General features: G+C 48.6%; 9 non-coding genes and 2 pseudogenes across 9 annotated transcripts; all 11 read right to left on the bottom strand.

The window, feature by feature from the left end:
• Positions 1-23,997: 23,997 nt before the first annotated feature.
• On the bottom strand, positions 23,998-24,188 carry LOC132816284 (U2 spliceosomal RNA). Its single transcript, XR_009644777.1, has one exon. It is a non-coding gene; the product is annotated as a U2 spliceosomal RNA (small nuclear RNA).
• Positions 24,189-31,102: 6,914 nt separating this feature from the next.
• LOC132816285 (U2 spliceosomal RNA) lies at positions 31,103-31,293 on the bottom strand. Its single transcript, XR_009644778.1, has one exon. It is a non-coding gene; the product is annotated as a U2 spliceosomal RNA (small nuclear RNA).
• A 6,914-nt stretch (positions 31,294-38,207) lies between these two features.
• Positions 38,208-38,398, bottom strand: LOC132816286 (U2 spliceosomal RNA). The gene has a single exon (XR_009644779.1). It is a non-coding gene; the product is annotated as a U2 spliceosomal RNA (small nuclear RNA).
• Positions 38,399-49,766: 11,368 nt separating this feature from the next.
• LOC132816287 (U2 spliceosomal RNA) lies at positions 49,767-49,957 on the bottom strand. The gene has a single exon (XR_009644780.1). It is a non-coding gene; the product is annotated as a U2 spliceosomal RNA (small nuclear RNA).
• An 11,187-nt stretch (positions 49,958-61,144) lies between these two features.
• LOC132816288 (U2 spliceosomal RNA) lies at positions 61,145-61,335 on the bottom strand. The gene has a single exon (XR_009644781.1). It is a non-coding gene; the product is annotated as a U2 spliceosomal RNA (small nuclear RNA).
• Positions 61,336-68,249: 6,914 nt separating this feature from the next.
• LOC132816289 (U2 spliceosomal RNA) lies at positions 68,250-68,440 on the bottom strand. Its single transcript, XR_009644782.1, has one exon. It is a non-coding gene; the product is annotated as a U2 spliceosomal RNA (small nuclear RNA).
• Positions 68,441-75,354: 6,914 nt separating this feature from the next.
• On the bottom strand, positions 75,355-75,545 carry LOC132816290 (U2 spliceosomal RNA). Its single transcript, XR_009644783.1, has one exon. It is a non-coding gene; the product is annotated as a U2 spliceosomal RNA (small nuclear RNA).
• Positions 75,546-82,459: 6,914 nt separating this feature from the next.
• LOC132816291 (U2 spliceosomal RNA) lies at positions 82,460-82,650 on the bottom strand. Its single transcript, XR_009644784.1, has one exon. It is a non-coding gene; the product is annotated as a U2 spliceosomal RNA (small nuclear RNA).
• Positions 82,651-89,564: 6,914 nt separating this feature from the next.
• Positions 89,565-89,740, bottom strand: LOC132816296 (U2 spliceosomal RNA; annotated as a pseudogene).
• Positions 89,741-95,258: 5,518 nt separating this feature from the next.
• LOC132816300 (U2 spliceosomal RNA) lies at positions 95,259-95,346 on the bottom strand (annotated as a pseudogene).
• A 6,914-nt stretch (positions 95,347-102,260) lies between these two features.
• On the bottom strand, positions 102,261-102,451 carry LOC132816293 (U2 spliceosomal RNA). The gene has a single exon (XR_009644785.1). It is a non-coding gene; the product is annotated as a U2 spliceosomal RNA (small nuclear RNA).
• Positions 102,452-144,179: the final 41,728 nt, after the last annotated feature.

The following is a 144,179-nucleotide window of genomic DNA, read 5'->3' on the forward strand; positions in this document are numbered from 1 at the left end:
CATGAGTAGTGCCCCTTTTTCTTAGGCACAAATCCTCATTCCCAATATTATTTTATGGCAACATGCATAAAATGGGACAGCACCTCTGGGGGAATTTCAGTCATCCTTTCAACGTGCTTGCTAAACTTTTAAGAACTGGAGGAAAGCTAAACATGACAGCATACATACACCTGATAGCAGACGATGACACATCCTTCCAGATCGCTCAATGCCTTCTCTGCTCACTAAGCAGAATTTCGGCGGAGAGGTAACACCTATTCTGACAACTCCTATCCCAGTCACTGCATCAGGGCAGATCTCAATTTTCCATTATGTAAATCCAGGGAAAGCGAAGGGACCAGAACGGAGTGAGTACCAGGCCATGCACTCAGCATGCGCAGATTAACTGACAGAGGTCTTCTCGGATCATCTTCAACCTCTCCCTGCAGCAGGCCACTGTCCCTGCCTGTTTTCAAGAGGGCCAACATCATCCCTGTGCCTAAGGTGACCCATACAGCAAGTCTCAATGACGAACTGCCCAGTGGTCTAACTTTAGTGGCCATGAAGTGCTTTGAAAGGCTAGTCATGGCATTAATGAACTCCGGCCTCCTCCACTACTCTGACCCACTCCAAATTGTCTGTCGGACCAATGGATCCACTTCAGATGCCATATCACATGCCCTTAAATACTCCCTCATATCAAGAACAGTTATGTAAGAATCCTACTCATTGACTACAGTTCAGCTGCAACACTATTAACCCTTGAGACTGATTATTTGAGTGATCTCGGACTTAGCCCCACTATCTACAATTGGATCCTCTGTGGCCAGTGGGTCAGGAAACTATCAATAAGCTTGGGGACAATTCTAACACTCAGCACTAGAGAAGGTATAGTAAGCCTGAACACACGCACCAACCAGTTTTGAAACATTTGAAACTGTTGTTGAATACTGAATGGACTCAAACTCTTAACATTCGCCGGCACCTGTGTTTTTGTTTTTGCTGGTTTTTCCTATTATTTACTTATCGATGCTCCTTAACTATGTGATCTGTCTGTATTGCTCGCAATACAAAGCTTTTCACTGTGCCTTGGTACACTTGACAATAAATTCAACTGCTTCATCTCTTGCTGTCCAAGAATCCAGTTTTGTGGTACATGGTCCTGAAAAGTCTGGACTACAAATCAATTGCAGAGGTGCACTGGAGCTACATCAAATCCAAATCTTGTTTGCCAATGGAAATGAAGTGTTACAGCCTCTGCTAGTACGTCTGTCCTATTGGTGATAGAAGCAGGTCTCAACAGGATGTGGTCAGTTGATTCTCCCTCCTGCCCTGGCCATAATATATTTAACAAGGAACACCCCAAAAATTGACAGTAGCTTGAAAAACCACAAAACACATCACTTTATCTATTTTATCTATTCTCAAAGCCCTATGGAACAGCCCCATCTCTAGTTGATTTCCACCCCATTGAAATGGATTAGAAGAAAATACCATTGGAGGATGAAATTTGAATTTGCAACTCTTCAAAATACAAGCATCAATTCTCAGTCCCCAGGGTTTCTTACTAGAAAGCTTTGATCAATGTAAATAGCTGGTAGGCTCACATTTCAGCCTCGTATGCTTGTCACTTGCTTCACTCATGGGTTTCATTAGTGTTAGGATACAAGCATCCCATCTGATAATGTCTGGAGTAAGGCTAATGCATTGCTCTCAAACCCAAGACGTGATCCGTATAAAATGCAGAGAAGATTCTCAGGTGGCTTCTTTCCCCCTCTACAAGCAACAGTCATCGTAAGCTTGAAGAAAAATTCCACTGCCATGGACATTTTGGTGAATCATCAAGTGATTGAAACAAAGTAGAACACTGCTGAATGGTTATGGTCAGAAATCATCATAAAACACCAGATTATAATCCAACCTGACAAAAAGAGCAGTATTCTGAAAGCTTGTGATTCCAAATAAATCTTTTGGGACTATAACCTAATGTCATGTGACTTCTGACCTAATCTACCCCAATCCAGCACCATCACTTCACTCTATGGTTGCAGCAGACAAGAACACCTGAAGTACATTTGACATTTGTACTTTAAGCTCAGTTTTTTGAGCAAACAGTTCAATGTTATCAATGCATATCTTACCCAAGGGACTGAAATTTAGAGAGATTGAACAAGCCAGGCTGTTTTTCTTTATAGGGAGAAAGTGAGGACTGCAGATGCTGGAGACGAGAGTTAAAAAATGTCGTGCTGGAAAAAACACAGCAGGCCAGGCAGCATCCGAGGAGCAGGAGAATCGACGTTGCGGCACAAGCCCTTCTTCAGGCTTCCCCGGCCCCCAACGCCTTATCTTCACGATGGACATCCAGTCCCTATACACTTCCATCCCCCATCATGAAGGCCTCCAAGCCCTCCGCTTCTTCTCCCGTCGATCAAACAGTATTGAAGAAGCTACAGGGACATAGTTACGCCAGAGAACAGAGGTAGCTGGTAACAGTTAGAGTGGGAGGGGAAGAAGCAGGCAGTGCAGGGTTCCCCTGTGGTCGTTCCCCTAAAAAATAGGTATACAGCTTTTGGAAACTGTTGGAGGGGACAGCCTTGCAGGTGTAAGTTGCAGTGAAGGGGTCAGTGGCGTGAGGTCTGGCTCTGAGACAAGAAGGGAAAGGGGGAAGCAGGAGAGCGCTAGTTATAGAGACTCTCTAGTTAGAGTACGGACAGGCGGTTCTGTGGACATTGGCGAGACTCTCGAATGGTTTGTTGCCTCCCGGGTGCAGGGTCCGAGACGTCTCGGACCATGTCTTCAGAATCCTTAAGGGGGAGGGTGTGCAGCCAGAAGTCGAGGTGCACATGGGCACCAACGACATAGGTAGGAAAGGGGTGGGGAGGTCATTCAAGAACTCAGGGAGTTAGGCTGGAAGCTAAAAGCTAGGACAGACAGAGTCGTCATCTCTGGTTGTTGCCGGTGCCAGGTGACAGTGAGGCAAGAAATAGGAGAGAGTGCAGTTGAACACGTGGCTGCAAGAATGGTGTAGGAGGGAGGGCTTCAGGTATTTGGAAAATTGGACTGCATTCTGGGAAGGTGGGACCTGTACAAACAGGACAGGTTGCACCTGAACCAGAAGGGCACCAATATCCTGGGGGTAGGTTTGCTAGCACTCTTCGGGGGGTTTAAACTAATTTGGCAGGGGGATGGGATCCGGACTTGTAGTCCAGCAAGTAAGCTAGCTGTGTTTCAGGATGTCCAAGAATGTAGGAGGCTGTGGAGAACGTAGCACTGACAGGGAATACTTGCGGACACAGAGATGGGCTAAAGTGCGTATACTTCAACGTAAGAAGTATCAGAAATAAGGTGGGTGAACTTAAGGCATGGATCGGTACCTGGGACTATGATGTTGTGGCCATCACGGAAACGTGGATAGATGAGGGACAGGAATGGTTGTTGGAGGTTCCTGGTTTACAGATGTTTCAGTAAGATTATGGAGGGTAGTAAAAAAGGAGGGGGGTGGCATTGCTAATTAGAAATGGTATAACGGCTGCAGAAAGGAAGTTTGAGGGGGATCTGCCTTTGAGGTAGTATGGCTGAAGTCAGAAATAGGAAAGGTGCAGTCACCTTGTTGGGTGTTTACTATAGGCCCCCCAATAGCAGCAGAGATGTGGAGGAACAGATTGGGAAACAGATTTTGGAAAGGTGCAGAAGCCACAGGGTCGTAGTCATGGGTGACTTCAACTTCCCAAATATTGATTGGAAGCTCTTTAGATCAAGTAGATTGGATGGGGCGGTGTTTGTGCAGTGTGTCCAGGAAGCTTTTCTAACTCAGTATGTAGATTGTCCAACCAGAGGGGAGGCCATATTGGATTTGGTACTCGGTAATGAGCCGGGAAAGTGATGGGCTTGTTAGTGGGTGAACATTTTGGTGATGGTGACCACAATTCTGTGACTTTCACCTTGGTCATGGAGAGAGATAGGTGCGCACAACAGGGTAGATTTTACAATTGGGGGAAGGGAAATTATGATGCTGTAAGACAGGATTTGAGGAGCATAAGTTGGGAGCATAGGCTGTCAGGGAAAGATGTGGTGGAAATGTGGAACTTTTTCAAGGAGCAGATACGACGCGTCTTTGATATGTATGTACCTATCAGGCAGGAAAGAAATGGTCGTGTGAGGGAGCCTTGGTTGACGAGGGAGGTTGAATGTTTAGTAAAGAGGAAGAAGGAGGCTTACATAAGGTTGAGGAAACAGGGTTCAGACAGAGAAGTGGAGGAATACAGGATAGCCAGAAGGGACCTGAAGAAAGGGATTAGGAGAGCTAAGAGAGGGCATGAAAAATCCTTGGCGGATAGGATCAAGGATAACCCCAAGGCATTTTATGCATATGTGAGAAACATGAGAATGACGAGAATGAGGGTAGGTCGATCAAGGACAGTAGTGGGAGATTGTGTATTGAGTCGGAAGAGATAGGAGAGGTCTTGACTGAGTACTTTTCTTCAGTATTTACGAACGAGAGGGACCGTATTGTTGAAGAGGAGAGTGTGAAACGGACTGGTAAGCTAGAAGAGATACTTGTTAGGAAGGAAGATGTGTTGGACATTTTGAACAACTTGAGGATAGACAAGTCCCCGGGCCTGACGGGATATATCCTAGGATTATGTGGGAAGCAAGAGAGGAAATTGCAGTACCGTTGGCAATGATCTTTTCGTCTTCACTGTCAACGGGGGTGGTACCAGGGACTGGAGAGTAGCGAATGTTGTGCCCCTGTTCAAAAAAGGGAATAGGGATAACCTCAGGAATTACAGGCCAGTTAGTCTTACTTCTGTGGTAGGCAAAGTAATGGAAAGGGTACTGAGGGATAGGATTTATGAGTATCTGGAAAGACACTGCTTGCTTAGGGACAGCCAGCACGGATTTGTGAAGGGTAGGTCTTGCCTTACAAGTCTTATTGAATTCTTTGAGGAGGTGACCAAGCATGTGGATGAGGGTAGAGCAGTGGATGTAGTATACATGGATTTTAGAAAGGCATTTGAAAAGGTCCCCATGGTAGGCTTATGCGGAAAGTCAGGAGGCATGGGATAGAGGGAAACTTGGCCAATTGGATTGAAAACTGGCTAACTGGTCGAAGTCAGAGAGTGGTGGTAGATGGCAAATATTCAGCCTGGAGCCCAGTTACAAGTGGAGTTCCGCAGGGATCAGTTCTGGGTCCTCTGCTGTTTGTAATTTTTATTAATGACTTGGATGAGGGAGTCGAAGGGTGGGTCAGTAAATTTGCAGATGATACGAAGATTGGTGGAGTTGTGGACAGTGAGGAGGGCTGTTGTCGGCTGCAAAGGGACTTGGATATGATGCAGAGCTGGGCTGAGGAGTGGCAGATGGAGTTCAACCCTGCCAAGTGTGAGGTTGTCCATTTTGGAAGAACAAATAAGAATGTGGAATACAGGGTTAACGGTAGAGTTCTTAGTCAGGTGGAGGAACAGAGGGATCTTGGGGTCTATGTACACAGATCTTTGAAAGTTGCCACTCAGGTGGATAGAGCTTGTAAGAAGGCCTATGGTGTATTAGCGTTCATTAGCAGAGGGATTGAATTCAAGAGTCGTGAAGTGATGTTGCAGCTGTACAGGACTTGGTTAGGCCACATTTGGAGTACTGTGTGTAGTTCTGGTCGCCTCACTTTAGGAAAGATGTGGAAGCTTTGGAGAGGGTGCAGAGAAGATTTACCAGGATGTTGCCTGGAATGGAGAATAGGTCGTACGAGGACAGGTTGAGAGTTCTCGGCCTTTTTTCGTTGGAACGGCGAAGGATGAGGGTGACTTGATAGAGGTTTATAAGATGATCAGAGGAATAGATAGAGTAGACAGTCAGAAACTTTTTCCCCGGGTACAACAGAGTATTACAAGGGGACATAAATTTAAGGTGAAGGGTGGAAGGTACAGGGAGATGTCAGGGGTGGGTTCTTTACCCAGAGAGTGGTGGGGGCATGGAATGCGCTGCCCGTGGCAGTGGTAGAGTCAGAATCATTGACGACCTTTAAGCGGCAATTGGATAGGTACATGGATGGGTGCTTAATCTAGGATAGATGTTCGGCACAACATCGTGGGCCGAAGGGCCTGTTCTGTGCTGTATTGTTCTATGTTCTACCCTTCCATTGACACCCTCCTTCAACTGACTGAACTCGTCCTCACTCTTAACAACTTCTCCTTCCAATCCTCCCACTTCCTCCAAACCAAAGGAGTAGCCATGGGCGCCCGCATGGGCCCCAACTATGCCTGCCTCTTGGTCAGATATGTGGAACAGTCCATTTTCCGCAGCTACACTGGCACCACCCCCCACCTTTTTCCTCCGCCACATCGATGATTGTATTGGCGCTATCTCGTGCTCCCACAAGGAGGTTGAACAGTTCATCCACTTTACTAACACCTTCCACCCCGACATCAAACTTACCTGGACCATCTCAGACTCCTCCCTCCCCTTCCTAGACCTCTCCATTTCTATCGCGGGCGACCGACTCAACACATTTACTACAAACCGACCGACTCCCACAGCTACCTAGATTACACCTCCTCCCACCCTGCCCCCTGTAAAAAACACCATCCCATATTCTCAATTCTTTCGCCTCCGCCACATCTGCTCCCAGGAGGACCAATTGCAATTCCGAACAACCCAGATGGCCTCCTTCTTCAAAGACCGCAATTTCCCCTCCGATGTGGTTGACGATGCTCTCCACCGCATCTCCTCCACTTCCCGCACGTCCGCCCTTGAACCCCGCCCCTCCAATCGCCACCAGGACAGAACCCCACTGGTCCTCACCATCCTCCAGATACATCATATCATCCTCCGTCATTTCTGCCATCTCCAAACAGACCCCACCAGCGGGGATATATTTCCCTCCCCTCCCCTATCAGCGTTCCAGAGAGACCACTCCCTCATCAGGTCCACACCCCGACACCAACCCAACCTCCACTCCCAGCACCCTCCCCTGCAACCGCAAGAAATGCAAAAATGCACCCACACCTCCCTCCAAGGCACCAATGGATCCTTCTATATCCGTTGCAAATTGACCTGCACCTCCACACACATCATTTACTGCATCCGCTGCACCCAATGCGGTCTCCTCTACATTGGGGAGACAGACCACCTACTTGCCGAACGTTTCAGGCAACACCTGTGGGACACCCGCACCAACCAACCCAACCGCCCCATGGTTGAACACTTTAACTCCCCCTCCCACTCCGCCAAGGACATGTAGGTCCTTGACCTCCTCCATCGCCAGACCCTGGCCACACGACGCCTGGAGGAAGAGCACCTCATTTTTTGCCTAGGAGCCCTCCAACCACACGGTATGAATGTAGATTTCTCCAGCTTCCTCATTTCCCCTCCCTCCACCTTATCTCAGTCCCAAACCCCCGGATTCAGGACCACACTCTTGACCTGCAATCTTCTTCCCGACCTCTCCGCCCCCCACCCCCTCTCCGGCCTATCACCTTCACCTCCTTCCGCCTATCGTATTCCCAGCACCCCTCCCCCAAATTCCCTCCCCCCTACCTTTTATCTCAGCCTGCTTGGCGCACCAGCCTCATTCCTGAAGAAGGGAATATGCCCGAAACGTTGATTCTCCTGTTCCTTGGATGCTGCCTGGCCTGTGTTTTTCCAGCACTACATTTTTCAACTCTGATTTTCTTTACAGCATAGGAGACTGAAGGGGAATCTTAGAAGTCTATGAAGGCATGGATAGGGTGAATGCAGTCTTTTTCACCAGGGTTGGGGAAACCAAGGATTAGAGGTCATCAGTTTAAGGTAAGGTGAAAGAATAAATGGGAACCAGAGGGGAAATTTCTTTTCAGACAGAAGGTGGTACACATATTGAATGAGCTGCCAACCAAAGTGGTGGACATTAACATTTAAAAAGATATTGGACAAATACATGGATAAGAAATATTTAGAAGGATATGGGCTAACCTGCAGGTAAACGGGGTTAGCGTGGACTGACACTTTGGTCAGCATGAATCAGTTTGGACCAAAGGGCATCTCTGTACTGTAGGACTGACACAAACCCAGGAAAGGAGACAAAAAAATTAAAGTTGGTGCAGGGGTTTCAAAAAAGAATAGACTGCTCAAACCTGGACAGAAGGGAGGGTTAGCAGCTTAAATAAATTAATTTCTTGTTACTCGCAAACATGTCACAAGACTGTTGCCAATTGATGCATAGGATTGTTGTACTAGTGTAATGGAACTCTCTCTGCTTTAGAGAAGAAGTACACTCCAACAGTTGATGTGCAACACCATCCAGGACTACATAAACTGTCATAGCATACACTTCAAATGATGCAGTACAGACTTTTCCAGCATTTGTATTAAGCATTGCAGGTCAGAGTATAATTCACAGATCACTTGGGTATCCAAAACACAAAAGGAGTTGCCTAAAATTTTGACCAGAATCATTTCAGAGGGTATCCCCAGTTGTCAAATATACATCTTCGGATAAGTGGAATGAGACAAAACCCTTGAAGTGGCTTTGATTCAGACTCAAAGTGGATTATGAAGGAACATCTTGCAATAGTCACAAATCAGCTGAACATGAGCAGTGTCCCTATGTCAACCCGAGGTCTTTGTGGGCAATATGTAAAGATGGCAAAGTAACCCATAATTCCCTGAAGGGCTTTTGTCCTGAAACGTTGATTTTCCTGCTCCTCGGATGTTGCCTGACCTGCTGCACTTTTCCAGCACCACTACCCTCGCAACCCATAACTGTCAATTCATAAACTGACACCAGACCCATAGCAAGTGATTTGTCAATTTTCCAGAGGGCAGTTAAGGGTGGGTAATAAATGCTAGCCGGCCAATGACATCTACAGCCCATGAATGAATTTTAATAAGGGCTAAATGTGTATGTGATCAATTTTACTTTATTGGCAACTACATAATTTTTTCATTCCCCCTCCTCTAGTTATTCACAGACATTGGAAAGGTGAAAACTGAGTCCAGTGTCATCCATTTGTTCTGGTGTTTTTGAAAGATCAGGAGAAACAAATTTAAGAAAGACTACACTATGATGATTTCCAGCATTGTTACAACTAAAATCACTGTATTGGGAGAAATCCTTCTAGAGATATTTTGATAGTCTTATTGGGATGGCCAGAGTGGCCACAATCCTTGTCTATTGCTTAGACTCTTGAATGCATTTTTGTCCTCAAGTCTTGTTACATTGATGCCTGCAATGGGTCTGAATCACGAGAGAATGTATTGCAGACACCACCTTAAAACCAGTATCCACTAGGGATCAGGTGAGAGAGACTGTTTTTCATACAAGTGGCAGAAATGCCATTTTCCCTTATACATTGAAGCACATCTCAACCAAGACACTTGTGACATCTTCATTTCTTCTATGCAGTACTGGGTAGTCAGCCTTTTTTATGCTGTCCCCTTAGTTTGTTACTGCCTACCCCCAAGCTTGAATCTGTGGAACCTTATCCATGGAATGTTGCTGGCAAGGTCAGCATTTAAGATTTTTTTTCCTATCTCCCCTGACACTTGTGTTGCATGAATCGTTGATCCATGTCAGAGGATAGTCAACCACATTGCTGTGGAACACGCAGGGCAGACGAAATAAAGCCATGCCCTCTTTTAAAAAGGGTCATTGGTGATCCAGATGGGTCTTTTCACTTAAAAATGAAGTGTTCAGGACATCATTATGAGGATTAACTTTCAACTTCCACCAGCTGCCATGGTCATGTTTGAACCAATGTCCCCAGACAAAAACCTTGAGCTGAATTAATGTCTAAATTCCACCTAGACAAATGAACCAAATCCTGCAACTTATTCTAAAAGTGAAAGACTTAACAGCAATCTAAGTTTGTTCAATGTCTCTTTTCAGATGCATGACACTAATCTTTTCCTATAAATTGTGTCTTATGATTCTTCTCCACAACTACCTGATGAAGGAGCAGCATCTAAAGGCTGCAACTACTAATAAGCCTGTTGGGCTATAAACCTAGTGCTGTCTGATTTTTAACTAGTCTAGCTGCCACTATAACATTCAAATGTTTGTGACATTGGAACAAGATTGAATGGGCAAACATTATCTTATGTACCTCACTTTAAAACCCCAAATTTTCTTAATAAAACTAGGACAGAATAGTATCACATGCCAGGATGAGAAAAGCCTTTTGTTCTTGCTTGTGGCCAGTTTTTAGTCACCAACACAATTGTTGGAGAAATATTATTTCAAATCAGAGTACTCCCCCCATCCCCCACCTCCAGCGCCTTTACCACTTGGGGATATTTTTTGCTTAAAAATTTATCTTTTTCTGGCGGCCACACGCAGCCTTTAGCCTTTCCCCATCCTCCCCTGTCCTCCCCTGTCCCCTACCTCCCGCCCTGTCACCGTCTTTGTTTAATTTAATCTCTGCTTTTTAAATCACTCACTCTCTCCCGCACGGGGCCGTCTCTGGGGAAAGGGCGTTACCGGCCGCGCCTTAAATACCCGCCGGCGGTTGGTGGCGGGAGTTGCCATGGAGACAGGATCTGACGGTTGGTCTTGGCGCTAAAATTAAAGTCGCGAGCGCTCGGGTGATCAATGGGAGGCCATCGAGGAGACAAGGGTGAGTTATCAGAGTGTGAGGCAGAGAATAAAAGACCAACCAGAAATGTGGGGCCCACCGACAGATAATTAACTGGAAAAGCGATGTCCAGCACTTGTAATGTCAGGGAGGCTGTGGGACATTTCAGTGTTAACCACCAAGAGTGGCTTGGCATCAGCACCACTTACTGAGCTGACCCTAAAGCACAGAGCTTCCTCCTGCCTGGGACTGCACAAGTGATAAGGAATGAACAACATGGAAAAAAATTTACTTGACTTCATCCTAGCAATGATCATTCTACAATCCTTGTGGAGACAAAGTTGCAACACCACATTGAGATTATCTTTCATCCTATTGTACAGCATTATCACATTGCTAAATGCAATAGATTTCTGACAGATCTTGCAACTCAATTCTGGACATCCATGAGGTGCTGTTGGCCATCAATCAAATTGTACTCTAAGGCAATTTGTAATCGCATGGCCCAGCATACTCATCAAACCAAGGGATCGAACAATTACGAGGTTCAATGGTGCAGCACTGGGCACACCTACAAATGATGTGTCTGCATGATAAAGTGACAAAATACAGTTATTTGCTAAACAGCAGATAGTCATACAGATATACAGTATGGAAACAGACCCTTCAGTCTAATTTACCCATGTCAACCAGATATCCTAATCTAATCTAGTCCTATTTGTCAACACTTGGCCCATATCCCTCTAAACCCTTCCTGTTCATATACCCATCCAGATACCTTTTGAATGTCATTGTATCGGCCTCCACTACTTCCTCTGGCAGCTCATTCGATACATGCAACACCCTGTGTGTGAAAATATTGCCCCTTATACCCCTTTTAAATCTTTTCCCTCTCACCTTCTGGTTCTGGACCCACCCTGGGGAAAAGACATTCTTTTCACGTCCTTCATGATTTTTAAGGGCAGCCCTCAGCCTCTGACACTCCAGGGAAAACAGTCCCAGCCTATTCAGCCTTTTCCTGTAGCTCAAACCCTGCAATCCTGGCAACAACCTTGTAAATGTTTTCTGAACCCTTTCAAGTTTCACAACATCCTTCTGATAGGAGGGAGACCAGAATTGCACACAATGATAGACAGGGCCAAGAGATTTCACAACCAACAGTTCAGACCTAAGCTCTGCAATTTACCATGTCTGGTCGTGAATAGAGGCAGACAATTAAACAATTCTCTAGAGGAGAAGGCTGTACAAATATCTCCATCCTCAATTATGGAGGACCTTATCACATTAGTGCAAAGATAAGGCTAAGCATTTATGACAGGCTGCATTGAGAATACTGAGTGAAAGGGTTTAGAGGGGGTGATTTGTTGGAATGGAATCCAGCATAGTTTTGTTTGTAGTAACATGTAGAAGGCTCAATTTAGGACAGCACAGTGCTGGATCTGATTCTGGGAAAGAAGCTGGATGAGTGTTTGATGTAGCAGTAGGGGAACATTTTCGTGATAGTGAAAACAACATGGTTCAAATGAAAAGGGCAAGTGGAAAGGTTGTGGCTTGCAAAAAACACTTTGAATGGGGGGGAAGGCATATTTTATTAAAATAAAGCAGGAACTGGCCAAAGTGAACTGGGAACAGTTCCTTGCAAATAATTCTATAGTGGAGCAGTGGGATCATCCCAGGTTGCTGCAGGAAGAAGGGCAGGAAATTGCGGGAGCTCTGACAAAAATTTTTAATTCCTCTCTGGCCTCAGGTGAAGTACCAGAGGACTGGAGAATGACTAATGCAAGTCAGGAAAAGGAACGACTGGCAAATGGTAGCCTCTTAAAAGTGCAATTTGAAGAGTCAAGGGACAGTATGTTCCTGTTAGGGTAAAGAGAAAAACTGACAGGTATAAGGATCCCTTGCTGACGAGGGATATTGAAGCTCTAGTCAGGAAAAAGAAACTGCTATCGGGCTCAAGTGAATCCCTCGATGACTTTAAATAGTGTAGCAGCACATTTCGAGTCACAGAGATGTACAGCATGGAAAAAGACACTTCAGTCCAAATAGTCCATGCTGACCAGATGTCCTAAATTAATCTAGTCCCATTTACTAGCAATTGGCCCATACCGCTCTAAGCCCTTCCTCTTCATGTACCCATCCAGCTGCCTTTTAAATATTGTCATTGTTCCAGTCTCCACCGCTTCTTCTGGCAGCTCATTCCATTTACTCACCACCCTTTGCGTCAAAAAGTTGCCCCTTAGGTTATTTTTAAATCTTTCCCCTCTCATCCTCAACCTATACACTCTAGTTCTGGAGATTACTTACAGTGTGGAAACAAGCCCTTCAGCCCAAAAAGTCCACACCGATCTGCCGAAGCGCAAATCACCCAGACCCATTCCCCTACATTTACCCTTTCACTTAACACTACGGGCCATTTAGCCTCGCCAATTCACCTGAGCTGCACATTTTTGGATTGTGGGAGGAAACCCACGCAGACACAGAAAGAATGTGCAAACTCCACACAGAGAGTCGCCTGATGCGGGAAATGAACCCAAGTCTCTGGCGCTGTGAGGAAGCAGTGCTAACCACTGTGCCACCGTGCAACCCACAAGTCCCCCAACCCAGGGAAAAAACAATGACTGCAGATGCTGGAAACCAGATTCTGGATTCGAGTGGTGCTCGAAGAGAACAGCAGTTCAGGCAGCATCCGAGGAGCAGTAAAATTGTGAACCCAGGGAAAAAGCCTTGTCAATTTTCCCCATCTATGCCCCTCATGATTTTATAAACTTCTATTTTATAATCCTCAGCCTCCGATGCTCCAAGGAAAACAGCCCCGACCTATTCAGCTTCTGCCTATTGCTCAAACCCTCCAACCATGGCAACATCCTTGTAAATATTTTCTGAACCTTTTCAAGTTACAGAACATCCTTCCAAAGGAGGGAGACCACAATTACACACAATGCTTCAAACGTGGCCTAACTAATGTTCTGTACAGCCACAGCATGACCTCTCAACTCCTATACTCAAAGCTTTGACCAATAAAGAAAGCATTTCAAACATCTTCTTCACTATCCTATCTACCTGAAACTCCACTTTAAGGAACTATGAACCTGCACTCCATGGTTTCTTTGTTGAGCAACACTCCCCAGGACCTTACCCTTAAGTGTATAAGTCTTGCCCTGATTTGCCTTTCCAAAATTCAGCATCTCACATTTATCTAAATTTAACTCCATCTGCCAGTCCTTGGCCCATCTGATCAGGACCCTGTTGTACTCTGAGCTAACTTCTTTACTGTCCACCACTACATCTTGATGTCACTAAATCATTTACAGGTATACAAATGATGAAAGGTAGTGGATCCAGCACAACATTGCTAACAGGTCTCGATGGGCTTCAGTTTGGTTTCACAGGTCAGCGTGACACCGAAGGCCGAAGTGCCTATACTGCACTGTAATGTTCTATGTGCTATAAGGTCACCGTCACAGCGCTAGCTCTAAGATATTTGCAAAATTCACCAACTTTTATACACATGGCAGGTGACTTTGGCACTATCGGATCCATGATACAAAATGGCACAGGAACAGAGCCCACCAAGACTGCGCTGATTCCTACTCTTTTTTTTTAAGACATGCTACTTGTTGCCCTAATGTGGTTTCTGTCCTCCTGTTCAGGTGCCTATCAAGATGCACCTTAAATGTTTATAATATGACTGCTTCCACTGTTTGGACAAGCAATCCATTGCAGTAATCGATTTTAGTAACATTCCATATCCCAAACGGGTTCCCTTGCTCATTGGTATAAGTGAGAATGTCTCTCCTGCACAAATGATTGACCTGTTTACGTCTACCCAGCCTTCAAATCTCGACTCTCCCTTTGGTACCCTGGTTGGAGAGGAGTAGAAGAAGGGCTCATGCCCGAAACATTGATTCTCCTGCTCCTTGAATGCTGCCTGACCTGCTGCGCTTTTCCAGCAACACATTTTCAGCTCTGATCTCCAGCATCTGCAGTCCTCACTTTCTCCTAGGAGAAGTAGACATATCCCTGCTAAGCCCATCATAATACTATTAATCTCCCTTGGTAACCCTATCCTGTCATCTTACTGGAGGCAACTTTAGAGACACACGGTGTATCGATAGCAGAGCCGGCAATACAGAAGTACAGATTAAAGTTTTTAATCAGTCCTTCTTAGTCCTTTTCCTCTTTCTTCCCTTGGTGCATCTTCCACTGTTTACAGTCGCTCAGGTGAATCCAACAATCTTTTCCCTTGACTTTCACTGAGGTGAGCATTCGGAACAACACCTAGAATGGTCCTTTCCAGTGGGGTCCCAGCTTCGGAGTAGGACCCACTCGCCAGTCTTTACTCCTTTCTAGTCACTGTCGCGATCGGGGGTGGTTTAGTGGTTTCCTTCACCTTTAAGTGGAGAGACTTTCAAGACATCGTTAGTTGTTTGAAATAACATTGCATTTCATCTTCCATTATATGCAGATCAACCTGGGGTGATGGAGCATCGTTGCTGCCCCATGAAGTTCGTCCAGGGTGACCACACATTATTTCAGCTGCTGTGAGACCAGTACCGGTTTGGTGAGTAATGCGTATGTGGTACAGGGTGAGGGGACAGAACCTTTAGCCAATTCAGTCCTGTTTCTAGAATGAGTTTAGCAACTTTGTCCTTCAGAATTCCACTTACACATTCTGCTATTCTCGCTGCCTTTAGATGATGTACACAATAGAACTGCTGGTCAATGTTGAGTAAGGTACACAGTTCTTGGTTAATCTTTCCATTATCAGGTGATCATCATTGAGGCATGCCAAAGCAGGAGATTATTTATTTTAGGAGAATTTGGGTCCATTTAGTTGTTTGTTATTAGTTGTTGGGAAAGCCTGTATCCAGTTGCTGAATGTATCTATGATGACAAGGCAATATTTGTACCATTGCACTCGTGGTAATTCTATAAAGTCCAGTTGTAAAGTGTTGAAGGGGCCACTTGGGACTGGAGTTCTTTGGTACATCGAAACGGTTTCCCTGGGTTAACCTTCTGGCATACAAGACAATGTCTGGCCCTTTGTTCAGCTGTCTCATTTAGGTGTGGGCTCCACCATGTTTGTAATAAGAGCGCTCACTCCTCCATTTCCCAAGTGAGTGTCTGTGTATAAATTGTCAACGAACAAAGGCGTTTTGTCTGGCTGGGGTATGCCAGTGACCAGGATTGCATACAGCAATATTTCTGCCACATATCTTTTTCTGAAGCGGGGTGTCCCCTGACGTTGTAAAATAGTGGACATGCTTGGAGAACCAGCATCATTTCTGTCGGAATCTTCCCCACTATCAAATAAAGTCTGGAGTCCAGACATGTCCAGTGGTGCATGAGAGACAGTTTTCTCACTTTTGTCTTTAGTAGGCTTTGATTTAAGTTCATACATTTCACATAAAGCCTTCAAAACCTTCTAACGAAGGGTTTTCCCTTTATCATTCTTACATTTAGCAGTGTGTTCCAAAGAAATTTGACACGATTTTTCATTTAATCAGGTGGCCACCATCCTCCAATTAGTAATTAAATCTTTCCATTTTTGCAAAATATTAGACTTCCACACCTCTGCCTCTGCTTTTGAACATTTATCTAGATCCAAGATCCCCCCAATGGCCATTGTTCATTTCCCAATATCTTGCTCAATCGAGCGCTCAATCTTCGATAATTTAACCTGTCATGTGGATTGTCGTGACAAATATTTCCTAACTGGTACCAAAGACCCCATGTATCAAATATCTGTCCCATTTGTCTAAATGTACTCTAACCATTTTAGATTTGCCAACAATACACGCAAATCAATTCCGGATAGTCATCCACATTCCTGCATGCTGTTTCTGAGACAGAATGTCGCCCCCACCCACTTCCAGAATATTCAGCTTCTTGGAGAAAGACACTATAGTTTAACCCTTTAACATTACATTAATGTCCGGAAAGATAGTACAACTTAATCTTTTAACATTACAAAGGAAGCTCAACACTTCACAAAATGGTGGCCCAGGGACAAACACCAACGCAGACACATAACTGCCACTGGTTTGGAAACACATGTCATGCAGCAATAAATTGGTGGTAGAAAGAAGCTATGTGCAAAAACTGCAACATAAAAAAGAATATATTAAGTGGGTGTATTTGAGGAAGACAATACAAATATCATGCAGTGAAAGTATAGGAAGAAATTCTAAACACTATGAAAAGGGAAAGAGAAAAGCCCAAACTTGCAATCCAGTGAGAACATAGAAAGGTACAGCACAGAACAGGCACTTTGGCCCACGATTTTGTGCCATAGGTTAATCCTAATGTAAAATAAAATAACTTAACCTATGCACCCCTCAACTCACTGCTATCCATGTGAATGTCCAGCAGTCGCTTAAATGTCCCTAACGACTCAGCTTCCACCACCACCATTGGCAACGCATTCCATGCATTCACAACTCTCTGCGTGAAGAAACTTTCTATACCTTTCTCCTAATATCTTAAAACTATGACCGCTCATAGCCATCAATCCTGCCCTGGGTAAAAGTCTCTGGCTATTGACTCTATCCATTCCTCGCAGTATCTTGTCCACCTTGATCAGGTCTCCTCTCTTCTTCCTTCTCTCCAGAGAGAAAACTCCAAGTTCAGTCAACCTCTCTTCATTAGGCAAGCCCTCCAGTCCAGGCAGCATCCTGCTAAACCTTCTTTGCACCCTCTCCAAAGCCTCTGTATCTTTCCTATAGTAGGACGACCAGAACTGGACACAATATTCCAAGTGTGGTCTCACCAGGGACTTGTAGAGCTGCAGCAAAACTTCCTGGCTCTTAAACTCAATCTCTCTGTTAATGAAAGCCAAAACACCATATGCTTTCTTAACAACCCTATCCACTTGGGTGGCAACTTTGATCTATGTACTTGCACACCCAGATCCCTCTGTTCCGCCACTCTGGCAAGAATTCTGTCTTTAATCCGATATTCAGCATTCAAGTTCGACCTTCCAAAATGCATCACTTCGCATTTATCCAGGTTGAACTCTATTTGCCATTTCTCAGCCCAGCTCTGCATCCTGTCTATGTCGCGCTGCAGCCTGCAGTAGCCCTCGATACTATCAACGACACCTCCAACCTTAGTGTCATCTGCAAATTTACTCACCCATCCCTCAATCTCCTCATCCAAGTCATTTATAAAAACTCAAAAGAACAGAGGCCCAAGAACGCCACTCAACACTCCTCCAGGCAGAATATTTTCCATCTACAACCACTTTTTGCCTTCTGTCAGCCAACCAATTCTGAATTCAGATAGCCACGTCTACCTGTATCCCATACTTCCTGACTTTATGAATGAGCCTACTGTGGGGAACCCTATCAAATGCTTTGCTGAAATCCATACACGCCACATCCATTGCTCGACCATTGTCGACCTGTCTTGACACCTCTCAAAGAACTCAATACGATTTGTGAGGCATGACTTGCCCCTCACAAAGCCGTGCTGACTGCCATTAATCACACTATGCTTTGCCAAATCATCCTAAATCCTATCCCTCAGAATGGGCAGCACGGTGGCACAGTGGTTAGCACTGCTGCCTCACAGCGCCTGAGACCCGGGTTCAATTCCCGACTCAGGCGACTGACTGTGTGGAGTTTGCACGTTCTCCCCGTGTCTGCATGGGTTTCCTCCGGGTGCACCGGTTTCCTCCCACAGTCCAAAGATGTGCGGGTCAGGTGAATTGGCCATGCTAAATTGCCCGTAAATGTAGGGGTATGGGTGGGTTGCGCTTCGGCAGGTCGGTGTGGACTTGTTGGCCCAAAGGGCCTGTTTCTACACCGTAAGTAATCTAATCTAATCTAATCTAAAACTTTGCTGACCACAGACGTAAGACTGACTGGTCTGTAATTGCAAGGGATTTCCATATTCCTCTTCTTGAAAAGTGGAACAATGCTTGCCTCCTTCCAATCCTCCGGTACAACTCCTGTGGAGAATGAGGAGGCAAATATCCTCTACAGTGGCTCAGCAACCTCTTTTCTTGCTTCCCGGAGCAGCCTAGGATAAATCTGATCTGGCCCTGGGGACTTATCAGTCTTAATGTTTTCCAAACTTTCTAGCACATCAACTTCATTCATCTTGATCTGGTCAAGACTGTATCCCAGCTCCTCTAAGTTTTCATTTACAGCAAGTTCCCTTTCCTTGGTGAAAACCGAAGCAAAGAACTCATTTAGGGCTTCCCCTATCTGCTCAGACTCCACGCACATGTTCCCTCCGCTATCCCTAATTGGCCCTACCTGCTCACTGAGTATTCTCTTATCCCTCACATATGAGTTAAAACGTCTTTAGGTTCTCCCTAATCCTTCTTGCCAAGCTTTTTTCGTCTCCCTTCCTGGCTCTCCTCAGTCCATTTCTGAGCTCCTTTCTGGCAAGTCTGTAATCCTCTAAAGCTGTGCTAGATCCTTGCTTCCTCCACCTTCTGTAAGCTGTCTTCTTCCTTTTGATGAGAAGCTCCCCTGTTCTCGTCATCCAAGGTTCCTTAATCTTACCCCTTCTTACCTGTCTCAGAGGAACAAATTTGTGCATCACTCGCAACAACTGCTCCTTAAATAATCTCCACATGTCTGCTGTGCCCTTTCTGTGGAACAATTGCTCCCAGTCTGTACTTCCAACTCCTGTCTAATAGTGTCATAATTTCCTTTTCCCCGATTAAATATCTTCCCTTTGTAACTGCTCCTTTCACTCTCCATGGCTATGCTAAATGTGAGGCAGTTGTGATCACTTTCACCAAAGTGCTGTCCCACTACGAGATCTGACACCTGTCCTGGCTCATTTCCGAGCACCAAATCCAAAATGGCCTCTCCCATCGACTGGACACAATATTCCAACTATGGTCTCACCAGGGACCTGTAGAGCTTTAGCAAAGCCTCATGGCTCTTAAACTCGATCTCCCTGTTAATGAAAGCCAAAATACCATATGCGTTCTTCACAGCCCTATCTACTTGGGTGGCAACCTTGAAGGAGCTATGTACTTGCATACCCAGACCCCTCTGTTCCTCCACACTGCCAAGAATCCTGTCTTTAATCCTATATGTGGCATTCAAGTTCGGCCTTCCAAAATGCATCACTTCACATTTATCCAGGTTGAACTCCATCAGCCCAGCTCTGCATGCTTCTATGTTGTGCTGCAGCCTGCAATAGCCCTTGATACTATCAACGACACCTCCAACCTTTGTGTCATTGAAAAATTTGCTAATCCACTCCTCAACCTCCTCATCCAGGTCATTTATAAAAGATACAAAGAGCAGAGGCCCAAGAACACAGCCCTGTGGAACCCCATAAACCACTAACCTCCAGGCAGAATACTTTCCATCTACACCCACTCTCTGCCTTCTGTCAGCCAATCAATTCTGAATCCAGATAGCCAAATCTCCCTGTTTCCCATACCTCCTGACTTTATGAATGAGCCTACCGTGGGGAACCTTCGTCGACCTGTCTTATCATCTCCACGAAGAAACTGAATAAGATTCGTGAGGCATGACCTGCCCCTCACAAAGTCATGCAGTCTGCCTTTAATCATGCTGTGCTTTGCCAAATAGTCATAAATCCTATCCCTCAGAATTCTTTCCAACACTTTGCTGACCACAGATGTAAGACTGACTGGTTTGTTATTGCCAGGGATTTCCCTATTACTGTTCTTGAAAAAAGGAACATTCGCCTCCTTCCAATCCTCCGGTACGACTCCCGTTGAGAGTGAGGAGGCGAATATCTTTGCCAGCAGCTTTGCAACCTCCTTTCTCGCTTCCTGGAGTAGCTTAGGACAAATCTGGTCTGGCTCTGGGGACTTATCAATCTTAATGTTTGCCAAAATTTCCAGCACATCAACTTCATCAATCTTGATCTGGTAAAGCCTGTATCCCAGCTCCTCAAAGTTCTCATTCACAACAAGGTCCCTTTTCTTAGTGAAAACTGAAGCAAAAAACTCATTTAAGGCTTCCCCTATCTGCTCAGACTCCATGCACAAGTTCCCTACGCTATCCCTGATCAGTCCACCTTCTCCCTGACCACTCTCTTATTCCTCACATCTGAGTAAAATGCCATTGGGTTCTCCCTAATCCTTCTTGCCAAGCTTTTCTCGTGCCTCCTCTTAGCTCTCCTCAGTCCATTTAGAGTTATAGAGATGTACAGCACGGAAACAGATCCTTTGGTCCAACCCGTCCTTGCCAACCAGATATCCCAACCCATCCTAGTCCCACCTGCCAACACTTGGGGGCGGCACAGTGGTTAGCACTGCTGCCTCACAGCACCAGAGACCTGGGTTCAATTCCCGCCTCAGGCGACTGACTCTATGGAGTTTGCACATTCTCCCCGTGTCTGCGTGGGTTTCCTCCGGGTGCTCCATATACTGTTTCCTCCCACAGTCCAAAAGTGCGCAGGTTAGGTGAATTGTCTATGCTAAATTGCCCGTAGTGTTAGGTGAAGGGGTAAATGTAGGGGAATGGGTCTGAGTGGGTTGCTCTTCAGCGGGTCGGTGTGGACTTGTTGGGCTGAAGCGCCTGTTTCCACACTAAGTAATCTAATAAAATAAAAGTAATCTAATAAAAAACTTGGCCCATATCCCTCCAAACCCTTCCTATCCATATACCCATCCAAATGCCTCTTAAATGTTGCAATTGTACCAGCCTTCACCACATCCTCTGGCAGCTCATTCCATGCACGTAACACCCTCTACATGAAAAAGTTGCCCTTTAGGTCTCTTTTATATCTTTCCCCTCTCACCCTAAACCTATGCACTCCAGTTTTGGACTCCCTGACCCCAGGGAAAAAGACTTTGCGTATTTACCTTATCCATGCCCCTCATAATTTTGTAAACCTATATAAAGTCACCCCTCAGCCTCCGACGCTCCAGGGAAAACAGCCATAGCCTATTCAACCTCTTCTGATAGCTCAAATCCTCCAACCCTGCCAGATCCTTGTAAATCTTTTCTGAACCCTTTCAAGTTTCACAACATCTTTCCGATATTGCACGCAATATTCCAAGTGGCCAAACCAATATCCTGTACAGCCGCAACATGACAAGCACCAACGCAGACACAAAACTGCCACTGCTGTGGAAACACATGTCAGGCAGCAGCAAATTGCTGGTAGAAAGAAGCTGTGTGCAGAAACTGCAGCATTAAAAAAGAATATACTAAGTGGGTGCGCTCGGGGGTGAAAGTACCAATAACCTGCAGCGAAAGTACAGGAAGAAATCCTAAATGGTACAAAAAGGGCAAGAAGACAAAAGCCCTGACGCACAAACCAATGAGGTGTTGTGGTTACAGATACTGGCGATACCTGCCGACGCCCCGGTCGCTCCCTTACTGAACGGCAAACCGGTAAGAATGGAGGTGGACACCGGTTTCGTTGATACGGCTGAGTCACGTTGCGCTGCAACCTTCAGAAACTGCGCGAGGAACACACACAGGTGAAGTGGTGCTTTCACAGTGGGTACGTTCAGTTATACGGTGAGTCTGAAGACACAGCCTGCGCGTCATCAAAGGAAATCTTACAGCTTTATGGGCAAGAATGTAGTTGGACAGAATCAAACTCAACTGAGTGTCAAAATTCTGAGTGACCGATCAAGAATTCTAAAGAAGCACGCTATTGTTTTCAATGGGGTGGACAGGCAGGACGCCTGGAGCCTTTGATAAGCTGTTGGAGAAAATGCAGAGGCATGGAATTGAGGGTGATTTAGCAGTTTGGCTTAGAAACTGGCTTTCTGAAAGGAGGCAGCGAGTGGTGGTTGATGGAAAATATTCAGCCTGGAGTCCGGTTACTAGTGGTGTGCCACAAGGGTCTGTTTTGGGACCACTGCTGTTTGTCATTTTTATAAATGACTTAGACGCAGGCATAACATAGGTGGATGGATTAGTAAATTTGCAGACGACGCTAAAGTCGGTGGAGTAGTGGTCAGTGTGGAAGAATGTTACAGGTTGCAGGGGGACTTGGACAAACTGCAGAATCGGGCTGAGAGGTGGCAAATGGAGTTCAATGCAGCTAAATGTGAGGTGATGCACTTTGGGAAGAATAACTGGAAGGCAGAGTACTGGGTCGATGGAAAGATTATTGGTAGTGTGGATGTGCAGAGGGATCTTGGAGTCCCATGTACATAGATCCCTGAAAGTTGCCACCCCCAGGTGGATAGTGCTGTTAAGAAGGCTGTTGGGTTTCATTCGTAGAGGGATTGAGTTCCGGAGCCGCAATATCATGCTGCAACAGTTCACCTGCTGGTGTGTGCTAGGCGGTTTCCTTTCCCTTTGCTCAACGACCTATTTGCTGAACTAGCCGGAGGTCAGCTTTTCAGTAAAATTGAGCCCGGTAAACCCTACCTCCAGATGAGTGTAGATCCTGAGTTGAAATGAATGAGACACAATCTTATTGAAACATATTGGATTCTTACGTGGCTCGACAGGGTAAATGCTGAGAGGACATTTTCCCTCATGGGAGTGTCTAGAACTGAACAGAATAAAGAGGCACCAATTTAAGAGTGAGATCAGGAGAAACGTCTTCTCTCAGAGGGTTGTGAGTCTTTGGAATTTGTTGTCACAGACAGCTGGCCCACGCTGCTTGTGTGAGACTGACTTAGAATGCTGCCAGTTCTGGCTGAGGCAGCAAAGTAGTGCAAAAGAAGGCAAGGGGGTGTTGTGCCAGTCCCTGCGTACACAGCCCAGGTGCCGGATAATCTGCAGTGCTCCTACCTGCCTTATTATCTTTCCAGGCCAGTTCCGGTCAGCAAACATTGGTTTGTTTGTTCTACGTTTTCTCACGTGCTGTTGTCGAGTTAGTGCTGTCTCTTTGCTTTTCCCAGTGAGAATTGACTCTCTGAGTAACCTGCCTCTGACTCAGTCAGTCGTGATAGCACACACGATTCTGTCGCGGCTCAGTGAATCGGAAAGTGGCTGAAACTCACAGTCCTTTGCCTCGTTTTTCCGGTCAGTCACATACGTACCTATCGATTCCGCCTGCCCTTGCACTCTGATGAAAAGCATGTGCCTTAAATACGTCCCGATTATTTTTGTCCTAGCTCACAGTGTTCTCGAAATCTCTCTTTCAAGTCATCAAAATCAAAACGACTGAACCCCTAGATAGCTTCATCCCCAGCAGCATGCAGCAACGTAGCACAGTTGACCTTCTCTTGTTTTTCTGAAATGTCGCTCGCGAGTAGGAAAAGCTGGTGGGCAGCTACGGTTGCTGCAACTCCCAAATTCTGACACCATGTGGTGTGATCGGGGTCCGGCGTTGGCGGGACGGTGCAGCACGCAGCAGGGGTGAGGGGATGACATTGAGAGCAAGTGTCAAGGTGCGCAAGAGACAGAGACGGCGAGAGAAGGATAGGGAGCGGGAGCTGAACAGCTACCTTAGAACAGACGAGTTTGAATCGACTCACGCCCGGCTGGATGCGAGGTGTGAGAAATGAAGCACCGAAAGCCTGTGCTATAAACATGAAGCTGTTTTTAGATTTATAGATGAGGGGTGCACCGTTCCCGGAGGTACTGCAATACCAGGTCGATGCGTGGAGTGGACGGAGCAAGCCCCTATTCCATCTCCCTGCTCCAAAAATCAATTTAATATATGGTCCCCAGATAAGGGACGTATCAGATATTAAACTGATAAGAACAGATACTACACTTGATCTTAGCCAAAAGGCCGAGAAGCGATAACTACAATACCGCGGACTGCCTCAAGTCCCATTTGTCCTCCATGTTTTCAATCAGCTTGATTCTGTTCAAAGACTTGTAGATCACTGCTGACAGTTTCCCTGTCGCCGTAGTCCTCCCAGGATTTCTAACTAGAGCAGCAGATCCGTTTACAGCAGTTGCTTTTTTTCCCCTGTCAGTGAAGCACTGCCTCATGGTCATGTAGAGATTGTCAGTATCTCACCAATCAGGTGGGTCAGGGCTAAGCTGACGTGACTTGAGGAGGTGGTAACCAACTGCAGAACTGCACGCATTGAATGAGACATTCAGCCTGTCATGTCTGCATCAGCTCTCTGCACGAGCAACTTCCCCAGTCCCACTCGCCCTCTCTTCAGATAAGTATCCGACCCTCCGACCAAAGTCACCATTGAATCTGCCTCCAGCACCCTCTCTCTCAGGCAGTGCACTGCATATTCTAACCACTCGCTGAAGATGCTTGGGCCTAGGACACTAGCTCGATGAAATGTGACAGGCAGAGAAGAGAGCAGTAGATTCAGCCGAGCCCTCCATGTCTTTGATGTGTGTGCGTGTGTGTGTGTGGATGTGCCTGCAGTTAGAACATAGAACAGTACAGCACAGTACAGGCCCTTCGGCCCACCATGTTGTAGGGGGAGGGGAAGGGGAACATTACACAAACGGTCGCGGGATTCTTGCGGTATACTTAAGGCTAAGATTTTAACGAATATAGAGGTTTTTGTTTAAGAAATAGTTTTAAACTAAGAAATAACTTTGAAGTGTTGTGGCTGACCACAAAAGAAGCAGTAGGGGCATCTCACAATAAGCTTATAGTATGATAAGGGGAACTGGCTAAAATAACAGACAGGCTGTAACAGACAAGGACAAGGACAGCAGGGTAGTCAGATCAGGAAAATTAGAGAAAAACAAGTCAGGTAAATCGGCTTATGATAGGATGGGAAAAGGGAGGCGTGATTCCGCAACTTGCAAACTGAATAAGAATGCTTACATGCTTTGTTTTGGCGCGCTTTTGCTAGCCTGATTGCTTGAGCGAAACGCCCGTTCTTGCAAGGCCGTAAAGAATAAAATGCTCTTGTTTCCAAGACTTTGCCTCAGGCTGTTACCAATGTGAAAAGTCCCTGCCTCCCCACAAGGCAAATGATTGGAGCAGGTTCGAATTCTGACCGAAAAATCTCACTGCCAGGAAATCTCGGCTCACCTTTACAAACAGAAACTCTTACAGACTAACCCATCTTGTCTTGGAAAATGTGAACTCCCATCCCCCAACCCACCTCGTGCAAATGAACAGCACGACCAGGGATGTGAAGATCAATTTACAGCAAATCAGCCTTTATTGGTTCGGCTCCCGCTCCAAACATTCCAATTCAGTCTGCTTCCTTAGAATTGCAAATCAAGATTCAAGAGTGCTAATTGCAGCGCTAACAGCAAGCTAATGGTTTGATAGCAGCCGTGCAATCAAAAAGCAAGGTCTAAAATGCAAAATAAAGCAAAACACCCAGTAAGCAAAACCTCAGCTTCTGTGGAGAGAAAGCAGAATTAACGCTTCGAGTCCAGTGACCCTTCTCCCGAAGGTTGCAGCGAGTTCTGTTTTCGTCTAGACATTACAACCTGCAGCACCACGCGTGGAGTCAGTGATCAACTGCACCTTCACTCTATCGGTAACCACTGAGCACCTACATCGATGCATGCATCAGGACGAGACGGAACCTGAACCAAACGGACGGAGGCTCCGAAGCTCTCTCCCACCCTCTCACCTTCAATGCCCACTTGGATCCATCCGGCTGCTCCGCATCAGGAAGCATCAGTAGCGCGGCCTCAATCAACAGATGGGAATCAGAAAGCTTCCCCACACAGTCACACAGTACAGAAGAGGCCTTCTGGCCCTCCGAGTCCGCACTGACAAAGCTACTCTAAGTCTGCTCTAGTCCCACTTTCCAGCACTTGGTCCGTAGCCAGGAAAAGTTATGACATTTCCAGTGCTCATCCAAGTAGTTTTTCAAGGTTTTGAGGTTCCCCGCCTCGCTACCCTCCCAAGCAGTGCATTCCAGACCGCCGCCACCCTCTGGGAAACAACTGCTTTCTCAACCCCGATTCTCCTGCCCTCTCCCCACGACCCTTGATCCCCTTATAATCAAGAGCCTCTCTATCTCTGTGAAGCGCTTCTGTGAAGCACTACTATTATAGGACAAGCCAAACAGAGAACAGCCAGGGAATTCCTAGAGGCATGGCACTCATCCACAGATTCATTCAATAATGAATCCACATCGACCTGGACCCAATATACCGGCCACTGCAGCGGACACTGTGTGGGCGGCACGGTTGCACCGTGGTTAGCACTGCTGCCTCACAACGCCAGAGACCCGGGTTCAATTCCCAACTCAGGCGACAGACTGTGTGGAGTTTGCACATTCTCCCCGTGTCTGCGTGGGTTTCCTCCGGGTACTCCGGTTTCCTCCCACAGTCCAAAGATGTGCGGGTCAGGTGAATTGGCCATGCTAAATTGCCCGTGGTGTTGCGCTTCGGCGGGTCGGTGTGGACTTGTTGGGCCGAAGGGCCTGTTTCCACATTGTAAGTAAGCTAATCTAATCAAACAACTGGAACTGATAACCGGAAGCGGCAGGTACAAATCACTACAAACGCCGGAGGAAACATCACAGAAGCGCTTCACAGGAGGCTCCCAAGCACTGACGATGTCACCTAGCTCGGCACAAACACAAATTCCCAGCTCGGCGAACAGAACCACAACAACGAGCACCCGAGCTACAAATCTTCTCCCAAACTTTGAACCTCTCCATCTCTGTCTTAAATGCAACCTCATCTCGGCCTGAAGGGGCGACCCTTCACCCTGAGGCTGTACTTCCAGGTCCTCGTCTCGCCTACTAGTGGGACCATCTTCTTCACAACCACTCTGACCAGGCCCCCCAGTAGCTTGTAAGCTTCGGTCAGATCCCGCCTTACCTTTCGAAACACCATCGGGCACAGACCCAGAGACCTCATGTGACAAACCCAGGGGAAACCTTCTCTAGACTCCGTCCCAACACCAGCGCATCCCTTCCTTCGGTACACGGCACAAAACTGCTCCCAATATTCCACCTGTGGTCAGACCAGAGCCTGACGCGGCCTCGGCAGCACGTCCCCGCTCCTGTTTCCTCGCCCGCTTGAAATGAATGCCGACACCGCATTTGCCTTCCGAACCATCGGATGGACCTGCATGTTAATCTTGAAACAACCTGGAACTAGGACTCCCAAGACCCTCTGCGCTGCAGATTTGCAAAGCCTTTCCCTCGTTCAGAAAATCGTCTACCCGATTGTTCTTGCTACCAAAGTGCAATTACGCACACTTGGTCACTTCTTTTCCCCACTCGCCCAACGTGTCCACGCTCTTCTGCAGCCTGCCCATTTCCTCAAAACTACCTGTCCCTCTAGCTATCTTTGTGCCATCTGCAAACTCAGCAAAAGTGCCCTCCGTGGCCCCCATTATCGTGGACACCCCAATAAGGTCCCTGTCACAGCCCCGTCTACAAGGTATTTGCGGAAATTCACCACAGTTGTACACGTGGCCGGAGACTTTGGCACCGTCGGATCGATGACACAGGGCCCAGCGAGCCTGTGCCGATTCCTACTCCTTGTTTGGGCGTGCTACCTGTTGCCCAGACGCGGTTTCAGTCCCGCCGTTCCGCCTCCCGTTCACGTGTCCAACAAGGTGAGCCTGAAACGTTCCTAACGTGCCTGCTTCCAGCGCTTCGACTGGCAACGCGTTCCAGACACCCACCATCCCCTATGTGAAAACCTTTCTCCGCACTTCTCCCTTCTCACTTTCCCCCTCTCACCGTGAACCTGTACCCACTGACTCGCCACCCTTCCGATGCCTCTCAGTATGCTGTCGACCCCTATCGGGTCGCCCCTCAGCTTCCGCCTTTGCAGTGACAACAATCCCAAGTTTATTCAACCTCTCCTCACAACAGAAGCACTCCAGGGCAGGCAAGGTCCTGGTAAACCTTCTCTGCACCCTCTCCAAAGCATCCACGTCCTTCTGGCAGTGAGTGTGCCGAACAGCACTGCGCGCGGTATCCCGATTGTAGCCTAACTGGAGTTTTGTACAGCTGTTTATACAGATCATTTATTTACACGTCACAAACAACAAAGGTCCTAGCACTGTGCCCTGCGGGATACCACTAGTTACTGATCCCCTTTCCGAAAAATGCGCTTCCACCGCTACTCTCTGTCTTCTGTGACCGAGCTGGCTTTGTATCCAGCTAGCCGGCTCACCTCAGATCCCGCGAGACTCTACCTTTTGTAGCAGCCTGCCGCAAGATGTGAAGCGATCCAGAAGAGATTACTGACGCAAAGGTGACTACACTTAAATGAAAGTGCTGGGAATGGCAACCGTGATGGAACTCGCAGCCAAGGAAGGTCAACACCTCACAAAATGGTGGCTGAGAGTTCACAAAATGGTGGCCCAGGGACAAGCACCAATGCAGACACAAAACTGCCACTGCTGTGGAAACACATGTCAGGCAGCAGCAAATTGCTGGTAGAAAGAAGCTGTGTGCAGAAACTGCAGCATTAAAAAAGAATATACTAAGTGGGTGCGCTCGGGGGTGAAAGTACCAATAACCTGCAGCGAAAGTACAGGAAGAAATCCTAAATGGTACAAAAAGGGCAAGAAGACAAAAGCCCTGACGCACAAACCAATGAGGTGTTGTGGTTACAGATACTGGCGATACCTGCCGACGCCCCGGTCGCTCCCTTACTGAACGGCAAACCGGTAAGAATGGAGGTGGACACCGGTTTCGTTGATACGGCTGAGTCACGTTGCGCTGCAACCTTCAGAAACTGCGCGAGGAACACACACAGGTGAAGTGGTGCTTTCACAGTGGGTACGTTCAGTTATACGGTGAGTCTGAAGACACAGCCTGCGCGTCATCAAAGGAAATCTTACAGCTTTATGGGCAAGAATGTAGTTGGACAGAATCAAACTCAACTGAGTGTCAAAATTCTGAGTGACCGATCAAGAATTCTAAAGAAGCACGCTATTGTTTTCAATGGGGTGGACAGGCAGGACGCCTGGAGCCTTTGATAAGCTGTTGGAGAAAATGCAGAGGCATGGAATTGAGGGTGATTTAGCAGTTTGGCTTAGAAACTGGCTTTCTGAAAGGAGGCAGCGAGTGGTGGTTGATGGAAAATATTCAGCCTGGAGTCCGGTTACTAGTGGTGTGCCACAAGGGTCTGTTTTGGGACCACTGCTGTTTGTCATTTTTATAAATGACTTAGACGCAGGCATAACATAGGTGGATGGATTAGTAAATTTGCAGACGACGCTAAAGTCGGTGGAGTAGTGGTCAGTGTGGAAGAATGTTACAGGTTGCAGGGGGACTTGGACAAACTGCAGAATCGGGCTGAGAGGTGGCAAATGGAGTTCAATGCAGCTAAATGTGAGGTGATGCACTTTGGGAAGAATAACTGGAAGGCAGAGTACTGGGTCGATGGAAAGATTATTGGTAGTGTGGATGTGCAGAGGGATCTTGGAGTCCCATGTACATAGATCCCTGAAAGTTGCCACCCCCAGGTGGATAGTGCTGTTAAGAAGGCTGTTGGGTTTCATTCGTAGAGGGATTGAGTTCCGGAGCCGCAATATCATGCTGCAACAGTTCACCTGCTGGTGTGTGCTAGGCGGTTTCCTTTCCCTTTGCTCAACGACCTATTTGCTGAACTAGCCGGAGGTCAGCTTTTCAGTAAAATTGAGCCCGGTAAACCCTACCTCCAGATGAGTGTAGATCCTGAGTTGAAATGAATGAGACACAATCTTATTGAAACATATTGGATTCTTACGTGGCTCGACAGGGTAAATGCTGAGAGGACATTTTCCCTCATGGGAGTGTCTAGAACTGAACAGAATAAAGAGGCACCAATTTAAGAGTGAGATCAGGAGAAACGTCTTCTCTCAGAGGGTTGTGAGTCTTTGGAATTTGTTGTCACAGACAGCTGGCCCACGCTGCTTGTGTGAGACTGACTTAGAATGCTGCCAGTTCTGGCTGAGGCAGCAAAGTAGTGCAAAAGAAGGCAAGGGGGTGTTGTGCCAGTCCCTGCGTACACAGCCCAGGTGCCGGATAATCTGCAGTGCTCCTACCTGCCTTATTATCTTTCCAGGCCAGTTCCGGTCAGCAAACATTGGTTTGTTTGTTCTACGTTTTCTCACGTGCTGTTGTCGAGTTAGTGCTGTCTCTTTGCTTTTCCCAGTGAGAATTGACTCTCTGAGTAACCTGCCTCTGACTCAGTCAGTCGTGATAGCACACACGATTCTGTCGCGGCTCAGTGAATCGGAAAGTGGCTGAAACTCACAGTCCTTTGCCTCGTTTTTCCGGTCAGTCACATACGTACCTATCGATTCCGCCTGCCCTTGCACTCTGATGAAAAGCATGTGCCTTAAATACGTCCCGATTATTTTTGTCCTAGCTCACAGTGTTCTCGAAATCTCTCTTTCAAGTCATCAAAATCAAAACGACTGAACCCCTAGATAGCTTCATCCCCAGCAGCATGCAGCAACGTAGCACAGTTGACCTTCTCTTGTTTTTCTGAAATGTCGCTCGCGAGTAGGAAAAGCTGGTGGGCAGCTACGGTTGCTGCAACTCCCAAATTCTGACACCATGTGGTGTGATCGGGGTCCGGCGTTGGCGGGACGGTGCAGCACGCAGCAGGGGTGAGGGGATGACATTGAGAGCAAGTGTCAAGGTGCGCAAGAGACAGAGACGGCGAGAGAAGGATAGGGAGCGGGAGCTGAACAGCTACCTTAGAACAGACGAGTTTGAATCGACTCACGCCCGGCTGGATGCGAGGTGTGAGAAATGAAGCACCGAAAGCCTGTGCTATAAACATGAAGCTGTTTTTAGATTTATAGATGAGGGGTGCACCGTTCCCGGAGGTACTGCAATACCAGGTCGATGCGTGGAGTGGACGGAGCAAGCCCCTATTCCATCTCCCTGCTCCAAAAATCAATTTAATATATGGTCCCCAGATAAGGGACGTATCAGATATTAAACTGATAAGAACAGATACTACACTTGATCTTAGCCAAAAGGCCGAGAAGCGATAACTACAATACCGCGGACTGCCTCAAGTCCCATTTGTCCTCCATGTTTTCAATCAGCTTGATTCTGTTCAAAGACTTGTAGATCACTGCTGACAGTTTCCCTGTCGCCGTAGTCCTCCCAGGATTTCTAACTAGAGCAGCAGATCCGTTTACAGCAGTTGCTTTTTTTCCCCTGTCAGTGAAGCACTGCCTCATGGTCATGTAGAGATTGTCAGTATCTCACCAATCAGGTGGGTCAGGGCTAAGCTGACGTGACTTGAGGAGGTGGTAACCAACTGCAGAACTGCACGCATTGAATGAGACATTCAGCCTGTCATGTCTGCATCAGCTCTCTGCACGAGCAACTTCCCCAGTCCCACTCGCCCTCTCTTCAGATAAGTATCCGACCCTCCGACCAAAGTCACCATTGAATCTGCCTCCAGCACCCTCTCTCTCAGGCAGTGCACTGCATATTCTAACCACTCGCTGAAGATGCTTGGGCCTAGGACACTAGCTCGATGAAATGTGACAGGCAGAGAAGAGAGCAGTAGATTCAGCCGAGCCCTCCATGTCTTTGATGTGTGTGCGTGTGTGTGTGTGGATGTGCCTGCAGTTAGAACATAGAACAGTACAGCACAGTACAGGCCCTTCGGCCCACCATGTTGTAGGGGGAGGGGAAGGGGAACATTACACAAACGGTCGCGGGATTCTTGCGGTATACTTAAGGCTAAGATTTTAACGAATATAGAGGTTTTTGTTTAAGAAATAGTTTTAAACTAAGAAATAACTTTGAAGTGTTGTGGCTGACCACAAAAGAAGCAGTAGGGGCATCTCACAATAAGCTTATAGTATGATAAGGGGAACTGGCTAAAATAACAGACAGGCTGTAACAGACAAGGACAAGGACAGCAGGGTAGTCAGATCAGGAAAATTAGAGAAAAACAAGTCAGGTAAATCGGCTTATGATAGGATGGGAAAAGGGAGGCGTGATTCCGCAACTTGCAAACTGAATAAGAATGCTTACATGCTTTGTTTTGGCGCGCTTTTGCTAGCCTGATTGCTTGAGCGAAACGCCCGTTCTTGCAAGGCCGTAAAGAATAAAATGCTCTTGTTTCCAAGACTTTGCCTCAGGCTGTTACCAATGTGAAAAGTCCCTGCCTCCCCACAAGGCAAATGATTGGAGCAGGTTCGAATTCTGACCGAAAAATCTCACTGCCAGGAAATCTCGGCTCACCTTTACAAACAGAAACTCTTACAGACTAACCCATCTTGTCTTGGAAAATGTGAACTCCCATCCCCCAACCCACCTCGTGCAAATGAACAGCACGACCAGGGATGTGAAGATCAATTTACAGCAAATCAGCCTTTATTGGTTCGGCTCCCGCTCCAAACATTCCAATTCAGTCTGCTTCCTTAGAATTGCAAATCAAGATTCAAGAGTGCTAATTGCAGCGCTAACAGCAAGCTAATGGTTTGATAGCAGCCGTGCAATCAAAAAGCAAGGTCTAAAATGCAAAATAAAGCAAAACACCCAGTAAGCAAAACCTCAGCTTCTGTGGAGAGAAAGCAGAATTAACGCTTCGAGTCCAGTGACCCTTCTCCCGAAGGTTGCAGCGAGTTCTGTTTTCGTCTAGACATTACAACCTGCAGCACCACGCGTGGAGTCAGTGATCAACTGCACCTTCACTCTATCGGTAACCACTGAGCACCTACATCGATGCATGCATCAGGACGAGACGGAACCTGAACCAAACGGACGGAGGCTCCGAAGCTCTCTCCCACCCTCTCACCTTCAATGCCCACTTGGATCCATCCGGCTGCTCCGCATCAGGAAGCATCAGTAGCGCGGCCTCAATCAACAGATGGGAATCAGAAAGCTTCCCCACACAGTCACACAGTACAGAAGAGGCCTTCTGGCCCTCCGAGTCCGCACTGACAAAGCTACTCTAAGTCTGCTCTAGTCCCACTTTCCAGCACTTGGTCCGTAGCCAGGAAAAGTTATGACATTTCCAGTGCTCATCCAAGTAGTTTTTCAAGGTTTTGAGGTTCCCCGCCTCGCTACCCTCCCAAGCAGTGCATTCCAGACCGCCGCCACCCTCTGGGAAACAACTGCTTTCTCAACCCCGATTCTCCTGCCCTCTCCCCACGACCCTTGATCCCCTTATAATCAAGAGCCTCTCTATCTCTGTGAAGCGCTTCTGTGAAGCACTACTATTATAGGACAAGCCAAACAGAGAACAGCCAGGGAATTCCTAGAGGCATGGCACTCATCCACAGATTCATTCAATAATGAATCCACATCGACCTGGACCCAATATACCGGCCACTGCAGCGGACACTGTGTGGGCGGCACGGTTGCACCGTGGTTAGCACTGCTGCCTCACAACGCCAGAGACCCGGGTTCAATTCCCAACTCAGGCGACAGACTGTGTGGAGTTTGCACATTCTCCCCGTGTCTGCGTGGGTTTCCTCCGGGTACTCCGGTTTCCTCCCACAGTCCAAAGATGTGCGGGTCAGGTGAATTGGCCATGCTAAATTGCCCGTGGTGTTGCGCTTCGGCGGGTCGGTGTGGACTTGTTGGGCCGAAGGGCCTGTTTCCACATTGTAAGTAATCTAATCTAATCAAACAACTGGAACTGATAACCGGAAGCGGCAGGTACAAATCACTACAAACGCCGGAGGAAACATCACAGAAGCGCTTCACAGGAGGCTCCCAAGCACTGACGATGTCACCTAGCTCGGCACAAACACAAATTCCCAGCTCGGCGAACAGAACCACAACAACGAGCACCCGAGCTACAAATCTTCTCCCAAACTTTGAACCTCTCCATCTCTGTCTTAAATGCAACCTCATCTCGGCCTGAAGGGGCGACCCTTCACCCTGAGGCTGTACTTCCAGGTCCTCGTCTCGCCTACTAGTGGGACCATCTTCTTCACAACCACTCTGACCAGGCCCCCCAGTAGCTTGTAAGCTTCGGTCAGATCCCGCCTTACCTTTCGAAACACCATCGGGCACAGACCCAGAGACCTCATGTGACAAACCCAGGGGAAACCTTCTCTAGACTCCGTCCCAACACCAGCGCATCCCTTCCTTCGGTACACGGCACAAAACTGCTCCCAATATTCCACCTGTGGTCAGACCAGAGCCTGACGCGGCCTCGGCAGCACGTCCCCGCTCCTGTTTCCTCGCCCGCTTGAAATGAATGCCGACACCGCATTTGCCTTCCGAACCATCGGATGGACCTGCATGTTAATCTTGAAACAACCTGGAACTAGGACTCCCAAGACCCTCTGCGCTGCAGATTTGCAAAGCCTTTCCCTCGTTCAGAAAATCGTCTACCCGATTGTTCTTGCTACCAAAGTGCAATTACGCACACTTGGTCACTTCTTTTCCCCACTCGCCCAACGTGTCCACGCTCTTCTGCAGCCTGCCCATTTCCTCAAAACTACCTGTCCCTCTAGCTATCTTTGTGCCATCTGCAAACTCAGCAAAAGTGCCCTCCGTGGCCCCCATTATCGTGGACACCCCAATAAGGTCCCTGTCACAGCCCCGTCTACAAGGTATTTGCGGAAATTCACCACAGTTGTACACGTGGCCGGAGACTTTGGCACCGTCGGATCGATGACACAGGGCCCAGCGAGCCTGTGCCGATTCCTACTCCTTGTTTGGGCGTGCTACCTGTTGCCCAGACGCGGTTTCAGTCCCGCCGTTCCGCCTCCCGTTCACGTGTCCAACAAGGTGAGCCTGAAACGTTCCTAACGTGCCTGCTTCCAGCGCTTCGACTGGCAACGCGTTCCAGACACCCACCATCCCCTATGTGAAAACCTTTCTCCGCACTTCTCCCTTCTCACTTTCCCCCTCTCACCGTGAACCTGTACCCACTGACTCGCCACCCTTCCGATGCCTCTCAGTATGCTGTCGACCCCTATCGGGTCGCCCCTCAGCTTCCGCCTTTGCAGTGACAACAATCCCAAGTTTATTCAACCTCTCCTCACAACAGAAGCACTCCAGGGCAGGCAAGGTCCTGGTAAACCTTCTCTGCACCCTCTCCAAAGCATCCACGTCCTTCTGGCAGTGAGTGTGCCGAACAGCACTGCGCGCGGTATCCCGATTGTAGCCTAACTGGAGTTTTGTACAGCTGTTTATACAGATCATTTATTTACACGTCACAAACAACAAAGGTCCTAGCACTGTGCCCTGCGGGATACCACTAGTTACTGATCCCCTTTCCGAAAAATGCGCTTCCACCGCTACTCTCTGTCTTCTGTGACCGAGCTGGCTTTGTATCCAGCTAGCCGGCTCACCTCAGATCCCGCGAGACTCTACCTTTTGTAGCAGCCTGCCGCAAGATGTGAAGCGATCCAGAAGAGATTACTGACGCAAAGGTGACTACACTTAAATGAAAGTGCTGGGAATGGCAACCGTGATGGAACTCGCAGCCAAGGAAGGTCAACACCTCACAAAATGGTGGCTGAGAGTTCACAAAATGGTGGCCCAGGGACAAGCACCAACGCAGACACAAAACTGCCACTGCTGTGGAAACACATGTCAGGCAGCAGCAAATTGCTGGTAGAAAGAAGCTGTGTGCAGAAACTGCAGCATTAAAAAAGAATATACTAAGTGGGTGCGCTCGGGGGTGAAAGTACCAATAACCTGCAGCGAAAGTACAGGAAGAAATCCTAAATGGTACAAAAAGGGCAAGAAGACAAAAGCCCTGACGCACAAACCAATGAGGTGTTGTGGTTACAGATACTGGCGATACCTGCCGACGCCCCGGTCGCTCCCTTACTGAACGGCAAACCGGTAAGAATGGAGGTGGACACCGGTTTCGTTGATACGGCTGAGTCACGTTGCGCTGCAACCTTCAGAAACTGCGCGAGGAACACACACAGGTGAAGTGGTGCTTTCACAGTGGGTACGTTCAGTTATACGGTGAGTCTGAAGACACAGCCTGCGCGTCATCAAAGGAAATCTTACAGCTTTATGGGCAAGAATGTAGTTGGACAGAATCAAACTCAACTGAGTGTCAAAATTCTGAGTGACCGATCAAGAATTCTAAAGAAGCACGCTATTGTTTTCAATGGGGTGGACAGGCAGGACGCCTGGAGCCTTTGATAAGCTGTTGGAGAAAATGCAGAGGCATGGAATTGAGGGTGATTTAGCAGTTTGGCTTAGAAACTGGCTTTCTGAAAGGAGGCAGCGAGTGGTGGTTGATGGAAAATATTCAGCCTGGAGTCCGGTTACTAGTGGTGTGCCACAAGGGTCTGTTTTGGGACCACTGCTGTTTGTCATTTTTATAAATGACTTAGACGCAGGCATAACATAGGTGGATGGATTAGTAAATTTGCAGACGACGCTAAAGTCGGTGGAGTAGTGGTCAGTGTGGAAGAATGTTACAGGTTGCAGGGGGACTTGGACAAACTGCAGAATCGGGCTGAGAGGTGGCAAATGGAGTTCAATGCAGCTAAATGTGAGGTGATGCACTTTGGGAAGAATAACTGGAAGGCAGAGTACTGGGTCGATGGAAAGATTATTGGTAGTGTGGATGTGCAGAGGGATCTTGGAGTCCCATGTACATAGATCCCTGAAAGTTGCCACCCCCAGGTGGATAGTGCTGTTAAGAAGGCTGTTGGGTTTCATTCGTAGAGGGATTGAGTTCCGGAGCCGCAATATCATGCTGCAACAGTTCACCTGCTGGTGTGTGCTAGGCGGTTTCCTTTCCCTTTGCTCAACGACCTATTTGCTGAACTAGCCGGAGGTCAGCTTTTCAGTAAAATTGAGCCCGGTAAACCCTACCTCCAGATGAGTGTAGATCCTGAGTTGAAATGAATGAGACACAATCTTATTGAAACATATTGGATTCTTACGTGGCTCGACAGGGTAAATGCTGAGAGGACATTTTCCCTCATGGGAGTGTCTAGAACTGAACAGAATAAAGAGGCACCAATTTAAGAGTGAGATCAGGAGAAACGTCTTCTCTCAGAGGGTTGTGAGTCTTTGGAATTTGTTGTCACAGACAGCTGGCCCACGCTGCTTGTGTGAGACTGACTTAGAATGCTGCCAGTTCTGGCTGAGGCAGCAAAGTAGTGCAAAAGAAGGCAAGGGGGTGTTGTGCCAGTCCCTGCGTACACAGCCCAGGTGCCGGATAATCTGCAGTGCTCCTACCTGCCTTATTATCTTTCCAGGCCAGTTCCGGTCAGCAAACATTGGTTTGTTTGTTCTACGTTTTCTCACGTGCTGTTGTCGAGTTAGTGCTGTCTCTTTGCTTTTCCCAGTGAGAATTGACTCTCTGAGTAACCTGCCTCTGACTCAGTCAGTCGTGATAGCACACACGATTCTGTCGCGGCTCAGTGAATCGGAAAGTGGCTGAAACTCACAGTCCTTTGCCTCGTTTTTCCGGTCAGTCACATACGTACCTATCGATTCCGCCTGCCCTTGCACTCTGATGAAAAGCATGTGCCTTAAATACGTCCCGATTATTTTTGTCCTAGCTCACAGTGTTCTCGAAATCTCTCTTTCAAGTCATCAAAATCAAAACGACTGAACCCCTAGATAGCTTCATCCCCAGCAGCATGCAGCAACGTAGCACAGTTGACCTTCTCTTGTTTTTCTGAAATGTCGCTCGCGAGTAGGAAAAGCTGGTGGGCAGCTACGGTTGCTGCAACTCCCAAATTCTGACACCATGTGGTGTGATCGGGGTCCGGCGTTGGCGGGACGGTGCAGCACGCAGCAGGGGTGAGGGGATGACATTGAGAGCAAGTGTCAAGGTGCGCAAGAGACAGAGACGGCGAGAGAAGGATAGGGAGCGGGAGCTGAACAGCTACCTTAGAACAGACGAGTTTGAATCGACTCACGCCCGGCTGGATGCGAGGTGTGAGAAATGAAGCACCGAAAGCCTGTGCTATAAACATGAAGCTGTTTTTAGATTTATAGATGAGGGGTGCACCGTTCCCGGAGGTACTGCAATACCAGGTCGATGCGTGGAGTGGACGGAGCAAGCCCCTATTCCATCTCCCTGCTCCAAAAATCAATTTAATATATGGTCCCCAGATAAGGGACGTATCAGATATTAAACTGATAAGAACAGATACTACACTTGATCTTAGCCAAAAGGCCGAGAAGCGATAACTACAATACCGCGGACTGCCTCAAGTCCCATTTGTCCTCCATGTTTTCAATCAGCTTGATTCTGTTCAAAGACTTGTAGATCACTGCTGACAGTTTCCCTGTCGCCGTAGTCCTCCCAGGATTTCTAACTAGAGCAGCAGATCCGTTTACAGCAGTTGCTTTTTTTCCCCTGTCAGTGAAGCACTGCCTCATGGTCATGTAGAGATTGTCAGTATCTCACCAATCAGGTGGGTCAGGGCTAAGCTGACGTGACTTGAGGAGGTGGTAACCAACTGCAGAACTGCACGCATTGAATGAGACATTCAGCCTGTCATGTCTGCATCAGCTCTCTGCACGAGCAACTTCCCCAGTCCCACTCGCCCTCTCTTCAGATAAGTATCCGACCCTCCGACCAAAGTCACCATTGAATCTGCCTCCAGCACCCTCTCTCTCAGGCAGTGCACTGCATATTCTAACCACTCGCTGAAGATGCTTGGGCCTAGGACACTAGCTCGATGAAATGTGACAGGCAGAGAAGAGAGCAGTAGATTCAGCCGAGCCCTCCATGTCTTTGATGTGTGTGCGTGTGTGTGTGTGGATGTGCCTGCAGTTAGAACATAGAACAGTACAGCACAGTACAGGCCCTTCGGCCCACCATGTTGTAGGGGGAGGGGAAGGGGAACATTACACAAACGGTCGCGGGATTCTTGCGGTATACTTAAGGCTAAGATTTTAACGAATATAGAGGTTTTTGTTTAAGAAATAGTTTTAAACTAAGAAATAACTTTGAAGTGTTGTGGCTGACCACAAAAGAAGCAGTAGGGGCATCTCACAATAAGCTTATAGTATGATAAGGGGAACTGGCTAAAATAACAGACAGGCTGTAACAGACAAGGACAAGGACAGCAGGGTAGTCAGATCAGGAAAATTAGAGAAAAACAAGTCAGGTAAATCGGCTTATGATAGGATGGGAAAAGGGAGGCGTGATTCCGCAACTTGCAAACTGAATAAGAATGCTTACATGCTTTGTTTTGGCGCGCTTTTGCTAGCCTGATTGCTTGAGCGAAACGCCCGTTCTTGCAAGGCCGTAAAGAATAAAATGCTCTTGTTTCCAAGACTTTGCCTCAGGCTGTTACCAATGTGAAAAGTCCCTGCCTCCCCACAAGGCAAATGATTGGAGCAGGTTCGAATTCTGACCGAAAAATCTCACTGCCAGGAAATCTCGGCTCACCTTTACAAACAGAAACTCTTACAGACTAACCCATCTTGTCTTGGAAAATGTGAACTCCCATCCCCCAACCCACCTCGTGCAAATGAACAGCACGACCAGGGATGTGAAGATCAATTTACAGCAAATCAGCCTTTATTGGTTCGGCTCCCGCTCCAAACATTCCAATTCAGTCTGCTTCCTTAGAATTGCAAATCAAGATTCAAGAGTGCTAATTGCAGCGCTAACAGCAAGCTAATGGTTTGATAGCAGCCGTGCAATCAAAAAGCAAGGTCTAAAATGCAAAATAAAGCAAAACACCCAGTAAGCAAAACCTCAGCTTCTGTGGAGAGAAAGCAGAATTAACGCTTCGAGTCCAGTGACCCTTCTCCCGAAGGTTGCAGCGAGTTCTGTTTTCGTCTAGACATTACAACCTGCAGCACCACGCGTGGAGTCAGTGATCAACTGCACCTTCACTCTATCGGTAACCACTGAGCACCTACATCGATGCATGCATCAGGACGAGACGGAACCTGAACCAAACGGACGGAGGCTCCGAAGCTCTCTCCCACCCTCTCACCTTCAATGCCCACTTGGATCCATCCGGCTGCTCCGCATCAGGAAGCATCAGTAGCGCGGCCTCAATCAACAGATGGGAATCAGAAAGCTTCCCCACACAGTCACACAGTACAGAAGAGGCCTTCTGGCCCTCCGAGTCCGCACTGACAAAGCTACTCTAAGTCTGCTCTAGTCCCACTTTCCAGCACTTGGTCCGTAGCCAGGAAAAGTTATGACATTTCCAGTGCTCATCCAAGTAGTTTTTCAAGGTTTTGAGGTTCCCCGCCTCGCTACCCTCCCAAGCAGTGCATTCCAGACCGCCGCCACCCTCTGGGAAACAACTGCTTTCTCAACCCCGATTCTCCTGCCCTCTCCCCACGACCCTTGATCCCCTTATAATCAAGAGCCTCTCTATCTCTGTGAAGCGCTTCTGTGAAGCACTACTATTATAGGACAAGCCAAACAGAGAACAGCCAGGGAATTCCTAGAGGCATGGCACTCATCCACAGATTCATTCAATAATGAATCCACATCGACCTGGACCCAATATACCGGCCACTGCAGCGGACACTGTGTGGGCGGCACGGTTGCACCGTGGTTAGCACTGCTGCCTCACAACGCCAGAGACCCGGGTTCAATTCCCAACTCAGGCGACAGACTGTGTGGAGTTTGCACATTCTCCCCGTGTCTGCGTGGGTTTCCTCCGGGTACTCCGGTTTCCTCCCACAGTCCAAAGATGTGCGGGTCAGGTGAATTGGCCATGCTAAATTGCCCGTGGTGTTGCGCTTCGGCGGGTCGGTGTGGACTTGTTGGGCCGAAGGGCCTGTTTCCACATTGTAAGTAAGCTAATCTAATCAAACAACTGGAACTGATAACCGGAAGCGGCAGGTACAAATCACTACAAACGCCGGAGGAAACATCACAGAAGCGCTTCACAGGAGGCTCCCAAGCACTGACGATGTCACCTAGCTCGGCACAAACACAAATTCCCAGCTCGGCGAACAGAACCACAACAACGAGCACCCGAGCTACAAATCTTCTCCCAAACTTTGAACCTCTCCATCTCTGTCTTAAATGCAACCTCATCTCGGCCTGAAGGGGCGACCCTTCACCCTGAGGCTGTACTTCCAGGTCCTCGTCTCGCCTACTAGTGGGACCATCTTCTTCACAACCACTCTGACCAGGCCCCCCAGTAGCTTGTAAGCTTCGGTCAGATCCCGCCTTACCTTTCGAAACACCATCGGGCACAGACCCAGAGACCTCATGTGACAAACCCAGGGGAAACCTTCTCTAGACTCCGTCCCAACACCAGCGCATCCCTTCCTTCGGTACACGGCACAAAACTGCTCCCAATATTCCACCTGTGGTCAGACCAGAGCCTGACGCGGCCTCGGCAGCACGTCCCCGCTCCTGTTTCCTCGCCCGCTTGAAATGAATGCCGACACCGCATTTGCCTTCCGAACCATCGGATGGACCTGCATGTTAATCTTGAAACAACCTGGAACTAGGACTCCCAAGACCCTCTGCGCTGCAGATTTGCAAAGCCTTTCCCTCGTTCAGAAAATCGTCTACCCGATTGTTCTTGCTACCAAAGTGCAATTACGCACACTTGGTCACTTCTTTTCCCCACTCGCCCAACGTGTCCACGCTCTTCTGCAGCCTGCCCATTTCCTCAAAACTACCTGTCCCTCTAGCTATCTTTGTGCCATCTGCAAACTCAGCAAAAGTGCCCTCCGTGGCCCCCATTATCGTGGACACCCCAATAAGGTCCCTGTCACAGCCCCGTCTACAAGGTATTTGCGGAAATTCACCACAGTTGTACACGTGGCCGGAGACTTTGGCACCGTCGGATCGATGACACAGGGCCCAGCGAGCCTGTGCCGATTCCTACTCCTTGTTTGGGCGTGCTACCTGTTGCCCAGACGCGGTTTCAGTCCCGCCGTTCCGCCTCCCGTTCACGTGTCCAACAAGGTGAGCCTGAAACGTTCCTAACGTGCCTGCTTCCAGCGCTTCGACTGGCAACGCGTTCCAGACACCCACCATCCCCTATGTGAAAACCTTTCTCCGCACTTCTCCCTTCTCACTTTCCCCCTCTCACCGTGAACCTGTACCCACTGACTCGCCACCCTTCCGATGCCTCTCAGTATGCTGTCGACCCCTATCGGGTCGCCCCTCAGCTTCCGCCTTTGCAGTGACAACAATCCCAAGTTTATTCAACCTCTCCTCACAACAGAAGCACTCCAGGGCAGGCAAGGTCCTGGTAAACCTTCTCTGCACCCTCTCCAAAGCATCCACGTCCTTCTGGCAGTGAGTGTGCCGAACAGCACTGCGCGCGGTATCCCGATTGTAGCCTAACTGGAGTTTTGTACAGCTGTTTATACAGATCATTTATTTACACGTCACAAACGTTTTTTTTTCTCTCCCCTTATTTAAACGCGGGCTCCGAGTTGTAGGCCTCAGTCTCTCGGAAGACTTCGCGACGGCTGGTGGGTAAGTTTGGTCGTTTATTTAATAGTTAAAAGTTTAAAGTTTTCCTTCAAAAAAGCGGTAGCAGACCCGGAAGGCGCGCTAGGTTACCTGGGTAAGGTTTTTTTTTTCTCTCCCCTTATTTAAACGCGGGCTCCGAGTTGTAGGCCTCAGTCTCTCGGAAGACTTCGCGACGGCTGGTGGGTAAGTTTGGTCGTTTATTTAATAGTTAAAAGTTTAAAGTTTTCCTTCAAAAAAGCGGTAGCAGACCCGGAAGGCGCGCTAGGTTACCTGGGTAAGGTTTTTTTTTTCTCTCCCCTTATTTAAACGCGTAGGCGAGTCACCCGAGGCACTACACGAGTAGTGCCTCCCACCCTTCCACCTCCTCTAACCTAATAATAAGACCAATTGTGACTAGCGGGTAAGTGCTGCATTTTCCTTGTTTGTTTCTTTAGGTTTAGTTGGTTTTTGTTTTTTTTTTAAGGAAAGCTTACTTTTAGAGGGATGGCAGTGCAGAGAGGGCAATGTTCCTCTTGCAACATGTATGAGGTGAGGGAAGCCATCAGCGTCCCTGCTGAGTACACTTGCAAGAAGTGCACCCATCTCCAGCTCCTCCAAACCCGTGTTAGGGAACTGGAGCTGGAGTTGGATGAACTGCGGATCATTCGGGAGGCAGAGGAGGTCATAGATCGGAGCTATAGGCAAGTAGTTACTCCGAAAGTTCAAGATAGATGGGTGACAGTGAGGGGGAGTGGGAGGAGGAAGCCAGTGCAGGGACCCCCTGCGGTCATTCCCCTCAAGAACAAGTATACCGTTTTGGATACTTGTGGGGGGGATGACTTACCAGGGGCAAGCAACGAGGTTCAGGCCTCTGGCACGGAGCCTGGCCCCGTTGCTCAGAAGGGAAGGGTGGAGAAAGGTAGAGCGATTGTTCTTGGGGACTCGATAGTGAGGGGTACAGACAGACGGTTTTGTGGGGGCGACAGGGACTCACGTTTGGTATGTTGCCTCCCAGGTGCAAGGGTACGTGATGTCGCTGATCGTGTTTTCCGGGTCCTTAAGGGGGAGGGGGAGCAGCCCCAGATCGTGGTCCACGTTGGCACCAACGATATAGGTAGGAAGAAGGGTGAGGATGTAAGGCAGGCTTTCAGGGAGCTAGGTTGGAAGCTCAGAGTTAGAACAAACAGAGTTGTAGTCTCTGGTTTGTTACCCGTGCCACGTGATAGAGAGTCGAGGAACAGGGAGAGAGAGCAGTTAAATGCGTGGCTACAGGGATGGTGCAGGAGGGAGGGATTCCGGTTTCTGGATAACTGGGGTCCTTTCTGGGGAAGGTGGGACCTCTATAAAAAGGATGGTCTACACTTGAACCTGAGGGGCACCAGTATCCTTGGGGGGAGGTTTGCTAGTGCTCTTTGGGAGGGTTTAAACTAACTCCGCGGGGGCATGGGAACCAGGACTGTAGCTTTAGGGTACAGGACCTTGAGTGTAGGGAGGTTAGGAATAATGCAGCGATCTCTAAGGAGGGTGACTGTAACCAGAAAGGTGGATTGAAGTGTGTATACTTCAATGCCAGAAGTATAAGGAATAAGGTAGGTGAACTTGCAGCGTGGGTTGGTACCTGGGACTTCGATGTTGTGGCCATTACAGAGACGTGGGTAGAACAGGGACAAGAATGGCTGTTGCACGTTCCAGGGTTCAAATGTTTTAGTAGGATCAGACATGGGGGTAAAAAAGGGGGAGGCGTGGCATTACTTGTCAAAGACAGTATCACAGCAGTGGAATGGACGATGGAAGAGGACTTGCCATCTGAGGTAGTTTGGGCTGAGGTTAGAAATAGGAAAGGTGAGGTCACCCTGTTAGGTGTTTTCTACAGGCCTCCTAATAGTCCTAGAGAAGTAGAGGATAATATTGCGAGGATGATTCAGGAAAAGAGTGAAGGTAGCAGGGTGGTTGTTATGGGGGACTTTAACTTCCCAGATATTGACTGGGAGAGCTATAGCTCGAGTTCATTAGATGGGTCGGTGTTTGTACAATGTGTGCAGGAGGGTTTCCTGACACAATATGTCGACAGGCCAACAAGAGGGGAGGCTATATTGGATTTGGTTCTAGGTAATGAACCAGGCCAGGTGTTGGACTTGGAGGTAGGTGAGCACTTCGGGGACAGTGACCACAACTCGGTGACTTTTACTTTAGTGATGGAGAGGGATAATCGTGTGCCGCAGGGCAAGAGCTATAGCTGGGGGCAGGGAAATTATGATGCAGTGAGGCATGACTTAGGATGTGTGGATTGGAAAAACAGGCTTCAAGAGAAGAACACTAATGAGATGTGGGGAGTGTTCAAGGAGCAGCTACTGCGTGTCCTCGATAGGTATGTACCAGTCAGGCATGGTGTAAAGGGCCTTGTGAGGCAGCCGTGGTTTAGTAAGGAATTGGAGTCCCTTGTGAAAGGGAAGAAGGCGGCATATGTAAAGATGAGGCGTGAAGGTTCAGTAGGGGCGATTGAGAGTTATAAGGTAGCCAGGAAGGAGCTAAAGAGGGAGTTAAGAAAAGCGAGAAGGGGACATGAAAAGTCTTTAGCTGGTAGGATTAGGGAAAACCCAAAGGCTTTCTATAGGTATGTCAAGAATAAAAGGATGACTAGGGTAGGTATCGGTCCAGTCAAGGATAGTAGTGGGAAGTTGTGTGTGGAGGCGGAGGAGATTGGAGAGACATTAAATCAGTACTTTTCATCAGTATTCACTCAGGAACAGGACACTGTTGCTGATGTGAATATGGAATCACAAATAATTAGAATGGATGCCCTGGAAATATGCAGGGAAGAGGTTTTGGGAATATTGGAAAGGATGAATATAGATAAGTCTCCTGGGCCTGATGGCATTTACCCCAGGATCCTATGGGAAGCTAGGGAGGAGATAGCAGAGCCATTGGCCTGGATTTTTATGTCATCGTTGTCAACAGGAATAGTACCAGAGGACTGGAGGATAGCGAATGTGGTCCCATTGTTCAAGAAAGGGAGTAGGGATAGCCCTAGCAACTATAGGCCAGTGAGTCTGACTTCAGTGGTGGGCAAAGTCTTGGAGAGAATGGTAAGGGATAAGATTTATGAACATCTGGGTAGGAATAACGTGATCAGGGATAGCCAGCATGGTTTTGTGAAGGGCAGGTCGTGCCTCACAAACCTTATTGAGTTCTTTGAGAAGGTGACCAAGGAAGTGGATGAGGGTAAAGCAGTAGATGTTGTGTATATGGATTTTAGTAAGGCGTTCGATAAGGTTCCCCATGGTAGGCTAATGCTAAAACTTCGGAGGTATGGCATTGAGGATACATTAGAGGTTTGGATTAGGAATTGGCTGGCTGGAAGGAGACAGAGGGTAGTAGTTGATGGATTATGTTCATCTTGGAGCGCAGTTACTAGCGGTGTACCACAAGGATCTGTTTTGGGACCATTGCTTTTTGTTATCTTTATAAATGATCTAGAGGAAGGACTTGAAAGCTGGGTAAGCAAGTTTGCGGATGACACAAAAGTCGGTGGAGTTGTGGATAGTGAGGAAGGAAGTGGTAGGTTACAGCGGGATATAGATAAGTTGCAGAGCTGGGCGGAAATGTGGCAAATGGAATTCAATGTAGCTAAGTGCGAAGTCGTTCACTTTGGTAGGAATAACAAGATGATGGATTACTGGGCTAATGGTAGGCTACTTGGTAGTGTGGATGAGCAGAGGGATCTTGGTGTCCATGTACACAGATCTCTGAAAGTTGCCACCCAGGTAAATAGTGCTGTGAGGAAGGCATATGGTGTACTGGGCTTTATTGGCAGAGGAATTGAGTTCCGGAGTCCTGAGGTCATGTTGCAGTTGTATAAGACTCTGGTGCGGCCTCATCTGGAGTATTGTGTGCAGTTCTGGTCGCCATACTATAGGAAGGATGTGGAAGCTTTAGAACGAGTGCAGAGGAGGTTTACCAGGATGTTGCCTGGAATGGTAGGAAAATCTTATGAGGAAAGGCTGAGGCACTTGGGGCTGTTCTCATTGGAGAAGAGAAGGTTTAGGGGAGATCTGATAGAAGTGTATAAGATGATTAGGGGTTTAGATAGGGTAGATACTAAGAACCTTTTACCGCTAATGGAGTCAGGTGTTACTAGGGGACATAGCTTTAAATTAAGGGGTGGTAGGTATAGGACAGATGTTAGGGGTAGATTCTTCACACAGCGGGTTGTGAGTTCATGGAATGCCCTGCCCGTATCAGTGGTGAACTCTCCTTCTTTATGGTCATTTAAGCGGGCATTGGATAGGCATTTGGAAGTTATTGGGCTAGTATAGGTTAGGTAGGATTCGGTCGGCGCAACATCGAGGGCCGAAGGGCCTGTACTGCGCTGTATCCTTCTATGTTCTATGTAACAACAAAGGTCCTAGCACTGTGCCCTGCGGGATACCACTAGTTACTGATCCCCTTTCCGAAAAATGCGCTTCCACCGCTACTCTCTGTCTTCTGTGACCGAGCTGGCTTTGTATCCAGCTAGCCGGCTCACCTCAGATCCCGCGAGACTCTACCTTTTGTAGCAGCCTGCCGCAAGATGTGAAGCGATCCAGAAGAGATTACTGACGCAAAGGTGACTACACTTAAATGAAAGTGCTGGGAATGGCAACCGTGATGGAACTCGCAGCCAAGGAAGGTCAACACCTCACAAAATGGTGGCTGAGAGTTCACAAAATGGTGGCCCAGGGACAAGCACCAACGCAGACACAAAACTGCCACTGCTGTGGAAACACATGTCAGGCAGCAGCAAATTGCTGGTAGAAAGAAGCTGTGTGCAGAAACTGCAGCATTAAAAAAGAATATACTAAGTGGGTGCGCTCGGGGGTGAAAGTACCAATAACCTGCAGCGAAAGTACAGGAAGAAATCCTAAATGGTACAAAAAGGGCAAGAAGACAAAAGCCCTGACGCACAAACCAATGAGGTGTTGTGGTTACAGATACTGGCGATACCTGCCGACGCCCCGGTCGCTCCCTTACTGAACGGCAAACCGGTAAGAATGGAGGTGGACACCGGTTTCGTTGATACGGCTGAGTCACGTTGCGCTGCAACCTTCAGAAACTGCGCGAGGAACACACACAGGTGAAGTGGTGCTTTCACAGTGGGTACGTTCAGTTATACGGTGAGTCTGAAGACACAGCCTGCGCGTCATCAAAGGAAATCTTACAGCTTTATGGGCAAGAATGTAGTTGGACAGAATCAAACTCAACTGAGTGTCAAAATTCTGAGTGACCGATCAAGAATTCTAAAGAAGCACGCTATTGTTTTCAATGGGGTGGACAGGCAGGACGCCTGGAGCCTTTGATAAGCTGTTGGAGAAAATGCAGAGGCATGGAATTGAGGGTGATTTAGCAGTTTGGCTTAGAAACTGGCTTTCTGAAAGGAGGCAGCGAGTGGTGGTTGATGGAAAATATTCAGCCTGGAGTCCGGTTACTAGTGGTGTGCCACAAGGGTCTGTTTTGGGACCACTGCTGTTTGTCATTTTTATAAATGACTTAGACGCAGGCATAACATAGGTGGATGGATTAGTAAATTTGCAGACGACGCTAAAGTCGGTGGAGTAGTGGTCAGTGTGGAAGAATGTTACAGGTTGCAGGGGGACTTGGACAAACTGCAGAATCGGGCTGAGAGGTGGCAAATGGAGTTCAATGCAGCTAAATGTGAGGTGATGCACTTTGGGAAGAATAACTGGAAGGCAGAGTACTGGGTCGATGGAAAGATTATTGGTAGTGTGGATGTGCAGAGGGATCTTGGAGTCCCATGTACATAGATCCCTGAAAGTTGCCACCCCCAGGTGGATAGTGCTGTTAAGAAGGCTGTTGGGTTTCATTCGTAGAGGGATTGAGTTCCGGAGCCGCAATATCATGCTGCAACAGTTCACCTGCTGGTGTGTGCTAGGCGGTTTCCTTTCCCTTTGCTCAACGACCTATTTGCTGAACTAGCCGGAGGTCAGCTTTTCAGTAAAATTGAGCCCGGTAAACCCTACCTCCAGATGAGTGTAGATCCTGAGTTGAAATGAATGAGACACAATCTTATTGAAACATATTGGATTCTTACGTGGCTCGACAGGGTAAATGCTGAGAGGACATTTTCCCTCATGGGAGTGTCTAGAACTGAACAGAATAAAGAGGCACCAATTTAAGAGTGAGATCAGGAGAAACGTCTTCTCTCAGAGGGTTGTGAGTCTTTGGAATTTGTTGTCACAGACAGCTGGCCCACGCTGCTTGTGTGAGACTGACTTAGAATGCTGCCAGTTCTGGCTGAGGCAGCAAAGTAGTGCAAAAGAAGGCAAGGGGGTGTTGTGCCAGTCCCTGCGTACACAGCCCAGGTGCCGGATAATCTGCAGTGCTCCTACCTGCCTTATTATCTTTCCAGGCCAGTTCCGGTCAGCAAACATTGGTTTGTTTGTTCTACGTTTTCTCACGTGCTGTTGTCGAGTTAGTGCTGTCTCTTTGCTTTTCCCAGTGAGAATTGACTCTCTGAGTAACCTGCCTCTGACTCAGTCAGTCGTGATAGCACACACGATTCTGTCGCGGCTCAGTGAATCGGAAAGTGGCTGAAACTCACAGTCCTTTGCCTCGTTTTTCCGGTCAGTCACATACGTACCTATCGATTCCGCCTGCCCTTGCACTCTGATGAAAAGCATGTGCCTTAAATACGTCCCGATTATTTTTGTCCTAGCTCACAGTGTTCTCGAAATCTCTCTTTCAAGTCATCAAAATCAAAACGACTGAACCCCTAGATAGCTTCATCCCCAGCAGCATGCAGCAACGTAGCACAGTTGACCTTCTCTTGTTTTTCTGAAATGTCGCTCGCGAGTAGGAAAAGCTGGTGGGCAGCTACGGTTGCTGCAACTCCCAAATTCTGACACCATGTGGTGTGATCGGGGTCCGGCGTTGGCGGGACGGTGCAGCACGCAGCAGGGGTGAGGGGATGACATTGAGAGCAAGTGTCAAGGTGCGCAAGAGACAGAGACGGCGAGAGAAGGATAGGGAGCGGGAGCTGAACAGCTACCTTAGAACAGACGAGTTTGAATCGACTCACGCCCGGCTGGATGCGAGGTGTGAGAAATGAAGCACCGAAAGCCTGTGCTATAAACATGAAGCTGTTTTTAGATTTATAGATGAGGGGTGCACCGTTCCCGGAGGTACTGCAATACCAGGTCGATGCGTGGAGTGGACGGAGCAAGCCCCTATTCCATCTCCCTGCTCCAAAAATCAATTTAATATATGGTCCCCAGATAAGGGACGTATCAGATATTAAACTGATAAGAACAGATACTACACTTGATCTTAGCCAAAAGGCCGAGAAGCGATAACTACAATACCGCGGACTGCCTCAAGTCCCATTTGTCCTCCATGTTTTCAATCAGCTTGATTCTGTTCAAAGACTTGTAGATCACTGCTGACAGTTTCCCTGTCGCCGTAGTCCTCCCAGGATTTCTAACTAGAGCAGCAGATCCGTTTACAGCAGTTGCTTTTTTTCCCCTGTCAGTGAAGCACTGCCTCATGGTCATGTAGAGATTGTCAGTATCTCACCAATCAGGTGGGTCAGGGCTAAGCTGACGTGACTTGAGGAGGTGGTAACCAACTGCAGAACTGCACGCATTGAATGAGACATTCAGCCTGTCATGTCTGCATCAGCTCTCTGCACGAGCAACTTCCCCAGTCCCACTCGCCCTCTCTTCAGATAAGTATCCGACCCTCCGACCAAAGTCACCATTGAATCTGCCTCCAGCACCCTCTCTCTCAGGCAGTGCACTGCATATTCTAACCACTCGCTGAAGATGCTTGGGCCTAGGACACTAGCTCGATGAAATGTGACAGGCAGAGAAGAGAGCAGTAGATTCAGCCGAGCCCTCCATGTCTTTGATGTGTGTGCGTGTGTGTGTGTGGATGTGCCTGCAGTTAGAACATAGAACAGTACAGCACAGTACAGGCCCTTCGGCCCACCATGTTGTAGGGGGAGGGGAAGGGGAACATTACACAAACGGTCGCGGGATTCTTGCGGTATACTTAAGGCTAAGATTTTAACGAATATAGAGGTTTTTGTTTAAGAAATAGTTTTAAACTAAGAAATAACTTTGAAGTGTTGTGGCTGACCACAAAAGAAGCAGTAGGGGCATCTCACAATAAGCTTATAGTATGATAAGGGGAACTGGCTAAAATAACAGACAGGCTGTAACAGACAAGGACAAGGACAGCAGGGTAGTCAGATCAGGAAAATTAGAGAAAAACAAGTCAGGTAAATCGGCTTATGATAGGATGGGAAAAGGGAGGCGTGATTCCGCAACTTGCAAACTGAATAAGAATGCTTACATGCTTTGTTTTGGCGCGCTTTTGCTAGCCTGATTGCTTGAGCGAAACGCCCGTTCTTGCAAGGCCGTAAAGAATAAAATGCTCTTGTTTCCAAGACTTTGCCTCAGGCTGTTACCAATGTGAAAAGTCCCTGCCTCCCCACAAGGCAAATGATTGGAGCAGGTTCGAATTCTGACCGAAAAATCTCACTGCCAGGAAATCTCGGCTCACCTTTACAAACAGAAACTCTTACAGACTAACCCATCTTGTCTTGGAAAATGTGAACTCCCATCCCCCAACCCACCTCGTGCAAATGAACAGCACGACCAGGGATGTGAAGATCAATTTACAGCAAATCAGCCTTTATTGGTTCGGCTCCCGCTCCAAACATTCCAATTCAGTCTGCTTCCTTAGAATTGCAAATCAAGATTCAAGAGTGCTAATTGCAGCGCTAACAGCAAGCTAATGGTTTGATAGCAGCCGTGCAATCAAAAAGCAAGGTCTAAAATGCAAAATAAAGCAAAACACCCAGTAAGCAAAACCTCAGCTTCTGTGGAGAGAAAGCAGAATTAACGCTTCGAGTCCAGTGACCCTTCTCCCGAAGGTTGCAGCGAGTTCTGTTTTCGTCTAGACATTACAACCTGCAGCACCACGCGTGGAGTCAGTGATCAACTGCACCTTCACTCTATCGGTAACCACTGAGCACCTACATCGATGCATGCATCAGGACGAGACGGAACCTGAACCAAACGGACGGAGGCTCCGAAGCTCTCTCCCACCCTCTCACCTTCAATGCCCACTTGGATCCATCCGGCTGCTCCGCATCAGGAAGCATCAGTAGCGCGGCCTCAATCAACAGATGGGAATCAGAAAGCTTCCCCACACAGTCACACAGTACAGAAGAGGCCTTCTGGCCCTCCGAGTCCGCACTGACAAAGCTACTCTAAGTCTGCTCTAGTCCCACTTTCCAGCACTTGGTCCGTAGCCAGGAAAAGTTATGACATTTCCAGTGCTCATCCAAGTAGTTTTTCAAGGTTTTGAGGTTCCCCGCCTCGCTACCCTCCCAAGCAGTGCATTCCAGACCGCCGCCACCCTCTGGGAAACAACTGCTTTCTCAACCCCGATTCTCCTGCCCTCTCCCCACGACCCTTGATCCCCTTATAATCAAGAGCCTCTCTATCTCTGTGAAGCGCTTCTGTGAAGCACTACTATTATAGGACAAGCCAAACAGAGAACAGCCAGGGAATTCCTAGAGGCATGGCACTCATCCACAGATTCATTCAATAATGAATCCACATCGACCTGGACCCAATATACCGGCCACTGCAGCGGACACTGTGTGGGCGGCACGGTTGCACCGTGGTTAGCACTGCTGCCTCACAACGCCAGAGACCCGGGTTCAATTCCCAACTCAGGCGACAGACTGTGTGGAGTTTGCACATTCTCCCCGTGTCTGCGTGGGTTTCCTCCGGGTACTCCGGTTTCCTCCCACAGTCCAAAGATGTGCGGGTCAGGTGAATTGGCCATGCTAAATTGCCCGTGGTGTTGCGCTTCGGCGGGTCGGTGTGGACTTGTTGGGCCGAAGGGCCTGTTTCCACATTGTAAGTAAGCTAATCTAATCAAACAACTGGAACTGATAACCGGAAGCGGCAGGTACAAATCACTACAAACGCCGGAGGAAACATCACAGAAGCGCTTCACAGGAGGCTCCCAAGCACTGACGATGTCACCTAGCTCGGCACAAACACAAATTCCCAGCTCGGCGAACAGAACCACAACAACGAGCACCCGAGCTACAAATCTTCTCCCAAACTTTGAACCTCTCCATCTCTGTCTTAAATGCAACCTCATCTCGGCCTGAAGGGGCGACCCTTCACCCTGAGGCTGTACTTCCAGGTCCTCGTCTCGCCTACTAGTGGGACCATCTTCTTCACAACCACTCTGACCAGGCCCCCCAGTAGCTTGTAAGCTTCGGTCAGATCCCGCCTTACCTTTCGAAACACCATCGGGCACAGACCCAGAGACCTCATGTGACAAACCCAGGGGAAACCTTCTCTAGACTCCGTCCCAACACCAGCGCATCCCTTCCTTCGGTACACGGCACAAAACTGCTCCCAATATTCCACCTGTGGTCAGACCAGAGCCTGACGCGGCCTCGGCAGCACGTCCCCGCTCCTGTTTCCTCGCCCGCTTGAAATGAATGCCGACACCGCATTTGCCTTCCGAACCATCGGATGGACCTGCATGTTAATCTTGAAACAACCTGGAACTAGGACTCCCAAGACCCTCTGCGCTGCAGATTTGCAAAGCCTTTCCCTCGTTCAGAAAATCGTCTACCCGATTGTTCTTGCTACCAAAGTGCAATTACGCACACTTGGTCACTTCTTTTCCCCACTCGCCCAACGTGTCCACGCTCTTCTGCAGCCTGCCCATTTCCTCAAAACTACCTGTCCCTCTAGCTATCTTTGTGCCATCTGCAAACTCAGCAAAAGTGCCCTCCGTGGCCCCCATTATCGTGGACACCCCAATAAGGTCCCTGTCACAGCCCCGTCTACAAGGTATTTGCGGAAATTCACCACAGTTGTACACGTGGCCGGAGACTTTGGCACCGTCGGATCGATGACACAGGGCCCAGCGAGCCTGTGCCGATTCCTACTCCTTGTTTGGGCGTGCTACCTGTTGCCCAGACGCGGTTTCAGTCCCGCCGTTCCGCCTCCCGTTCACGTGTCCAACAAGGTGAGCCTGAAACGTTCCTAACGTGCCTGCTTCCAGCGCTTCGACTGGCAACGCGTTCCAGACACCCACCATCCCCTATGTGAAAACCTTTCTCCGCACTTCTCCCTTCTCACTTTCCCCCTCTCACCGTGAACCTGTACCCACTGACTCGCCACCCTTCCGATGCCTCTCAGTATGCTGTCGACCCCTATCGGGTCGCCCCTCAGCTTCCGCCTTTGCAGTGACAACAATCCCAAGTTTATTCAACCTCTCCTCACAACAGAAGCACTCCAGGGCAGGCAAGGTCCTGGTAAACCTTCTCTGCACCCTCTCCAAAGCATCCACGTCCTTCTGGCAGTGAGTGTGCCGAACAGCACTGCGCGCGGTATCCCGATTGTAGCCTAACTGGAGTTTTGTACAGCTGTTTATACAGATCATTTATTTACACGTCACAAACGTTTTTTTTTCTCTCCCCTTATTTAAACGCGGGCTCCGAGTTGTAGGCCTCAGTCTCTCGGAAGACTTCGCGACGGCTGGTGGGTAAGTTTGGTCGTTTATTTAATAGTTAAAAGTTTAAAGTTTTCCTTCAAAAAAGCGGTAGCAGACCCGGAAGGCGCGCTAGGTTACCTGGGTAAGGTTTTTTTTTTCTCTCCCCTTATTTAAACGCGTAGGCGAGTCACCCGAGGCACTACACGAGTAGTGCCTCCCACCCTTCCACCTCCTCTAACCTAATAATAAGACCAATTGTGACTAGCGGGTAAGTGCTGCATTTTCCTTGTTTGTTTCTTTAGGTTTAGTTGGTTTTTGTTTTTTTTTAAGGAAAGCTTACTTTTAGAGGGATGGCAGTGCAGAGAGGGCAATGTTCCTCTTGCAACATGTATGAGGTGAGGGAAGCCATCAGCGTCCCTGCTGAGTACACTTGCAAGAAGTGCACCCATCTCCAGCTCCTCCAAACCCGTGTTAGGGAACTGGAGCTGGAGTTGGATGAACTGCGGATCATTCGGGAGGCAGAGGAGGTCATAGATCGGAGCTATAGGCAAGTAGTTACTCCGAAAGTTCAAGATAGATGGGTGACAGTGAGGGGGAGTGGGAGGAGGAAGCCAGTGCAGGGACCCCCTGCGGTCATTCCCCTCAAGAACAAGTATACCGTTTTGGATACTTGTGGGGGGGATGACTTACCAGGGGCAAGCAACGAGGTTCAGGCCTCTGGCACGGAGCCTGGCCCCGTTGCTCAGAAGGGAAGGGTGGAGAAAGGTAGAGCGATTGTTCTTGGGGACTCGATAGTGAGGGGTACAGACAGACGGTTTTGTGGGGGCGACAGGGACTCACGTTTGGTATGTTGCCTCCCAGGTGCAAGGGTACGTGATGTCGCTGATCGTGTTTTCCGGGTCCTTAAGGGGGAGGGGGAGCAGCCCCAGATCGTGGTCCACGTTGGCACCAACGATATAGGTAGGAAGAAGGGTGAGGATGTAAGGCAGGCTTTCAGGGAGCTAGGTTGGAAGCTCAGAGTTAGAACAAACAGAGTTGTAGTCTCTGGTTTGTTACCCGTGCCACGTGATAGAGAGTCGAGGAACAGGGAGAGAGAGCAGTTAAATGCGTGGCTACAGGGATGGTGCAGGAGGGAGGGATTCCGGTTTCTGGATAACTGGGGTCCTTTCTGGGGAAGGTGGGACCTCTATAAAAAGGATGGTCTACACTTGAACCTGAGGGGCACCAGTATCCTTGGGGGGAGGTTTGCTAGTGCTCTTTGGGAGGGTTTAAACTAACTCCGCGGGGGCATGGGAACCAGGACTGTAGCTTTAGGGTACAGGACCTTGAGTGTAGGGAGGTTAGGAATAATGCAGCGATCTCTAAGGAGGGTGACTGTAACCAGAAAGGTGGATTGAAGTGTGTATACTTCAATGCCAGAAGTATAAGGAATAAGGTAGGTGAACTTGCAGCGTGGGTTGGTACCTGGGACTTCGATGTTGTGGCCATTACAGAGACGTGGGTAGAACAGGGACAAGAATGGCTGTTGCACGTTCCAGGGTTCAAATGTTTTAGTAGGATCAGACATGGGGGTAAAAAAGGGGGAGGCGTGGCATTACTTGTCAAAGACAGTATCACAGCAGTGGAATGGACGATGGAAGAGGACTTGCCATCTGAGGTAGTTTGGGCTGAGGTTAGAAATAGGAAAGGTGAGGTCACCCTGTTAGGTGTTTTCTACAGGCCTCCTAATAGTCCTAGAGAAGTAGAGGATAATATTGCGAGGATGATTCAGGAAAAGAGTGAAGGTAGCAGGGTGGTTGTTATGGGGGACTTTAACTTCCCAGATATTGACTGGGAGAGCTATAGCTCGAGTTCATTAGATGGGTCGGTGTTTGTACAATGTGTGCAGGAGGGTTTCCTGACACAATATGTCGACAGGCCAACAAGAGGGGAGGCTATATTGGATTTGGTTCTAGGTAATGAACCAGGCCAGGTGTTGGACTTGGAGGTAGGTGAGCACTTCGGGGACAGTGACCACAACTCGGTGACTTTTACTTTAGTGATGGAGAGGGATAATCGTGTGCCGCAGGGCAAGAGCTATAGCTGGGGGCAGGGAAATTATGATGCAGTGAGGCATGACTTAGGATGTGTGGATTGGAAAAACAGGCTTCAAGAGAAGAACACTAATGAGATGTGGGGAGTGTTCAAGGAGCAGCTACTGCGTGTCCTCGATAGGTATGTACCAGTCAGGCATGGTGTAAAGGGCCTTGTGAGGCAGCCGTGGTTTAGTAAGGAATTGGAGTCCCTTGTGAAAGGGAAGAAGGCGGCATATGTAAAGATGAGGCGTGAAGGTTCAGTAGGGGCGATTGAGAGTTATAAGGTAGCCAGGAAGGAGCTAAAGAGGGAGTTAAGAAAAGCGAGAAGGGGACATGAAAAGTCTTTAGCTGGTAGGATTAGGGAAAACCCAAAGGCTTTCTATAGGTATGTCAAGAATAAAAGGATGACTAGGGTAGGTATCGGTCCAGTCAAGGATAGTAGTGGGAAGTTGTGTGTGGAGGCGGAGGAGATTGGAGAGACATTAAATCAGTACTTTTCATCAGTATTCACTCAGGAACAGGACACTGTTGCTGATGTGAATATGGAATCACAAATAATTAGAATGGATGCCCTGGAAATATGCAGGGAAGAGGTTTTGGGAATATTGGAAAGGATGAATATAGATAAGTCTCCTGGGCCTGATGGCATTTACCCCAGGATCCTATGGGAAGCTAGGGAGGAGATAGCAGAGCCATTGGCCTGGATTTTTATGTCATCGTTGTCAACAGGAATAGTACCAGAGGACTGGAGGATAGCGAATGTGGTCCCATTGTTCAAGAAAGGGAGTAGGGATAGCCCTAGCAACTATAGGCCAGTGAGTCTGACTTCAGTGGTGGGCAAAGTCTTGGAGAGAATGGTAAGGGATAAGATTTATGAACATCTGGGTAGGAATAACGTGATCAGGGATAGCCAGCATGGTTTTGTGAAGGGCAGGTCGTGCCTCACAAACCTTATTGAGTTCTTTGAGAAGGTGACCAAGGAAGTGGATGAGGGTAAAGCAGTAGATGTTGTGTATATGGATTTTAGTAAGGCGTTCGATAAGGTTCCCCATGGTAGGCTAATGCTAAAACTTCGGAGGTATGGCATTGAGGATACATTAGAGGTTTGGATTAGGAATTGGCTGGCTGGAAGGAGACAGAGGGTAGTAGTTGATGGATTATGTTCATCTTGGAGCGCAGTTACTAGCGGTGTACCACAAGGATCTGTTTTGGGACCATTGCTTTTTGTTATCTTTATAAATGATCTAGAGGAAGGACTTGAAAGCTGGGTAAGCAAGTTTGCGGATGACACAAAAGTCGGTGGAGTTGTGGATAGTGAGGAAGGAAGTGGTAGGTTACAGCGGGATATAGATAAGTTGCAGAGCTGGGCGGAAATGTGGCAAATGGAATTCAATGTAGCTAAGTGCGAAGTCGTTCACTTTGGTAGGAATAACAAGATGATGGATTACTGGGCTAATGGTAGGCTACTTGGTAGTGTGGATGAGCAGAGGGATCTTGGTGTCCATGTACACAGATCTCTGAAAGTTGCCACCCAGGTAAATAGTGCTGTGAGGAAGGCATATGGTGTACTGGGCTTTATTGGCAGAGGAATTGAGTTCCGGAGTCCTGAGGTCATGTTGCAGTTGTATAAGACTCTGGTGCGGCCTCATCTGGAGTATTGTGTGCAGTTCTGGTCGCCATACTATAGGAAGGATGTGGAAGCTTTAGAACGAGTGCAGAGGAGGTTTACCAGGATGTTGCCTGGAATGGTAGGAAAATCTTATGAGGAAAGGCTGAGGCACTTGGGGCTGTTCTCATTGGAGAAGAGAAGGTTTAGGGGAGATCTGATAGAAGTGTATAAGATGATTAGGGGTTTAGATAGGGTAGATACTAAGAACCTTTTACCGCTAATGGAGTCAGGTGTTACTAGGGGACATAGCTTTAAATTAAGGGGTGGTAGGTATAGGACAGATGTTAGGGGTAGATTCTTCACACAGCGGGTTGTGAGTTCATGGAATGCCCTGCCCGTATCAGTGGTGAACTCTCCTTCTTTATGGTCATTTAAGCGGGCATTGGATAGGCATTTGGAAGTTATTGGGCTAGTATAGGTTAGGTAGGATTCGGTCGGCGCAACATCGAGGGCCGAAGGGCCTGTACTGCGCTGTATCCTTCTATGTTCTATGTAACAACAAAGGTCCTAGCACTGTGCCCTGCGGGATACCACTAGTTACTGATCCCCTTTCCGAAAAATGCGCTTCCACCGCTACTCTCTGTCTTCTGTGACCGAGCTGGCTTTGTATCCAGCTAGCCGGCTCACCTCAGATCCCGCGAGACTCTACCTTTTGTAGCAGCCTGCCGCAAGATGTGAAGCGATCCAGAAGAGATTACTGACGCAAAGGTGACTACACTTAAATGAAAGTGCTGGGAATGGCAACCGTGATGGAACTCGCAGCCAAGGAAGGTCAACACCTCACAAAATGGTGGCTGAGAGTTCACAAAATGGTGGCCCAGGGACAAGCACCAACGCAGACACAAAACTGCCACTGCTGTGGAAACACATGTCAGGCAGCAGCAAATTGCTGGTAGAAAGAAGCTGTGTGCAGAAACTGCAGCATTAAAAAAGAATATACTAAGTGGGTGCGCTCGGGGGTGAAAGTACCAATAACCTGCAGCGAAAGTACAGGAAGAAATCCTAAATGGTACAAAAAGGGCAAGAAGACAAAAGCCCTGACGCACAAACCAATGAGGTGTTGTGGTTACAGATACTGGCGATACCTGCCGACGCCCCGGTCGCTCCCTTACTGAACGGCAAACCGGTAAGAATGGAGGTGGACACCGGTTTCGTTGATACGGCTGAGTCACGTTGCGCTGCAACCTTCAGAAACTGCGCGAGGAACACACACAGGTGAAGTGGTGCTTTCACAGTGGGTACGTTCAGTTATACGGTGAGTCTGAAGACACAGCCTGCGCGTCATCAAAGGAAATCTTACAGCTTTATGGGCAAGAATGTAGTTGGACAGAATCAAACTCAACTGAGTGTCAAAATTCTGAGTGACCGATCAAGAATTCTAAAGAAGCACGCTATTGTTTTCAATGGGGTGGACAGGCAGGACGCCTGGAGCCTTTGATAAGCTGTTGGAGAAAATGCAGAGGCATGGAATTGAGGGTGATTTAGCAGTTTGGCTTAGAAACTGGCTTTCTGAAAGGAGGCAGCGAGTGGTGGTTGATGGAAAATATTCAGCCTGGAGTCCGGTTACTAGTGGTGTGCCACAAGGGTCTGTTTTGGGACCACTGCTGTTTGTCATTTTTATAAATGACTTAGACGCAGGCATAACATAGGTGGATGGATTAGTAAATTTGCAGACGACGCTAAAGTCGGTGGAGTAGTGGTCAGTGTGGAAGAATGTTACAGGTTGCAGGGGGACTTGGACAAACTGCAGAATCGGGCTGAGAGGTGGCAAATGGAGTTCAATGCAGCTAAATGTGAGGTGATGCACTTTGGGAAGAATAACTGGAAGGCAGAGTACTGGGTCGATGGAAAGATTATTGGTAGTGTGGATGTGCAGAGGGATCTTGGAGTCCCATGTACATAGATCCCTGAAAGTTGCCACCCCCAGGTGGATAGTGCTGTTAAGAAGGCTGTTGGGTTTCATTCGTAGAGGGATTGAGTTCCGGAGCCGCAATATCATGCTGCAACAGTTCACCTGCTGGTGTGTGCTAGGCGGTTTCCTTTCCCTTTGCTCAACGACCTATTTGCTGAACTAGCCGGAGGTCAGCTTTTCAGTAAAATTGAGCCCGGTAAACCCTACCTCCAGATGAGTGTAGATCCTGAGTTGAAATGAATGAGACACAATCTTATTGAAACATATTGGATTCTTACGTGGCTCGACAGGGTAAATGCTGAGAGGACATTTTCCCTCATGGGAGTGTCTAGAACTGAACAGAATAAAGAGGCACCAATTTAAGAGTGAGATCAGGAGAAACGTCTTCTCTCAGAGGGTTGTGAGTCTTTGGAATTTGTTGTCACAGACAGCTGGCCCACGCTGCTTGTGTGAGACTGACTTAGAATGCTGCCAGTTCTGGCTGAGGCAGCAAAGTAGTGCAAAAGAAGGCAAGGGGGTGTTGTGCCAGTCCCTGCGTACACAGCCCAGGTGCCGGATAATCTGCAGTGCTCCTACCTGCCTTATTATCTTTCCAGGCCAGTTCCGGTCAGCAAACATTGGTTTGTTTGTTCTACGTTTTCTCACGTGCTGTTGTCGAGTTAGTGCTGTCTCTTTGCTTTTCCCAGTGAGAATTGACTCTCTGAGTAACCTGCCTCTGACTCAGTCAGTCGTGATAGCACACACGATTCTGTCGCGGCTCAGTGAATCGGAAAGTGGCTGAAACTCACAGTCCTTTGCCTCGTTTTTCCGGTCAGTCACATACGTACCTATCGATTCCGCCTGCCCTTGCACTCTGATGAAAAGCATGTGCCTTAAATACGTCCCGATTATTTTTGTCCTAGCTCACAGTGTTCTCGAAATCTCTCTTTCAAGTCATCAAAATCAAAACGACTGAACCCCTAGATAGCTTCATCCCCAGCAGCATGCAGCAACGTAGCACAGTTGACCTTCTCTTGTTTTTCTGAAATGTCGCTCGCGAGTAGGAAAAGCTGGTGGGCAGCTACGGTTGCTGCAACTCCCAAATTCTGACACCATGTGGTGTGATCGGGGTCCGGCGTTGGCGGGACGGTGCAGCACGCAGCAGGGGTGAGGGGATGACATTGAGAGCAAGTGTCAAGGTGCGCAAGAGACAGAGACGGCGAGAGAAGGATAGGGAGCGGGAGCTGAACAGCTACCTTAGAACAGACGAGTTTGAATCGACTCACGCCCGGCTGGATGCGAGGTGTGAGAAATGAAGCACCGAAAGCCTGTGCTATAAACATGAAGCTGTTTTTAGATTTATAGATGAGGGGTGCACCGTTCCCGGAGGTACTGCAATACCAGGTCGATGCGTGGAGTGGACGGAGCAAGCCCCTATTCCATCTCCCTGCTCCAAAAATCAATTTAATATATGGTCCCCAGATAAGGGACGTATCAGATATTAAACTGATAAGAACAGATACTACACTTGATCTTAGCCAAAAGGCCGAGAAGCGATAACTACAATACCGCGGACTGCCTCAAGTCCCATTTGTCCTCCATGTTTTCAATCAGCTTGATTCTGTTCAAAGACTTGTAGATCACTGCTGACAGTTTCCCTGTCGCCGTAGTCCTCCCAGGATTTCTAACTAGAGCAGCAGATCCGTTTACAGCAGTTGCTTTTTTTCCCCTGTCAGTGAAGCACTGCCTCATGGTCATGTAGAGATTGTCAGTATCTCACCAATCAGGTGGGTCAGGGCTAAGCTGACGTGACTTGAGGAGGTGGTAACCAACTGCAGAACTGCACGCATTGAATGAGACATTCAGCCTGTCATGTCTGCATCAGCTCTCTGCACGAGCAACTTCCCCAGTCCCACTCGCCCTCTCTTCAGATAAGTATCCGACCCTCCGACCAAAGTCACCATTGAATCTGCCTCCAGCACCCTCTCTCTCAGGCAGTGCACTGCATATTCTAACCACTCGCTGAAGATGCTTGGGCCTAGGACACTAGCTCGATGAAATGTGACAGGCAGAGAAGAGAGCAGTAGATTCAGCCGAGCCCTCCATGTCTTTGATGTGTGTGCGTGTGTGTGTGTGGATGTGCCTGCAGTTAGAACATAGAACAGTACAGCACAGTACAGGCCCTTCGGCCCACCATGTTGTAGGGGGAGGGGAAGGGGAACATTACACAAACGGTCGCGGGATTCTTGCGGTATACTTAAGGCTAAGATTTTAACGAATATAGAGGTTTTTGTTTAAGAAATAGTTTTAAACTAAGAAATAACTTTGAAGTGTTGTGGCTGACCACAAAAGAAGCAGTAGGGGCATCTCACAATAAGCTTATAGTATGATAAGGGGAACTGGCTAAAATAACAGACAGGCTGTAACAGACAAGGACAAGGACAGCAGGGTAGTCAGATCAGGAAAATTAGAGAAAAACAAGTCAGGTAAATCGGCTTATGATAGGATGGGAAAAGGGAGGCGTGATTCCGCAACTTGCAAACTGAATAAGAATGCTTACATGCTTTGTTTTGGCGCGCTTTTGCTAGCCTGATTGCTTGAGCGAAACGCCCGTTCTTGCAAGGCCGTAAAGAATAAAATGCTCTTGTTTCCAAGACTTTGCCTCAGGCTGTTACCAATGTGAAAAGTCCCTGCCTCCCCACAAGGCAAATGATTGGAGCAGGTTCGAATTCTGACCGAAAAATCTCACTGCCAGGAAATCTCGGCTCACCTTTACAAACAGAAACTCTTACAGACTAACCCATCTTGTCTTGGAAAATGTGAACTCCCATCCCCCAACCCACCTCGTGCAAATGAACAGCACGACCAGGGATGTGAAGATCAATTTACAGCAAATCAGCCTTTATTGGTTCGGCTCCCGCTCCAAACATTCCAATTCAGTCTGCTTCCTTAGAATTGCAAATCAAGATTCAAGAGTGCTAATTGCAGCGCTAACAGCAAGCTAATGGTTTGATAGCAGCCGTGCAATCAAAAAGCAAGGTCTAAAATGCAAAATAAAGCAAAACACCCAGTAAGCAAAACCTCAGCTTCTGTGGAGAGAAAGCAGAATTAACGCTTCGAGTCCAGTGACCCTTCTCCCGAAGGTTGCAGCGAGTTCTGTTTTCGTCTAGACATTACAACCTGCAGCACCACGCGTGGAGTCAGTGATCAACTGCACCTTCACTCTATCGGTAACCACTGAGCACCTACATCGATGCATGCATCAGGACGAGACGGAACCTGAACCAAACGGACGGAGGCTCCGAAGCTCTCTCCCACCCTCTCACCTTCAATGCCCACTTGGATCCATCCGGCTGCTCCGCATCAGGAAGCATCAGTAGCGCGGCCTCAATCAACAGATGGGAATCAGAAAGCTTCCCCACACAGTCACACAGTACAGAAGAGGCCTTCTGGCCCTCCGAGTCCGCACTGACAAAGCTACTCTAAGTCTGCTCTAGTCCCACTTTCCAGCACTTGGTCCGTAGCCAGGAAAAGTTATGACATTTCCAGTGCTCATCCAAGTAGTTTTTCAAGGTTTTGAGGTTCCCCGCCTCGCTACCCTCCCAAGCAGTGCATTCCAGACCGCCGCCACCCTCTGGGAAACAACTGCTTTCTCAACCCCGATTCTCCTGCCCTCTCCCCACGACCCTTGATCCCCTTATAATCAAGAGCCTCTCTATCTCTGTGAAGCGCTTCTGTGAAGCACTACTATTATAGGACAAGCCAAACAGAGAACAGCCAGGGAATTCCTAGAGGCATGGCACTCATCCACAGATTCATTCAATAATGAATCCACATCGACCTGGACCCAATATACCGGCCACTGCAGCGGACACTGTGTGGGCGGCACGGTTGCACCGTGGTTAGCACTGCTGCCTCACAACGCCAGAGACCCGGGTTCAATTCCCAACTCAGGCGACAGACTGTGTGGAGTTTGCACATTCTCCCCGTGTCTGCGTGGGTTTCCTCCGGGTACTCCGGTTTCCTCCCACAGTCCAAAGATGTGCGGGTCAGGTGAATTGGCCATGCTAAATTGCCCGTGGTGTTGCGCTTCGGCGGGTCGGTGTGGACTTGTTGGGCCGAAGGGCCTGTTTCCACATTGTAAGTAAGCTAATCTAATCAAACAACTGGAACTGATAACCGGAAGCGGCAGGTACAAATCACTACAAACGCCGGAGGAAACATCACAGAAGCGCTTCACAGGAGGCTCCCAAGCACTGACGATGTCACCTAGCTCGGCACAAACACAAATTCCCAGCTCGGCGAACAGAACCACAACAACGAGCACCCGAGCTACAAATCTTCTCCCAAACTTTGAACCTCTCCATCTCTGTCTTAAATGCAACCTCATCTCGGCCTGAAGGGGCGACCCTTCACCCTGAGGCTGTACTTCCAGGTCCTCGTCTCGCCTACTAGTGGGACCATCTTCTTCACAACCACTCTGACCAGGCCCCCCAGTAGCTTGTAAGCTTCGGTCAGATCCCGCCTTACCTTTCGAAACACCATCGGGCACAGACCCAGAGACCTCATGTGACAAACCCAGGGGAAACCTTCTCTAGACTCCGTCCCAACACCAGCGCATCCCTTCCTTCGGTACACGGCACAAAACTGCTCCCAATATTCCACCTGTGGTCAGACCAGAGCCTGACGCGGCCTCGGCAGCACGTCCCCGCTCCTGTTTCCTCGCCCGCTTGAAATGAATGCCGACACCGCATTTGCCTTCCGAACCATCGGATGGACCTGCATGTTAATCTTGAAACAACCTGGAACTAGGACTCCCAAGACCCTCTGCGCTGCAGATTTGCAAAGCCTTTCCCTCGTTCAGAAAATCGTCTACCCGATTGTTCTTGCTACCAAAGTGCAATTACGCACACTTGGTCACTTCTTTTCCCCACTCGCCCAACGTGTCCACGCTCTTCTGCAGCCTGCCCATTTCCTCAAAACTACCTGTCCCTCTAGCTATCTTTGTGCCATCTGCAAACTCAGCAAAAGTGCCCTCCGTGGCCCCCATTATCGTGGACACCCCAATAAGGTCCCTGTCACAGCCCCGTCTACAAGGTATTTGCGGAAATTCACCACAGTTGTACACGTGGCCGGAGACTTTGGCACCGTCGGATCGATGACACAGGGCCCAGCGAGCCTGTGCCGATTCCTACTCCTTGTTTGGGCGTGCTACCTGTTGCCCAGACGCGGTTTCAGTCCCGCCGTTCCGCCTCCCGTTCACGTGTCCAACAAGGTGAGCCTGAAACGTTCCTAACGTGCCTGCTTCCAGCGCTTCGACTGGCAACGCGTTCCAGACACCCACCATCCCCTATGTGAAAACCTTTCTCCGCACTTCTCCCTTCTCACTTTCCCCCTCTCACCGTGAACCTGTACCCACTGACTCGCCACCCTTCCGATGCCTCTCAGTATGCTGTCGACCCCTATCGGGTCGCCCCTCAGCTTCCGCCTTTGCAGTGACAACAATCCCAAGTTTATTCAACCTCTCCTCACAACAGAAGCACTCCAGGGCAGGCAAGGTCCTGGTAAACCTTCTCTGCACCCTCTCCAAAGCATCCACGTCCTTCTGGCAGTGAGTGTGCCGAACAGCACTGCGCGCGGTATCCCGATTGTAGCCTAACTGGAGTTTTGTACAGCTGTTTATACAGATCATTTATTTACACGTCACAAACAACAAAGGTCCTAGCACTGTGCCCTGCGGGATACCACTAGTTACTGATCCCCTTTCCGAAAAATGCGCTTCCACCGCTACTCTCTGTCTTCTGTGACCGAGCTGGCTTTGTATCCAGCTAGCCGGCTCACCTCAGATCCCGCGAGACTCTACCTTTTGTAGCAGCCTGCCGCAAGATGTGAAGCGATCCAGAAGAGATTACTGACGCAAAGGTGACTACACTTAAATGAAAGTGCTGGGAATGGCAACCGTGATGGAACTCGCAGCCAAGGAAGGTCAACACCTCACAAAATGGTGGCTGAGAGTTCACAAAATGGTGGCCCAGGGACAAGCACCAACGCAGACACAAAACTGCCACTGCTGTGGAAACACATGTCAGGCAGCAGCAAATTGCTGGTAGAAAGAAGCTGTGTGCAGAAACTGCAGCATTAAAAAAGAATATACTAAGTGGGTGCGCTCGGGGGTGAAAGTACCAATAACCTGCAGCGAAAGTACAGGAAGAAATCCTAAATGGTACAAAAAGGGCAAGAAGACAAAAGCCCTGACGCACAAACCAATGAGGTGTTGTGGTTACAGATACTGGCGATACCTGCCGACGCCCCGGTCGCTCCCTTACTGAACGGCAAACCGGTAAGAATGGAGGTGGACACCGGTTTCGTTGATACGGCTGAGTCACGTTGCGCTGCAACCTTCAGAAACTGCGCGAGGAACACACACAGGTGAAGTGGTGCTTTCACAGTGGGTACGTTCAGTTATACGGTGAGTCTGAAGACACAGCCTGCGCGTCATCAAAGGAAATCTTACAGCTTTATGGGCAAGAATGTAGTTGGACAGAATCAAACTCAACTGAGTGTCAAAATTCTGAGTGACCGATCAAGAATTCTAAAGAAGCACGCTATTGTTTTCAATGGGGTGGACAGGCAGGACGCCTGGAGCCTTTGATAAGCTGTTGGAGAAAATGCAGAGGCATGGAATTGAGGGTGATTTAGCAGTTTGGCTTAGAAACTGGCTTTCTGAAAGGAGGCAGCGAGTGGTGGTTGATGGAAAATATTCAGCCTGGAGTCCGGTTACTAGTGGTGTGCCACAAGGGTCTGTTTTGGGACCACTGCTGTTTGTCATTTTTATAAATGACTTAGACGCAGGCATAACATAGGTGGATGGATTAGTAAATTTGCAGACGACGCTAAAGTCGGTGGAGTAGTGGTCAGTGTGGAAGAATGTTACAGGTTGCAGGGGGACTTGGACAAACTGCAGAATCGGGCTGAGAGGTGGCAAATGGAGTTCAATGCAGCTAAATGTGAGGTGATGCACTTTGGGAAGAATAACTGGAAGGCAGAGTACTGGGTCGATGGAAAGATTATTGGTAGTGTGGATGTGCAGAGGGATCTTGGAGTCCCATGTACATAGATCCCTGAAAGTTGCCACCCCCAGGTGGATAGTGCTGTTAAGAAGGCTGTTGGGTTTCATTCGTAGAGGGATTGAGTTCCGGAGCCGCAATATCATGCTGCAACAGTTCACCTGCTGGTGTGTGCTAGGCGGTTTCCTTTCCCTTTGCTCAACGACCTATTTGCTGAACTAGCCGGAGGTCAGCTTTTCAGTAAAATTGAGCCCGGTAAACCCTACCTCCAGATGAGTGTAGATCCTGAGTTGAAATGAATGAGACACAATCTTATTGAAACATATTGGATTCTTACGTGGCTCGACAGGGTAAATGCTGAGAGGACATTTTCCCTCATGGGAGTGTCTAGAACTGAACAGAATAAAGAGGCACCAATTTAAGAGTGAGATCAGGAGAAACGTCTTCTCTCAGAGGGTTGTGAGTCTTTGGAATTTGTTGTCACAGACAGCTGGCCCACGCTGCTTGTGTGAGACTGACTTAGAATGCTGCCAGTTCTGGCTGAGGCAGCAAAGTAGTGCAAAAGAAGGCAAGGGGGTGTTGTGCCAGTCCCTGCGTACACAGCCCAGGTGCCGGATAATCTGCAGTGCTCCTACCTGCCTTATTATCTTTCCAGGCCAGTTCCGGTCAGCAAACATTGGTTTGTTTGTTCTACGTTTTCTCACGTGCTGTTGTCGAGTTAGTGCTGTCTCTTTGCTTTTCCCAGTGAGAATTGACTCTCTGAGTAACCTGCCTCTGACTCAGTCAGTCGTGATAGCACACACGATTCTGTCGCGGCTCAGTGAATCGGAAAGTGGCTGAAACTCACAGTCCTTTGCCTCGTTTTTCCGGTCAGTCACATACGTACCTATCGATTCCGCCTGCCCTTGCACTCTGATGAAAAGCATGTGCCTTAAATACGTCCCGATTATTTTTGTCCTAGCTCACAGTGTTCTCGAAATCTCTCTTTCAAGTCATCAAAATCAAAACGACTGAACCCCTAGATAGCTTCATCCCCAGCAGCATGCAGCAACGTAGCACAGTTGACCTTCTCTTGTTTTTCTGAAATGTCGCTCGCGAGTAGGAAAAGCTGGTGGGCAGCTACGGTTGCTGCAACTCCCAAATTCTGACACCATGTGGTGTGATCGGGGTCCGGCGTTGGCGGGACGGTGCAGCACGCAGCAGGGGTGAGGGGATGACATTGAGAGCAAGTGTCAAGGTGCGCAAGAGACAGAGACGGCGAGAGAAGGATAGGGAGCGGGAGCTGAACAGCTACCTTAGAACAGACGAGTTTGAATCGACTCACGCCCGGCTGGATGCGAGGTGTGAGAAATGAAGCACCGAAAGCCTGTGCTATAAACATGAAGCTGTTTTTAGATTTATAGATGAGGGGTGCACCGTTCCCGGAGGTACTGCAATACCAGGTCGATGCGTGGAGTGGACGGAGCAAGCCCCTATTCCATCTCCCTGCTCCAAAAATCAATTTAATATATGGTCCCCAGATAAGGGACGTATCAGATATTAAACTGATAAGAACAGATACTACACTTGATCTTAGCCAAAAGGCCGAGAAGCGATAACTACAATACCGCGGACTGCCTCAAGTCCCATTTGTCCTCCATGTTTTCAATCAGCTTGATTCTGTTCAAAGACTTGTAGATCACTGCTGACAGTTTCCCTGTCGCCGTAGTCCTCCCAGGATTTCTAACTAGAGCAGCAGATCCGTTTACAGCAGTTGCTTTTTTTCCCCTGTCAGTGAAGCACTGCCTCATGGTCATGTAGAGATTGTCAGTATCTCACCAATCAGGTGGGTCAGGGCTAAGCTGACGTGACTTGAGGAGGTGGTAACCAACTGCAGAACTGCACGCATTGAATGAGACATTCAGCCTGTCATGTCTGCATCAGCTCTCTGCACGAGCAACTTCCCCAGTCCCACTCGCCCTCTCTTCAGATAAGTATCCGACCCTCCGACCAAAGTCACCATTGAATCTGCCTCCAGCACCCTCTCTCTCAGGCAGTGCACTGCATATTCTAACCACTCGCTGAAGATGCTTGGGCCTAGGACACTAGCTCGATGAAATGTGACAGGCAGAGAAGAGAGCAGTAGATTCAGCCGAGCCCTCCATGTCTTTGATGTGTGTGCGTGTGTGTGTGTGGATGTGCCTGCAGTTAGAACATAGAACAGTACAGCACAGTACAGGCCCTTCGGCCCACCATGTTGTAGGGGGAGGGGAAGGGGAACATTACACAAACGGTCGCGGGATTCTTGCGGTATACTTAAGGCTAAGATTTTAACGAATATAGAGGTTTTTGTTTAAGAAATAGTTTTAAACTAAGAAATAACTTTGAAGTGTTGTGGCTGACCACAAAAGAAGCAGTAGGGGCATCTCACAATAAGCTTATAGTATGATAAGGGGAACTGGCTAAAATAACAGACAGGCTGTAACAGACAAGGACAAGGACAGCAGGGTAGTCAGATCAGGAAAATTAGAGAAAAACAAGTCAGGTAAATCGGCTTATGATAGGATGGGAAAAGGGAGGCGTGATTCCGCAACTTGCAAACTGAATAAGAATGCTTACATGCTTTGTTTTGGCGCGCTTTTGCTAGCCTGATTGCTTGAGCGAAACGCCCGTTCTTGCAAGGCCGTAAAGAATAAAATGCTCTTGTTTCCAAGACTTTGCCTCAGGCTGTTACCAATGTGAAAAGTCCCTGCCTCCCCACAAGGCAAATGATTGGAGCAGGTTCGAATTCTGACCGAAAAATCTCACTGCCAGGAAATCTCGGCTCACCTTTACAAACAGAAACTCTTACAGACTAACCCATCTTGTCTTGGAAAATGTGAACTCCCATCCCCCAACCCACCTCGTGCAAATGAACAGCACGACCAGGGATGTGAAGATCAATTTACAGCAAATCAGCCTTTATTGGTTCGGCTCCCGCTCCAAACATTCCAATTCAGTCTGCTTCCTTAGAATTGCAAATCAAGATTCAAGAGTGCTAATTGCAGCGCTAACAGCAAGCTAATGGTTTGATAGCAGCCGTGCAATCAAAAAGCAAGGTCTAAAATGCAAAATAAAGCAAAACACCCAGTAAGCAAAACCTCAGCTTCTGTGGAGAGAAAGCAGAATTAACGCTTCGAGTCCAGTGACCCTTCTCCCGAAGGTTGCAGCGAGTTCTGTTTTCGTCTAGACATTACAACCTGCAGCACCACGCGTGGAGTCAGTGATCAACTGCACCTTCACTCTATCGGTAACCACTGAGCACCTACATCGATGCATGCATCAGGACGAGACGGAACCTGAACCAAACGGACGGAGGCTCCGAAGCTCTCTCCCACCCTCTCACCTTCAATGCCCACTTGGATCCATCCGGCTGCTCCGCATCAGGAAGCATCAGTAGCGCGGCCTCAATCAACAGATGGGAATCAGAAAGCTTCCCCACACAGTCACACAGTACAGAAGAGGCCTTCTGGCCCTCCGAGTCCGCACTGACAAAGCTACTCTAAGTCTGCTCTAGTCCCACTTTCCAGCACTTGGTCCGTAGCCAGGAAAAGTTATGACATTTCCAGTGCTCATCCAAGTAGTTTTTCAAGGTTTTGAGGTTCCCCGCCTCGCTACCCTCCCAAGCAGTGCATTCCAGACCGCCGCCACCCTCTGGGAAACAACTGCTTTCTCAACCCCGATTCTCCTGCCCTCTCCCCACGACCCTTGATCCCCTTATAATCAAGAGCCTCTCTATCTCTGTGAAGCGCTTCTGTGAAGCACTACTATTATAGGACAAGCCAAACAGAGAACAGCCAGGGAATTCCTAGAGGCATGGCACTCATCCACAGATTCATTCAATAATGAATCCACATCGACCTGGACCCAATATACCGGCCACTGCAGCGGACACTGTGTGGGCGGCACGGTTGCACCGTGGTTAGCACTGCTGCCTCACAACGCCAGAGACCCGGGTTCAATTCCCAACTCAGGCGACAGACTGTGTGGAGTTTGCACATTCTCCCCGTGTCTGCGTGGGTTTCCTCCGGGTACTCCGGTTTCCTCCCACAGTCCAAAGATGTGCGGGTCAGGTGAATTGGCCATGCTAAATTGCCCGTGGTGTTGCGCTTCGGCGGGTCGGTGTGGACTTGTTGGGCCGAAGGGCCTGTTTCCACATTGTAAGTAATCTAATCTAATCAAACAACTGGAACTGATAACCGGAAGCGGCAGGTACAAATCACTACAAACGCCGGAGGAAACATCACAGAAGCGCTTCACAGGAGGCTCCCAAGCACTGACGATGTCACCTAGCTCGGCACAAACACAAATTCCCAGCTCGGCGAACAGAACCACAACAACGAGCACCCGAGCTACAAATCTTCTCCCAAACTTTGAACCTCTCCATCTCTGTCTTAAATGCAACCTCATCTCGGCCTGAAGGGGCGACCCTTCACCCTGAGGCTGTACTTCCAGGTCCTCGTCTCGCCTACTAGTGGGACCATCTTCTTCACAACCACTCTGACCAGGCCCCCCAGTAGCTTGTAAGCTTCGGTCAGATCCCGCCTTACCTTTCGAAACACCATCGGGCACAGACCCAGAGACCTCATGTGACAAACCCAGGGGAAACCTTCTCTAGACTCCGTCCCAACACCAGCGCATCCCTTCCTTCGGTACACGGCACAAAACTGCTCCCAATATTCCACCTGTGGTCAGACCAGAGCCTGACGCGGCCTCGGCAGCACGTCCCCGCTCCTGTTTCCTCGCCCGCTTGAAATGAATGCCGACACCGCATTTGCCTTCCGAACCATCGGATGGACCTGCATGTTAATCTTGAAACAACCTGGAACTAGGACTCCCAAGACCCTCTGCGCTGCAGATTTGCAAAGCCTTTCCCTCGTTCAGAAAATCGTCTACCCGATTGTTCTTGCTACCAAAGTGCAATTACGCACACTTGGTCACTTCTTTTCCCCACTCGCCCAACGTGTCCACGCTCTTCTGCAGCCTGCCCATTTCCTCAAAACTACCTGTCCCTCTAGCTATCTTTGTGCCATCTGCAAACTCAGCAAAAGTGCCCTCCGTGGCCCCCATTATCGTGGACACCCCAATAAGGTCCCTGTCACAGCCCCGTCTACAAGGTATTTGCGGAAATTCACCACAGTTGTACACGTGGCCGGAGACTTTGGCACCGTCGGATCGATGACACAGGGCCCAGCGAGCCTGTGCCGATTCCTACTCCTTGTTTGGGCGTGCTACCTGTTGCCCAGACGCGGTTTCAGTCCCGCCGTTCCGCCTCCCGTTCACGTGTCCAACAAGGTGAGCCTGAAACGTTCCTAACGTGCCTGCTTCCAGCGCTTCGACTGGCAACGCGTTCCAGACACCCACCATCCCCTATGTGAAAACCTTTCTCCGCACTTCTCCCTTCTCACTTTCCCCCTCTCACCGTGAACCTGTACCCACTGACTCGCCACCCTTCCGATGCCTCTCAGTATGCTGTCGACCCCTATCGGGTCGCCCCTCAGCTTCCGCCTTTGCAGTGACAACAATCCCAAGTTTATTCAACCTCTCCTCACAACAGAAGCACTCCAGGGCAGGCAAGGTCCTGGTAAACCTTCTCTGCACCCTCTCCAAAGCATCCACGTCCTTCTGGCAGTGAGTGTGCCGAACAGCACTGCGCGCGGTATCCCGATTGTAGCCTAACTGGAGTTTTGTACAGCTGTTTATACAGATCATTTATTTACACGTCACAAACAACAAAGGTCCTAGCACTGTGCCCTGCGGGATACCACTAGTTACTGATCCCCTTTCCGAAAAATGCGCTTCCACCGCTACTCTCTGTCTTCTGTGACCGAGCTGGCTTTGTATCCAGCTAGCCGGCTCACCTCAGATCCCGCGAGACTCTACCTTTTGTAGCAGCCTGCCGCAAGATGTGAAGCGATCCAGAAGAGATTACTGACGCAAAGGTGACTACACTTAAATGAAAGTGCTGGGAATGGCAACCGTGATGGAACTCGCAGCCAAGGAAGGTCAACACCTCACAAAATGGTGGCTGAGAGTTCACAAAATGGTGGCCCAGGGACAAGCACCAACGCAGACACAAAACTGCCACTGCTGTGGAAACACATGTCAGGCAGCAGCAAATTGCTGGTAGAAAGAAGCTGTGTGCAGAAACTGCAGCATTAAAAAAGAATATACTAAGTGGGTGCGCTCGGGGGTGAAAGTACCAATAACCTGCAGCGAAAGTACAGGAAGAAATCCTAAATGGTACAAAAAGGGCAAGAAGACAAAAGCCCTGACGCACAAACCAATGAGGTGTTGTGGTTACAGATACTGGCGATACCTGCCGACGCCCCGGTCGCTCCCTTACTGAACGGCAAACCGGTAAGAATGGAGGTGGACACCGGTTTCGTTGATACGGCTGAGTCACGTTGCGCTGCAACCTTCAGAAACTGCGCGAGGAACACACACAGGTGAAGTGGTGCTTTCACAGTGGGTACGTTCAGTTATACGGTGAGTCTGAAGACACAGCCTGCGCGTCATCAAAGGAAATCTTACAGCTTTATGGGCAAGAATGTAGTTGGACAGAATCAAACTCAACTGAGTGTCAAAATTCTGAGTGACCGATCAAGAATTCTAAAGAAGCACGCTATTGTTTTCAATGGGGTGGACAGGCAGGACGCCTGGAGCCTTTGATAAGCTGTTGGAGAAAATGCAGAGGCATGGAATTGAGGGTGATTTAGCAGTTTGGCTTAGAAACTGGCTTTCTGAAAGGAGGCAGCGAGTGGTGGTTGATGGAAAATATTCAGCCTGGAGTCCGGTTACTAGTGGTGTGCCACAAGGGTCTGTTTTGGGACCACTGCTGTTTGTCATTTTTATAAATGACTTAGACGCAGGCATAACATAGGTGGATGGATTAGTAAATTTGCAGACGACGCTAAAGTCGGTGGAGTAGTGGTCAGTGTGGAAGAATGTTACAGGTTGCAGGGGGACTTGGACAAACTGCAGAATCGGGCTGAGAGGTGGCAAATGGAGTTCAATGCAGCTAAATGTGAGGTGATGCACTTTGGGAAGAATAACTGGAAGGCAGAGTACTGGGTCGATGGAAAGATTATTGGTAGTGTGGATGTGCAGAGGGATCTTGGAGTCCCATGTACATAGATCCCTGAAAGTTGCCACCCCCAGGTGGATAGTGCTGTTAAGAAGGCTGTTGGGTTTCATTCGTAGAGGGATTGAGTTCCGGAGCCGCAATATCATGCTGCAACAGTTCACCTGCTGGTGTGTGCTAGGCGGTTTCCTTTCCCTTTGCTCAACGACCTATTTGCTGAACTAGCCGGAGGTCAGCTTTTCAGTAAAATTGAGCCCGGTAAACCCTACCTCCAGATGAGTGTAGATCCTGAGTTGAAATGAATGAGACACAATCTTATTGAAACATATTGGATTCTTACGTGGCTCGACAGGGTAAATGCTGAGAGGACATTTTCCCTCATGGGAGTGTCTAGAACTGAACAGAATAAAGAGGCACCAATTTAAGAGTGAGATCAGGAGAAACGTCTTCTCTCAGAGGGTTGTGAGTCTTTGGAATTTGTTGTCACAGACAGCTGGCCCACGCTGCTTGTGTGAGACTGACTTAGAATGCTGCCAGTTCTGGCTGAGGCAGCAAAGTAGTGCAAAAGAAGGCAAGGGGGTGTTGTGCCAGTCCCTGCGTACACAGCCCAGGTGCCGGATAATCTGCAGTGCTCCTACCTGCCTTATTATCTTTCCAGGCCAGTTCCGGTCAGCAAACATTGGTTTGTTTGTTCTACGTTTTCTCACGTGCTGTTGTCGAGTTAGTGCTGTCTCTTTGCTTTTCCCAGTGAGAATTGACTCTCTGAGTAACCTGCCTCTGACTCAGTCAGTCGTGATAGCACACACGATTCTGTCGCGGCTCAGTGAATCGGAAAGTGGCTGAAACTCACAGTCCTTTGCCTCGTTTTTCCGGTCAGTCACATACGTACCTATCGATTCCGCCTGCCCTTGCACTCTGATGAAAAGCATGTGCCTTAAATACGTCCCGATTATTTTTGTCCTAGCTCACAGTGTTCTCGAAATCTCTCTTTCAAGTCATCAAAATCAAAACGACTGAACCCCTAGATAGCTTCATCCCCAGCAGCATGCAGCAACGTAGCACAGTTGACCTTCTCTTGTTTTTCTGAAATGTCGCTCGCGAGTAGGAAAAGCTGGTGGGCAGCTACGGTTGCTGCAACTCCCAAATTCTGACACCATGTGGTGTGATCGGGGTCCGGCGTTGGCGGGACGGTGCAGCACGCAGCAGGGGTGAGGGGATGACATTGAGAGCAAGTGTCAAGGTGCGCAAGAGACAGAGACGGCGAGAGAAGGATAGGGAGCGGGAGCTGAACAGCTACCTTAGAACAGACGAGTTTGAATCGACTCACGCCCGGCTGGATGCGAGGTGTGAGAAATGAAGCACCGAAAGCCTGTGCTATAAACATGAAGCTGTTTTTAGATTTATAGATGAGGGGTGCACCGTTCCCGGAGGTACTGCAATACCAGGTCGATGCGTGGAGTGGACGGAGCAAGCCCCTATTCCATCTCCCTGCTCCAAAAATCAATTTAATATATGGTCCCCAGATAAGGGACGTATCAGATATTAAACTGATAAGAACAGATACTACACTTGATCTTAGCCAAAAGGCCGAGAAGCGATAACTACAATACCGCGGACTGCCTCAAGTCCCATTTGTCCTCCATGTTTTCAATCAGCTTGATTCTGTTCAAAGACTTGTAGATCACTGCTGACAGTTTCCCTGTCGCCGTAGTCCTCCCAGGATTTCTAACTAGAGCAGCAGATCCGTTTACAGCAGTTGCTTTTTTTCCCCTGTCAGTGAAGCACTGCCTCATGGTCATGTAGAGATTGTCAGTATCTCACCAATCAGGTGGGTCAGGGCTAAGCTGACGTGACTTGAGGAGGTGGTAACCAACTGCAGAACTGCACGCATTGAATGAGACATTCAGCCTGTCATGTCTGCATCAGCTCTCTGCACGAGCAACTTCCCCAGTCCCACTCGCCCTCTCTTCAGATAAGTATCCGACCCTCCGACCAAAGTCACCATTGAATCTGCCTCCAGCACCCTCTCTCTCAGGCAGTGCACTGCATATTCTAACCACTCGCTGAAGATGCTTGGGCCTAGGACACTAGCTCGATGAAATGTGACAGGCAGAGAAGAGAGCAGTAGATTCAGCCGAGCCCTCCATGTCTTTGATGTGTGTGCGTGTGTGTGTGTGGATGTGCCTGCAGTTAGAACATAGAACAGTACAGCACAGTACAGGCCCTTCGGCCCACCATGTTGTAGGGGGAGGGGAAGGGGAACATTACACAAACGGTCGCGGGATTCTTGCGGTATACTTAAGGCTAAGATTTTAACGAATATAGAGGTTTTTGTTTAAGAAATAGTTTTAAACTAAGAAATAACTTTGAAGTGTTGTGGCTGACCACAAAAGAAGCAGTAGGGGCATCTCACAATAAGCTTATAGTATGATAAGGGGAACTGGCTAAAATAACAGACAGGCTGTAACAGACAAGGACAAGGACAGCAGGGTAGTCAGATCAGGAAAATTAGAGAAAAACAAGTCAGGTAAATCGGCTTATGATAGGATGGGAAAAGGGAGGCGTGATTCCGCAACTTGCAAACTGAATAAGAATGCTTACATGCTTTGTTTTGGCGCGCTTTTGCTAGCCTGATTGCTTGAGCGAAACGCCCGTTCTTGCAAGGCCGTAAAGAATAAAATGCTCTTGTTTCCAAGACTTTGCCTCAGGCTGTTACCAATGTGAAAAGTCCCTGCCTCCCCACAAGGCAAATGATTGGAGCAGGTTCGAATTCTGACCGAAAAATCTCACTGCCAGGAAATCTCGGCTCACCTTTACAAACAGAAACTCTTACAGACTAACCCATCTTGTCTTGGAAAATGTGAACTCCCATCCCCCAACCCACCTCGTGCAAATGAACAGCACGACCAGGGATGTGAAGATCAATTTACAGCAAATCAGCCTTTATTGGTTCGGCTCCCGCTCCAAACATTCCAATTCAGTCTGCTTCCTTAGAATTGCAAATCAAGATTCAAGAGTGCTAATTGCAGCGCTAACAGCAAGCTAATGGTTTGATAGCAGCCGTGCAATCAAAAAGCAAGGTCTAAAATGCAAAATAAAGCAAAACACCCAGTAAGCAAAACCTCAGCTTCTGTGGAGAGAAAGCAGAATTAACGCTTCGAGTCCAGTGACCCTTCTCCCGAAGGTTGCAGCGAGTTCTGTTTTCGTCTAGACATTACAACCTGCAGCACCACGCGTGGAGTCAGTGATCAACTGCACCTTCACTCTATCGGTAACCACTGAGCACCTACATCGATGCATGCATCAGGACGAGACGGAACCTGAACCAAACGGACGGAGGCTCCGAAGCTCTCTCCCACCCTCTCACCTTCAATGCCCACTTGGATCCATCCGGCTGCTCTGCATCAGGAAGCATCAGTAGCGCGGCCTCAATCAACAGATGGGAATCAGAAAGCTTCCCCACACAGTCACACAGTACAGAAGAGGCCTTCTGGCCCTCCGAGTCCGCACTGACAAAGCTACTCTAAGTCTGCTCTAGTCCCACTTTCCAGCACTTGGTCCGTAGCCAGGAAAAGTTATGACATTTCCAGTGCTCATCCAAGTAGTTTTTCAAGGTTTTGAGGTTCCCCGCCTCGCTACCCTCCCAAGCAGTGCATTCCAGACCGCCGCCACCCTCTGGGAAACAACTGCTTTCTCAACCCCGATTCTCCTGCCCTCTCCCCACGACCCTTGATCCCCTTATAATCAAGAGCCTCTCTATCTCTGTGAAGCGCTTCTGTGAAGCACTACTATTATAGGACAAGCCAAACAGAGAACAGCCAGGGAATTCCTAGAGGCATGGCACTCATCCACAGATTCATTCAATAATGAATCCACATCGACCTGGACCCAATATACCGGCCACTGCAGCGGACACTGTGTGGGCGGCACGGTTGCACCGTGGTTAGCACTGCTGCCTCACAACGCCAGAGACCCGGGTTCAATTCCCAACTCAGGCGACAGACTGTGTGGAGTTTGCACATTCTCCCCGTGTCTGCGTGGGTTTCCTCCGGGTACTCCGGTTTCCTCCCACAGTCCAAAGATGTGCGGGTCAGGTGAATTGGCCATGCTAAATTGCCCGTGGTGTTGCGCTTCGGCGGGTCGGTGTGGACTTGTTGGGCCGAAGGGCCTGTTTCCACATTGTAAGTAAGCTAATCTAATCAAACAACTGGAACTGATAACCGGAAGCGGCAGGTACAAATCACTACAAACGCCGGAGGAAACATCACAGAAGCGCTTCACAGGAGGCTCCCAAGCACTGACGATGTCACCTAGCTCGGCACAAACACAAATTCCCAGCTCGGCGAACAGAACCACAACAACGAGCACCCGAGCTACAAATCTTCTCCCAAACTTTGAACCTCTCCATCTCTGTCTTAAATGCAACCTCATCTCGGCTTGAAGGGGCGACCCTTCACCCTGAGGCTGTACTTCCAGGTCCTCGTCTCGCCTACTAGTGGGACCATCTTCTTCACAACCACTCTGACCAGGCCCCCCAGTAGCTTGTAAGCTTCGGTCAGATCCCGCCTTACCTTTCGAAACACCATCGGGCACAGACCCAGAGACCTCATGTGACAAACCCAGGGGAAACCTTCTCTAGACTCCGTCCCAACACCAGCGCATCCCTTCCTTCGGTACACGGCACAAAACTGCTCCCAATATTCCACCTGTGGTCAGACCAGAGCCTGACGCGGCCTCGGCAGCACGTCCCCGCTCCTGTTTCCTCGCCCGCTTGAAATGAATGCCGACACTGCATTTGCCTTCCGAACCATCGGATGGACCTGCATGTTAATCTTGAAACAACCTGGAACTAGGACTCCCAAGACCCTCTGCGCTGCAGATTTGCAAAGCCTTTCCCTCGTTCAGAAAATCGTCTACCCGATTGTTCTTGCTACCAAAGTGCAATTACGCACACTTGGTCACTTCTTTTCCCCACTCGCCCAACGTGTCCACGCTCTTCTGCAGCCTGCCCATTTCCTCAAAACTACCTGTCCCTCTAGCTATCTTTGTGCCATCTGCAAACTCAGCAAAAGTGCCCTCCGTGGCCCCCATTATCGTGGACACCCCAATAAGGTCCCTGTCACAGCCCCGTCTACAAGGTATTTGCGGAAATTCACCACAGTTGTACACGTGGCCGGAGACTTTGGCACCGTCGGATCGATGACACAGGGCCCAGCGAGCCTGTGCCGATTCCTACTCCTTGTTTGGGCGTGCTACCTGTTGCCCAGACACGGTTTCAGTCCCGCCGTTCCGCCTCCCGTTCACGTGTCCAACAAGGTGAGCCTGAAACGTTCCTAACGTGCCTGCTTCCAGCGCTTCGACTGGCAACGCGTTCCAGACACCCACCATCCCCTATGTGAAAACCTTTCTCCGCACTTCTCCCTTCTCACTTTCCCCCTCTCACCGTGAACCTGTACCCACTGACTCGCCACCCTTCCGATGCCTCTCAGTATGCTGTCGACCCCTATCGGGTCGCCCCTCAGCTTCCGCCTTTGCAGTGACAACAATCCCAAGTTTATTCAACCTCTCCTCACAACAGAAGCACTCCAGGGCAGGCAAGGTCCTGGTAAACCTTCTCTGCACCCTCTCCAAAGCATCCACGTCCTTCTGGCAGTGAGTGTGCCGAACAGCACTGCGCGCGGTATCCCGATTGTAGCCTAACTGGAGTTTTGTACAGCTGTTTATACAGATCATTTATTTACACGTCACAAACAACAAAGGTCCTAGCACTGTGCCCTGCGGGATACCACTAGTTACTGATCCCCTTTCCGAAAAATGCGCTTCCACCGCTACTCTCTGTCTTCTGTGACCGAGCTGGCTTTGTATCCAGCTAGCCGGCTCACCTCAGATCCCGCGAGACTCTACCTTTTGTAGCAGCCTGCCGCAAGATGTGAAGCGATCCAGAAGAGATTACTGACGCAAAGGTGACTACACTTAAATGAAAGTGCTGGGAATGGCAACCGTGATGGAACTCGCAGCCAAGGAAGGTCAACACCTCACAAAATGGTGGCTGAGAGTTCACAAAATGGTGGCCCAGGGACAAGCACCAACGCAGACACAAAACTGCCACTGCTGTGGAAACACATGTCAGGCAGCAGCAAATTGCTGGTAGAAAGAAGCTGTGTGCAGAAACTGCAGCATTAAAAAAGAATATACTAAGTGGGTGCGCTCGGGGGTGAAAGTACCAATAACCTGCAGCGAAAGTACAGGAAGAAATCCTAAATGGTACAAAAAGGGCAAGAAGACAAAAGCCCTGACGCACAAACCAATGAGGTGTTGTGGTTACAGATACTGGCGATACCTGCCGACGCCCCGGTCGCTCCCTTACTGAACGGCAAACCGGTAAGAATGGAGGTGGACACCGGTTTCGTTGATACGGCTGAGTCACGTTGCGCTGCAACCTTCAGAAACTGCGCGAGGAACACACACAGGTGAAGTGGTGCTTTCACAGTGGGTACGTTCAGTTATACGGTGAGTCTGAAGACACAGCCTGCGCGTCATCAAAGGAAATCTTACAGCTTTATGGGCAAGAATGTAGTTGGACAGAATCAAACTCAACTGAGTGTCAAAATTCTGAGTGACCGATCAAGAATTCTAAAGAAGCACGCTATTGTTTTCAATGGGGTGGACAGGCAGGACGCCTGGAGCCTTTGATAAGCTGTTGGAGAAAATGCAGAGGCATGGAATTGAGGGTGATTTAGCAGTTTGGCTTAGAAACTGGCTTTCTGAAAGGAGGCAGCGAGTGGTGGTTGATGGAAAATATTCAGCCTGGAGTCCGGTTACTAGTGGTGTGCCACAAGGGTCTGTTTTGGGACCACTGCTGTTTGTCATTTTTATAAATGACTTAGACGCAGGCATAACATAGGTGGATGGATTAGTAAATTTGCAGACGACGCTAAAGTCGGTGGAGTAGTGGTCAGTGTGGAAGAATGTTACAGGTTGCAGGGGGACTTGGACAAACTGCAGAATCGGGCTGAGAGGTGGCAAATGGAGTTCAATGCAGCTAAATGTGAGGTGATGCACTTTGGGAAGAATAACTGGAAGGCAGAGTACTGGGTCGATGGAAAGATTATTGGTAGTGTGGATGTGCAGAGGGATCTTGGAGTCCCATGTACATAGATCCCTGAAAGTTGCCACCCCCAGGTGGATAGTGCTGTTAAGAAGGCTGTTGGGTTTCATTCGTAGAGGGATTGAGTTCCGGAGCCGCAATATCATGCTGCAACAGTTCACCTGCTGGTGTGTGCTAGGCGGTTTCCTTTCCCTTTGCTCAACGACCTATTTGCTGAACTAGCCGGAGGTCAGCTTTTCAGTAAAATTGAGCCCGGTAAACCCTACCTCCAGATGAGTGTAGATCCTGAGTTGAAATGAATGAGACACAATCTTATTGAAACATATTGGATTCTTACGTGGCTCGACAGGGTAAATGCTGAGAGGACATTTTCCCTCATGGGAGTGTCTAGAACTGAACAGAATAAAGAGGCACCAATTTAAGAGTGAGATCAGGAGAAACGTCTTCTCTCAGAGGGTTGTGAGTCTTTGGAATTTGTTGTCACAGACAGCTGGCCCACGCTGCTTGTGTGAGACTGACTTAGAATGCTGCCAGTTCTGGCTGAGGCAGCAAAGTAGTGCAAAAGAAGGCAAGGGGGTGTTGTGCCAGTCCCTGCGTACACAGCCCAGGTGCCGGATAATCTGCAGTGCTCCTACCTGCCTTATTATCTTTCCAGGCCAGTTCCGGTCAGCAAACATTGGTTTGTTTGTTCTACGTTTTCTCACGTGCTGTTGTCGAGTTAGTGCTGTCTCTTTGCTTTTCCCAGTGAGAATTGACTCTCTGAGTAACCTGCCTCTGACTCAGTCAGTCGTGATAGCACACACGATTCTGTCGCGGCTCAGTGAATCGGAAAGTGGCTGAAACTCACAGTCCTTTGCCTCGTTTTTCCGGTCAGTCACATACGTACCTATCGATTCCGCCTGCCCTTGCACTCTGATGAAAAGCATGTGCCTTAAATACGTCCCGATTATTTTTGTCCTAGCTCACAGTGTTCTCGAAATCTCTCTTTCAAGTCATCAAAATCAAAACGACTGAACCCCTAGATAGCTTCATCCCCAGCAGCATGCAGCAACGTAGCACAGTTGACCTTCTCTTGTTTTTCTGAAATGTCGCTCGCGAGTAGGAAAAGCTGGTGGGCAGCTACGGTTGCTGCAACTCCCAAATTCTGACACCATGTGGTGTGATCGGGGTCCGGCGTTGGCGGGACGGTGCAGCACGCAGCAGGGGTGAGGGGATGACATTGAGAGCAAGTGTCAAGGTGCGCAAGAGACAGAGACGGCGAGAGAAGGATAGGGAGCGGGAGCTGAACAGCTACCTTAGAACAGACGAGTTTGAATCGACTCACGCCCGGCTGGATGCGAGGTGTGAGAAATGAAGCACCGAAAGCCTGTGCTATAAACATGAAGCTGTTTTTAGATTTATAGATGAGGGGTGCACCGTTCCCGGAGGTACTGCAATACCAGGTCGATGCGTGGAGTGGACGGAGCAAGCCCCTATTCCATCTCCCTGCTCCAAAAATCAATTTAATATATGGTCCCCAGATAAGGGACGTATCAGATATTAAACTGATAAGAACAGATACTACACTTGATCTTAGCCAAAAGGCCGAGAAGCGATAACTACAATACCGCGGACTGCCTCAAGTCCCATTTGTCCTCCATGTTTTCAATCAGCTTGATTCTGTTCAAAGACTTGTAGATCACTGCTGACAGTTTCCCTGTCGCCGTAGTCCTCCCAGGATTTCTAACTAGAGCAGCAGATCCGTTTACAGCAGTTGCTTTTTTTCCCCTGTCAGTGAAGCACTGCCTCATGGTCATGTAGAGATTGTCAGTATCTCACCAATCAGGTGGGTCAGGGCTAAGCTGACGTGACTTGAGGAGGTGGTAACCAACTGCAGAACTGCACGCATTGAATGAGACATTCAGCCTGTCATGTCTGCATCAGCTCTCTGCACGAGCAACTTCCCCAGTCCCACTCGCCCTCTCTTCAGATAAGTATCCGACCCTCCGACCAAAGTCACCATTGAATCTGCCTCCAGCACCCTCTCTCTCAGGCAGTGCACTGCATATTCTAACCACTCGCTGAAGATGCTTGGGCCTAGGACACTAGCTCGATGAAATGTGACAGGCAGAGAAGAGAGCAGTAGATTCAGCCGAGCCCTCCATGTCTTTGATGTGTGTGCGTGTGTGTGTGTGGATGTGCCTGCAGTTAGAACATAGAACAGTACAGCACAGTACAGGCCCTTCGGCCCACCATGTTGTAGGGGGAGGGGAAGGGGAACATTACACAAACGGTCGCGGGATTCTTGCGGTATACTTAAGGCTAAGATTTTAACGAATATAGAGGTTTTTGTTTAAGAAATAGTTTTAAACTAAGAAATAACTTTGAAGTGTTGTGGCTGACCACAAAAGAAGCAGTAGGGGCATCTCACAATAAGCTTATAGTATGATAAGGGGAACTGGCTAAAATAACAGACAGGCTGTAACAGACAAGGACAAGGACAGCAGGGTAGTCAGATCAGGAAAATTAGAGAAAAACAAGTCAGGTAAATCGGCTTATGATAGGATGGGAAAAGGGAGGCGTGATTCCGCAACTTGCAAACTGAATAAGAATGCTTACATGCTTTGTTTTGGCGCGCTTTTGCTAGCCTGATTGCTTGAGCGAAACGCCCGTTCTTGCAAGGCCGTAAAGAATAAAATGCTCTTGTTTCCAAGACTTTGCCTCAGGCTGTTACCAATGTGAAAAGTCCCTGCCTCCCCACAAGGCAAATGATTGGAGCAGGTTCGAATTCTGACCGAAAAATCTCACTGCCAGGAAATCTCGGCTCACCTTTACAAACAGAAACTCTTACAGACTAACCCATCTTGTCTTGGAAAATGTGAACTCCCATCCCCCAACCCACCTCGTGCAAATGAACAGCACGACCAGGGATGTGAAGATCAATTTACAGCAAATCAGCCTTTATTGGTTCGGCTCCCGCTCCAAACATTCCAATTCAGTCTGCTTCCTTAGAATTGCAAATCAAGATTCAAGAGTGCTAATTGCAGCGCTAACAGCAAGCTAATGGTTTGATAGCAGCCGTGCAATCAAAAAGCAAGGTCTAAAATGCAAAATAAAGCAAAACACCCAGTAAGCAAAACCTCAGCTTCTGTGGAGAGAAAGCAGAATTAACGCTTCGAGTCCAGTGACCCTTCTCCCGAAGGTTGCAGCGAGTTCTGTTTTCGTCTAGACATTACAACCTGCAGCACCACGCGTGGAGTCAGTGATCAACTGCACCTTCACTCTATCGGTAACCACTGAGCACCTACATCGATGCATGCATCAGGACGAGACGGAACCTGAACCAAACGGACGGAGGCTCCGAAGCTCTCTCCCACCCTCTCACCTTCAATGCCCACTTGGATCCATCCGGCTGCTCCGCATCAGGAAGCATCAGTAGCGCGGCCTCAATCAACAGATGGGAATCAGAAAGCTTCCCCACACAGTCACACAGTACAGAAGAGGCCTTCTGGCCCTCCGAGTCCGCACTGACAAAGCTACTCTAAGTCTGCTCTAGTCCCACTTTCCAGCACTTGGTCCGTAGCCAGGAAAAGTTATGACATTTCCAGTGCTCATCCAAGTAGTTTTTCAAGGTTTTGAGGTTCCCCGCCTCGCTACCCTCCCAAGCAGTGCATTCCAGACCGCCGCCACCCTCTGGGAAACAACTGCTTTCTCAACCCCGATTCTCCTGCCCTCTCCCCACGACCCTTGATCCCCTTATAATCAAGAGCCTCTCTATCTCTGTGAAGCGCTTCTGTGAAGCACTACTATTATAGGACAAGCCAAACAGAGAACAGCCAGGGAATTCCTAGAGGCATGGCACTCATCCACAGATTCATTCAATAATGAATCCACATCGACCTGGACCCAATATACCGGCCACTGCAGCGGACACTGTGTGGGCGGCACGGTTGCACCGTGGTTAGCACTGCTGCCTCACAACGCCAGAGACCCGGGTTCAATTCCCAACTCAGGCGACAGACTGTGTGGAGTTTGCACATTCTCCCCGTGTCTGCGTGGGTTTCCTCCGGGTACTCCGGTTTCCTCCCACAGTCCAAAGATGTGCGGGTCAGGTGAATTGGCCATGCTAAATTGCCCGTGGTGTTGCGCTTCGGCGGGTCGGTGTGGACTTGTTGGGCCGAAGGGCCTGTTTCCACATTGTAAGTAATCTAATCTAATCAAACAACTGGAACTGATAACCGGAAGCGGCAGGTACAAATCACTACAAACGCCGGAGGAAACATCACAGAAGCGCTTCACAGGAGGCTCCCAAGCACTGACGATGTCACCTAGCTCGGCACAAACACAAATTCCCAGCTCGGCGAACAGAACCACAACAACGAGCACCCGAGCTACAAATCTTCTCCCAAACTTTGAACCTCTCCATCTCTGTCTTAAATGCAACCTCATCTCGGCCTGAAGGGGCGACCCTTCACCCTGAGGCTGTACTTCCAGGTCCTCGTCTCGCCTACTAGTGGGACCATCTTCTTCACAACCACTCTGACCAGGCCCCCCAGTAGCTTGTAAGCTTCGGTCAGATCCCGCCTTACCTTTCGAAACACCATCGGGCACAGACCCAGAGACCTCATGTGACAAACCCAGGGGAAACCTTCTCTAGACTCCGTCCCAACACCAGCGCATCCCTTCCTTCGGTACACGGCACAAAACTGCTCCCAATATTCCACCTGTGGTCAGACCAGAGCCTGACGCGGCCTCGGCAGCACGTCCCCGCTCCTGTTTCCTCGCCCGCTTGAAATGAATGCCGACACCGCATTTGCCTTCCGAACCATCGGATGGACCTGCATGTTAATCTTGAAACAACCTGGAACTAGGACTCCCAAGACCCTCTGCGCTGCAGATTTGCAAAGCCTTTCCCTCGTTCAGAAAATCGTCTACCCGATTGTTCTTGCTACCAAAGTGCAATTACGCACACTTGGTCACTTCTTTTCCCCACTCGCCCAACGTGTCCACGCTCTTCTGCAGCCTGCCCATTTCCTCAAAACTACCTGTCCCTCTAGCTATCTTTGTGCCATCTGCAAACTCAGCAAAAGTGCCCTCCGTGGCCCCCATTATCGTGGACACCCCAATAAGGTCCCTGTCACAGCCCCGTCTACAAGGTATTTGCGGAAATTCACCACAGTTGTACACGTGGCCGGAGACTTTGGCACCGTCGGATCGATGACACAGGGCCCAGCGAGCCTGTGCCGATTCCTACTCCTTGTTTGGGCGTGCTACCTGTTGCCCAGACGCGGTTTCAGTCCCGCCGTTCCGCCTCCCGTTCACGTGTCCAACAAGGTGAGCCTGAAACGTTCCTAACGTGCCTGCTTCCAGCGCTTCGACTGGCAACGCGTTCCAGACACCCACCATCCCCTATGTGAAAACCTTTCTCCGCACTTCTCCCTTCTCACTTTCCCCCTCTCACCGTGAACCTGTACCCACTGACTCGCCACCCTTCCGATGCCTCTCAGTATGCTGTCGACCCCTATCGGGTCGCCCCTCAGCTTCCGCCTTTGCAGTGACAACAATCCCAAGTTTATTCAACCTCTCCTCACAACAGAAGCACTCCAGGGCAGGCAAGGTCCTGGTAAACCTTCTCTGCACCCTCTCCAAAGCATCCACGTCCTTCTGGCAGTGAGTGTGCCGAACAGCACTGCGCGCGGTATCCCGATTGTAGCCTAACTGGAGTTTTGTACAGCTGTTTATACAGATCATTTATTTACACGTCACAAACAACAAAGGTCCTAGCACTGTGCCCTGCGGGATACCACTAGTTACTGATCCCCTTTCCGAAAAATGCGCTTCCACCGCTACTCTCTGTCTTCTGTGACCGAGCTGGCTTTGTATCCAGCTAGCCGGCTCACCTCAGATCCCGCGAGACTCTACCTTTTGTAGCAGCCTGCCGCAAGATGTGAAGCGATCCAGAAGAGATTACTGACGCAAAGGTGACTACACTTAAATGAAAGTGCTGGGAATGGCAACCGTGATGGAACTCGCAGCCAAGGAAGGTCAACACCTCACAAAATGGTGGCTGAGAGTTCACAAAATGGTGGCCCAGGGACAAGCACCAACGCAGACACAAAACTGCCACTGCTGTGGAAACACATGTCAGGCAGCAGCAAATTGCTGGTAGAAAGAAGCTGTGTGCAGAAACTGCAGCATTAAAAAAGAATATACTAAGTGGGTGCGCTCGGGGGTGAAAGTACCAATAACCTGCAGCGAAAGTACAGGAAGAAATCCTAAATGGTACAAAAAGGGCAAGAAGACAAAAGCCCTGACGCACAAACCAATGAGGTGTTGTGGTTACAGATACTGGCGATACCTGCCGACGCCCCGGTCGCTCCCTTACTGAACGGCAAACCGGTAAGAATGGAGGTGGACACCGGTTTCGTTGATACGGCTGAGTCACGTTGCGCTGCAACCTTCAGAAACTGCGCGAGGAACACACACAGGTGAAGTGGTGCTTTCACAGTGGGTACGTTCAGTTATACGGTGAGTCTGAAGACACAGCCTGCGCGTCATCAAAGGAAATCTTACAGCTTTATGGGCAAGAATGTAGTTGGACAGAATCAAACTCAACTGAGTGTCAAAATTCTGAGTGACCGATCAAGAATTCTAAAGAAGCACGCTATTGTTTTCAATGGGGTGGACAGGCAGGACGCCTGGAGCCTTTGATAAGCTGTTGGAGAAAATGCAGAGGCATGGAATTGAGGGTGATTTAGCAGTTTGGCTTAGAAACTGGCTTTCTGAAAGGAGGCAGCGAGTGGTGGTTGATGGAAAATATTCAGCCTGGAGTCCGGTTACTAGTGGTGTGCCACAAGGGTCTGTTTTGGGACCACTGCTGTTTGTCATTTTTATAAATGACTTAGACGCAGGCATAACATAGGTGGATGGATTAGTAAATTTGCAGACGACGCTAAAGTCGGTGGAGTAGTGGTCAGTGTGGAAGAATGTTACAGGTTGCAGGGGGACTTGGACAAACTGCAGAATCGGGCTGAGAGGTGGCAAATGGAGTTCAATGCAGCTAAATGTGAGGTGATGCACTTTGGGAAGAATAACTGGAAGGCAGAGTACTGGGTCGATGGAAAGATTATTGGTAGTGTGGATGTGCAGAGGGATCTTGGAGTCCCATGTACATAGATCCCTGAAAGTTGCCACCCCCAGGTGGATAGTGCTGTTAAGAAGGCTGTTGGGTTTCATTCGTAGAGGGATTGAGTTCCGGAGCCGCAATATCATGCTGCAACAGTTCACCTGCTGGTGTGTGCTAGGCGGTTTCCTTTCCCTTTGCTCAACGACCTATTTGCTGAACTAGCCGGAGGTCAGCTTTTCAGTAAAATTGAGCCCGGTAAACCCTACCTCCAGATGAGTGTAGATCCTGAGTTGAAATGAATGAGACACAATCTTATTGAAACATATTGGATTCTTACGTGGCTCGACAGGGTAAATGCTGAGAGGACATTTTCCCTCATGGGAGTGTCTAGAACTGAACAGAATAAAGAGGCACCAATTTAAGAGTGAGATCAGGAGAAACGTCTTCTCTCAGAGGGTTGTGAGTCTTTGGAATTTGTTGTCACAGACAGCTGGCCCACGCTGCTTGTGTGAGACTGACTTAGAATGCTGCCAGTTCTGGCTGAGGCAGCAAAGTAGTGCAAAAGAAGGCAAGGGGGTGTTGTGCCAGTCCCTGCGTACACAGCCCAGGTGCCGGATAATCTGCAGTGCTCCTACCTGCCTTATTATCTTTCCAGGCCAGTTCCGGTCAGCAAACATTGGTTTGTTTGTTCTACGTTTTCTCACGTGCTGTTGTCGAGTTAGTGCTGTCTCTTTGCTTTTCCCAGTGAGAATTGACTCTCTGAGTAACCTGCCTCTGACTCAGTCAGTCGTGATAGCACACACGATTCTGTCGCGGCTCAGTGAATCGGAAAGTGGCTGAAACTCACAGTCCTTTGCCTCGTTTTTCCGGTCAGTCACATACGTACCTATCGATTCCGCCTGCCCTTGCACTCTGATGAAAAGCATGTGCCTTAAATACGTCCCGATTATTTTTGTCCTAGCTCACAGTGTTCTCGAAATCTCTCTTTCAAGTCATCAAAATCAAAACGACTGAACCCCTAGATAGCTTCATCCCCAGCAGCATGCAGCAACGTAGCACAGTTGACCTTCTCTTGTTTTTCTGAAATGTCGCTCGCGAGTAGGAAAAGCTGGTGGGCAGCTACGGTTGCTGCAACTCCCAAATTCTGACACCATGTGGTGTGATCGGGGTCCGGCGTTGGCGGGACGGTGCAGCACGCAGCAGGGGTGAGGGGATGACATTGAGAGCAAGTGTCAAGGTGCGCAAGAGACAGAGACGGCGAGAGAAGGATAGGGAGCGGGAGCTGAACAGCTACCTTAGAACAGACGAGTTTGAATCGACTCACGCCCGGCTGGATGCGAGGTGTGAGAAATGAAGCACCGAAAGCCTGTGCTATAAACATGAAGCTGTTTTTAGATTTATAGATGAGGGGTGCACCGTTCCCGGAGGTACTGCAATACCAGGTCGATGCGTGGAGTGGACGGAGCAAGCCCCTATTCCATCTCCCTGCTCCAAAAATCAATTTAATATATGGTCCCCAGATAAGGGACGTATCAGATATTAAACTGATAAGAACAGATTTTTTTTTTATTTCAAAAATATACTTTATTCATAAAATATGCATAGAATAATTTGATACACTGTACATTAGGTAATGCCTTTCATATTTCCACATTTACATACACAGCTCCGAATTATCATTATTTCATACAGATCTGGGGCGGCACGGTGGCACAGTGGTTAGCATTGCTGCCTCACAGCGCCAGGGACCTGGGTTCAATTCCCGACTCAGGCGACTGACTGTGTGGAGTTTGCACGTTCTCCCCGTGTCTGCCTGGGTTTTCTCCGGGTGCTCCGGTTTCCTCCCACAGTCCAAAGATGTGCGGGTCAGGTGAATTGGCCATGCTAAATTGCCCGTAGTGTTAGGTAAGGGGTATGGGTGGGTTGCGCTTTGGCGGGTCAGTGTGGACTTGTTGGGCCGAAGGGCCTGTTTCCACACTGTAAGTAATCTAATCAGTGCATCTCTCACTCATATATTGAGCTGAGGCGTCAGCAGAGCCCAAATGACTGCATGGGCCCCCTGCTTTTCTTTCGACAGGCAGATGTTAAACGGTGGTCTTTCCCCACCGCGCCTTGGCGGCAGCTGCCCCAAGCTTCAGCGCGTCCCTCAACACGTAGTCCTGGACCTTGGAATGTGCCAGTCTGCAACACTCAGTCGGGGTCAACTCCTTCAGCTGGAAGATCAACAGGTTTCGGACCGCCCAGAGAGCGTCCTTCACCGAGTTGATGATCCTCCAGGCGCAGTTGATGTTCGTCTCGGTGTGCGTCCCGGGGAACAGGCCGTAGAGCACGGAGTCCCGCGTCACGGCGCTGCTCGGGACGAACCTCGACAAATACCACTGCATTCCTCTCCAGACTTCCTCTGCATAGGCACATTCCAGAAGGAGGTGTGTGACAGTCTCGTCCCCCCCGCAGCCGCTTCGAGGGCAGCGTGCGGTGCGGCTGAGAGTCTGGGCGTGCATAAACGATCTCACAGGTAGAGCCCTTCTCACCACCAGCCAAGCCATGTCTTGGTGCTTGTTGGAAAGTTCTGGCGATGAGGCATTCTGCCAAATTGCTTTGACAGTCTGCTCAGGGAACCACTCAACAGGATCCGCCCTCTCCTTTTCCCGAAGGGTCTCGAGGACGCTACGTGCTGACCACTTCCTGATGGACTTGTGGTCAAAGGTGTTTTTCTTCAGAAATTTCTCCACGAAGGACAGGTGGCACGGAACGGTCCAACTACTCGGAGCGTTCCGCGGCAGCGAGGCCAGGCCCATCCTTCGCAACACCGGGGACAGGTAGAACCTCAGTACGTAGTGACACTTGGTGTTTGCGTACCGGGGATCCACGCACAGCTTGATGCAGCCACACACAAAGGTGGCCATCAGGGTGAGGGTGGCATTGGGTGTATTTTTTCCCCCGTTGCCCAGATCTTTGTACAGTGAGTCCCTTCGGACCCGGTCCATCTTTGAACTCCATATGAACTGGAAGATGGCCCGGGCGACTGCAGCGGCGCAGGTTCTGGGAATAGGTCAGACCTGTGCCACGTACAACAGCAATGACAGTGCCTCACACCTGATGACCAGGTTTTTTCCCGTGATGGAGAGCGACCGTAGCCTCCATCTGCCCAGTTTCTGCCTCACTTTACTGATACGCTCCTCCCAAGACTTGGCGCACGCCCCAGCCCCCCCGAACCAAATACCCAGCACCTTCAGGTGGTCGGTCCTGACGGTGAAGGGGATCGAGGATTGGTCGGCCCAGTTCCCGAAGAGCATGGCCTCGCTCTTGCCTCGGTTTACCTTGGCCCCCGAGGCCCGTTCGAACTGGTCACAAATGCACATGAGTCTGCGCACGGACAGCGGATCCGAGCAGAAAACGGCGACGTCATCCATGTACAGGGAGGCCTTAACCTGCAGGCCCCCGCTGCCCGGAATAGTCACCCCTCTCAGGCTCGCATCCTTCCTGATGGACTCGGCAAATGGCTCTATGCAGCACACAAACAAGGCAGGAGAGAGAGGGCAGCCCTGCCTGACTCCAGATCTGACTGGGAAGCTATCTGATTCCCACCCATTGATTGAGACTGCACTGACAATGTTGGTGTAGAGCAGTCTGATCCAATTGCAGATTCCCTCCCCAAAGCCCATTTTGGAGAGAACATCTCTCATATACATGTGTGATATCCTGTCAAAGGCTTTCTCCTGGTCCAGGCTGATCAGGCAGGCGTCCAACCCTCTGTCCTGCACGTAGGCGATCGTATCCCTGAGGAGTGCGAGACTCTCAGCGATCTTCCTGCCTGGCACAGCACAGGTTTGGTCAGGGTGAATCACCGACCCCAGAGCAGACCTGACCCGGTTGGCAATTACCTTTGACAGGATTTTGTAATCTGCATTCAACAGTGTGATCGGTCTCCAATTTTTGAGTTCCTCCCTCTCCCCCTTCCGCTTATAGATGAGGGTGATGATGCCTTTCCTCATGGATTCGCTCATGGTACCTGCCCGAAGCATACTGACATACACCTCCAGCAGGTCCTGGCCAATCAAGTCCCACAGAGCGGAATAGAGCTCGACCGGTAAGCCATCGCTTCCGGGAGTTTTATTCTTTTCGAAGGACTCGAGGGCCTTGGTCAGCTCGTCCAGAGATAGCGGCTGGTCCAGCCTCTCGCGTGTTCTGTCGTCTAAGACCTCCGTGATAGACGACAGGAACGACTGGGAGGCCGCGCTGTCGGTCGGCTTCGCGTCATACAGACTGGCATAGAAGGATTTACTGATCCTCATGACGTCAGCCTGAGATGACGTTGTCGAGCCGTCTTCTTCCTTCAGGCTGCTGAGCACAGAGCTCTCTTTGTGCACCTTCTGGAAGAAGAAACGTGAGCACGTCTCGTCCTGCTCCACCGAGCGGACCCTGGACCGGAAGATTATCTTGGAGGCCTCTGAGGCAAAGAGCGAGGCTTGCTGGCCCTTCACCTCCTTGAGGTCCTCCGTGACATCGACCCCCATCGTCTGCAGCAGGAGCAGGTTCTGCATACTTTCCTGGAGCTGGGACAGTTTTCCCCGCCTCTCTCTCGCCTCCTGAACACCTTTGAGGATGAAGAACCTCTTGATGTTCCCTTTAACTGTTTCCCACCAGTCTGCTGGAGACTCAAAGAGGGGCTTCACGGTTCTCCAACCTGCGTAGTCCCTCTTGAGCTCCTCAATGTTTCCCGGGGTCAACAGCTTAGTGTTCAGCTTCCACGTTCCCTTACCCGCCCGCTGCTCGTCCTGTAGGTGACAGTCGGCCAGCAGGAGGCAGTGGTCAGAGAAGAACACCGGCTTGACGTCGGTGGATCTGACCGAGAGCGTTCGGGACACAAACAGGTAATCTATCCTTGAGCGGATAGACCCGTCTGCCCGTGACCAGGTGTATCTACGCTGCGCTCCGTCTGCAGGGGTGCTGAAGACGTCGTGCAGCTTGGCATCTTTTACCGCGTCCATCAGGGCTCTGGACGTGGCGTCCAGTTTACTGTCCCCCCCGCCGGATCGTCCATCTGCATCAATGATACAGTTGAAGTCTCCGGCCAGAATGACCGGCCTGGACGTAGCCAGCAACAGTGGAAGCTGCTGCAGGACGGCCAACCGTTCACTCTTACCCACTGGGGCGTACACATTGATCAGTCTCAGGGGAGCATTCCTGTACATAACGTCGGCGACGAGGAGGCGCCCGCCCACCACCTCCTTAACCTCGGAGATGGTGAAGTTGCTTCCTCGCAACAGGATACCCAGGCCGGAGGCGCGGCTATCGTTGCCCCCCGACCAAACTGACTGCCCATGGGCCCACAAGCTCGACCATCTCCTGTAGCTGCTGAGGTGCGGTATCCCACACTCCTGCAGAAACAGGAGGTCGGCTTTAACGCTGGCCAGGAAGGCCATCGTTGAAACACATCGCGTAGCCGATTTGATGCTACGCACATTGATGCTGGCAACTTTAAACCCCATTTTAACAATTTACAAGGTTAATAGTGTCCATTTGCTGCTGGTCTTGCTCCTCTGGGGTAGCTGCGTGCATCCCCGTGGTGACGGCAAACTGCTGGACCATCCCAGGGCTGAGGTAGCTGTCCGGCTCCACGCTGGAGCCATTTCCCCGCTCTGGTGTCTTTGTGTCAAGCCCAGGGTCCGCACCGTCCAGTTCTCCATCTGACAGTGGGGCTGTCACAGGACCGCTGCTCCCAGTTACCTGGAGCTGTGGGCCGGTGGACACCTCTTGGTTCTCACCGGGTAGGGGGAGGCCTTTACCCATCCCCACAGAGGGATCGTCTTTCCCTTCTTGGGTGGTGCTGCCCTCCTTTCTCCCCATGGCGCTCTGTCTCTTCCTCTGGTGGCGACCCTTCTTGCGCCCGTCCTCACCATCAGAAGAGCTGCCTGTATCCTCGGCTTGGAGGTGTCGTTTCCCCCTTCTCTGGGTGGCTTTGGGGCCCGAGACAGGTTTCCTCTTCCTATTTCTGACTGTGATCCAGTCATCTGCCTCCTTTGATTCCTCCTCTTCCATTTCCTCCGTCTGCCTTGAAGGAGCTTGGATCGGCTGCTGTACCTCCCCGCTGTCTGCCGTCTGCTCCGCTACCGCCTGCTCTTCCTTCTGGGTGTCTCCAGGCACCGTTTCCGTGATATCTTGTGGTGCCCTGCTGTGCTTTGGCAGTCCCCGGCTCGTGTTGCCACCTCTGGCCATCTGTGCGTAAGTGGCGGTTCCTCGTCTTGGGCAGGCCTTGTACATGTGGCCCGCCTCTCCGCACAGGTTACAGTTCTTGGCCTCCTTGCAATCCTTGGTCAGGTGGCCTTCCTGTTTGCAATTTCGGCATACAGTCACCTTACAGTCGGCCGCCATGTGGCCTGACCTCCCGCAGGTTCGGCACACCTTCGGCTGCCCTGCGTATGTCAGGTAACCTCTGCTTCCTCCGATGGCGAAGCTGGAGGGTGGGTGGAGGATGTTCCCGCTGGCATCGACCCTCAGGGTTACCTTGACCTGCCGCTTACTGGTCCAGATCCCGAAAGGATCGACCACATCGGTGCTTTCTCCTTCAACCTGGACATACCTCTTCAAGAAGGTGAGAACATCTGCCGCTGGGACGTAAGGGTTGTACATTTGGATTGTCACAACCCGACTCCTCTGCGCAGGAAGCACACACAACGGGACCGCCGACAAGATGGAGAACAGAGGTTCCCCTTCCTTCTCCTTGAAGACCTTCAGGAGCTGCTCACAATGCTTCACGCTCCTGAAGGTCAAGTCGAAGTAGCCTGCCCCAGGGAAATCCTGCAGGCAGTACACATCCGCTGCTGCAAACCCACAGCACTCCAGCAAAACCTTCTTCACAAACACCATCCGATCGACCGGTGTGTGCTCCTCCACCTTCTTCACAGTCACCCTGACTGTGTTGCGAATGCCCTGGCCAGGGCTGCGAGCGGCTGCTGAGGCCATAGCTCTGAGGTTGGCTGATACCTGAATTGGCGTTAGGCCGAAGCCAGCATAAAGATCCACCAAGAGCAGGTCAGCACAACCAAACGATCCTCCAGCGGCCAATCACGATCCAGCGATGGTCTCCAGCAGCTCCAACGACTCGCAACACGGCTTCTGCAAACCCACAGCACTGATAAGAACAGATACTACACTTGATCTTAGCCAAAAGGCCGAGAAGCGATAACTACAATACCGCGGACTGCCTCAAGTCCCATTTGTCCTCCATGTTTTCAATCAGCTTGATTCTGTTCAAAGACTTGTAGATCACTGCTGACAGTTTCCCTGTCGCCGTAGTCCTCCCAGGATTTCTAACTAGAGCAGCAGATCCGTTTACAGCAGTTGCTTTTTTTCCCCTGTCAGTGAAGCACTGCCTCATGGTCATGTAGAGATTGTCAGTATCTCACCAATCAGGTGGGTCAGGGCTAAGCTGACGTGACTTGAGGAGGTGGTAACCAACTGCAGAACTGCACGCATTGAATGAGACATTCAGCCTGTCATGTCTGCATCAGCTCTCTGCACGAGCAACTTCCCCAGTCCCACTCGCCCTCTCTTCAGATAAGTATCCGACCCTCCGACCAAAGTCACCATTGAATCTGCCTCCAGCACCCTCTCTCTCAGGCAGTGCACTGCATATTCTAACCACTCGCTGAAGATGCTTGGGCCTAGGACACTAGCTCGATGAAATGTGACAGGCAGAGAAGAGAGCAGTAGATTCAGCCGAGCCCTCCATGTCTTTGATGTGTGTGCGTGTGTGTGTGTGGATGTGCCTGCAGTTAGAACATAGAACAGTACAGCACAGTACAGGCCCTTCGGCCCACCATGTTGTAGGGGGAGGGGAAGGGGAACATTACACAAACGGTCGCGGGATTCTTGCGGTATACTTAAGGCTAAGATTTTAACGAATATAGAGGTTTTTGTTTAAGAAATAGTTTTAAACTAAGAAATAACTTTGAAGTGTTGTGGCTGACCACAAAAGAAGCAGTAGGGGCATCTCACAATAAGCTTATAGTATGATAAGGGGAACTGGCTAAAATAACAGACAGGCTGTAACAGACAAGGACAAGGACAGCAGGGTAGTCAGATCAGGAAAATTAGAGAAAAACAAGTCAGGTAAATCGGCTTATGATAGGATGGGAAAAGGGAGGCGTGATTCCGCAACTTGCAAACTGAATAAGAATGCTTACATGCTTTGTTTTGGCGCGCTTTTGCTAGCCTGATTGCTTGAGCGAAACGCCCGTTCTTGCAAGGCCGTAAAGAATAAAATGCTCTTGTTTCCAAGACTTTGCCTCAGGCTGTTACCAATGTGAAAAGTCCCTGCCTCCCCACAAGGCAAATGATTGGAGCAGGTTCGAATTCTGACCGAAAAATCTCACTGCCAGGAAATCTCGGCTCACCTTTACAAACAGAAACTCTTACAGACTAACCCATCTTGTCTTGGAAAATGTGAACTCCCATCCCCCAACCCACCTCGTGCAAATGAACAGCACGACCAGGGATGTGAAGATCAATTTACAGCAAATCAGCCTTTATTGGTTCGGCTCCCGCTCCAAACATTCCAATTCAGTCTGCTTCCTTAGAATTGCAAATCAAGATTCAAGAGTGCTAATTGCAGCGCTAACAGCAAGCTAATGGTTTGATAGCAGCCGTGCAATCAAAAAGCAAGGTCTAAAATGCAAAATAAAGCAAAACACCCAGTAAGCAAAACCTCAGCTTCTGTGGAGAGAAAGCAGAATTAACGCTTCGAGTCCAGTGACCCTTCTCCCGAAGGTTGCAGCGAGTTCTGTTTTCGTCTAGACATTACAACCTGCAGCACCACGCGTGGAGTCAGTGATCAACTGCACCTTCACTCTATCGGTAACCACTGAGCACCTACATCGATGCATGCATCAGGACGAGACGGAACCTGAACCAAACGGACGGAGGCTCCGAAGCTCTCTCCCACCCTCTCACCTTCAATGCCCACTTGGATCCATCCGGCTGCTCCGCATCAGGAAGCATCAGTAGCGCGGCCTCAATCAACAGATGGGAATCAGAAAGCTTCCCCACACAGTCACACAGTACAGAAGAGGCCTTCTGGCCCTCCGAGTCCGCACTGACAAAGCTACTCTAAGTCTGCTCTAGTCCCACTTTCCAGCACTTGGTCCGTAGCCAGGAAAAGTTATGACATTTCCAGTGCTCATCCAAGTAGTTTTTCAAGGTTTTGAGGTTCCCCGCCTCGCTACCCTCCCAAGCAGTGCATTCCAGACCGCCGCCACCCTCTGGGAAACAACTGCTTTCTCAACCCCGATTCTCCTGCCCTCTCCCCACGACCCTTGATCCCCTTATAATCAAGAGCCTCTCTATCTCTGTGAAGCGCTTCTGTGAAGCACTACTATTATAGGACAAGCCAAACAGAGAACAGCCAGGGAATTCCTAGAGGCATGGCACTCATCCACAGATTCATTCAATAATGAATCCACATCGACCTGGACCCAATATACCGGCCACTGCAGCGGACACTGTGTGGGCGGCACGGTTGCACCGTGGTTAGCACTGCTGCCTCACAACGCCAGAGACCCGGGTTCAATTCCCAACTCAGGCGACAGACTGTGTGGAGTTTGCACATTCTCCCCGTGTCTGCGTGGGTTTCCTCCGGGTACTCCGGTTTCCTCCCACAGTCCAAAGATGTGCGGGTCAGGTGAATTGGCCATGCTAAATTGCCCGTGGTGTTGCGCTTCGGCGGGTCGGTGTGGACTTGTTGGGCCGAAGGGCCTGTTTCCACATTGTAAGTAAGCTAATCTAATCAAACAACTGGAACTGATAACCGGAAGCGGCAGGTACAAATCACTACAAACGCCGGAGGAAACATCACAGAAGCGCTTCACAGGAGGCTCCCAAGCACTGACGATGTCACCTAGCTCGGCACAAACACAAATTCCCAGCTCGGCGAACAGAACCACAACAACGAGCACCCGAGCTACAAATCTTCTCCCAAACTTTGAACCTCTCCATCTCTGTCTTAAATGCAACCTCATCTCGGCCTGAAGGGGCGACCCTTCACCCTGAGGCTGTACTTCCAGGTCCTCGTCTCGCCTACTAGTGGGACCATCTTCTTCACAACCACTCTGACCAGGCCCCCCAGTAGCTTGTAAGCTTCGGTCAGATCCCGCCTTACCTTTCGAAACACCATCGGGCACAGACCCAGAGACCTCATGTGACAAACCCAGGGGAAACCTTCTCTAGACTCCGTCCCAACACCAGCGCATCCCTTCCTTCGGTACACGGCACAAAACTGCTCCCAATATTCCACCTGTGGTCAGACCAGAGCCTGACGCGGCCTCGGCAGCACGTCCCCGCTCCTGTTTCCTCGCCCGCTTGAAATGAATGCCGACACCGCATTTGCCTTCCGAACCATCGGATGGACCTGCATGTTAATCTTGAAACAACCTGGAACTAGGACTCCCAAGACCCTCTGCGCTGCAGATTTGCAAAGCCTTTCCCTCGTTCAGAAAATCGTCTACCCGATTGTTCTTGCTACCAAAGTGCAATTACGCACACTTGGTCACTTCTTTTCCCCACTCGCCCAACGTGTCCACGCTCTTCTGCAGCCTGCCCATTTCCTCAAAACTACCTGTCCCTCTAGCTATCTTTGTGCCATCTGCAAACTCAGCAAAAGTGCCCTCCGTGGCCCCCATTATCGTGGACACCCCAATAAGGTCCCTGTCACAGCCCCGTCTACAAGGTATTTGCGGAAATTCACCACAGTTGTACACGTGGCCGGAGACTTTGGCACCGTCGGATCGATGACACAGGGCCCAGCGAGCCTGTGCCGATTCCTACTCCTTGTTTGGGCGTGCTACCTGTTGCCCAGACGCGGTTTCAGTCCCGCCGTTCCGCCTCCCGTTCACGTGTCCAACAAGGTGAGCCTGAAACGTTCCTAACGTGCCTGCTTCCAGCGCTTCGACTGGCAACGCGTTCCAGACACCCACCATCCCCTATGTGAAAACCTTTCTCCGCACTTCTCCCTTCTCACTTTCCCCCTCTCACCGTGAACCTGTACCCACTGACTCGCCACCCTTCCGATGCCTCTCAGTATGCTGTCGACCCCTATCGGGTCGCCCCTCAGCTTCCGCCTTTGCAGTGACAACAATCCCAAGTTTATTCAACCTCTCCTCACAACAGAAGCACTCCAGGGCAGGCAAGGTCCTGGTAAACCTTCTCTGCACCCTCTCCAAAGCATCCACGTCCTTCTGGCAGTGAGTGTGCCGAACAGCACTGCGCGCGGTATCCCGATTGTAGCCTAACTGGAGTTTTGTACAGCTGTTTATACAGATCATTTATTTACACGTCACAAACAACAAAGGTCCTAGCACTGTGCCCTGCGGGATACCACTAGTTACTGATCCCCTTTCCGAAAAATGCGCTTCCACCGCTACTCTCTGTCTTCTGTGACCGAGCTGGCTTTGTATCCAGCTAGCCGGCTCACCTCAGATCCCGCGAGACTCTACCTTTTGTAGCAGCCTGCCGCAAGATGTGAAGCGATCCAGAAGAGATTACTGACGCAAAGGTGACTACACTTAAATGAAAGTGCTGGGAATGGCAACCGTGATGGAACTCGCAGCCAAGGAAGGTCAACACCTCACAAAATGGTGGCTGAGAGTTCACAAAATGGTGGCCCAGGGACAAGCACCAACGCAGACACAAAACTGCCACTGCTGTGGAAACACATGTCAGGCAGCAGCAAATTGCTGGTAGAAAGAAGCTGTGTGCAGAAACTGCAGCATTAAAAAAGAATATACTAAGTGGGTGCGCTCGGGGGTGAAAGTACCAATAACCTGCAGCGAAAGTACAGGAAGAAATCCTAAATGGTACAAAAAGGGCAAGAAGACAAAAGCCCTGACGCACAAACCAATGAGGTGTTGTGGTTACAGATACTGGCGATACCTGCCGACGCCCCGGTCGCTCCCTTACTGAACGGCAAACCGGTAAGAATGGAGGTGGACACCGGTTTCGTTGATACGGCTGAGTCACGTTGCGCTGCAACCTTCAGAAACTGCGCGAGGAACACACACAGGTGAAGTGGTGCTTTCACAGTGGGTACGTTCAGTTATACGGTGAGTCTGAAGACACAGCCTGCGCGTCATCAAAGGAAATCTTACAGCTTTATGGGCAAGAATGTAGTTGGACAGAATCAAACTCAACTGAGTGTCAAAATTCTGAGTGACCGATCAAGAATTCTAAAGAAGCACGCTATTGTTTTCAATGGGGTGGACAGGCAGGACGCCTGGAGCCTTTGATAAGCTGTTGGAGAAAATGCAGAGGCATGGAATTGAGGGTGATTTAGCAGTTTGGCTTAGAAACTGGCTTTCTGAAAGGAGGCAGCGAGTGGTGGTTGATGGAAAATATTCAGCCTGGAGTCCGGTTACTAGTGGTGTGCCACAAGGGTCTGTTTTGGGACCACTGCTGTTTGTCATTTTTATAAATGACTTAGACGCAGGCATAACATAGGTGGATGGATTAGTAAATTTGCAGACGACGCTAAAGTCGGTGGAGTAGTGGTCAGTGTGGAAGAATGTTACAGGTTGCAGGGGGACTTGGACAAACTGCAGAATCGGGCTGAGAGGTGGCAAATGGAGTTCAATGCAGCTAAATGTGAGGTGATGCACTTTGGGAAGAATAACTGGAAGGCAGAGTACTGGGTCGATGGAAAGATTATTGGTAGTGTGGATGTGCAGAGGGATCTTGGAGTCCCATGTACATAGATCCCTGAAAGTTGCCACCCCCAGGTGGATAGTGCTGTTAAGAAGGCTGTTGGGTTTCATTCGTAGAGGGATTGAGTTCCGGAGCCGCAATATCATGCTGCAACAGTTCACCTGCTGGTGTGTGCTAGGCGGTTTCCTTTCCCTTTGCTCAACGACCTATTTGCTGAACTAGCCGGAGGTCAGCTTTTCAGTAAAATTGAGCCCGGTAAACCCTACCTCCAGATGAGTGTAGATCCTGAGTTGAAATGAATGAGACACAATCTTATTGAAACATATTGGATTCTTACGTGGCTCGACAGGGTAAATGCTGAGAGGACATTTTCCCTCATGGGAGTGTCTAGAACTGAACAGAATAAAGAGGCACCAATTTAAGAGTGAGATCAGGAGAAACGTCTTCTCTCAGAGGGTTGTGAGTCTTTGGAATTTGTTGTCACAGACAGCTGGCCCACGCTGCTTGTGTGAGACTGACTTAGAATGCTGCCAGTTCTGGCTGAGGCAGCAAAGTAGTGCAAAAGAAGGCAAGGGGGTGTTGTGCCAGTCCCTGCGTACACAGCCCAGGTGCCGGATAATCTGCAGTGCTCCTACCTGCCTTATTATCTTTCCAGGCCAGTTCCGGTCAGCAAACATTGGTTTGTTTGTTCTACGTTTTCTCACGTGCTGTTGTCGAGTTAGTGCTGTCTCTTTGCTTTTCCCAGTGAGAATTGACTCTCTGAGTAACCTGCCTCTGACTCAGTCAGTCGTGATAGCACACACGATTCTGTCGCGGCTCAGTGAATCGGAAAGTGGCTGAAACTCACAGTCCTTTGCCTCGTTTTTCCGGTCAGTCACATACGTACCTATCGATTCCGCCTGCCCTTGCACTCTGATGAAAAGCATGTGCCTTAAATACGTCCCGATTATTTTTGTCCTAGCTCACAGTGTTCTCGAAATCTCTCTTTCAAGTCATCAAAATCAAAACGACTGAACCCCTAGATAGCTTCATCCCCAGCAGCATGCAGCAACGTAGCACAGTTGACCTTCTCTTGTTTTTCTGAAATGTCGCTCGCGAGTAGGAAAAGCTGGTGGGCAGCTACGGTTGCTGCAACTCCCAAATTCTGACACCATGTGGTGTGATCGGGGTCCGGCGTTGGCGGGACGGTGCAGCACGCAGCAGGGGTGAGGGGATGACATTGAGAGCAAGTGTCAAGGTGCGCAAGAGACAGAGACGGCGAGAGAAGGATAGGGAGCGGGAGCTGAACAGCTACCTTAGAACAGACGAGTTTGAATCGACTCACGCCCGGCTGGATGCGAGGTGTGAGAAATGAAGCACCGAAAGCCTGTGCTATAAACATGAAGCTGTTTTTAGATTTATAGATGAGGGGTGCACCGTTCCCGGAGGTACTGCAATACCAGGTCGATGCGTGGAGTGGACGGAGCAAGCCCCTATTCCATCTCCCTGCTCCAAAAATCAATTTAATATATGGTCCCCAGATAAGGGACGTATCAGATATTAAACTGATAAGAACAGATACTACACTTGATCTTAGCCAAAAGGCCGAGAAGCGATAACTACAATACCGCGGACTGCCTCAAGTCCCATTTGTCCTCCATGTTTTCAATCAGCTTGATTCTGTTCAAAGACTTGTAGATCACTGCTGACAGTTTCCCTGTCGCCGTAGTCCTCCCAGGATTTCTAACTAGAGCAGCAGATCCGTTTACAGCAGTTGCTTTTTTTCCCCTGTCAGTGAAGCACTGCCTCATGGTCATGTAGAGATTGTCAGTATCTCACCAATCAGGTGGGTCAGGGCTAAGCTGACGTGACTTGAGGAGGTGGTAACCAACTGCAGAACTGCACGCATTGAATGAGACATTCAGCCTGTCATGTCTGCATCAGCTCTCTGCACGAGCAACTTCCCCAGTCCCACTCGCCCTCTCTTCAGATAAGTATCCGACCCTCCGACCAAAGTCACCATTGAATCTGCCTCCAGCACCCTCTCTCTCAGGCAGTGCACTGCATATTCTAACCACTCGCTGAAGATGCTTGGGCCTAGGACACTAGCTCGATGAAATGTGACAGGCAGAGAAGAGAGCAGTAGATTCAGCCGAGCCCTCCATGTCTTTGATGTGTGTGCGTGTGTGTGTGTGGATGTGCCTGCAGTTAGAACATAGAACAGTACAGCACAGTACAGGCCCTTCGGCCCACCATGTTGTAGGGGGAGGGGAAGGGGAACATTACACAAACGGTCGCGGGATTCTTGCGGTATACTTAAGGCTAAGATTTTAACGAATATAGAGGTTTTTGTTTAAGAAATAGTTTTAAACTAAGAAATAACTTTGAAGTGTTGTGGCTGACCACAAAAGAAGCAGTAGGGGCATCTCACAATAAGCTTATAGTATGATAAGGGGAACTGGCTAAAATAACAGACAGGCTGTAACAGACAAGGACAAGGACAGCAGGGTAGTCAGATCAGGAAAATTAGAGAAAAACAAGTCAGGTAAATCGGCTTATGATAGGATGGGAAAAGGGAGGCGTGATTCCGCAACTTGCAAACTGAATAAGAATGCTTACATGCTTTGTTTTGGCGCGCTTTTGCTAGCCTGATTGCTTGAGCGAAACGCCCGTTCTTGCAAGGCCGTAAAGAATAAAATGCTCTTGTTTCCAAGACTTTGCCTCAGGCTGTTACCAATGTGAAAAGTCCCTGCCTCCCCACAAGGCAAATGATTGGAGCAGGTTCGAATTCTGACCGAAAAATCTCACTGCCAGGAAATCTCGGCTCACCTTTACAAACAGAAACTCTTACAGACTAACCCATCTTGTCTTGGAAAATGTGAACTCCCATCCCCCAACCCACCTCGTGCAAATGAACAGCACGACCAGGGATGTGAAGATCAATTTACAGCAAATCAGCCTTTATTGGTTCGGCTCCCGCTCCAAACATTCCAATTCAGTCTGCTTCCTTAGAATTGCAAATCAAGATTCAAGAGTGCTAATTGCAGCGCTAACAGCAAGCTAATGGTTTGATAGCAGCCGTGCAATCAAAAAGCAAGGTCTAAAATGCAAAATAAAGCAAAACACCCAGTAAGCAAAACCTCAGCTTCTGTGGAGAGAAAGCAGAATTAACGCTTCGAGTCCAGTGACCCTTCTCCCGAAGGTTGCAGCGAGTTCTGTTTTCGTCTAGACATTACAACCTGCAGCACCACGCGTGGAGTCAGTGATCAACTGCACCTTCACTCTATCGGTAACCACTGAGCACCTACATCGATGCATGCATCAGGACGAGACGGAACCTGAACCAAACGGACGGAGGCTCCGAAGCTCTCTCCCACCCTCTCACCTTCAATGCCCACTTGGATCCATCCGGCTGCTCCGCATCAGGAAGCATCAGTAGCGCGGCCTCAATCAACAGATGGGAATCAGAAAGCTTCCCCACACAGTCACACAGTACAGAAGAGGCCTTCTGGCCCTCCGAGTCCGCACTGACAAAGCTACTCTAAGTCTGCTCTAGTCCCACTTTCCAGCACTTGGTCCGTAGCCAGGAAAAGTTATGACATTTCCAGTGCTCATCCAAGTAGTTTTTCAAGGTTTTGAGGTTCCCCGCCTCGCTACCCTCCCAAGCAGTGCATTCCAGACCGCCGCCACCCTCTGGGAAACAACTGCTTTCTCAACCCCGATTCTCCTGCCCTCTCCCCACGACCCTTGATCCCCTTATAATCAAGAGCCTCTCTATCTCTGTGAAGCGCTTCTGTGAAGCACTACTATTATAGGACAAGCCAAACAGAGAACAGCCAGGGAATTCCTAGAGGCATGGCACTCATCCACAGATTCATTCAATAATGAATCCACATCGACCTGGACCCAATATACCGGCCACTGCAGCGGACACTGTGTGGGCGGCACGGTTGCACCGTGGTTAGCACTGCTGCCTCACAACGCCAGAGACCCGGGTTCAATTCCCAACTCAGGCGACAGACTGTGTGGAGTTTGCACATTCTCCCCGTGTCTGCGTGGGTTTCCTCCGGGTACTCCGGTTTCCTCCCACAGTCCAAAGATGTGCGGGTCAGGTGAATTGGCCATGCTAAATTGCCCGTGGTGTTGCGCTTCGGCGGGTCGGTGTGGACTTGTTGGGCCGAAGGGGCTGTTTCCACATTGTAAGTAAGCTAATCTAATCAAACAACTGGAACTGATAACCGGAAGCGGCAGGTACAAATCACTACAAACGCCGGAGGAAACATCACAGAAGCGCTTCACAGGAGGCTCCCAAGCACTGACGATGTCACCTAGCTCGGCACAAACACAAATTCCCAGCTCGGCGAACAGAACCACAACAACGAGCACCCGAGCTACAAATCTTCTCCCAAACTTTGAACCTCTCCATCTCTGTCTTAAATGCAACCTCATCTCGGCCTGAAGGGGCGACCCTTCACCCTGAGGCTGTACTTCCAGGTCCTCGTCTCGCCTACTAGTGGGACCATCTTCTTCACAACCACTCTGACCAGGCCCCCCAGTAGCTTGTAAGCTTCGGTCAGATCCCGCCTTACCTTTCGAAACACCATCGGGCACAGACCCAGAGACCTCATGTGACAAACCCAGGGGAAACCTTCTCTAGACTCCGTCCCAACACCAGCGCATCCCTTCCTTCGGTACACGGCACAAAACTGCTCCCAATATTCCACCTGTGGTCAGACCAGAGCCTGACGCGGCCTCGGCAGCACGTCCCCGCTCCTGTTTCCTCGCCCGCTTGAAATGAATGCCGACACTGCATTTGCCTTCCGAACCATCGGATGGACCTGCATGTTAATCTTGAAACAACCTGGAACTAGGACTCCCAAGACCCTCTGCGCTGCAGATTTGCAAAGCCTTTCCCTCGTTCAGAAAATCGTCTACCCGATTGTTCTTGCTACCAAAGTGCAATTACGCACACTTGGTCACTTCTTTTCCCCACTCGCCCAACGTGTCCACGCTCTTCTGCAGCCTGCCCATTTCCTCAAAACTACCTGTCCCTCTAGCTATCTTTGTGCCATCTGCAAACTCAGCAAAAGTGCCCTCCGTGGCCCCCATTATCGTGGACACCCCAATAAGGTCCCTGTCACAGCCCCGTCTACAAGGTATTTGCGGAATTTCACCACAGTTGTACACGTGGCCGGAGACTTTGGCACCGTCGGATCGATGACACAGGGCCCAGCGAGCCTGTGCCGATTCCTACTCCTTGTTTGGGCGTGCTACCTGTTGCCCAGACGCGGTTTCAGTCCCGCCGTTCCGCCTCCCGTTCACGTGTCCAACAAGGTGAGCCTGAAACGTTCCTAACGTGCCTGCTTCCAGCGCTTCGACTGGCAACGCGTTCCAGACACCCACCATCCCCTATGTGAAAACCTTTCTCCGCACTTCTCCCTTCTCACTTTCCCCCTCTCACCGTGAACCTGTACCCACTGACTCGCCACCCTTCCGATGCCTCTCAGTATGCTGTCGACCCCTATCGGGTCGCCCCTCAGCTTCCGCCTTTGCAGTGACAACAATCCCAAGTTTATTCAACCTCTCCTCACAACAGAAGCACTCCAGGGCAGGCAAGGTCCTGGTAAACCTTCTCTGCACCCTCTCCAAAGCATCCACGTCCTTCTGGCAGTGAGTGTGCCGAACAGCACTGCGCGCGGTATCCCGATTGTAGCCTAACTGGAGTTTTGTACAGCTGTTTATACAGATCATTTATTTACACGTCACAAACAACAAAGGTCCTAGCACTGTGCCCTGCGGGATACCACTAGTTACTGATCCCCTTTCCGAAAAATGCGCTTCCACCGCTACTCTCTGTCTTCTGTGACCGAGCTGGCTTTGTATCCAGCTAGCCGGCTCACCTCAGATCCCGCGAGACTCTACCTTTTGTAGCAGCCTGCCGCAAGATGTGAAGCGATCCAGAAGAGATTACTGACGCAAAGGTGACTACACTTAAATGAAAGTGCTGGGAATGGCAACCGTGATGGAACTCGCAGCCAAGGAAGGTCAACACCTCACAAAATGGTGGCTGAGAGTTCACAAAATGGTGGCCCAGGGACAAGCACCAACGCAGACACAAAACTGCCACTGCTGTGGAAACACATGTCAGGCAGCAGCAAATTGCTGGTAGAAAGAAGCTGTGTGCAGAAACTGCAGCATTAAAAAAGAATATACTAAGTGGGTGCGCTCGGGGGTGAAAGTACCAATAACCTGCAGCGAAAGTACAGGAAGAAATCCTAAATGGTACAAAAAGGGCAAGAAGACAAAAGCCCTGACGCACAAACCAATGAGGTGTTGTGGTTACAGATACTGGCGATACCTGCCGACGCCCCGGTCGCTCCCTTACTGAACGGCAAACCGGTAAGAATGGAGGTGGACACCGGTTTCGTTGATACGGCTGAGTCACGTTGCGCTGCAACCTTCAGAAACTGCGCGAGGAACACACACAGGTGAAGTGGTGCTTTCACAGTGGGTACGTTCAGTTATACGGTGAGTCTGAAGACACAGCCTGCGCGTCATCAAAGGAAATCTTACAGCTTTATGGGCAAGAATGTAGTTGGACAGAATCAAACTCAACTGAGTGTCAAAATTCTGAGTGACCGATCAAGAATTCTAAAGAAGCACGCTATTGTTTTCAATGGGGTGGACAGGCAGGACGCCTGGAGCCTTTGATAAGCTGTTGGAGAAAATGCAGAGGCATGGAATTGAGGGTGATTTAGCAGTTTGGCTTAGAAACTGGCTTTCTGAAAGGAGGCAGCGAGTGGTGGTTGATGGAAAATATTCAGCCTGGAGTCCGGTTACTAGTGGTGTGCCACAAGGGTCTGTTTTGGGACCACTGCTGTTTGTCATTTTTATAAATGACTTAGACGCAGGCATAACATAGGTGGATGGATTAGTAAATTTGCAGACGTGTCTTACGAGGTATATTCATGTTGCAGTTGTATAAGACTCTGGTGTGGCCGCATCTGGAGTATTGTGTGCAGTATTGGTCGCCATACTGTAGGAAGGATGTGGAGGCATTGGAACGGGCGCAGAGGAGGTTTACCAGGATGTTGCCTGGTATGGTAGGACGATCGTATGAGGAAAGGCCGAGGCACTTGGGGCTGTTTTCATTGGAGAAAAGAAAGTTTAGGGGTGACTTGCTGGAGATGTACAAGATGATTAGGGATTTAGATAGGGTTGACCATGAGAACCTTTTTCCATGTATGGAGTCAGATATTATGAGGGGGCATAGCTTTAAATTAAGGGGTGGTAGGTATCGGACAGATGTTAGGGGTAGATTCTTTACTCAGCTAGTCGTGCGTTCATGGAATGCCCTGCCAGTAGCAGTGTTGGACTCTCCCTCTTTATAGGCATTTAAACAGGAATTGGATAGGCATATGGAGGATAGTGGGCTGGTGTAGGTCAGGTGGGCTTGAATCGATGCAACATCGAGGGCAAAGGGCCTGTACTGCGCTGTATCTTTTTATGTTCTATGTTCTATAAGGTGAACCTTAAACGTCCCTTCTTCCAGCGCTTCAACTGGCAACGTGATCCAAGCACCTACCATCCTCTGTGTGAAAACCTTTCCCCGCACTTTTCCCTTCTCATTCTCCCCCTCTCCCATGAACTTCGGGAAGGATGTTGAAGCTTTGGAAATAGCTCGGAAGAGATTTACTCGGATGTTGCATAGTATGGAGGGAAGGTCTCACGAGGAAAGGCTGAGGGACTTGAGGCAGCTTTCATTAGCAAGAAGAAGTTTGAGAGGCAACTTAATTGAGACATATAAGACAATCAAAGGGTTAGACAGGGTGGACAGTGATAGCCTTTTTCCTTGGACGGTGATGGCTGGCCTGAGAGGACATAGCTTTATATTGAGGGGTGATAGATGTAGGACAGATGTCAGAGGTAGTTTCTTCACTCAGAGAATAGTAGGCACATGGAACGCACTGCCTGCAACAGTAGTAGACTTGCCAACTTTAAGGGCATTTAAATAGTCATTGGATAGGCAAATGGGTGAAAGTAGAATAGTGCAGTTTAGATGGGCTTCAGATTGGTTCGACAGATTGGCGCAACATCAAGGGATGAAGGACCTCTACTGCGCTGTAATCTTCTATGTTCTATGTCGTAAAAGCACAGCAGGTCAAGCAGCATCCAAGGAGCAGGGGAATTGACGCTCCGAGCATGAGCTCTTCATCAGGAATCAGTAACTACACAAGTCACCTTCAAAAGTGAAAGCTACAACTGAGGCACCAGTAGCCAGCCACCTGAAAAGTATCAAAATGGTGAAACATTAGCCTAAGAAGCCAACAAGCAAGACGTCTGGTTTCAGGTATACAGCTGGCACATGATCTGTTCCTTAATATTCGAGCATCAATCAAGGCGACATCCGTGGAGAGACAGCAAGGTAACATTCCTCACGCAACGCTTTTGCCTGAAACATTGATCCTCCTGCTGCTCTGATGCTGACTGACCTGCTGTGCCTTTCCAGCACCACACTCTCAAAGCTAACGTTTGAGTCGAGGTGACTCTTCATCAGAATATTTTTTGATTCCAGCATTGGCAGCAATTTGCTCCTATGTTTTGGTTTAAACATACAACCATTAACAAATCAAAATTAATTTGACTTATATTAATAAAGCTCCAAACTGCAGACTCTCTGTGACTTAGTTGGCAAAACAGTCACCTGGTGAAGTATCACGCCAGAGAACTGAGCACATATTCCAGCTGACAGCTTTGTTGTGTGAAAACTAACTTTATGCATTTTGAGCATCATAACGGGATATTTCATAGCGATTTAATTGATGAAAGGGCTTTGCACAATGCAGTGGTGAATAGGAAAGTAACAAATGAATCTTTGTTGACAAACTCAGCAGATACTGAACGACTAAAAATGAAAAACAACACCTTCAGTTCCATTCTCTCACAAGGGTAACTGACCAAATTATCTATGAAAGGTCAAAATTCTAAACACAAATACAGCATCATCGGTAAATCCTGAATGAGATTTGGGAATACAATGAGCAAACTTGATTGGAACTCCTTCAAGTGCATTACTAACCAGTCTCCACTGGGGGAGGGGGTGTCTGCCCTCACCCGTGCCATTCACACCCTCCCTCCACCAAACCAGCAGAGTGTGTTGGCCAGTTCAAGTGAAACCGGACAGATCACCAATCATCTTTTTCACTGTCTGTCAATTGCAATGCATATCCTTCCATGTGCAGATCTGGATCCTGAAGTTGATTGGAGTGCTAACAGTAAACTATTCGAATGAATGGTTCCATGTTGAGTAGCATCACCAGAAATGCAAGGTCAATATAATCAACAAATTCAAATTGCAGAAACTCCAATGCAAAGCTGTGTAGCTCCTAAACTCTGTCAAAAACGCTGTCATAAAGTATCATCCTTACCTGAGTGTGTGTCATCATCATTGTTGGTAAACCCTTGTAGCTGTTAATCCTTTGTTAATTTCAATACGATATCCAAGTTTCCTGCACAGGTTTGAGGTTACTTCTGGCATTATGGCTTGCTCACTTGTGAGAGCACTGAGGTGGACCAATTCGTAATGTGATTGCATCCTGACTCCACCCCCAATCTCTAGCTCATCAGACAGTCCATTGTTATCAACAGAAATAACAAAACTCTGTTAGAGCTTCTGCCTGAGGCCCAGGCATTTTGAAAGAAGTTTCAAACAAATTATCACTTCTCATTCACTTCAAATGCAACAGCAATAACTTTTCTTAAACTTCTTAACCACTGAACCGAAGCTAAAAAATTACAGTAAAATGTACTTTTGTTCCCTTCTCAATTTCTCATTTCATTGAAATTTATTTCCTAATCAATTCTGACTTGGATATGCTGCTGCCTTTCCTTGAGTTTCACTGTATAGAAAGAACAAACTTGATTGGGAACGTATTCAAATGCAGCGTGATTTGGACAGGCTGAATGAGTGTGCAAATACATGGCAGATGAAGTATAATGTCAATAAATGTGAGGTTATCCACTTCCGTAGCAAAAGCAGGAAGGCACATTATTATCTGAGTGGCTATAAATTGAGAGAAGGGAATGTATAATGAGATGTCTGTGTCTTTGTGCACCAGTTGCTGAAGATAAGCACGCAGGCCGTAAAGAAGGAAAAAGATAAGTTGGCATTCATAGCAAAAGGGTTCAAGTATAGAGCAGGGGTGTTTTGCTGCCGTGGTGAAGTCACACCTGGAACCACTGGATCGTACAGTAAAGATGCATTTATCTGCACACAAAAAGCAGGACAAAGCCAACTTGGCCAGCTACCGCCCCATTAGTTACTCTCAATCTTCAGCAAAGTAATGAAAATTGCCATCAGCATTGATATCAAGCAGTACGTGTAAGCAGCATTAACCTACTCACTGATGCCTGGTTTGGGTTGTGCCAAGGCCACTTAGCTCCTGACCTCATTACAGCCTTGGTTCAAACATGGTCAAAAGAGCTGAAACCCAGAGGGGAGGAGTAAGTGACGGCCTTGATAGCAGGGTCGCATTTGATTAGGAATGGCATGAAGGAGCCTGAGCAAAATTGGAATCAAATGAGTATTGGGGGCATACTCTTTCCAGTTGAAGCCATAGCTGGCACACAGGAAGATGTCACATGTGCAGTGATTGAGGACTTTGGGTCCATAATCAATGCTGTTTAGAAGGAGGAGGGGGAAGATCTCATTGAAATCTACAGAATATTAAGAGGCCTGGACTGGGTGAGCGTAAGGAAAATGTTGTCATTCATAGGCCCTGAGGGCACAGCCTCCAAGTGAAGGGATGACCTTTTAGAACTGAGATAGTGAGAAAATAGGTCAAATAACTGCTTTATTTGCTAAAGCCAAAACAATAAGGGAGATTTACATAGACACTTCTCTTGATTAAATCATAACCAGGTGAAAAAACTGGTAAGGGACATCAGGTGCTCTACGTGTGGCATCTGGCAACTCTGTCAGAAAGTGACTCTGATCTCCAGCATCTGCAGTCTTCACTTTCTCCTATCTGACAACTCTGGGAGAGTTCAACTGTCCTAGATGGTTACATTTGGAGGAAGTGTGTACAGCTACAGTTTTTAACAGATTGTTTAAATTAACTGGCACTCAGGGGGAGCAGGTAGGAGGCCGAGAGGGTCATAGACATCTGTTTCAGGGAGGTAGCCATACACAAGGCTGAGGCAGATAGATACAGAATGGTCACAAGGGACAAGCAATGCAGGAGGCCCCTGTGGCTGTCCCCATCTCAAATAGGTGAGCTACTTTAGATACTGTTCAGGGGGACTGCAGATTGGGGATGACAACAGCAGTAGATAGAACAGTGCCAGCAGGGGAGGTTGAAGTGCAGGTAAACAGTGGTAGTCAACGACTCAATAGTTAGAGGCACAGACAGACATTTCTATGGCCACAAACAAGACACCGAAACATGTGTTGCCTCCCTGTTGCCAGAGTCAAGGATGTCTCTAAGCGTGGTCAGGACATACTGAAGAGAGATGGTAAACAGCTAGATGTCATGGTACACACTTGTACCAAAGACATAGAAAGGAAGAATGATGAGGTCCTGCATGGAGAGTTGAGGGAGCTTGGCTATATGTAGATTGGTATCTCTTCCAAGTTAGGTGGGATCTGTACAAAAAAGACAGGTTGCATTTTAACTAGAGGGGCACCAGCATCCTGGTGGGGATGGTTCCTAGTGCAACTTAAATGGATTTATACATTAAGGCAGAGGGTTAGGATCCAATGCAACAGGTCATAAGGTATGCAGTCAGTAAAGACTAATAGGATAAACAGGCAGGGTCATTCTAATGATTATGGTGAGAGAAGGATTCATAAAAGATCAAAATGTGAGTTGCAAGTTGGAGTAAATGACAGAGGACACAGCTTAAAAATACGGGGTAGACCATTTAGGACAGAGATGAGGAGAAACTTCTTCACCCAGAGAGTGGTGGCTGTGTGGAATGCTCTGCCCCAGTGGGCAGTGGAGGCCCAGTCTCTGGATTCATTTAGGAAAGAGTTGGCTAGAGCTCTCAAGGATAGTGGAATCAAGGGTTATGGAGATAAGGCAGTAACAGGATACTGATTAAGGATGATCAGCCATGATCGAAGGGCAGAATGGCCTACTCCTGCACCTATTGTCTATTGACCTAAACACATACAGTATTCGGAATAAAGTCAAGGAGCTGATGACACAGATACAGACAAATAGGTACACCTGGTGGGGATTACTGAATCATGGTTACAGGAAGTTCAGAACTGGGAGTTAAATGTCCAAGGGTACTCAGTATTCTGAAAGGTTAGACAAGAAAGAGCAGGAGGTGGAGTTGTTTCATTGTATAAGTATGGCATCAAGGCTGTGGTAACAAACGATATTGGCACTAGGGTGGAAATAAAAGATAAGGGAAGAGACCCCTTGCTAGGAGTAATTTTCAGGCTCCAAAACAATACTGTCAAAGATTAGCATAGTATAAACCAGGAAAGGAATTAAGAGTTAGGGTGAGAGGGTGGATAAGTGGAGCTGAGGTCTATAAAGATGAGTCGTGGTCTTATTGAATGGCGTAGCAGGCTCGAAGGGCCAGATGGCCTACTCCTGCTCCTAGTTCTTATGTTCCTATGTTCTTCAATAATGAAGGATTGAGAAGGTCTCAAAAGTAATTATAGGTGATTTGAACATGAACATTGATTAGATTATTCAACATGGCAAGCGAAGGCTCAAAGCAAGGTCCATTGAATGTATAAGGGATTGTTTCCCATAGCAACTTGTCATGGAGCCAACCAGAGAACTGGCTACTTTAGATTTGGTATTATGTAACAAAGAAGGACTAATAAATGGTCTTTGGAATAATTGCACAGAGGTAAGTATCCCATCATCAAGTCTCCGTTTATTTATATGTGCACATTGCATGGGCTCTGACCAGACAGCTCAAGGTCAACCCCTCGACTGAGAAGACCTTCTGTATCCCCTGTTTACATGTTTTGTTTTGCTTTTTTTTAACTCACAGGAGCTCAGTCCAAACACAATCTGTGTCAAAAAGGTCTTGATTTGATTCATAAAGTATCATGCTTACCTGAGTGTGTGTCATCATCGTTGTTGGTAAAGCTGAAAATGTGTTGCTGGTTAAAGCACAGCAGGTTAGGCAGCATCCAAGGAATAGGAAATTCGACGTTTCGGGCACAAGCCCTTCATCAGGGCTTGTGCCCGAAACATCGAATTTCCTATTCCTTGGATGCTGCCTAACCTGCTGTGCTTTAACCAGCAACACATTTTCAGCTGTGATCTCCAGCATCTGCAGACCTCATTTTTTACCCTCGTTGTTGGTAAACCCTTGTGGCTGTTAATCTTTGTTAATTTCAATACGATATCCAAGTTTCCTGCACAGGTTTGAGGTTACTTCTGGCATTATGGCTTGCTCACTTGTGAGAGCACTGAGGTGGACCAATTCTTTATGTGATCGCATCCTGACTCCACTCCCGATCTCTAGATCACCAGACAATCCATTGTTATCAACAGAAATAACAAAACGCTGTTAGAGCTTCTGCCTTAAGCCCAGGCATTTTGAAAGAAGTTTCAAACAAATTATCACTTCTCATTCACTTCAAATGCAACAGCAATAACTTTTCTTAAACTTCTTAACCACTCACAAAGGTGAAAACACTACAAGCCATAGTACAAGGGCGAAGTCTGTCACAAAAACCATCATCGTCCTTGTTCAAAGAGCAAAAAGAGTAACACACAGGCTGCAACATCCAGTAAAATACAGGGGCAAAAAAAACAAGTTCCCTAATGAGAACTAAAATATAACATATTCACTGTCTGCGTGACCAGCCAGCTTAGGAATCAGTTATCAAATACAACAGTAACACACTGGCTGTGACCAGCCAACCCACAGTCAGTTCCCTGAACTCAGGAGTTTCTAAATCGCCTGATGATACTTCTTTTTTAATCAGAAGTCCCCAAAATATTGGCAAATAGCAATCATGCTAATGTCCCATTTATATCTGTCAGCCAGGGTTCCCTGATAGGTCCAGGTCAACAACCCCAATCAAGGATCTCATTGTCAATGAGATCCACCTCGCTCTGTTTCTCATCATGACAGTCTTGTCGTCTTCCTCTTGGAAGATGACCACAATATTCTAGTGTTTCAAATTCAGATTGAAAGAGTGAAAAGAAAGTTGCATACGTGAGTTTCAGTTTTAGGCAAAGTAACTCTACAGGCCTGAGGAAGGAGGTGGCCTGAGTGGACTGGATAAAAAAATCTATGTTCTATAAAAGAGTAGGAGAGTTGAAGAACAATGGCAAATGCTTCGAGAAATATTTGATGCCTCTCAATCAAAGTATATTCCTGAAAGGAAGAGGAATTGTAAAACGATGAAAAATCATCCATGACTTAACAAAGAAGTCAAGGTAAACATAAAGGCAAAAACCAGGGAATTTCACATTGTAAAAGTTAGTAACACTTTGGAGGTTCAGGAGAACTTTAAACATTAGCAAAGGGTTACTAAAAACAAAATCAAAGACCTAAAGTGAACTTCAAAAGGAATATAGCAGGAAATATAAACACCGATATGATAAACTTCTATAAATATATAATGAGGAAGAGAATAGTGAAAGTAAATGTCGGTCCTTTATCGGTCGAAAATGGTGAGATAATAATTGAAAACACAGAAGCACTAAACCAATATTTTGTATCTGTTTCACAGTGAAAATAATGATTTATTTCCAAATACTGCAGTTACTGCAGAGGAACCTGATGAAATAATATAACTAGGGAGAAGGTATTAAGTAAACTGATGAGATTAAAGGCAGACAGTCTCCGAAGCCTGATGGCCTGCAGCCTAGGGTATTAAAATTGGTGGCAGCAGAGCTTGTGGATGCGTTAGTCAAGATTTTCCAACATTTCCTGGATTCTGGAAAGGTATCAGGTGATTGCAAGCATTCTGATGTGACAGCTTATTCTACAAAGCAAGAAGTGGGAATATACAGACCACTTAGTTTGACCTCTGTAGTAGGGATGTTGCAGGGGTCAAATCGTAAAGGAGGAAATAACTGAGCACCAGTGTCAGTACAATTTCATGAAGGGCAAGTCATGATTGACAAACTTGCTGGAATTCTTGGAGAATGTAACCAGCAAGGTAGATGATGGAGATCTGGTGGATGTGGTATATCTCAAGTTCCAGAAGGCATTTGACGAGGTGCCGCATAAAAGACTGATCCAGAAGGTTAGATCCTAGGGTGTTAAGAGTAGAACATTGCCTTGGCTAACCAATAGAAAGCAGAGGGTCAGGAAAAATGGGTCCTGCTCTGGATGGTAAACTGGAACTAGTGGGTTCTGTTCTCAGACCTCAACTATTTACCATGTATATAAATAATCTGCAAGCAGGGACAGACCAACACAACAAAGTGCACAGACAATACCAAAATAGGTGGGCAGGCAGGCGGACAGTGACGAGGAGATTAAGACTTTGCTGATGGATATTGATTAGCTGAGAGAATGTGCCACAATCTAGCAGATGAAGTTTAATATGAAGAGGTACGAGATTGTTTATTTTGACCGGAAAAACGGAAAGGGCAAATTATTGTTTGAAGTTTGAAGAGAACTGGATTGGATGATATGACTGCCAACCAAAATATCGGACCAAGGGGGTGGGTACATGCCCTTCTCAAATCTTGATCTTTTGACCTGAAGAGCAATCAATCATATTTTAAATGATGAGGCACTGGCGCATTGCTCAAACAATGTTAATGGATTTATTATGGATAGATTCAGATCAGGGAGCACATGTTGCAGGGAAACTGATCAAGGAAGTTTGTAAATGGCTGAGCATGAAGCAAATGTTCCACATTCTGTATCATCCACAGAGTTCAGGCATGGGTGAATGAATGAACCAGTCCTTAAGGAGGTTTTAGCTAAAGCCATTCAGGACACGAAACTAACTGGTATCATTACAGTGAGGAAGGTCATCAGAAAGTGCAGCAGGACTTTGATCAGCTGGGGAAGTGAGCCGAGATAAATAGCAAATGGAGTTTAATATAGATAAGTCTGAGGTTTGCATTTTAAAAAGTCAAATCAAGATAGAAATTTCTTGGTGAATGGTAGGGCCTTAAGGGGGTTGTAAAACAGAGGGACCTTGGAGTTCAGGTGAACAGTTCTCTGAAAGTGGAGTCACCAGTGGACAAAGCAGCGAAGAAGACTTTTGGTAGACTGGCCTTCATTAGTATAAGTTGAGAAATTATGTTGCAGTTATATAGGAAGTTGGTGAGGCTGCACTTGGAGTACTGCATTCAGTTTTGGTCATCTTATTATAGGAAGGACGTTATTAAACTGGAAAGAAACCAGAAGCAATTTACGGGGTGTTGTCTGGACTCAATGGTCTGAATTATAGGCAGAGGTTGGACAAGCTAGGACTTTTCCTTTAGAGTGTAGGAGACTGAGGGGGTCCTTATACAGGTGCATAAGATCACAGGAGTCATGGATAGGGTGAATGTACTCAGTCATTTTCCCAGGGTTGGGGAATCATGGACCAGAGGGCATCAGTTAAGGTTAGAGGGGAAAATACAAAAGGGAACTGAGAGGCAACCTTTTTATACTGAGGGTGGTAAGCATGTGGAATGAGCTGAAAAATGTGATGCTGGAAAAACACAGCAGGCCAGGCAGCATCCGAAGAGCAGGAGAATCGACATTTTGGGCATAAGCCCTTCTTCAAGAATGAGGCTGGTGTGCGAGGCGGGCTGAGATAAATGGTTGTGGGGGAGGGGATTTGGGGGAGGGACACTGGGAATATGATAGGTGGAAGGAGGTGAGGGTGATAGGTCGGAGAGGGGTTGGGGGCGGAGAGGTCGGGAAGAAGATTGCAGGTCAAGAGGGTGGTGCTGAATCCGGGGGTTGGGACTGAGATAAGGTGGGAGGAGGGGAAATGAGGAAGCTGGAGAAATCTACATTCATCCCGTGTGGTTGGAGGGTTCCTAGGCGGAAGATGACGCGCTCTTCCTCCAGGCATCGTGTAATCAGGGTCTGGCGATGGGGGAGGCCAAGGACCTGCATGTCCTTGGTGGAGTGGGAGGGGGAGTTAAAGTGTTCAGCCACGGGGCGGTTGGTTTGGTTGGTGCGGGTGTCCCAGAGGTGTTCCTTGAAACATTCCGCAAGTAGGCGGCCTGCCTCCCCAATGTAGAGGAGACCAGATTGGGTGCAATGGATACAGTAAATGATGTGTGTGGGGGTGCAGGTGAATTTGTGGCGGATATGGAAGGATCCATTGGGGCCTGGGAGGGAGGTGAGGGGGGTGATGTGGGCGCAAGTTTTGCACTTCCTGCGGTTGCAGGGGAAGGTGCTGGGAGTGGACATTGGGTTGGTGGGGGGTGTGGACCTGACGAGGGAGTCGTGGAGGGAGTGGTCTCTCTGGAACACTGATAGGGATGGGGAGGGAAATATATCTCTGGTGATGGGGTCTGTTTGGAGGTAGTGGAAATGACGGAGGATGATTCGATGTATCAGGAATGTGGAATGAGCTGCCAGTGGAAGTTGTTGAGGTGGGTACATTAACAACATTTAAAAGGCATTTGAACAAATACATGGATAGGAAAGGTTTAGAAGAATATGGGCCAAGTACAGGGAAATGGTGTTAGCGTGGACGGACATTCTGGTTGGCATGGGCCAGTTTGGGTCAAACGGCCTGTCCTCCTGCTGGAGGACTCTGTGACTCTACGACATGGAAAGGATGGGCAGATCTAATTCTCAGTATTCTGATGGGATGTTCGCCGAGCTGGAAGTTTTTGCTGCAAACGTTTCGTTCCCTGGCTAGGGAACATCATCAGTGCTATTGGAGCCTCCTGTGAAGCGCTGCTTTGATGTTTCTTCCGGTATTTATACCACTATAAACAACGGACACCCGAGCTACAAATCTTCAACCAGACCTTAAATTCTGATGGGACTTGGAGCAACAACAAGTGGAATGACTACATTAACTCCATATGAGTTAATGACAAGAAGGGCTATGAGATTGCCAGGGAACATTGTAACAGGGTAGGACCAGTGAGACAGAGAGTGAAACCGTTTAACAAGACAATTCTGCAAACAGTTGAATGGGCCAAGATAGCAGGTCAAAACCAACAGAAAATCCGTGACCTCGAACAAGATGCTATGACCAACCAAGCAAAGGTACTGAGAGCTGATGTGAAGATAATGGTTAAAGTAGCACCTGACAAGCCTGGAATTACATCTAAAAGGCTCAGTTTGTGATTATTATGACCAAGGACACGTGCCTGTTTGGATATGCAAGTTAGAAGACAGGTGAAGACCTCATCACAGCTGAAGCTCAACACAATTGATTCTGAGCTACAGAAGTAATGCCAACAGAACAGTGACAATTGGGGCAGCACTTTATTCAATTTGTAGAAGGCTGGCCACCATTTTAACCCTTGAGAGACTATTGTTCCTGGCTGTGGAAGCAGTGATTGGTAGCTCAATGTGATCAAAGCAGAATGGAATGCTGAACATGACCGTAGGAGAACAGATTTGGAAGAGGAGTTTGAATTTATTTGTGAATAGAAAGGTGTGTTTACATAGGATGGGTAATGGCTTTTGCCAGACCCTAAATTCCCCTCCATTCAATGTGAGAGAGGACATTTGAAGCCTTTTCGATTACTTGTACTTGTCCGTCAATGGGGGAAAAGTGATGATGGATGGATAGGGGAAACCCACCCCGACGAAATAAATGTCACTACAACTTCACCTCCTTCCACAATAAAGACCACAGACAATCCCCTACCTGACTGTTATCATTCCAACTGCACCACCAAACAACTTGCCACATCCATTTTCAAGGAAAATTAGATCCTAAGGCTAATTTCACAAATCTAGCAGCCCTGGATCAAAACATCTGATACTGAGCCCCTGACTTAAGAAAATCATAATTGAAGAGCAAAGAATTCAAAGCATGGAACTAAATGCCAATCCGAGCCAAACAAAACTGATCCAAAATCTGCCCACTGTATTGGAGAGTCATTAGTAAATGAATTAAGTTCAGGAAAAACATCTTAGATGATGCTAATAGGAATGATATCTGTAGCACCAATGGTACTTGAACAGACACAGGAAATGGATTAGTGGTGCTGGAAGAGCAAAGCAGTTCAGGCAGCATCCAAGGAGCAGGAAAATCGACGTTTCGGGCAAAAGCACTTCATCAGGAATAAAGGCAGAGAGCCTGAAGCGTGGAGAGATAAGCTAGAGGAGGGTGGGGGTAGGGAGAAAGTAGCATAGAGTACAATAGGTGAGTGGGGGAGGGGATGAAGGTGATAGGTCAGGGAGGAGAGGGTGGAGTGGATAGGTGGAAAAGGAGCTAGGCAGGTAGGACAAGTCATGGGGACAGTGCTGAGCTGGAAGTTTGGAACTAGGGTGAGGTGGGGGTAGGGGAAATGAGGAAACTGTTGAAGTCCACATTGATGCCCTGGGGTTGAAGTGTTCCGAGGTGGAAGATGAGGCGATCTTCCTCCAGGCGTCTGGTGGTGAGGGAGCGGCGGTGAAGGAGGCCCAGGACCTCCATGTCCTCAGCAGAGTGGGAGGGGGAGTTGAAATGTTGGGCCACAGGGCGGTGTGGTTGATTGGTGCGGGTTTCCCGGAAATGTTCCCTAAAGCGCTCTGCTAGGAGGCGCCCAGTCTCCCCAATGTAGAGGAGACCGCGTCGGGAGCAACGGATACAATAAATGATATTAGTGGATGTGCAGGTAAAACTCTGATGGATGTGGAAGGCTCCTTTAGGGCCTTGGATCGAGGTGAGGGAGAAGGTGTGGGCATAGGTTTTACAGTTCCTGCAGTGGCAAGGGAAGGTGCCAGGATGGGAGGGTGGGTTGTAGGGGGGCGTGGACCTGACCAGGTAGTCACGGAGGGAACGGTCTTTGCAGAAGGCGGAAAGGGGTGAGGATGGAAATATATCCCTGGAGGTGGGGTCTTTTTGGAGGTGGCGGAAATGTCGGCAGATGATTTGGTTTATGTGAAGGTCGGTAGGGTGGAAGGTGAGCACCGGGGCGTTCTGTCCTTGTTACGGTTGGAGGAGTGGGGTCTGAGGGCGGAGGTGCGGGATGTGGACGAGATGTGTTGGAAGGCATCTTTAAACATGTGGGAAGGGAAATTGCGGTCTCTAAAGAAGGAGGCCATCTGGTGTGTTCTGTGGTGGAACTGGTCCTCCTGGGAGCAGCTACGGCGGAGGCAGAGGAATTGGGAATACGGGATGGCATTTTTGCGAGAGGTAGGGTGGGAAGAGGTGTAATCCAGGTAGCTGTGGGAGTCGGTGGGTTTGTAAAAAATATCAGTGTCAAGTCGGTCGTCATTAATGGAGATGGAGAGGTCCAGGAAGGGGAGGGAGGTGTCAGAGATGGTACAGGTAAATTTATCTTATTCATGCCCCTCATAATTTTGTAAACCTCTATAAGGTCACCCCTCAGCCTCCGACGCTCCAGGGAAAACAGCCCCTGCCTGTTCAGCCTCTCCCTGTCGCTCAAATCCTCCAACCCTGGCAACATCTTTGAAAATCTTTTCTCAACTTTTTCATGTTTCACAACATTTTTCCGATAGGAAGGAGACCAGAATTGCATACAATATGCCAACAGTGGCCTAACTAATGTCCTGTACAGCCGCAACATGACCTCCCAACTCCTGTACTCAATACTCTGACCAATAAAGGAAAGCATACCAAATGCCTTCTTCACGATCCTATCTACCTGCAACTCCACTTTCAAGGAGCTATGAACCTGCACTCCAAGGTCTCTTTGTTCAGCAACACTCCCTAGGACCTTACCATGAAGTGCATGAGTCCTGTTAAGATTTGCTTTCCCAAAATGCAGCACCTCGCATTTATCTGAATTAAACTCCATCTGCCACTCCTTAGCCCATTGGCCCATCTGGTCCAGATCCTGTTGTAATCTGAGGTAACCCTCTTCTCTGTCCACTACACCTCCAATTTTGGTGTCATCTGCAAACTTACTAACTGTACCTCTTATGCTCACATCCAAATAATTTCTACAAATGACAAAAAGTAGAGGGCCCAGCACCGATCCTTGTGGCACTCCACTGGTCACAGGCCTCCAGTCTGAAAAACAACCCTCCACCACCACCCTCTGTCTTCCACCTTTGGCGAGTTCTCCCTGTATTCCATGAGATCGAACCTTGCTAACCAGTCTCCCAGGGGGAACCTTGTCGAGCGCCTTACTGAAGTCCATATAGATCAATCTACTGCTCTTCCCTCATCAATCTTCATTGTTACTCCTTCAAAAAACTCAATCAAGTTTGTGAGACATGATTTCCCACGCACAAGGCCATGTTGACTATCCCTAATCAGTCCTTGCCTTTCTAAATACATCTACATCCTGTCCCTCAGGATTCTCTCCAACAACCTGCCCACCACTGAGGTCGGGCTCACTGGTCTATAGTTCCCTGGCTTGTCTTTATCGCCCTTCTTAAACAGTGGCACCACGTTTGCCAACCTCCAGTCTTCCGGCACCTCACCTGTGACTATAGATGATACAAATATCTCAGCAAGAGGCCCAGCAATCACTACTCTAGCTTCCTACAGAGTTCTCGGGTACACCTGACCAGGTCCTGGGGATTTATCCACTTTTAGCCGTTTCAAGACATCCAGCACTTCCTCCTCTGTAATGTGGACATTTTGCAAGCTGTCACCATCTATTCCCCTACAGACTATATGTTCCATATCCTTTTATGCCTGTCTCTTTGTGGGGTCCGTGGAACATTCCATATTGCAGTCCTACTCCAGCCCCCACCCACAACTCTTTCTCTGGTATATCGATGATTTTATTGGCACTGCTTCCTTCTCATGTCCAGAATTGGAAAGGTTTATCAATTTCACTTCCAATTTCCACCTGGCGCTCACCTTCACCGAATCGAATGAGATTCCTCCCATGGCAAAAGTGAGGACTGCAGATGTTGGAAATCAGAGTCTAGATTAGAGTGATGCTAGAAAAGAACAGCAGGTCAGGAAGCATCCAAGAAGCAGGAAAATCAACGTCTCGGGCAAAAGTCTTCATCTCCCATCCCTATCTCAACGTATCTGTTGCTATTTCTGGGTTTAGGCTGACCACCAATACTCACTACAAACTCACTGACACCCACACAGTTAATATGACTATACGTTCTCACACCCGACATCCTGTAAAAACTCTATTATCCCAGTTCCTCCATCTCTGCCAAACCCATTCTGATTATGCCAACTTTGACAAGGCGGCCTCTGAAATGTCCACCTGCTTCCTCAACTGACGGATCCTCAGCACCATTGTTGACAGGGCCCTTAGCTGAGTCTGATGATCTCCCACCCTTCTGTCCTAACTCCCTGTCTTTCCTTCCAAGGGAGCAATAGCATTCCCCTTATCCTCGCCTATCAACCCACCAGCATCCATGTCCAGAGGATCACTAACCACCATTTCTGTCACTTCCAAGGAGGCCACCACCAGACACATGTTCTCCTCCCCTCCTTGTTGGAATTGGTGAGCTGGACCACATTCAAGAATTCAGCAAACATCCTAGACGAGAATGACACTACCATCATAGACTTTGTTAGCAAGTGTGTCGAGGACTGCATGCGAAAGAAGTCAATCCGATGTTCCCTACACAGAAACCTTGGATGAAGCAGGAAATCCATTGCCTACTAAAGACCAGGTGTGCACCATTCAAGTCAGATGACCTAGAGCTTTCCATTAAATCCAGATATGACCTCCACAAGGCCATTAGAAATTCCAAGAGGCAAGACTGGACCAAGTTAGAGTTCCAAACTAACCACAAAGGCACCTGTCACCTCTGGCAAGGCCTACATGAAATAACGGGATACAAAATGAAGCAAAGCAAAATAGTACTCAAAAACACAACCCTCCCTGATGGACTCAACACATTTTATTTTCAGTTTGATCAGAATGTAAGTGGTGTGAAGTTACCTTCCCCGAGACCCCCGGATGTACTTGCTCCCTCAGTCACTGCTTCAGATATCAGATAAGTATCTTTAGTCTCTCTTTCCTACAATCTGAAAACCACCATCATACCAGTTGCAAAGAAAACTCATACAGCGTGCATCAATGACTACCACCCGGTAGCTCTGACCTCAACAATTATGAAGTGCTTTGGAAGGTTAGTCATGGCCCACATCAATTGTAGCCTCCCAGCCTGCCTTGATTCCCTGCAATTTGCCTCCCGATGAAATAGGTCCACAGGGGATGCCATTTCCGTGGCCCTACACTCATCCCTGGAACATCTGGATAATACAACACCTATGTCAGGCTCCTACATTATTAACTATAGCCCCATCTTCAACACTATAATCCCAACCAATCTAACCTCAAAACTCAAGGTTTGTGTAAAGATTTGTAGCTCGGTGCTGGTTGTCATAGTTGTGGGTATGTTCGCCAATCTGGAAAGTTGATTTGCAGATGTTTTGTCCCTTGTCTAGGTGATATCTTCAGTGATTTGGAGTCTCCTGTGAAGTGTTGCTATACTGTGTCTTCTGGAATTTATTTGCTTCATACACATGATTACAATTTAAACACATGTCTCACAAAATAAAAGTCCCAATACCCATCATGTGTAAGACAAATGTAATTTACAAGATTCCATGCAAAGCATGCACGAAACACTTTATAGGGCAAATAGGTAGCAACTACCAATCCGCATCCATGAACACCAATAGCCACTAAATGCCACGACCAGCTGTCCCCAGTAGCCATACATACAGATGACAAGGACCACAAATTCGACAGGGACAACACAATGATCATAGCTCAAGCTGAACAGGACAGCCAGAGAATTTCTAGAAGCATGGCACTCAGCCACAGACTCAGTCAACAAACACATTGACCTAGACTCAGTATACTGGCCACTACAATGAATAACTGGAACTGGCAACCGAAAGCAGAACTAAAATCAAATAAATTCCAGAAGACACAGTACAGCCGCGTTTCACAGGAGGCTCCAAAGCACTGAAGATGTCACCTGACAGGGGTTAAAAATGGGCCATCTGGCTGCGACATCTGTCACCCCATTGATTGCTAGGGGTTAAAAATGTCTGCAAATGAACTTCCCAGCCCAGTGAACAGATCCACGACTACAGTAACCTCAGAACTCTGAGACTTAGGTCTCAGCTGTGCCCTCTGCAACTACGTCCTGAACTGCAAACCACAATCAGTGAAGATAGACAACAGCACCTCCTCCATGATAATCCCTGCAAGGATATGTACTCAGCCCTTTACTGTACTCTCTGTGCACCCATGGCTGTGTGGTCAAATTTCGTATGAATGCCACTTACACATTCGCTGATGACACCACCGTTGTAGGTCAGATATCAAACCATGACGAGTCAGAATATAGGAAGGAGATGGAATGCTAGGTGTCGTGTTGCAAAGATAACAATCTCTCCCAGTGTCAGCAAAACAAAAGAACTGACTACTCACTTCAGGAAGAAAGGAGGAGGACCACGCCCCTGTCTAAATCCATGGAGATGATGTGGAGAGGATTGAAAGCACCAAATTCCTAAGAGACTCTCCTGTTTATGGAATCACAGGGTCATACAGCATAGAATCTCCCTGGATCTATCGCGTAGATGCAATGTGCGTAGAAGGCACAACAATGCCTTTCTTTGTCTGAAGGCTTAGGAAATTCGGCATGTCCAAAAGGACATTTATCAACATTTGCAGAAACACCACAGAGAGCACTTTATCCAAATGTATAACTGCCTGATACGGTAACTGCTCTGCCCAGTACTGTAGGACACCACCGAAGTGTACACACCTCAGGCCACCACAAAAGTCAGCCTCCCATGCATAGACTTCTACACTTCTCTTTGCACAGAAAGGCTGGCAAATACATCAGAGATCCCTCCCACCCCGGTAACACACTCTTTATCATCATCAGAGATCCCACCCACCCCGGTAACACTGTCTTCGGACATCATAAGAGACCGCTCCCACCCCGGTTACATTCTCTTCCAACACCATCAGAGACCCCTCCTAACCCAGTAACACTCTCTTCCAACACCATCAGAGACCCCTCCTAACCCAGTAACACTCTCTTCCAGCACCATCAGAGACCCCACACACTCCGGTAACACTCTCTTCATCATCATCAGAGACCCCTCCCACCCCGGTAACACTCTCTTCATCATCATCAGAGACCCCTCCCACCCTGGTAACACTCTCTTCCACCATCATCAGAGACACCTCCCACCCCGGTAACACTCTCTTCATCATCATCAGAGACCCCACCCACCCAGGTAACACTCTCTTCCAGCACCATCAGAGACCCCTCCCACCCCGGTAACGCTCTCTTCATCATCATCAGAGACCCCTCCTACCCCGGTAACACTCTCTTCAGCATCATCAGAGACCCCTCCCACCCCGGTAACACTCTCTTCATCATCATCAGAGACCCCTCCCACCTCGGTAACACTCTCTTCCAGCATCATCAGAGACCCCTCCCACCCCAGTAACGCTCTCTTCATCATCATCAGAGACCCCTCCCACCCCGGTAACACTCTCTTACAGCACCATCAGAGACCCCTCCCACCCCGGTAACGCTCTCTTCATCATCATCCGAGACCCCTCCCACCACAGTAATACTCTCTTCAACATTATCAGAGACCCCTCCCACCCCGGTTACATTCCCTTCAAACACCATCAGAGACCCCTCACCCTCCGGTAACACTCTCTTCCCTCATTTTCCATGGGGCAGAAAATACAGAAGCTTAAGCACTTGTACCAACAGGATGAAAAACAGCTTCTTCCCTGCTGTTATTAGATTGCTGAATAGACCTCTCTCTAATTCCAAACCAAATATTGATCTTGCTTTTGTGCACCTCCTGTGCAGCTGTAACTTTGTATGTGTTGCTTGCAAAACAAATCCTTTCACTGTACTTAGGTACATGTGACAATAATAATCAAAGCAAATGAAAATCTTGTTAGCTTTCTGCATGGTCTGTTCCTCTGGCTCACCTTGATCCACTCATCCTTCACTCCTGACACCACCTTGTTCCTTGGCCAACTTCTCTGTCTCAGGTTTGCTCTAACGAGGCTCAGAAGCAGGAAGAACAGCACCTCATTATCTACCTGTTAACCCTACAGCCTTCTGGGCTCAATATTGAGGTTCAACAACTTTGGGTCTTGAGGCACCTTTTCTCATGTCCTTAGCCCAGCATTCTCATCACATGCACTGCTATTACACACATCACATTGTCAGTCATTGATTATCCCCATTAACAACTATTCACTCTCCTAGGCTGACTGTTATTTTTCCCTCCTTTGTCTGTCTAACTGTTCTAATCTCTCTTTGACCTCTATCTCCACCTATCATTTACTCCTTACCCCCTCCCCCATCATAACTTCTGCACAAAAACCAACTTTTACCTAGCTACCATCAGTTTTGAAGAAGGGCACAATATGTTAATTTTGATTTCTCTCCACAGATACTCCAGACCTGCTGAGATTTTCCAACAAATTCTGTTTTAGTTTCTGATTTCCAGTGTCTGCAGTTTTTTTCATTTTTTTATGAGGAGTTGGGACATCATGTTGAGGTTGTAGAAGACTTTGATGTGTTTTGAAGTACTGTGTACAGTTCAAGTCACACTGCTAAAGCAAGGATATTATTAAATTGGGGAGGGTTCAAACAAGATTTACAAGGATGTTGCCAGGACTACAGATTTGAATTCTGAGAGAATAGTCTGGGACTTTTTTTGCTGGCATAGGTGGTTGAGGGGTGACCTTAAAGAGGTTTACAAAATCATGAGGGGCATAGATAAAGTGAATGGCAAAGGTTGTTTCCCCAGGTTGGGAGAGGTGAAAAATATGGGGCATATTTTTCAGGTGAGAGGAGAAAGACTTAAAAGACCTGAGGGTATCTTTTTCACTAGGCGGGAGTGGGTACTGCAGATGCTGGAGTCAAGATGAGAGTGGTGCTGGAAAAGCACAGCAGGTCAGGCAGCATCGGAGGAGCAGGAAAATCAACGTTTCAGGCAGGATCACTTCATCAGAAATGTTGATTCTCCTGCTCCTCAGATGCTGCCTGACCTGCTGTGCTTTTCCAGCATCACTCTAATCTTGTCTGGTAACTTTTTTGCACAGAGGATGTTTTGTATGTGGAGTGAACTAATACAGAAAGTGGTGAATGCAAGTACAGTTACAACATTTAAAAGACCTTTGGATAGTTACATGAACAGAAAAAGATTAGAGGAATACGAGCCAGTTGCATGCAAATGAGATTAGTTTTGTTTCGGAAACTTGAGTTGGACTGAAGGGTCTGTTTCTGTGCTGTATGACTTGATGACTCTATCAGCATTAGTCAGTTAGGCTCCATAAAAATGCACAGATGATGATGTAGCAGGCTGATAGAGTTTTGTCAAAATGCAACAAGGTTGAATCAACATTCACCCTGAGGCCTTATTTGGAAATAGAAATGAGGATAACCTCCATACCACACCAAGAAAAACAAAGCAATGGGGTTTAGTTGAGGCAGGGAATGAAGCAAGGCTTTGGGGAGGCAATAGGTTCTTTCATTGAAACATGTAAGATTCTTAAAGGGTCTGTGATGCTGGAAAAAAGCACAGCAGATCAGGCAGCACCCAGGAGCAGGAGAATCAATATTTCGGGCATAAATCCTTCATCAGGAATGAGGCTTATGCCTGAAAAGTCGTTTCTCCTGCTCCTCAGATTCTGCCTGACCTGCTGTGCTTTTCCAGCACCTCACTCCCGACTCTGATCTCCAGTGTCTGCAGTCCTCACTTTTTCTTTTCTTAAGGGGTTTAACAGGGTAAATAATGAGAGTATGTTTCCCCTCAGGGGAGAGTCTATCACAAGAGGGCAGAATCTCCGCATAAAGGGGCGATAATTTCAAACTGACATAAGGAGGAATTTCTTAGTCTTTGGAACTTTTTGCCACAGAGAGCTATGGGGTTGATCCCCTTGTGTACATTTGAGGCTGAGACAGATAGATTGTTGGTTGTAGGGGAATTATGGGTTTTGGGGAAAAGGCAGGCATGTGGGTATGAGGAATGTCAGATTAGCCCTGATTCTATTGAATGGTGGAGCAAGCTCGAGTTGAACAGCCTTCTCCTGTTTTTATTTCTTATGGCCTTATCGATTCCAACAATTTCCTACCATCACACGTTAATCCAACTGGTCAACAGTTTCCCACTTCCTGCCTCCGTCCTTTTTAAATAAGAATGTTATATGTTGGAACATTTCTCTATGGAATTAGCGAATTTCGCAGTATCACAACCTAATGTGCAGTAGATGTGATCTATATGGACCTCAGTAAGGCGTTCGACAAGGTTCCCCATGGGAGACTGGTGAGCAAGGTTAGATCTCATGCAATACAGGGAGAACTACAGTGAGTCTAACGGTTTAAAAACCTTAGTTCAGGTGTCGGGCATCCACTTGCCGAAAGGTGCAAGGGAGGAGCGAAGGACTTCTGGGGAGTTTTTAAGTGGGTGAGATTTAACCCACTTACAAACTCCCCAGAAGTCCTTCGCTCAGGGTAGTTACGTGTTCCTCCTGCAGAATGTGGCAGGTGAGAGACACTTCACATGTCTCTGTCGACTACATGCACCCAATTCCAGCTCCTCGAAAACTGAGTTGGGGAACTGGAGCTGGAGCTGGATGAACTATGGATCAGCCAGGAGGCTGAGGGGGAAATTGAGAGGATGTACAGGGAGGTGATCACCCCCCAGACACAGGATAAGGACAGCTGGATTACTGTCAGGGGGAGGAAAGGGAACCGACTGTCAGAGCAGAGATCCCCTGGGGCCGTTCCCCTCAGCAATAAGTATACTGTTTTGGATACTGCTGGTGGAGACAGCCTACCAGGGGAAAGCCATAGTCGTCAGGTCTCTGGCGCTGTGGCTCAGAAGGGAAGGGAGGGAAATAGAAAAGCGCTAGTAATAGGGGACTCAATAGTTGGACGGATTGACAGTAGATTTTGTGTAAAAAATGAGGTCTGCAGATGCTGGAGATCACAGCTGCAAATGTGTTGCTGGTCAAAGCACAGCAGGTTAGGCAGCATCTCAGGAATAGTAGATTTTGTGGTCAGGAACGGGACTCCTGGAAGGTACGTTGCCTCCCTGGTGCCAGGGTCCAGGATGTCGCCGATCGGGTTCACAAGATTCTAAAGGGGGAGGGGGAGCAGCCAGAAATCGTGGTACATATGGCACCAATGATATAGCCAGGAAGGGGATTGAGGATCTGAAAAGTGACTACAGGGAGTTAGGTTGGAGCTGAACAGCAGGACGAGTAGAATAGTGATCTCGGGTTGCTACCGGTGCCACGAGATAGTGAGATGAGGAGCAGTCAGTAAATGCAGCGTAACACGTGGCTGAGACTGGTGCAGGAGGGAGGGCTTCAGATACCTAGACCATGTGTGAAAGAAGTGAAACTATCCCTGTATTCTAACAGATGAAAGGCTTAATAGACAATCAATTTTTCAATGTATAATTTCAGTTACATCACACTGCAAATTTTTGTTATAAATTCTGTGTTACGATCGAGCCCTCCACAATCTCCTGATGAAGGAACGTCGCTCCAAAAGCTAGTGTGCGTCCAATTAAACCTGTTGGACTATAATCGGGTGTTGTGTGATTTTTAACTTTGTACACCCCAGTCCAACACCGGCATCTCCAAATCTTGAATCTATCAGGAAGGTTTCTCACGCGATGAAACAAAGGGATTAGTTGAAGTGTGTCTGCTTTAATGCAAGGAGTGTCCGGAATAAGAGTGACGAACTTAAGAGCATGGACCAGTAAAACATAAAACATAGCAAAGTTCAGCAAAGATGTTGTGAAACTTGAAAGGGTTCAGAAAAGATTTACAAGGATGTTGCCAGGATTGGAGGATTTGAGCGATAGGGAGAGGCTGAACAGGCTGGGGCTGTTTTCCCTGGAGCGTCGGAGGCTGAGGGGTGACCATGTACAATCATGAGGAGCATGGATAGGATAAATCGAACAAGTTTCTTTCCCTGGCGTGGAGGAGTCCAGAACTAGAGGGCATATGTTTAGGGTGAGAAGGGAAAGATATAGAAGAGACCAAAGGGACAATGTTTTCATGCAGAGGGTGGTACGTGTATGGAATGAGCTGCCAGAGGAAGTGGTGGAGGCTGGTACAATTGCTGGAGGGATACGGGCCAGGTTCTGGTCAGTGGAACTTGATTGGATTGGGATATCTGGTTGACATGGACAAGTTGGACCAAAGGGCCTGTTTCCGTGCTTTACATCTCTACGATTATGACTCTAAGACCCTATGATGGGTGACTAAGGCTATGGGGACTTTTCTGCTATAAATTACAACCATTTGTTCAGTACGTTTTCCTTAATTATGATGATTGTTCGAAGTTCCTCTTTTTCTAACGTAAGCATTACCTATTACTAATTGGATAATACCAGCATATTCTGGTAAACATTGACTTTGTGTCTCTGTCATTTCTGTGTTCCCACTATTAAGTCCCGGTCTCATCCTGCAAGGGACCAGTAATTATTTTGGCTGGCTATGCAGACAATTTCACCCTGGGTGGAGAAAAACTGCTTCAAGCAGGTCAACACGTCTGCTCCATCCGTTTCATTTTGTTTCACATTTGTGTTTCCTTAATTTACCTTTAGTGATGTCCTGAACTTCCAGCTCCAGCACAGACTTTGCGTGGCATCCTCCCAACCCAGCATGCCTGTCTCTCAGCCCAGTGTGTCTGTCTCCCAGCCTGGTGTGGCGGCCTCTCGGCCCGGTGTGGTGGTCTCTCGGCCCGGTGTGGCGGTCTCTCGGCCCGGTGTGGTGGTCTCTCGGCCCGGTGTGGTGGTCTCTCGGCCCGGTGTGGCGGTCTCTCGGCCCGGTGTGGTGGTCTCTCGGCCCGGTGTGGCGGCCTCTCGGCCTGGTGTGGCGGTCTCTCGGCCTGGTGTGGTGGTCTCTCGGCCCGGTGTGACGGCCTCTCGGCCCGGTGTGGCGGTCTCTCGGCCTGGTGTGGTGGTCTCTCGGCCCGGTGTGGTGGTCTCTCGGCCCGGTGTGGTGGTCTCTCGGCCCGGTGTGATGGTCTCTCGGCCTGGTGTGGTGGTCTCTCGGCCCGGTGTGGTGGTCTCTCGGCCCGGTGTTGTGGTCTCTCGGCCCAGTGTGTGTCTCCCGGCCCGGTGTGGCGGTCCCTCGGCCCGGTGTGGTGGTCTCTCGGCCCGGTGTGACGGTCTCTCGGCCCGGTGTGGCGGTCTCTCGGCCCGGTGTGGTGGTCTCTCGGCCCGGTGTGGTGGTCTCTCGGCCCGGTGTGACGGTGTCTCGGCCCGGTGTGACGGTGTCTCGGCCCGGTGTGACGGTCTCTCGGCCCGGTGTGGTGGTCTCTCGGCCCGGTGTGACGGTGTCTCGGCCCGGTGTGGTGGTCTCTCGGCCCGGTGTGGCGGTCTCTCGGTCTGGTGTGGCGGTCTCTCGGCCTGGTGTGGCGGTCTCTCGGCCCGGTGTGGTGGTCTCTCGGCCCGGTGTGGCGGTCCCTCGGCCCGGTGTGGCGGTCTCTCCGCCCGGTGTGGTGTTCTCTCGGTCTGGTGTGACGGTCTCTCGGCCCGGTGTGGCGGTCCCTCGGCCCGGTGTGGCGGTCTCTTGGCCTGGCATGGCGGTTTCTCGGCCCGGCGTGGAGGTCAGCATGACCTCAGCGTGCTCTTCTCGCCTTGAGGTGAAGGCCAACACAGTCTGGAGACTGGGTGCTGGCATGGACTGGGTTGGAAGGACTGCTATTCTGAACTTTTATTTCTTCATTTTTCTAACTTTGGTTTGCCTAAAAATATGTATTTATAAATCAGTAGATACCACACCGGGCTGAGAGACCACCACACCGGGCCGAGAGACCACCACACCGGGCTGAGAGACCACCACACCGGGCTGAGAGACCGCCACACCGGGCCGAGAGACCGCCACACCGGGCCGAGAGACCGCCACACCGGGCCGAGAGACAGACACACCGGGCCGAGAGACCGCCACACCAGACCGAGAGACCACCACACCAGACCGAGAGACCACCACACCAGGCCGAGAGACCGCCACACCAGACCGAGAGACCGCCACACCGGGCCGAGAGACCGTCACACCGGGCCGAGAGACCGCCACACCGGGCCGAGAGACCGCCACACCGGGCCGAGAGACCGTCACACCGGGCCGAGAGACCGTCACACCGGGCCGAGAGACAGACACACCGGGCCGAGAGACCGCCTCACCAGACCGAGAGACCACCACACCAGACCGAGAGACCACCACACCAGGCCGAGAGACCGCCACACCAGGCCGAGAGACCGTCACACCGGGCCGAGAGACCACCACACCAGGCCGAGAGACCGCCACACCAGACCGAGAGACCGCCACACCAGGCCGAGAGACCACCACACCGGACCGAGAGACCGTCACACCAGGCCGAGAGACCACCACACCAGGCCGAGAGACCGCCACACCAGGCCGAGAGACCACCACACCGGGCCGAGAGACCGTCACACCGGGCCGAGAGACCACCACACCGGGCCGAGAGACCGCCACACCGGGCCGAGAGACCGCCACACCGGGCCGAGAGACCACCACACCGGGCCGAGAGACCGCCACACCAGGCCGAGAGACCGCCACACCGGGCCGAGAGACCACCACACCTAAGATGGTGCTGTAAGTGGTGACTTGTAAACTTGTCACCGTACTCATTTAAGTACATGTGAGAATAAAGCTAATTCTAACAAACAATTCTCTTCATTTTTTATACACTTATAGAAGCTTTCACTACCTGCTTTTATATTTGTTTTGTTTTATTTTGACATTTATTTTTGCTCTTTTTACATCTTTTTAAGTAAGGAGGCTGAGGGGGTAATTGAGAGGAATTACCGGGAGTTGGTCACTCCTAAGGCTCAGGACAAGGATAAATGGGTTACAGTTAGGGGGAGGAAAGGGGACAGTCAGACAGTGCGGAGATCCCCTGTGGTTATTACCCTCAGTAATAAGTATACCGTTTTGGATACTGCTGGGGGGGTGACCTACCAGAGGAAGCCAAAGTAGTCAGTTCTCTGGCACTGAGCCTGACACTGTGACAAAGAAGGGAAGGCGGCAGAATAGGAAGGTGGTAGGGAACTCGATAGTTAGGGGAATCGACAGGAGATTTTGTGGTCAGGATTGGGATTCCCGGAAGGTATGTTGCCTCCCTGGTGCCAGGGTCCGGGACGTCACCGATCGGGTGTATAAGGTTCTAAAAGGAGAGGGCGAACAGCCAGAAATCTTGTTACATATTAGCACTAATGATATAGCCAGGAAAAGGATCAAAGATATAAAAAGTGATTTCAGGGAGTTAGGATGGAAGTTGCAAAGCAGGACAAACAGAGTAGTGTTCTCTAGTTTACTACCGGTGCCACGAGATAGCGAGGCGAGGAACAGGGAGAGGGCGCAGCTTAATATGTGGCTGCGCAGCTGGTGTAGGAGGGAGGGCTTCAGATATGTAGATAATTGAGATGACTTCTGGGGAAGGTGGGATCTGTACAAGAAGGACGGGTTGCATCTGAACTGGAAGGGGACCAATGTCCTGGGTGGAAGGTTTGCTCGAGTAGTTCGAGAGGGTTTAAACTAGTATGGCAGGGGGATGGGAACCTGAGCTGTATACCGGAGGTGAGAGTTGATAAAAATGAGGCAATAGCAAGAAGTAGACCAGCTAGTGGGAAGGATTTTTCTGGCAAGGAACCAAGGGATCAGTTAAAGTGTGTTTGCTTTAACGCAAGGAGTATCAGAAATAAAAGTGACGAACTTAGATCATGGATCAATACCTGGTGCTATGATGTTGTGGTCATAACAGAGACATGGGTTTCTCAGGGGCAGGAATGGTTGCTGGATGTTCCAGGGTTTAGAGCATTTAAAAAGAATAGGGAAGAGGGAAAAAGAGGAGGAGGTGTAGCACTACTAATCAGAGAGGGTATCACAGCTACAGAAGCTTCCATTGTCGAGGAAGATCTGCCTACCGAGTCAGTATGGGTGGAAATTAGGAACAGCAAGGGAGCAGTCACCTCTTTAGGGGTTTACTACAGGCCCCCCAATAGCATCAGGGAGATGGAAGAAAGCATAGGTCGGCAGATTTTGGAAAAGTGTGGACATAGTAGGGTTGTTGTAATGGGGGAATTTAACTTTCCCAATATTGATTGGAACCTCCTTCGAGCAGAAGATTTGAATGGAGCTGTTTTTGTAAGGTGTGTTCAGGAGGGTTTCCCAACTCAGTACATTGACAGGCCGACGAGGGGAGAGGCCATTCTAGACTTGGTGCTCAGAAACGAGCTGGGGCAGGTATCAGAACTTGGGGTGGGAGAGCATTTTGGTGATAGTGACCACAACTGCCTCACATTCTACATAGCTATGGAGAAGGGGAGGATTAGGCAAAATGGAAGGATATTTAATTGGGGAAGAGGAAACTATGATGCGATTAGACATGAGTTAGGAAGCATGGATTGGGAGCAATTGTTCCATGGTAAAGACACTATAGACATGTGGAGACTGTTTAAGGAACAGTTGTTGCGAGTGATGAATAAATATGTCCCTCTGAGACAGGCAAGAAGTGGTAAGATAAAGGAACCTTGGATGACGAGAGCGGTGGAGCTTCTCATCAAAAGGAAGACGGTAGCTTACATAAGGTGGAGGAAGCTAGGGTCAAGCTCAGCTCTACGTGATTACAGGCAGGCGAGGAAGGAGTTTAAAAAAGGTCTGGGGAGAGCCAGGAGGGGCCACGAGAAAGGCTTGGCAGAACGGATTAGGAGAACACAAAGGCATTTTACATTTATGTGAGGAATAAGAGAACGGTCAAAGAAAGAGTAGGGCTGATCAGGGATAGCATAGGGAATTTGTGTGTGGAGTCTGAGGATGTAGGGGAAGCCCTAAATGAGTTCTTTGCTTCTGTCTTTACAAAAGAAACAAAATTTGTAGTGAATGAAACCTTTGAAGAGCAGGTGTGCATGCTGAAATGGATAGAGATAGAGGAAGCTGATGTGCTGAAAGTTTTGTCAAACATTAAGATTGACAAGTCGCCAGGCCTGGACCAGATTTGTCCTTGGCTGCTTTGGGAAACGAGAAATGTAATTGCTTCACCACTTGCGAAGATCTTTTCATCCTCACTCTCCACTGGAGTCGTACCTGTGGACTGGAGAGAGGCAAATGTAATTCCTCTCTTCAGGAAAGGAAATAGGGAAATCCCCGGCAATTACAGACCAGTAAGTCTCACGTCTGTCGTCTGCAAGGTGTTAGAAAGGATTCTGAAGGATAGGAATTATGACCATCTGGAAGAGCATGGCTTGATTAAATGCAGTCAGCACGGCTTTGTGAGGGGCAGGTCATGCCTCACAAACCTTATCGAGTTCTTTGAGGATGTGACTAGAAAAGTTGATGAGGGTCAAGCTGTGGATGTGGTGTATATGGAATTCAACAAGGCATTTGATAAGGTTCCCCTTGGTAGGCTCATTCAGAAGGTCAGGAGGAATGGGATTCAGGGGAACATAGCTGTCTGGATACAGAATTGGCTGGCCAACAGAAGACAGCGAGCGGTAGTAGAAGGAAAATATTCTGCCTGGAAGTCTGCGGTGAGTGGTGTTCCACAGGGCTCTGTCCTTGGGCCTCTATTGTTTGTAATTTTTATTAATGACTTGGAAGAGGGGATTGAAGGATGGGTCGGCAAGTTTGCAGATGACACAAAGGTTGAAGGTGTCGTTGACAGTATAGAGGGCTTTTGTAGGCTGCAGCAGGACATTGACAGGATGCAGAGATGGGCTGAGAGGTGGCAGATGGAGTTCGACCTGGATAGATGCAAGGTGATGCATTTTGGAAGGTCGAATTTGAAAGCTGAGTACAGGATTAAAGATAGGATTCTTGGCGGTGTGGAGGAACAGAGCGATCTTGGGGTGCAGATACATAGATCCCTTAAAATGGCCACCCAAGGGTTGTTAAGAAAGCATATGGTGTTTTGGCTTTCATTAACAGGGGGATTGAGTTTAAGAGTTGTGAGATCTTGTTGCAGCTCTATAAAACTTTGGTTAGACCGTACTTGGAATACTGCGTCCTGTTCTGATCGCCCTATTATAGGAAAGATGTGGATGCTTTGGACAGGGTTCTGAGGAGGTTTACCAGGATGCTGCCTGGACTAGAGGGCTTATCTTATGAGGAGAGGTTGACTGAGGTCGGACTTTTTTCATTGGAGAAAAGGAGGAGAAGAGGGGACCTAATTGAGGTATACAAGATAATGAGAGGCTTAGATAGAGTCAATAGCCAGAGACAATTTCCCAGGGCAGAAATGACTAACACGAGGGGTCATAGTTTTAAGCTGGTTGGAGGAAAGTATCAAGGGGATGTCAGAGGCGGGTTCTTTACACAGAGAGTTGTGAGAGCATGGAATGCGTTGCTAGCAGCAGTTGTGGAGGCAGGGTCATTGGGCCATTTAAGAGACTCCTGGACATGCATATGGTCACAGAAATTTGAGGGTGCATACATGAGGATCAGTGGTCAGCACAACATCGTGGGCTGAAGGGCCTGTTCTGTGCTGTACTGTTCTATGTTCTTTTGTGATCTTTGAAAGTTTCCCAATCTTCCAGTATAAAGGGTAAAAAATGAGGTCTGCAGATGCTGGAGATCACAGCTGAAAATGTGTTGCTGGTTAAAGCACAGCAGGTTAGGCAGCATCCAAGGAACAGGAAATTCGACGTTTCGGGCATAAGCCTGATGAAGGGCTTATGCCCGAAACGTCGAATTTCCTGTTCCTTGGATGCTGCCTAACCTGCTGTACTTTAACCAGCAACACAATCTTCCAGTATGCCACTCACATTTGCAATATGGTATGCTTTAGCTATTGTGTTTACATTATCCTTAACTTCCTTGTTTACTAATCAGTGGAGTGCCACAAGGATGGGTGCTGAGTCCACTACTTTTCATCATTTATGTAAATGATTTGGATGCTATCATTAGAGGTATAGTCAGTAAGTTTGCAGATGACATCAAAATTGGAGACGTGGTGGACATCGAAGAAGGTTACCTCAGATTACAATGGGATCTTGATCAGATGGGCCAATGGATTGAGTTTAATTCAGATAAATGTGAGGTGCTGCACTTTGGGAAAGCAAATCTTAACAGGACGTATATACTTCATGGTAAGGTCCTCGGGAGTGTTGTTGAACAAAGAGATCTTGAAGTGCAGGTTCATAGCTCCTTGAAAGTAGATTCACAGGTAGATAGGATAGTGAAGAAGGCTTTTGATGTGCATTCCATTAATCGTCAGAGCTTGGAGTATAGGATTTGGGAGGGCATGTTGAGGCTGTAAAGGTCGTGAGTTTGGCCACTTTAGGAATATTGTGTGCCATTTTGGTCTCCTTCCTATCGGGTTCAGGAAATTTTTACAAAGATGTTGCCAGGGTTAGAGGATTTAAGCTGGAGGGAGAGGTTGAATAGGCTAGGGCTGTTTTCCCTGGAGCGTTGAAGACTGAGGGGTGACCTTATAGAGGTCTATAAAATCTTGAGGGGCATGGAAAGCATCAATAGACAAGTTCCTTTCCCTGGGGTGGGGGAGTCCAAAACTAGAGGGCATACTTTTAAGGTGGAGAAAGTGAGGACTGCAGATGCTGGAGATCAGAGCTGAAAATGTGTTGCTGGGCATAAGCCCTTCTTCAGAAAGCCATTCCTGAAGAAGGGCTTATGCCCGAAACGTCGATTCTCCTGTTCCTTGGATACTGCCTGACCTGCTGCGCTTTTCCATACTTTTAAGGTGAGAGGGGTAAGATATAAAAGATGCAAATGTGTTGCTGGTCAAAGCACAGCAGGCCAGGCAGCATCTCAGGAATAGAGAATTCGACGTTTCGAGCATAAGCCCTTCATCAGGATGCCTTCCTTGAAGAAGCTCTCTTCCTCCCTCTACAAGGACTCTTACTAAGATATAAAAGAGACCTACGGGCCAACTTTAGCGTGCAGAGGAGGGTGTGTGCATGGAATGAGCAGCCAGGGGAAGTGGTGGAGGCTAGTACAATTGGAACAATTAAAAGGCATCTGGATGGTTATATGAATAGGAAGGGTTTGGAAAGTTATGGGCCAAGTGCTGACAAATGAAACTAGATTAGGTTGGGATATCTGGTCAGCATACATGAGTTGCACCAAAGGGTCTGTTTCCGTGCTGTATGACACTATGGCACTGAAAAGTTTACAACTGTAGCTTGAACAGTTTTAGCAAAGAATAATCAAGAAAGTTATCAGATTGCTGGCCTTTATATCTAGAAGACTAGAGTAGAACAATGCAAAAGTTAAGCTGCAACTATACAAAACCTTGGTTAGACCCTACTTGGAAGATTGTGAGCAAAAGTGTAAGAATTATTTAGATTCTTAGGAAGGATAGGAAGGCCTAGGAGGGAACACAATGTAGGTTTAAAGAATGATACCATGGTATCAGGTGACAAATTATGAGGTGAGATTATCTAAATTAGGTCTGTATTCTCTAAATTTATGAGGTTAGAACTGATCAGTTGGAAGTCTTTCAGGTATTAACAGAGAAAGACAGGGTAGATAAGAATAAACTATTTCCACTTGCTGGAGATTTTTTAATGTATTCATGGGACATTGTTGTTACTGGCCCAGTCAGCATTTCACGTCATAGAAAAAAGAACATCGAACAATACAGCACAGAACAGGCCCTTCGCCCACGAAGTTGTGCCGAACATTTGTCCTGGCTTAAGCACCTATCCACATACCTATCCAATTGCCGCTTAAAGGTCACCAATGATTCAGACTGCCACTCCCACAGGCAGCGCATTCCATGCCCCCACCACTCTCGGGGTAAAGAACCTACCCCTGACATCCCCCCTATACCTTCCACCCTTCACCTTAAATTTATGTCCCCCTGTAACACTCTGTTGTACCCGGGGAAAAAAGTCTCTGATTGTCTACTCTATCTATTCCCCTGATCATCTTATAAACCTCTATCAAGTCACCCCTCATCCTTCGCCGTTCCAATGAGAAAAGGCCTAGCACTCTCAACCTATCCTCGTATGACCTATTCTCCATTCCAGGCAACAGCCTGGTAAATCTCCTCTGCACCCTCTCCAAAGCTTCCACATATTTCTTAAAATGAGGCGACCAGAACTGTACACAGTACTCCAAATGTGGCCTTACCGAGGTCCTTACAGCTGCAACATCACCTCACGACTCTTGAATTCAATCCCTCTGCAAATGAACGCCAATACACCATAGGCCTTCTTACAAGCTCTATCCACCTGAGTGGCAAATTTCAAAGAGCTATGAATATAGACCCCACGATCCCTCTGCTCCTCCACCTTACTACGAACCCTACCATTAACCCTGTATTCCGCATTCTTATTTGTCCTTCCAAAATGGATAACCTCACACTTGACAGGGTTGAACTCCATCTGCCATTCCTCAGCCTAGCTCTGCATCATATCTAAGTCCCTTTGCAGCCGACAACAGCCCTCCTCACTATTCACAACTCCACCAATCTTCGTATCGTCAGCAAATTTACTGACCCACCCTTCGACTCCCTCTTCCAAGTCATTAATAAAAATTACAAACAGCAAAGGACCCAGAACTGATCCCTGCGGAACTCCACTTGTAACTGGGCTCCAGGTTGAATATTTACCATCTACCACCACTCTCTGACTTCGACCAGTTAGCCAGTTCTCTATCCAACTGGCTGAATTTCCCACTATCCCATGCCTCCTGACTTTCTGCATAAGCCTACCATGGGGAACCTTATCAAATGCCTTACTAAAGTCCATGTACACTACATCCACTGCTCTACCCTCATCCACATGCTTGGTCACCTCATCGAAGAATTCAATAAGACTTGTAAGGCAAGACCTAACGCTCACAAATCTGTGCTGGCTGTCCCTAATCAAGCAGTGTCTTTCCAGATACTCATAAATCCTATCCCTCAGTACCCTTTCCATTACTTTGCCTACCACCAAAGTAATACTAACTGGCTTGTAATTCCTAGGGTTATCCCTATTCCCTTTTTTGAACAGGGGCACAACATTCGCCACTCTCCAGTCCCCTGGTACCACCCCCGTTGACAGTGAAGAATAAAAGATCATTGCCAACGGCTCTGCAATTTCCTCTCTTGCTTCCCACATAATCCTAGGATATATCCCATCAGGCCAGGGGGACTTGTCTATCCTCAAGTTTTTCAAAATGCCCAACATATCTTCCTTCCTAACAAGTATCTCCTCTAGCTTACCAGTCCGTTTCACACTCTCCTCTTCAACAATATGGTCCCTCTCATTTGTAAATACTGAAGAAAAGTACTCATTCAAGACCTCTCCTATCTCTTCCGACTCAATACACAGTCTCCCACTACAGTCCTTGATCAGACCTACCCTCGTTCTCGTCATTCTCATGTTTCTCACATACACATAAAAGGCCTTGGGGTTATCCTTGATCCTACCCGCCAAATATTTTTCATGCCCTCTCTTAGCTCTCCTAATCCCTTTCTTCAGCTCCCTCCTGGCTATCCTGTATCCCTCCAACTCTCTGTCTGAACCTTGTTTCCTCAACCTTATGTAAGCCTCCTTCTTCCTCTTTACAAGTCATTCAACCTCCCTCGTCAACCAAGGTTCCCTCACACAACCATCTCTTTCCTGCCTGACAGGTACATACATATCAAGGGCACATCATATCTGTTCCTTGAAAAAAGTTCCACATTTCAACGACAATCTTCTCTGACAGCCTATGCTCCCAATATATGGTCCTCAGATTCTGTCTTGCAGCATCGTATTTACCCTTCCCCCAATTGTAAAACCTGCCCTGTTACACGCACCTATCTCTCTCCATAACCAAGGTGAAAGTCACAGAATTGTGGTCACCATCACCAAAATGCTCACCCACTAACAAGCCCATCACTTGTCCCGGTTCATTACCAAGTACCAAATCCAATATGGCCTCCCCTCTGGTTGGACAATCTACATACTGAGTTAGAAAAGCTTCCTGGACACACTGCACAAACACTGCCCCGTCCAATCTACTTGATCTAAAGAGCTTCCAATCAATATTTGGGAAGTTGAAATCGCCCAATCTGTTTCTCCACATCTCTGCCCCTATTTCTGACTTCAGCCCATACTACCTCCAAAGGCAGATCCCCCTCGAACTGCCTTTCTGCAGCCGTTATACCATTTCTAATTAGCAACGCCACCCCCCGCTCCTTTTTTACCACCCTCCCTAATCTTACTGAAACATCTGTAACCAGGAACCCCCAACAATCATTCCTGTCCCTCTTCTATCCACGTTTCCGTGATGGCTACAACATCGTAGTCCCAAGTACTGATCCACGCCTTAAGTTCACCCACCTTATTTCTGACACTCCTTGCGTTGAAATATACACATTTGAACCCATCTCTGTGTCCGCAAGTATTCCCTGTCAGTGCTGCCTTCTCCACAGCCTCCCTACATTCTTGGACGTCTGAAAAACAGCTAACTTACTTGCTGGACTACAAGTCCGGATCCCACCCCCCTGCCAAATTAGTTTAAACCCCCCTGAAGAGTGCTAGCAAACCTACCCCCCAGGATATTGGTGCCCTTCTGGTTCAGGTGCAACCAATCCTGCTTTTACAGGTCCCACTTTCCCCAGAATGCAGTCCAATTGTCCAAATACCTGAAGCCTTCCCTCCTACACCATCCTTGCAGCCACGTGTTCAACTGCACTCTCTCCCTATTCCTTGCCTCATTGTCACATGGCACCGGCAACAACCCAGAGATGACGACTCTGAATGTCCTCGCTTTTACCCGGGGAAAAAGTCTCTGATTGTCTACTCTATCTATTCCCCTGATCATCTTATAAACCTCTATCAAGTCACCCCTCATCCTTTGCCGTTCCAATGAGAAAAGGCCTAGCACTCTCAGCCTATCCTCATATGACCTATTCTCCATTCCCCAGGCAACATCCTGGTAAATCTCCTCTGCACCCTCTCCAAAGCTTCCACATATTTCTTAAAAATGAGGCGACCAGAACTTCACACAGTACTCCACATGTGGCCTTACCAAGCTCCTGTACAGCTGCAACATCACCTCATGACTCTTGAATTCAATCCCTCTGGTAATGAATGCTAATACACCTTCTTACAAGCTCTATCCACCTGAGTGGCAACTTTTAAAGAGCTATGAATATAGGCCCCAAGATCCCTCTGCTCCTCCACCTTACTACGAACCCTACCTTAACCCTGTATTCCGCATCCTTATTTGTCCTTCCAAAATGGATAACCTCACACTCGACAGGGTTGAACTCCATCTGCCACTCCTCAGCCCAGCTCTGCATCATATCTAAGACCCTTTGCAGCCGACAACAGCCTTTGCAGCCTCACTACCCACAACTCCACCAATCTTCGTATCGTTTGCAAATTTATTGACCCACCCTCCGACTCCCTCTTCCAAGTCATTAATAAAAATTACAAACAGCAGAGGACCCAGAACTGATCCCTGCAGAACTCCACTTGTAACTGGGCTCCAGGCTGAATATTTACCATCTACCACCACTCTCTGACTTCGACCGGTTAGCCAGTTCTCTATCCGACTGGCCAAACTTCCCACTATCCCATGCATCCTGAATTTCCGCATAAGCCTACCATGGGGAACCTTATCAAATGCCTTTCATCGAGGTACATAAAATTAAGAGAGGTATATACAGAGGATACACAAAGGAACTTTTCCCTTGATGAAAGGATCAATAACCAGGGGGCATCGACCTTAGAGTCACGGAGATGTACAGCACAGAAACAGACATAAAACATAGAACACAGAACAATACAGGGCAGTACAGGCCACTTGGCCCATGATGTTGCGCGAACCTGAGGTACCGACCTGAAGCCCATCAAACCTCCACTATTCAATCATCATTCATATATTTATCCAATGACCATTTAAATGCCCTTAAAGTTGGCGAGTCTACTACTGCTGCAGGCAGTGTGTTCCACATCCCTACTACTTTCTGAGTAAAGAAACTACCTCTGACATCTGCCCTATGTCTATCACCCCTCAATTTAAAGCTATGTCGCCTTGTGCTAGCCATCACCATCAAAGGAAAAAGACTCTCACTGTCCACCCTGTCTAATCCTCTGAACATCTTGTATATCTCTATTAAGTCATCTTTTAATCTTCTTCTCTCAAACAAATACAACCTCAAGCCCCTCACCTTTCCTCATGAGACCTTCCCTTCATCCCAGACAAAATCCTGGGAAATCTCCTCTGTGCCCTTTCCAAAGCTTCCACATCATTCCTCTAATGCGGCAACCAGAGCTGAGTGCAATACTTCAAGTTTTGTACAGCTGCAGCATGACCTCACAGCCCCAAAACTCAATCCCTCTACC

This window comes from Hemiscyllium ocellatum, chromosome 5 (assembly GCF_020745735.1).
Source record: "Hemiscyllium ocellatum isolate sHemOce1 chromosome 5, sHemOce1.pat.X.cur, whole genome shotgun sequence".
Lineage (NCBI taxonomy): Eukaryota > Metazoa > Chordata > Chondrichthyes > Orectolobiformes > Hemiscylliidae > Hemiscyllium > Hemiscyllium ocellatum.